Genomic DNA, 143,441 nt, shown 5'->3' with positions numbered 1-143,441 from the left:
CATGACTGGTGTCCTTGAGAAAACAGGACATTTAGATACAACAGTCAGACGTGCGTCCCTTCTTCAGGGAGGAGTAGGCAGGCTTTGGAGACTGCAGCAGCTTCAAAGTCCCATCTGAGGCGCTTCTAGCAGCCTGGAGGGAGCCCAGGGCTGCCCCTTCCCTGGGTTGCCCCTTCATAGGCACCTGGCAAGGCCCACACTTTGGTCTTGGGTATTCTGGTCCCCAGCAATGAGACAATTAATGCACACCATAAAAAGCATGGTACCTGCTTTGGGGCCTTTATTAGTGGCAGCCCATGAACATACGGTGAGTCTTTTGAAATCTTAGTCACAGCCCATCACGATTCCAGAGGCTTCAGCTAAGTCAGTCCCGATTATGGCTCATGGTAGGGGTCTCAGCTCCTGTGGCCGGCCAGTCATTGCTCTGGACCCACTTCCTCCACTGCCTCTGTTTACCCTGCGGCAGCCTCCAGACCCCCTTCCTGTTTCAGACACCGAAGTTTACCATCAGGATGCTGCCACCTCTTGCAGGTTCTCCCTTCACAGGAGGGCCTTCCTTAGCCTTGCTGCCCCACATTACAACCCTTCCTGCCTCATCCTGAGGGTTTTAATGCTGTTTCTCTGGCTGAAGGGCAAGCGTCATCAACTGGGACTGCTGTCTGGTAGAAACTGTACTGACAGTTTCTAAAATATGCCCTACAAATCCTTAATAAATATTCTCTCTATATAGGAGACCGAGAACAGCTGCCTGAATTAATGAGGGAGTTAAGAAATGAATGATGTAGAGCCACTAATCATAGGCTCCAGAGATATGCATGTCCTGGCTACCTGTGTCTACCTATCCAGGGACTAGGTAGCCAGCTGACTGTCTGGCAGAACACAAGCTTATTTTCCAGGGAGGAAATCTGTTTGGACAGGAAGCTTAGGCTGGCTAACAAAGAGGCCGGGAAGTGGTGGGTGCATACCACATGAACCAGGCCTCTAATGAATCTTTTCCCATTGATTTCTAGAGTTGCCTTTGAAGGGAGGGGTCACAGAGGCAGTTCGAATGTTCATGCCTTGGCAATCCTAGGGGTTTTATTACTTCTCCCAAGACACAGCTCTGATGGAGGTTTCCAGATGGCTCTAGGCCTGGACCCATGTAAGATCATTGGAGCTGGAAAAGCAATTTCCTTTCTTGTCAGAGCAGTCTGTGTGTCTGTGTGTCTGTGAGGTTCAGAGAGGTGCAGCGGCTGCTTTCCATCACACAGCAAATTGGAAGCCAGGGGACGTTCTTCAGCCCTAGCCCTGTGAAGAATGGGGACTTCCCGTGCATGGTGGTAATTGGCTGCCACCCAGATGTGTAAGTTGAGGGGGTTGGAAGGGAACGACACAGGAGCTCCTGTTCTGGTAGGTTTAGTTTCTGAAGGCCTTGCTTCTTGGGGTACTAGAGAAGGGGAGAGCAGAGGTTAGTGTAGTGGGGGAGCATGCCCTGACATCTCAGTGTTCTGGGCAGAAGTTTCAGAACTCAGCAGGCCCATGAGGTTTGCCAGGAATCTATCTCCTGGTGCGTCTCTCACTCTCCTCCCTCTGTCCTGGCTGCCTGTTTTTTTTTTTTTTTTTTTCCCACAGTGGGTCAAGTGAGCCAGCAGTGTCTTCTTCTCCCAAGTGTGGTCCCACCTGTCCCCCACCTCCAGGGGCTTTGGACATGAGCAAACAGGCCACGCAGGAATGTGTGTCTGGGGAAACTCGGAAGCTGGCCGCCAGGGCAGGGCAAGGTGTGGGAGGCCCAGTGTTGAAATCAGGATCCTTGGAGCTGCACTCAGTTGAGTAGCACATGCCTTCCAGGGAGAAAGCTCTGTTGCCTGCTGGGAGACCAAGGGCAGGTCACCATCTTTCTCAATAGCAGGGAAGACAGCTAGTGTGGATTCTGTACCTCTCTTCCCCTAAGTACAGCTAGGTAAGCCCTAAGAGGCAGCAAGCCCATTGGGGTGACCTTGCTCATCTCCTAGGAAGGTGGCACTGGGCCAGGCAAGAGACCCAGTCACATCACTGAAGCCGCCTCTATTGTAACAGACACACAATGCTTCTTTGCCTCTCCATTTCTTGAAGCTTATTTATAAAGATCTAATTCTGTTAGATCAGATACTTCATAAAGGCAGGAGCTGTATCTGTTTTGTTCACTGGCACATCCCTGATGGTTTGTGCCTGAACCACAAAAGGTGCTTGACAAATGTTTATCGGATGACAAATGGAGAACCACTAACTTATTAGTTGGTGGTACTATTTCAGCGCTACCTTTTATTATCTATATCCCACAACTGTCCCATAAATGATTGTATATTATATATTATTTTAGGCTTAAAAGACAATCAACTTTTACTTTAGAATTAGTTAAAATCCGAAGTAAAACTCCCAGCCCTCTCCCCTGCAAAAAGTGTTATATACCATATTCACAACCAGTAACTTGGGTATAAAGTATGAAGTAACCTTTTATCCCTGACTGAGTGTCAGAGGTCTGGCATACTGGTGACCTAATACACTTAGGTGACCCAAGAGTGAGGTGTGTCCACTGGACATGATGGAGGTTTACCCTCTATCCCTCTTGACATAGCTCGCTTCCACCCCAGCAGACTTCTGTTCTGGTCTCTAAACTGTGTTTTCTGCCTCTAGCCCCAGCTCCATGGTAAGTCTCCTAGAAGGCAAAGCTGACTGTGTCGCTCATCTTGTCAAAACAGTGCCCTGGCTTCCTACAGTTGCCAGGACCGAGTCTAAGGTCCAGCTTCTGAGACTGGTGTTCATAGCCTCAAATGATGTCCATGGCTTGGATGGTTTTTTTTCCGGTGCTTGCTATAGTGTTTGTGTGTATGAACCCTGGTTTGCCTACATTATTGGTGTTACTGGTCTTCCTACATACCAGTCAACATGCTGGGCAGCAGCTGGGGGCCAACATGGAGTTGGGAAGAATTGGCCATGCAGGAGTGGTAGGACAGGGGAGCCTCAGCCCTGTCCACCAAATTCTGGGATGTTCCAAGGGTGGAGGAGCCATGCGTCCCTGTCAGTAGCTTTGCCTGTCAAAGAAGTTCCATCTCTGGGCCACTGTGATATGGGGGCACTATGATATGAGTGGTTTCCCTCTAGAATGTATGTGTTGACACCTGCTATCTAACGAGATTATGAAGAGGTGGGACCTTTGGGAGGAGAGGAGGTCATGATGGCTGCACCCTCAGGAAGATGATTTCCTCTATGAAGAGGCTTGGGGGAGCTCTGTCACTCCTCTTGCCAGGGAAGGATGCAGGAAGTAGGTGCCAGCAGATACCAAGGGCCATCCCCAGGCCCCTAGCTGCTCTTGCTTAGATCTTGGACTTCCCAGTCTCTGTGCTGTGTGCTGCAAACTTCTGTTGTCCATACATCACCCAGGTTGAAGGGTGCTGTTAGAGCACTCTGCACACTGCCTGCTTTGTGCTTTAGTTAACTCAGCTGGGATGTGTAGAGTGGCAGCCCTGGGATCCAAGCTATTGCTCCTGAATGGTCTGGAGCATAGAGAGCCCACACCCACCTTGGGTTTCAGACAGACCTGAGAGCATGGTGTGTAATTGAATTTGGCCTAATTAACTCATTGAGCTGAGGAACAACTATTACTGACAGAGCCCTGAGTGTCAGGGGTGACTAAATGTCAGGAGCCAGGAGAAAACGCCAGATCCTGTAAGCTCCCACACCCTCAGAACCCTTAACTCCCCAAATGCTAGAAGCCCCAGAGCTAAGAGGCACTGCTCCTGTCACACAAAAGGAGACCAAGGCTCTAAGAGACGCGCTCTTCTGTCTGCCCGGGATGCCCTTTCTCACCCTTCTCTCAGGGCAGCTTTGCTCTTTGGAGCCTTCCTTGGTCAACCTTTCTAAGTTCTCAGCCAGCCGTGAGGTGCTTTCACTGTCCTCTGCAGACGCAACACTAGAGAGCTTGCTGTAGGGTGAAAACGGTGCTCACCTCACATACACTGTTTGCTGTGTCTAGTACAGAGTCAGGCACACAAGCCCGTAACATTGGAAGAGGCCCTGCTTCGAGGCCAAGAGCCAGGGGCTTCAGATATGAGCCCTCAGCTTGAAGCGAGGAAGAAGCTAGAACCAGGTTCAGGGTCCCACATTTGCAAAGAAAGAACCTCGTGGCTTGAGTTTCAGTGCTCCGCCCCCCCCCCCCCCCCACACACACACACACTGCTGTGGTTAAGTGGAAGAACAGGCTAGCAAAGCATCCAAAAGCAACTGGTATACAGAAGCTCAGGTCTGATGGGACTGAGTCAGCAGCCCACTGGCCTAGTCAGGAGGCCGCATTCCCATTCACCTCAACCTCTCCGGCTATCCATAGACTTCCAGGCACCCTCCGTCCTCCTTCAGGGACTCAGGTGTACCTGGATCTGAATTCTAGTCCTGCCATTTGGTAGTGTGGCGGGGAGGGGGTGTCCGGCAAGCCACTCAGCTTCCTGAGTCCCAGATTAAGATTTTTGTAAGGAGCAAAGGAGAGGATGAGTGTGTCATGTTTGCCCAGCATCTACAGCATGGTGACGATTCAATAAAATCTGTCTCCTTAAACTGATTCGTCAGTGCATAAGCAGAGCAGCCCCTATCTGAAACCCAGAATCATCTCAGATTTCTGGGTTTAGGGTGGAGTAAAATAAGTGTATATACATATTCTGGGAAGGGGAGCCAAGTCTACTACTAAATTAATTTCCAAATAACAGAAACTTTATGCAAATAGTCTGAAGGAAAATTTTAACAACAAGGTGCACTTATTGTTAAAAGACGGGCTTATATAGACAAGGCTAACCTCAGGATATCACTGAGGATGGCTCGGAATTTCTTCTTTTCCCACCTCTATTGTTGAGTGCTGGGATGGCAGAAGTGTGCCACCGAGACTCATTTTATCCAGTGCTGGGGTTCAAAGCCAGGGCTTTGGGCATGTCAGTACTCCACCAACCAAGCCCTGCACTGTTGATGGGATCGGGTGTGGAATTTTCCACCTACAAGTATTCAACAGCCAGGCATGGTGGTGTTGACCTGCAATTCCAGGACCTAGAAGGTGGTACCATGAAGAGTTCAAGACTAGCCTGGGCTATATGAGATCTTGCCTCAAAAACTTCAAAAACAAACAACCCCCTCAAAAACACTTGAGATTGTTAGCAGTGGCAGGGGGTGTCACAGTGACAGGCATTGTACGGTATCCGTCGGGCCCTATGAGGGTCAGGGATGCTGGGAAGACCATGTTCCACTCTGTGCTGGTCTCTTCTCAGATCAGATAGGCGTTGAGCCAGTGATCTCACGAACCCTCTGCACTCAGACATTCATGTCCGAGAGTAACAGGAGCAGGAAGCCGAGAGCCAACACTTACGCTCATTATGTCATCTCCAGCAACTCACTGCTGGAGGCCTGACCTACTTATCACCCAGGACTTCCTCTCTCACGAGGGATTCTTTTTAGTGGGTGGAGGACAGCGTCCTGTATCTGCTCTGTCTCAGTCAGTGGCAAACAAAACACCTCTTATTCCTACGACATCCTGTTCTCTCTTCCAACAAAACAAAACAAAACAAAACAAAACAAACAAAACACAAACAAACAAATAAAAAACCCACCCGGGAGGGAGGGATCATAGCTCCATTTCTTGATATACCAGAGGAGGTGCAGAGTGGTCAGGCTAGTTTTCTGAAGTCACACAGCAGCAAGGCTGGGGCTGTGTGCCAAGGTAGAGTGAATGCTTAGTATGCTGGAGGGCCTAGGTTTGAACTTCAGCACGAGTAAACAAAGCCACAACTCAAAAGCAGGCAAGCAGATGGCAAACCTAAGGCAGCAGCCGTTGCCATCTGCAGATGGACAGTACTTGTCTCCTCCTTGTTACTCAAATCATTTAAGCCCAATGCCTGCATTGGTCACTGAGAGCCAACCATGCTGGACTGGTCAGGACATGGCATTAGATAACATATGGTTGATCGCAAGAGAAATATCCACTTCGGTGTAGGAACTGAAGTCTTGGCAGTTCTAGGAGGGCCGTGTGCATGGCATTCTGCTGCTCAATGCACAAGGATGCCCGCTGCAGGGGCTGGTGTTCTGGTTCCCAGCCCGTTTCTGGACCTTCAGCTGAGACGTCATCTTTGGTTACCTGCTTAGGTAGGTATAGGAGTTCTACATAGAGCTAACAGAGCTCTTCTCAACCAAGGGTAGAGCCTGGGACCATAAGCTTAAAATTTAACTGTGGTCCAATCTGGGCTCCAGTGCCCTGGGGCTCAGCATCCTACTTCTATATTCGAAGGGGGAGCCTCTCTGCTCTTTTTTTTTTTTTTTTTTCCTCCATGTGGATACAAAAGTCAGACACAAGGTCCAGCTTCAGAAGTGGAGTATCTGACTCTTTTTCCGGGGATCACCAAGTTGCCTCTGTTCGCACAAGGGTACATAAGTGGTGCCTGGACATACTCACCAAATTTCACAGATGCTCATCTGGCTTGCCCAGGACTAGAACTGTACTATCTCTTGCCTCTTCAGGGAAGGTAGGTTGTCTGCCCTCTCTCCCAAACCTGTCTGCACAGATATGCATCCTGGCCTCTGGGAGGGAGGGAGACATCTGGGGTACATATGAAAGGGAGATCAGGACCAGGAAGAAACTTGAGGGAACAGGACTACTATATGCTAGCTACGTTACTTCTGTGGTTGAGGCATTCAGGAATGGGCAGAGCTAAATGGCAGCGGGCATCCCAGGTTTGTGCCTTAGACAGAGGAACAAGATGAGATGGTGACTCCACGGTGGAACATAGCTGAGCCAGCAAGGCTAGGGCTGTAGAGAGCTGAGCCCCCAGAGGGACAGGAAAAGACAAAGAAGATGAGGAGAGTAGGAGCGGGGGAGTGGGGAGGGACAGGGGTAAAAAGGCAATAGAGAATAAAAGAGGAAGGGGCATGGAAAGGAGGGAGAGAGGGAGGAAAGGGAGAGGTGGAGAATGCTCAGAAAGAAGCAGTGGGCCCCCAGAAAATGGAGCTTCCCTGGCAGCCCCAACATCAGAGCAGCACACCCTCAGAATGTAGTTGTCTAGTTCTGCCTTGACCTCGTCCCTCTCCAGCCATGTGGTCCTGAGCACTGGACTTTACTCCTGTGAGCCTCAGCTTCCTCATTCAGCAAAGGAAAGCATTCCATCATGAGCTGCTAAGGTAGTACGGCAGAGAGCTGTGCTTCCCCACCCCCCACTGTCTCGTCCTCTGGCTCCAACCTCATACAGTCAGCTTCTTGCTAGATGGCCAGCAGGAGCTTTGACATGCCCCCTACGCTATCCTATCTGGGCCATGTGACTCTTCTGACATTGTAATCCTGCTAAGCATGTCCCTGCCTGGTCCCAGCGTGTGAGCTCTTTGAAGGTGCAGACAATCTCGGGGCACACAGGTGCTTATGTTGCAGGGGTGAATCCAGCTTATTTTCAATAGGCAGCGAGTTTCTGCTGACTATAATTACGAGGCAGTTCGAAAGGCAGGCTCCTAGTAATTCCTGTTTCCTGCCAGAGACAATAGTGTCTCTTCATTCCAAACAGGTGAGACTGGGTCCTCTGGAATTCCCTGCAAGGAGTCCAGCCCCTGGGCAGTGTTCCCCAGCTGGCCAGCCTCAACAAGCCTCCATGTTCCAAGGAAGGTAATGAGGCATCTGCTAATGATAAGCCATTGGCCAAAGCTCTCCTGTTCTGACAGCAAAGGCAAACGACATAGCCAAGGTGGGCCTGCTTCTTTCCAGCCACCTGCCTGGCTACCACCCTGTCCCCAGAGAGGGAATTATCATTATGCAGAACTTCCACTGCAAAAACACAAACACCTGGTTGCCTGGGCAGCACCTTGCCAGGGTGACAGGATCCAGATGGTCCCTCGAGAGATAGCAGGGTTGCCACGGAAACAGAACTGCTGCTGCTCTAGCTGAGAGACCTGGATTCTAGATGCACTGGACCCCAAGCTGAGAGAATCGAAGTGATTTTCATAAGGCTATGCCAGGAGGTTTCCAACTTGGACCACAGAGCAAAACTTTATAAACGGTCAGCGTTCTGGTGTCCAGTGTGTTGGGAGCTGCCACCTTCTGTGGCAAACTTTGTCCCTAAAGTATAGGACTGCAGAATGAGGCCAGGATCAGGTGTCAGGGCTAGCCTGACTCTAATGCCTGAGCTGAACCTCTACCCTAGGTTGTCCCCACTTCGGTTTCTCATCCTGAGTTGCAACTATTCGATGAGCATTCCTGGCCCGGAAGTCAGGGACCCATGGAAGGTCACTGGAAAGTGGCCAAAGAAAGGCTAGGGCCCCCAGACCAGCGTCCAGGTTCCAGTACCTGGCATTTGAGCCCCACTCTGTGTACTCGGACTTGGGCAGTTCAACTGGGTGAGAAGACCAAGTGCACTTCCTCCTTGGCAGTGACTGATCCCAGGGAGGGAGGGCGAAGAGGTGGAGCCAGGAACAGGAGAGATAACATTGTGCCTGGAGTCAGCAGGCCAAGGCCACACCCTCTTCCTTGCTGGCTTCTTCCTTTGGCTCTTCCACTAAGAGGGGCCATCTGTGCTGAGCCCCAGCCCCAGTCATTCCACCATCCCCTGCCTTGTTATCAGTGTGTCAGCTTCCTGAGTCCCTGCAGTAGGCTGGGTGATTGCGATGAGCAGCCCCAAGGTTGATAAAACACCCAGCTTAGCACCAGACTTCTCAATAAATGTTCTTCTCCCTCTTTCCAATCCTGAGTTCTGAGAACACTGCTGGGAACACCGGTGGAGACAGAGTTCTTGCCTAGAGCACAGACCGGGCACTACTGGCCCCATCCTGCCTTCCTCTGTCAGCTCTCTACCCTGCAACTTCCTCCCTCCCAAGCTGGGCCTGGCCTTTCTTCATGAGGGGAGGAGATACATACTGAACTCCATGGAAACAACAGACCAGGCTTCTGGACTTGGGAGTCACAGAAGTCCCCATTCCTGTGCCTAGTATTTGGCCTGCCCCCCCTCCCTGCCCAGATGGGTTCAGCTAGCATATTCCTTGCCTGCAATTAATGCAAACAGATCCCTTGCTCTTCAGACCCCAGTTTTTGGCTTCCCCTAGGGATGCTAGGTATCCCAGGAGACTGGGTGTCAGTGTGTTGGGTAAAATTGCCAACACACAGGCATCACCAGGCACCAGGCTCTGTTTTGAGTTCTGTTTTAAGTTTGAATTGTTGGCACTGTTGAGAGTCCCTCTTCTCAGATACACAAAAAGGTTGGTAACTTTGCCAAGATTACACAGCTGGCAAGTAGGGGGCTAGGTGGCATTGAGAGCCAGGCAGGCTGCTTCTGAGCCTGCATGTTTAACTGCTGCTCTTCTCTGGGAACTATCAATGGTTGCTGGAAAGAGTTCTTGATGTCAGTTGGGGCTAGCCCAGGCTCTCTGCCCCTCACCATGAGTACTGAATGACTCCAAAGATGGAGAGGTGTTGAACCTATAGCAGAGACAAATCCCTATCACATATTTAATACTGCCATATGCAAGAAATTCAGGCCATCTGGATAGCTCGAGTCACTAGCATTTTTATTATTCATTTATTTTGTGTAGCCTAGGCTGGTCTTGAACTTGGTATCCCTCAGCTGGCCTCTATTCTTTGTTTTTGACATTTATTGTATTTTTATGTGCGCATGTGAGGCTATGTGCACACATGCTACGGCATGAATGTTGAGGTCAGAGGACATCTGACAGCAATTTGGTTTTTTCATCTACCAGGGACAGAACTCAGGTTGTCAGGCTTAGGGACAAGCGTTCAGCCATCTTGTCACACCACCGTTAGTTCCCTCTTCTCCCCTCCTGCCATTTGTCTCTCTCTCTCTCTCTCTCTCTCTCTCTCTCTCTCTCTCTCTCTCTCTCTCTCTCTCTCTGTCTCTCTCTCTCGTCTCTTTCTCTCTCTCTCTGTGTCTCTCTCTCTGTGTCTCTCTCTGTCTCTCTCTCTGTCTCTCTCTCTCTCTCTCTCTCTCTCTCTCTCTCTCTCTCTCTCTCTCTCTCTCTCTCTCTCTCTCTCTCTCTCTCTCCAGGGCTTCACTATTTAGCCCCAATGGCTTGAAACTCTCTACGTAGACCAAGCTGGTATCAAACTCAGAGATTTGCCTGCTTCTGCCTCCTGTGTACTGGATTACAGTTTGTCTTGTTTCTTTGAGACAGGTTCTCATTATGTAGTTCTGGCTGTACTGGAACTTACTCTGTAGACCAGGCTGCCTCGAACTCATAGAGATCCACTTGCCTCTGCCTTCTGAGTGCTGGGATTAAAGGTGTGTGCTGCTAAAACAGGCAGGCTGTTTTATTTGTTTGCTTAGTTTTTTAAACTTCAGTGTGGATGTGGTTTCTGTGTATGATATGGGTACATATATGTATGTACAGGTTCATATGTGAGTGAATAAGCATGCGTGTTACAGTATACACGTGGAGATCAACCTTGAGTGTCAATCTTTGCCTTTCCCCCAGTTGGAGAACTGGAACCCTACAAGTTTCCAGGGATTCTCCCGTCTTGGCCTCCCATCTTACTACAGCAACACTGGGATTATAGACAGATGTTACTATACTCATCTGTATGTGGTTCTAGGAATTAGATTAGGCCTTAGTTTCTCAGTGCTTTCCTAGCAAGTGCTTGACCCACTGCCATCTCCCTAGTGGTTGAGACAGGGTCTCCTGAAACTCAGGCTGAGACTGGCCTTGAAGGCCTGACCCTCCTGCTTCTCCCACGTGCTGGAATAACAAGAATGCACCGCCACACCCAGCAGATATTCTCGCTTGAATCACAACTCTGACTCACAACAGTTGACCTTTCTAAACTTCAGCCTGTTCCCCTACACCAGGCAACGGATATGTGAGGCTGGGATCATGGCAGGGGATGAGTGACGGCTGCCCCCCTGATCTAGGGTTTGTTGAATTATGACTGAAAGGGGATATAAAGCAGATTTTCTCCTAATCCACATGCCCTTTCCTAACCTGCCCTGGATGTAAATCTAAACAGGCAAGAGAGATAATAACTGCTGATTCTTGTCTGTTTCTCCCAGAAGGTATTTACAAGGCTGCCGACTTGCAACACTTGCTAAGAAAGTTTCCAAACCAACTTGCCCACTTCCTGCCAAGTCCTGGATCTACTTCACCTTCCTGTCCTGGAATCTCCAAGAAATCCCCTTCTTGGTGAGAATGCTAAGCCCATCTTAAGGACCCTCTTACTCGCTCTTTTTCTTTTAATGGCTGCAGATGGCTTTACTACGCCATGCCTTCTTGAGCTACCCTGGGGCATCAGAGGGAACTGTTCCTTTGGCAGGACCTCTGTGCTGAGGGCACCTTTGTGTTAGGAAGCTGAATGCTGGCATAGAAAGGAGTCACCTGAATGGAGACAGTGCTTTTGCTTCTTCATCTCCAGAGGGGCTTGCTAGCTACTCAGCTCCATTGCATCCTACAGAAAAGCAAAGTTGGCCGGGCTAGAACTTTGGCCCCACTTCTCTCCCCTGCTACTTGCAGAACCTCGGTTTGGGATTCAGAGAGCGGGACCTGAAGACTGGTGAAGAGCTGTGGTAGGTGTGGCATTCCTGTCGCCTCTCACCCACAGAACAGGAGCATTCATTTATTCCAAACTACAAGCGCTTGGGCTGGCGCTCTCTCTCTCTCTCTCTCTCTCTCTCTCTCTCTCTCTCTCTCTCTCTCTCCCTCCCTCCCTCCCTCTCTCCCTCCCTCCCCCCCCCCGCCCCTGAAGCTCATGTTTAGAGTGGACTGGCACCGGAGCCCCATCATTCTTTTCCTGTTTGATATTTGTGTGTGTGTGTGTGTGTGTGTGTGTGTGTGTGTGCTGAAAATCACCATCCAGCATCTACTGCCTCTTTCTTCCTCTTGCACCAACCATTAGGTGGTGCAGATGTGTTAGAATGCAGGAGAACTCAAGGCTGGGTGGAATCAATGTCCAGTAAAATGCCATCATCCACAGGACATGACCCACAGGATGTCTTATATGGTTCCAAGTTCCCATGAGAGATCTAGTGTTCAACCAAGACTCAGGAGTGGCTCTCACTATTTTACCAGTTTCTGAGTGTGGCAAAGGTCCACTGTAGAAAGTGATAAAGAGTTTTTAGGTAGTAAATATAGTTATTTTTTATACTCCTCATGTAAGAGTCAAAAGAATAGGGCAAAATTAAGCAAGACAATCATAATCTGACTAGACTGGTATCTGTCCAGGTGGTGAGAGGCGGGTACAGAGGACTTTTGCATGGCACGCTTTCATAGTAGGCACTGCGAAGGCCTTATTTGCTCCCTGCTAGACTGCACACAGTGACCTGGCAAGTGGTTTTGCCCCCAGACAGAGCTACCTGCCTTTTGGAAGTTGACCCACCCTATCCCTCAACCCCAGAGAGCCTTTCACTAATGATAGCCGAGGGACAATGGATAAAGTCCTTCTTCCCCTGTGGCTCCTAGCAGGTGAGGGTGAGGGGCGAGTTCTCCTGCCTACCAGAATTCCAGGCAGACTGCGCACCTGGAGTGCACAGCAGTTACCGTGTTTAACAGCCATACTTCATGAGATCTCTCTTTTTACCTGTGCTCCTATTTCTCCACCATGCTTTCTGGGACCCTTTTCCTGAAGAGGCGAAGTACAGTGAACTTGTCACTGCCAGATCTGCATTTGGGGGAACCCATGTCAAACAGCTCTCTCAGCAGGAAGCCTTTAGCAGCGGGGGGCCTCCCCTACCACATGCATCCTTGATCCCTACTCCTCGACTCACAGACCCCAGTGCTTGGATTCCTAGCTGAAAGAGCTTTGCATCTCTTGGTAGGATTACAGCCGCCAGACACCTCCTACTATGGGGGGATGCCCGCCTCTCTTCCCTAGCCCCTTTGGCCTCTCAGTTTGGATGGGTCTGGAAAGTAGACACCTGGCTGAGCCTCAGGCAGCCTTGGCCTTGCACAAGTCTCTGTTGCAGGGCAGGGAGGCAATGAGCTAATTCTTCAGAGAGGCAGAAAGAACAGCCTCCTGACAAGAAGAGACCTGTCCCCTAGGGCTCTTGTGGCACCGATGCCGGCTGTCTGTAGAGGGAAACAGCTGAGCCATCCAGAAGCTGGTCCTGTTCCTACCACCACCCCTAACAACTTCAATGAGCTCAGAAGAAACTCATAGAACCATGAGAAATAAGGGGAAGGGTCACATACCCACCTCCCTTGGAGTAGATGTATTTTGTAAGTTGATATTTTGGGACAGTGCTTATTTTGTGGGCCTAATGTATGCATAGGCAACTTGTGTACCTGGCAGGTTGTGTGTGTGTGTTTCTTAACAAATACAATCTGCTCAGTCCATATAATGCTACATGTACATGTGTTTTTAGGACTGACCATTTAATACTGGACAACCAACTGGTGTGCTCTTCCTTGGTGAAGCTGGCTGTTGTTCTTCAAAGGCTGACCTGATGATGTCCTAGGCTTCCCACATAGCCCTTGCTTTTAGTGACCACTGTAGCCATGGAGGACCTCAGCCCTTTCCCTGAGTGGGATGCTCTTCCCACATCTGCCTGCTTTCTGATGAGACTCTGACCCTTCTCCAGTGTGAGCTTTATTTAATACCCTGGGGACCATCCTTCTGCCCCCCCGCCCCCGCCAATTCCTTAGCCTGGGAATGCTGGTTTCCTCCCACTGTCCCTCTTTTTTTGAAGAGCAGAACAAGGACACCAGATCCCAGGCCACATCCCCCAGGGAGCTGGAAGTGGGGTAAACCAGGGCCATTGTCCTAGGACAACCTGGCTTCCTGGGTCACTCGTGGTCATTCAGAAGGAGGGATAGCTCCCCGGAGCCCAAATGTGACCCTCCTACAAGTAAATTCTGTCATTATCACTGGAAACTATGGGGTTGGAGTCTGTCTGGTCTGCTCAGTCTCAGTTTCCTCCTCTGTAAATGGCTGTGCCCCAGTGACCTCTCCCATTGTACTGAGCACGTAGGTTTTGGCCACTATACATATCTAATGGTTAGTCAGTTCCTACACGCTGGCAATACAATCCAGAGTCATTTCCAAGGGAACCTGTCCCGGGACAGGCAGAAGGTCCTGCAGGAGGAAGGAAACCAAGTCCTCCCCCACACCCCATCTCTGTGCAGAGAGTCCATGTGGGGATGGTGTTCATAAGGAAGTCTGTCCCTGGCCTTGAGAAGGTGCCCTACGCTGCCAGGCGGCTGGTGTTTCAAGGACAAGGCCTTGCCTTCCTGCTATCTCTGGGGGAGCTGGCAGCTGTTAACAAATCCCCTGCAATTTGCACCCACCAATCCTGCTTGCTCACTGGGCGGCCGCAAGCCGTTTTTCACGCGGAGCTGCACACAGCTTTGTCTTAGAGAGACAGCTCTGGCGGGTGTCCCTGAATGGGGCCATTTGTCCTCCATGCTAAAGGGAAGGCGGCTGAACGCTCTGTTAGGAGTGGGGGGGCAGAGGTAGAGAGGGTGGAGAAAGGCTATGGGGGAAGGTGAAGTAAAGACAGAAGCCATGACACTATGGGAAACCAGGCACGCTGCCCACCACAGTCAAATGGGGGCAATGCTCATCTTCCAAGATGGGAGGTCACTGGCTATGACCTGCCTTCCCTGGTGTAAGGAGTCCCGGGTGGTAGAAGCTCTGATGGTTTTGGACACTTCTGGTCCATCCCAGTCCCATGACAAATGAACTACAGGGCTGCCACACAAGCTGCTGTAGAAGGCCCCGTTTTAGCCTCTCCCCCTCCCTGGATAGAGAGCTCTCCTAAGACCCTCCTTCACAGATCACAGGCAGAGAGAGGCAAGACATATCTCAGTGCCTCTACTATGACTAGCTGACACCTCCTTTGGAAGTCATGGGCATGTCACACACCAGGGAAACAAAGCAGGCATATATTTGGGAACTTAAAAAGTCAGCAAACTATGTGGTTTCCATTCCTGTTTTGGGGCTTGGGCAGCTGCGCTGGAAGGCATGAGGGTGTGCTTAAAACGGAGGTCAGATATAGGCATGCCCACAGTGCCAGGCTTGGGAGTAAGACTGTAGACAGGAGGTCGGGCACAGCACTTGTCCCCAAGGGGGATCTCATTAGACCATATCCATCTTGGGAATGCAGACCTACGGTTCCCATCCAAAGGAAGCAAGACATCTGTGTGATGGTGCTACCCCACAAAGAGCAAATGCAGGCAGCTAACAGGCTTTTCCTAAAGCCACCCAGCAGCTCTGTGTCACAGCCAGCCGTGAGCAGCCTGGCTGCGTTCTCTGATTGACAAACACCCTCTGCCTGTCCCTAGGAAAGCTTATCTCTTTCCACTCCAATCGCTCTTCTACCTCTATGGTCCCCTTCTCCAAAAGTCTGCTGGTGCCTGCCAGAGTAGCCCTGGGTTTCCTTGATGCCTACCACACTAGCTAGGCTCCCACACTTCCATTTTGCTAACACCCAGATGAACTCGCAGCCTTGGCTATGTAAGGGAAAGAGAAGCATGGCAAGAAAAGCAGCAGGCATCCCCACCCCTGTCCCAGCCCCACTGTGTATCCTTTCCTTGGGTCCTTACCTTCTGGACTCTGACATTCTCTAGTCTGTTATTCCAACATGTGTTGGCTGCTCAGAGGGTCAGCTGAGGCTACATAGAACTAGTCAAGCACGAACACCAGCAGAAGTATGCAGAGGACTCTTGGGGACCTTGAACATGGCAACTGCCTGATACTCGTACCCATGTAGCCAGAAGGCTGAACCACTCAGTGCAGAAGAGGTTCACATGTGGTAGTGGAGGGGGTTGGTGGGCATTGCCACAGGTTTGGAGGGAAGTCTGGGGGTGTCAGGTGCTGGGGGCTGGGCAGGTGACCTTCTACGCTAGGAAAGGGTGGGGGTGGGGGGTGCAGCTGGCTCCTCAGGAGCCTCAAGATGAGGATGCCGAGTGCATGTGCGCACGCGTGCTCCTGCTCCGGTGTGCGCAGAGGCTAAAGGCTGCAGCAGAACAAAGAGCTGGGGGCTGGGCATCAGAGGGCCCCACGTGGAGGCGGCTGCCTGGGCGGCTTGCTGTAGTGTCTGGGCTCTGCTCATGCTCTGCATTCCATCTCTGTCTCTCTCTCTCGCTCGTGCCATACAGTGCTGCCCCCAGGCCCGAGCCTGCTCAACAGCTACCACCCTGCTCACAGCCACAACCATGCGCACAGCCTAGCACTCTTGACAAAGCATCTCTCCTTGCAGCATGATCTCATTCCATGGCCTTCTCGAGCCCCAGCCTGGCCTCCTGATAGGAGAGACAGAGGGCAGAGGGGTGGGAGAGGCGCCCACAGATGCAGCCAGTCGCGCGCGCGCGCGCGCACACACACACACACACACACACTGCTCAGCTATTCACAGTTACACAGTCACAGCCATGCACCGCCCCCAGAGCCCACACACAGCTGTGTGCACCCATAGGTCTACATGCGCCGAGACCCCTCCACATACATACTATAAACGGAAAGACTCATCAGATACATACATGGGAACGCACTCCAGACAACCTAGACATGAGCATACAAGCAGATGGCAATGCGAATACACAGACCTACACACATACAATGTACACATGCATGACATACAACCAGAGAAAGAGATGCATACCATGTACACACCCACACATCGAGAAATACCAGGCATGAATACACAGGGAGATGGCCTTGAACACGCGCAACACCACACACACACACACACAAAGAATGCATACATGCATGATACACAGTCACACACCAAACATAACATAAAGACACACATGCAAGCACAGCCACACACATGTACAGCCACATGTACCAAGTGTGGGGAAAAAGTCTGAGATGCAAAGAAACTAGAAAGGCACAGAAAGTCAAGGAGGTTAGGTATGGTCAAGAACTGTAAGGAAGGGACAGACAGCAGAGGCCTTCGGGGACGAAGGACAGAGACACTGTACACGCTAGCTAGACAGACTGGAGCCCAGGCAAATGGGGAAGACAGTGGAGGGGAGGGCCTTGGGGTGCCATAGACAGAGCACAGAGTGCCATGCCCAAGACCTCTAGGGAGGCATGGAGAGCTACAAGCACCTGAAGGGAAGGTTACATTCGATAACAGTTCTCATCCATAGAGCCACGGGAAAGGGGTGCCTTTGAGGCAGAAGGAAGAGGTCAGGAGATGCATTGGGGACAGACACATGGAGAAGGATGCTGCATCTACTGGTGCCTCTGATGCTGGGTACCAGCCTGATCTCTTTCTTAGTCTTTACTGAAGGAGCCTTTTGAGTTCCCAGAAGCCGCTATGAAGCAGGTAGGCAAACCTCTGACCACCGTTCTGATGAAGGCAAGGTGGCTGAGAGACCCAGCCTGTGCCCAGGAAGTACTTCATCCCTTGAAAGCAACCAGTTGTTGAGGCCTCCTAAGACTGGCCTCTACCCTCCCAATCAGGGAATGCCCTTCCTTCTTGGGGCACACCTTGGAAAGATAGTGAGTTACAGCTGTTGGTTCTGACAAGCCTGTATCCCAAAAAGAGACTCCACTTCTGCCAAGCCACAGATTGCTGCATTACCAGCTGCCAAATGAGTACACAGACCCCTTGCCTTAGGCCCAGCGCGGGAAGGGGCATTGTGAACTGTGACCTTGTACTGCTGGTATGCAGACGGAGAGAACAAATCCCTGCTCAGAAGTGATGACATACCACTCAAAAAGTACAGCATCCTGCTGGAGAGACCTGTACCAAGTGAAAAAGTGCTTGGACCCTAGATGAGAACAAAGGCTGTGTTCATCCAGCTGTGATGGAATAGGCAAAGCCCTCAGAGGAGGCTGGAATCCTGGTCCCAACAGACCATTTGTGAGCTGTGTGACAGCTGACAAGCCACACGACCTCTCTGAACAGTGTCCTCGCCCACAAATGCAAATAATATTCTGTCTCACAGGGCTAAGGTTTATAGCACTCCACAGACGACTACATGAGCTATCAGGAGAAGGGTTTAAGCAATCCAGAGGACAGGTTTACAAGGCCTGAGGCCTCTCCCTACACTAAGGAATAGCTCTGGCTTCCAGAGCAGCCCGTTCTCCCTTGACCTTTTCCCTTTTCCCTCTTTCTTGATTTTGCCTGATTTTATTTATTTACTTATTTTCACGAGTGAGATGGAACCCAGGGTCTCATGCATGATAAAGTGTGCTGATGAGTTTTCTGTTAACTTGACACAGCTGGGGTCATCTGGGAAGAGAGAACCTCACTTGGGAAAATGCCTCCATGAGACTGGCATGCAGACAAAGTCTGTGGGACATTTTCTTGACTAATGATTTATGAGGAAGGCCCAGCTTACTGGAGGAGGCGCCACACCCAGGCTGGTGGTCCTGGATTGTACAAATAAACTGAGCAAGCCATGAGGAGCAAGCCAATGAGCAGCATCACTCCACGGCCTTTGCTTCAGGTCCTATCTCCAGGTTCCTGCCCTGAGTTCTAGCCCTGATTTTCCTTCCAGATGGGTAGGGCTATCTGGAAGTAGAAATAAACCCTTTACTCTCCAAATGGCTTTTGATCACAGTGATTTATCAGAACCACAGAAAGCCATGACACCAGGAAAGCACTGTACAACTATGTCATACCCCAGTGGTCTCCCCAGAGATCTGTTGCTGGACCCTGTGTCCACACTGATCCCTGCCAATGCAATTTGTTTCCTGTGATAGCTGAAATGGCTGTCACAGACTTGAGATTCTAGCTATGTTCCCATTACTCTCAGGATAGAGAACACAACTTTTAAGACAGGGACTACATGATTCAGTTGCACTGACTCCACCAGCCTCTCTCTGAGAACCACCATCCTTGTTTTAATCCTGACACAAAGTCCTGTTCCCCTGCCACTCAAGGACCTTTGCACAGAATGCCCCTTTCACCCGTGAAAGTGTTTGTTTCTGGTTTTGTCACATATTCAACTCTTTCTCAACTTGGGAAGCTTTCCTTTACCAGCATAGTCTGCAGTTCCCAATCTCCTCCATAGTCCTTAGCACAGCTTGAACCTACAGACGCTCAAATGTGTGTGCACATCCACATGCGCGCATGTGTGCATCCCCCCACATTATAGTCATTTAGCCACTCATTCTGAATCAATAAAGAAGGTTACATCATTCTGACACAACACTAGGTGCTTTACATGTCTCTAGAACTTACCATGACCCCTGTAATACAAGTCTCAATATCATTCCTGCCTTCCCAAGAGATCAAACTTAGGTCTAGAGATCATATATATACTCAGCAAGGGCATACTAGATAGTCAGTTGTTTGTGTTGTTTAGAATCCGAATGTACCTGCTCTAAGCACATTCACAAGGCTGGCAGCAGATGTAAAATGGATCTTAAAGAAAAAAAATTGAGACAGGGTTCATCTTTTTTTTTTGTTGTTGTTGTTTAAGTTGTCCCCAAATTCCAGTAACCATGTGTTCCCCCAAGATGGAACAACCTTCCCTGGCCTCTATAAAATAAGGGCTGAGAATCTGCGTGCTGTGACCAAGTCTCAATAGACAACGTTTCGCACAAAAGGTTTTTAGAAAAGCTAGATTGACAGGTTTATTTTTGTTTGATTTACAGGGTTTTGAATGAACGAGTGAGTGAGTGAGTGAGTGAATATGAATGTTGTGTAAGGATCATGATCACGATGCATATTTACTCTGCAGTACAGACCTGGCTGTACAGAGCTATAGCTCTGTGAGCAGGAAAACCTCTTCTGCTTCTCTGAGCCTCAGTTTCTTCCCTGGTGCAATTGGACAGATAACATAAGATCTATGCCAAGCACTCACTGTGGCGACTGAATGAGAAGATGCCCAGCCGACCTTCAACACAGTGCCTATGTTGGGGTGTAGGGTATCTGGGAATCTCTGGTAGCTCTGGGGTGCCCCTGTGCTGGGAGACACAGAGAGCTGAGCCCCAGCTGTAGGCCTTAGAGCTGATGGTTCAGCCATTCATCCTAGACCGCCTCTAGACCAGCTGAGGCTCTCTCCACCTAGGGTCCCACCTGTGGAGCCCCAGATAGGTACTACCAGCAGACTGGGGGGTGAACTTGTCTCGATTTGCCAGCACACACCGGCCAAAAGTCTGTAGCCCAGGTCCAGGTCAAACCCTGTTGGGCAGCCACGCGATGACAACCTGACGGCAGGAAAGGAAAACAATCCAGGGTGAGTTGCCAATTCATCAGAGCTCTGAGCCCAGGTAGGGATACTTGCCTACTACACATAAAGCAGGTGAAGCAGTCAGGCTATGGCAGGGGCCCCAAGGCCAGGGGAAGTTAGGACTCTAGGGGGTCTCTGTCAATGGCGTGGGTGACTACCTTCTAGCTAGCCACTGGCTGGAGAGGGAATACCACCTTTGCTAGAGTGGCCCCAGCAAGCTGCTCTGCATCATCCCAGGGCTCCTCAACTATGTGAGTTTCAGGCCCAGGGTGATTCTTTCCCTTCAGTCCTCCCCCACCTCATGCCTGAGCTTCTGCCCCTACCTTTGCAGATGCTCATTGTCTCTGCTGTTCCCAGGCATCAGCTTATCCTGGGTGTTTCCTGGAGATGTCCTACATCCCTCCATCAACAGCCATGCCCTGGGAAGCAGGGACTTGGTATCTACTGCTCTTTCCATAGTTTATAGGCAGAGTTGCCTGGCATATGTCAAGGGCTCCTGGACCAGGCAGACCAGATGATCTAGTTGGCTATCATCACACCTCAGTCTAGAAACTCAGACTCCTATGTTCTAGAGCTCAGCCTGGAGTCTGACACAGCACCAACCTCTTAGAGTAAGCCCAGAATCTTACCCATATGGAGAGATAGGCGCCTTAGGGAGTGCCATGTGGAACCTGGGGTTGCCCCAGGGTCCCAAGAGAGGCCCTGGAGGCTCTTGCCCATCTGATTGTTCCAGGAAGACACATCCCTGGGTGACTCGCTGCTTTTAGGTCCACATTCCCACATCACTAACAGTGGCAGGATGATGCTTCCTTGTTAGGAAGGAAGAAACTTGGAGAATGAAGTCATGCAAGAGAGTAGTTGGGGAGGCCATAACTGAGTGGGCAGGAGTCTTCCCAGATGCAGTAACCCCTACTGCTGGGGAAGGGAGGCTCAGTCCTCAAGTCTCTGGGGCTACCTATTTGGATGCTGTCCATGGGGCCTCGGGTGCAGTGGGTTTAGCCTGGCATCCAGAGCCATCACAATAGCAAGCTATTTTTTTCTTGCCCACTTTGGGGGCTTGCCACAAGGGTTCTACAGCTGAAAGGGAGGAACCTTTCAACCATGCCTGCGAGGCCAGCATTCCTTTTCCTTTCTTCCCCATCCCGTTCTTTCTTTCTTTGAAGGGTATCACTGTGTAGCCCAGTCTGGCTTCCAAAGTGTGATGCTTTTGAGCTCTGAGACTGCAGATGCATCCCCACGCTGGACTCCGTCTCCTCATCTAAACTGAAGGGACAGAGAAGGGCAGACGGAGTGCCACAGAATCAGGGAGGAGGTTACCAGCCCCCTTTTTCCCAGGACCACCAGTACCTGTTAGATCAGAAACTCTGGATCTTCTGTCCCTTCTCCTGGGAACCCCCTGCCAGGTCAGTGTCAAGCCAGGATGCGGGGAGGCAGCTAATTTCACTTTGGGATGTTTGCTTAGCTAGTGATGCAAACAGAATCCTTTCCTGCCCCCAGTATCAATCCCACGGGCTCTCTGGCCCTCTGTTTGCCCCCGAGTGTCTAGCCACCGAGGGTGGAAGCCCCCCACACTGTCTGTGTCAGCCTGGATCCCTAACACAGCCTGTGGAGGTTTTAAGTTTGTAAGCAAGTACTCAGTGGGGAAGGTTCTGGAATTTTTGAACTGCAGCTTAAATGTTGCAGTTCAGAAAGCCCAGAACCTTCCCCATTCCCCTGAATTGCCTTCTGGCACAGGCAGAACATCAGGGAGATCAGCAACGGTATCACCGTGTTTGGACTGGTGTCAGTACGCAAGGTCGATGCTGGGGATTCTTGACACCATTAGTAGTATCCTGAGAATTTGACTTCAGTAAACAAGAGAGTTCCTATGTGTGTGTGGTCCAGGTAGTCTGCCAATGAAGGTCAGAGCACAGCTCTCCACCTCAGGAGGCCCCTGGGCCCTGGGTCAGGGAAGCAAGGCAAAGGTTTTGCCGCCTGGACAATACCGGCAAGTCTTGCTGCTCTGGTTTAGAAAAATTCTTCTAGCTGAGTTGCACAGGAGTGGCCTGGGGTCATGATCAGGCTAGAAGGACTTCAGGCCAGAGAGCTGACGGGTCTGCCTTTGTCAGTCTGGCACAACAGAAGGGACTTTGGGCTCAAGCATTTTTTACTGAGACATGGAAAGGATTTTACTCAAGACCACATAACACAGGTGTGGCAGCAAGCAAGCCGGTGCCTGTGACACTAGAAAGACTCATGTGTCTATCTGGGCAGCTAGTATCTCAGCGAGGCCTGCTCAGTGAGAGTCCTTAGGCATGAAGACAAGCGGTTCCCCTAGACTAGATACACGCTAGAAACCAGCTAGTGGGCAGGCTTCCAGGTACCCAGACCTTGGGAGGGGCACCTGGCAGGGGTGTTTAGTGTTAATACTTCAAAGGGTGAAAATATTGTCCCAGAGACAAGATAGGGAGGAGACGTGCCCAAGGGAGTAGATGGTTCTGCTGTTGTAGCTGATGCTCAGAATCTGGGGTCTGCATGTGTCCCTGTCAGTCAAATCCCACTTTACCCAAGTGAATACCTATTTCCTGGACCTCAGTTACTTCACCTGTGAGATGGGTACAAATCTCATAAAGACGGTGATTTGGAATGAGTCCAGACAGGCCTCCAGGGCTCGGTTCAGGGAGCCTGTGGCCCAGAGCCTCACACTTAAATTGAGTCTGAGCAGCTTAGAAGTTGGTGTGAAAGAAAAAAAAAAGCAAAACAAAACAAAACCCCAACAACAACAACAACAACAACCCTTCCATGCCCATTTGTTGCCTCAAGCTGAGTGGTTTTTAATTTATATCCTCAAAGTAAGCCAGATCTGGAGGAATTTGGAGCTATCTCTCAGAGGTCACCTAGGGAACTATGTCAACCTGCAGGCTTAGCTGTCCCCTAGCTAGGGAGGGACCCAAGCCTGCAGTCGTGTGTGTGTGTGTGTGTGTGTGTGTGTGTGTCTGTGTGTGTTGGAGAGGGCTTAGCCTCCTTGCCCTGAATTCACTTCTCCTTGCGAGTAGCCTGGGGTAAGGATGGTGACCCAGGTGACCCATTCCCTGTCTAACTGGCAGATTCTTCTTTAGATACCATGAAGATGGAGCCCCAGAAAAGAGACTGGGTGTCAAGGTCAACTTCTGTGACTGTCCTCTCTCCTATTTCCTCCTGCAGCAGGCTCTCCTGAGTGCACGGGCCTGTGCAGCTGGGGCCATGTGTGGAGGGGGAGGGTGGTAGAGGGGTTGGGAGGTGGACTGGAGGGCAGGGGCAGGCACATGCTTTATCGTGGGGATGAGGTATGAGGCCCAGGGAACTGACACCGAGTCCACGGTGACCTCTGTCTGGAAAGACACATCTTCTCTGTCCTGGCAGATCTCAAGAGTCTTCTGGGGTGAGTCCCTCCCCCAGGAAGCCCTGCACTGTTGCTCACTCCCAGAACAGACTCCCACAGCTACTGTCCTGACTCGAGCACAGCTCTCAATCTCTGCCTCTTTGCCACCAGAACCTGTCCTGTCCAGCTGAGACCTAGGCTCTGTTCGCCTGGCCCGTAGGTTCTTCCCTGGGAACACGAGCTCCGCAGTTCCGCCTGTGTTTTGGAGCTACTGTGGTGACCCATAGCAGAGACTTGGCAAATGTCTGCTGAATGACAAGGGCAAGGCAGGGCCAGTTCATGGTCTGTCCAGGGTGGCTAGGGCCAGTATCTCCAATAAGGCCAAGCTCGGGGCAGTATGTTGGGGAAGCATATTCATTTGTTTGATGATATGCTGTGCACGGCCCCCACCCTCTCTCACACTGTGGCCTAGGCAACATCTGGTCCTCTCTATGGGGCTTAGGCTGGACCCAGATCCCACAAAGAGGATTAGGCAGTTGGGAGGACAGGGGTGCTTGGGGGCTGAAGGACGAGGAAGACGGCCATGCAGGTGGCTCGAGTGAGACAGATGGGGCCAGCTTTTGACAGAAGAGCCCTGGGAGGGTCTGGGCCACGCTACAGATAAACAGGAACATCCCCTCTAGGTTCAGGCAGGCCTTAGCTAGAGACCAAGCTGCTTTTTAGAAGAGGCGCCACAAGCAGTCAGTTCTGGGTCTTAGTGTCCGCTTCTGTAAAATGGGCAGCTGGAGGAACAGGCGGGTTCTGGGAGGTGGCATGTGTCACGGGCAGCTCAGTCTTTCTCAGAACAAGGATCCCAAAGCGGTCACCCCATCTCTTCTTCTAAGGCAGAGCTATACTGGGCTCTTTGCTTCCTGTCCATTCTGGAGCTCCTCAAGAGCTGCCAGTCTTGCTGGCCATGCCTCCATTCCACACCCAGGACGTGCAGGCTGCCACGGTGTCATCCACACTCCCTCGCAAGCTCAATGTGGACCTTCTGAGGGACTGCCGTGCCAGCTACACACTTATGCAGGCCGCATGCTTGGGGGGACACTTAAAAACCATGGAAGACCTCCAGGTGCTTTCTCTGTAGTCCCAAGTTTAAGATCCTGCCCCGTCTGGATCCTAGAGCCCTACCCAGTTTTCTGGACACCAAGGGCCCTTTGCACATGCTCCTGGCTGCGGTCAGCAGCCCCTGGCAAACTGTGGCATATGTATGTGTGATTTTTGCATGAATTGGCCCCACCTCTTTCAGCTGGTCTAGCACCCGTTTTCTCAGGCATTTCTCCACACTGCGGCCCTTACTAAGAAATCAAACTGAAGAAAGTTTTATTTATCTTGGGGGTTCCCAGGACTTGGCAGAGGGGACAACACATGATAAATGAGGGATCAATCAATGTTTATTTGTGCAGATGGATGAATGTAAAGGGACTCAATACATGTTCTTGAGTGGATGGATAGATGACCGTTAGGGGAGCTCAATAAGTGCTCAGCAAATGAGGAACAAACAAATGGCTATGAAAAAGGAAGGCAGAGTCTTAGAAGTCGAGCCTGTCCCGCTTCGATGGAGCACTGGTCCCCACAGTGTACTTTCAATAAGTGTGTGGAAGCCACTACACCGCCCATGGAGACCATCTCCATATGAGACCCAGGGTGGGGGAGGACCTGCAGGGCCAGCTTGCCAGCATGGGCAGCAGTGGACCCTGACCCCATAGACTTCTGGTCTCACATCGTGTTTCCCAGTCGTGCTGGGTGACAGGGGGGTGAGAAGACTCACCGTCAGGCAGCCCATGAGACTTTGCTCAAGGGCCGCTGGAAGGCTCGAGGGTCTCCACACCAATCCAGCAACTCGGTCTGTAGCAGCATTCGCTGGAAGTTGGCGGGTTCTGTAAGTGCTGTGGAGAAAAAGGAAAAGGCTTGAGGTTTGCAAGAGGAGGCCCACCCAGGCCTGACCCAAAGAGGGACACGCACAGAAAGGGCAGAAGGGAGGCCACATTCTTCAGCTTTCTCAACCACCCCTCTATACAAGGCCTGACCCGCTGCCAGCAGGATGAGGCCCAGGCAACTCACTTCAAAGACTAGAACGCAGAGTTGGTAAAAGCCAGTGGCATTAGACACCCAAGTGCTCTGTAGATGCAAGTGCTGGGGAGGAGCCCCAGAAGGGTTTTGGAAGGTGGTACCCAGTCTCCATACTTGAAAGCAGCTGGCCCCGCAGGTGCCTTCCTAACCCCAACCATCACCCCCCACCCTCTGCTCAGCCCAGGTCCTCCCTATTTGTATGAAGGGGTAGGGGCCGTCAGCACACCAATGCTGCCTATAGTCTGGTGTATGTGGCTTAATGCTCCCTAGCTCCAAACACTCCAGATCCCCAAGATCCAGATTTTCTGGGCTCTTTTGGAGTCTCTTCCTCCTGCCTTACCATATAGGAAGTCAGAATCTTGATGCCTTCAGAGTTATTTCTGGCTAGCAGGCTGCCAGCACAGAGAAGATGCAAAGATCGAACTTCATCCTTAACACCTGACTCACGCTCCCTGGTCCTTGTCACCTGGGCATTGAGACCAGGAGCTAGAAGGCCAGGGCCACAGGGCAGGTTAGAGGCACAGCTGTGATTTACAGCTAGCACTGGCCTACTGCTGGTGTGGTCCCATAGGTCTAGTAGAACACCAGGTGTCCATTGTACATGATGCCTAGCAGCTCCAGGACCCTTGGTGCGGGTAGGGGACAGCAGATCCACACTGGCCTAGATGGACCATGAAACCCTTCTGTGGATGAGTCAATTCACAGCCAAGGCAGGGTGGGCCTTGGAGCTAGCATCCCCAAATAGGGCTATGGGAGCCCCTCTGGGGTGAGGGCTCTGGGATCCTTCTGCCTGTGCCCCTTATTAATCTAGGATGGTTCCTTCACCCTCTCAGCTTTGGTTATCCATCTGTAAGATGAGAATTACAGACTGCCCATGTGGTCATGGGACTTTTGTTCCTTGTTCTTGCCATAGCATGGTTCAAGCAAAGAAAGGTTTACAGGGAGGAGAGATAATGTGAACTCAATAAGAACATCCCTCTCCATGGAGAAAGAGGGAAGGAAAAAAACAGAGGGGAGAGAAAGGGGCAAGTGAGCAGTAACAGCCCGTGTCAAGAGGCTGAGTGAGGATTAAACAAGACTGGGCTTATGTAGCTCAGGCAGAGTGCCTGGCAGGTGGGCACGGTTCCACATGGGGTGGCTCTTGGCTCCATCTCAGTCTCCCCGAGGTTCCCCTGCCTTCCTTGTGGGAGCTCAGCTGTGTGGGGGCTCCCAGGCTTAACTCTCTGAAGTTTGCAGCACCTTATACAGATTGCCAAGACAGGAGGGACCTCTGCTTAGACAGCCATACCCTGTGGGAGGGTGGCTGTTTGTCTTTGCTTGTTTCTGTGTTCACTTCTAAACATTGGGGCTCTGATGGAGCATTGCAGCCCAGCGGCTCCTTCTGGCTTGCACTCCACCTGACAGTCAGGTGCTTCATTTATTTATGTGATGTCACAACCAATCAGCAGTGGCCAGCAACCTCTGCACGCTACTCTCAGGTGGTCCATAGCAATGCCCTTTAGCGATCTGAGCTCCTGGATGGCCTCTGAGCCGATCCCCATAGCCCTTTCCTATTCAGGCCCTATTTGAGCACCAGCCTTCTGTGTCTTGCCAGCCTGTGTCTCCTCCTCTCCATTCACAGCTGGCTCATTATGGGATTCATCTCACAGATAAGGTCAACAGTAGCACCCCTTGGCTGGCTGTTGTCTTGCCTGGCTGTTTGCCTAGAGCTCGGTGGCCTCAGCTGAGGCCCTTCTCTCTGTTTGAGCTGGCCGGCTGTAGCCTCATTATGGCGTAAGTATTATTCAGCGACTGTGTCTTGATGACACACAAAGTGTACACCTGGCCCAAGCCCACCCCAGTCGTGGAGTCCATGCAGCCCTGAGGCCATCACTGAACCTCAGAGCCCTCATCTATGAAAGGTAAGGGTAGAGGTGGCGGCAGCTTGCGGGGCTGTGGCCAAGTATAGAAGTGTGGGATAAGGCATGTTACAGAGTGGGGCCAGGGATGGCTGGAGGCAACTGGTGCTTCTCAAGCAGGGGCCTTGCTTCTCTTATGACTCTAGACGCTAGACTCTAGAGGACAGGAGCAACTTCTAGGCACTCCTTGTCCTGGCACAAGGTAAGTCTGAAATGATGGGTGGGTGTCCAACTATCCTAAAGACAGCTTCTCTACTGAGGCCAGCCACCTGGCCACTTCCCAAGGAACCCCAGTAGCCCAGAGAGGGAAAGGGACCAGGTGAGGGTGAAGAGCCTGGAGTAGGGACTCATTTTGAATCCCTGGCAGAGGCTCTAAGCAGTGAATGGTCCCGGCTTTCAATGTCCTGTTTTCCATCAGAAAGCTTGTCCACTCTACAATTCCTCAGGGGACTGGAACTATAATGTGACTGCTGAGTGTGTGGACAACTGGGCACACCAATGCTCCAACCAGGGCTGGCTCCCAGCTGCCCATCAGTCCCTGTGAGTCATACAATCCATCCACGTGTCTGTCCATCCATCCAGAACAAATCCATCTCTATACCGACCTGCCCACCCACCCATTCATCCATTAATCACTTTATCTGTTCCTTACCCATCCACACATTCATCTGTCCTTTCATCTAGAAGCCAATTTATCCAGCCAGCCACCCATTCATCCATCTATCCATCTATCATCTATACCTACCCACGCATCTAACTCCCCAGCCATATGTCCATCCACCCACTCACCCACCATCCTCTTACAGAACCATCTATTGGTCCACCCTCCTCCATACCCACTTGAAATACTACGGCCCCACCCAGGATGGACTGAACACCAGATAGGGCACTGTGGACTCTGAGATCATCTTGTCTCAGCTCAGGAGGGGATGGGGACAGGTGAGGTTACTGGGTGACCAAGAAGCCCCTGAACCCGGGCACAGGATGTGCAGATGCTCCGAAGGCTGCCTAGGGCCTGGCGAGGTTGCTGGGCACCATGAACTGATTCACAGTTCAGGGTTCTGATGACCAAGAGCCCCGAGAAGCACACCTTGTGAAGGGAAGCTTTTGGATCAGGCTAAAGAAGAAAAGGAGCAGCCAACCAAGAGGGCTGCAGAGAAGGGCTACACAGTGCTGGGGGTGCTCCAAAGCCAGGGACTGCTGGAGGCTGGGGGGTGTGGCTGTGCTGGAAGGGCTTGGTTGTGGGAGTCCACGGTTGTGAAGCCCAGGGTGGGAGCCAAAGCCTGCACCCAGCCAGGGTATGCCCAGCAGACCGATCCATGTCTGCAACATCTGCCTTTCTATTCTGATTAAGTTGTTGATGCCTGAGACTCCACAGTCCTCGGGTGGAGGCTGGGCCCAAGGGCAGAACATTACTTCCAGCCATCTCTTGGGGGGGAGGGTGTCCAGTGAGGGGTTCCCTGCTACCAACAACCCAGGCCAAGGGTGCTGGAGGTAGTCGGCCACTGGAGCTGTGTGGATAAGCTAACACCGCTGAAGTAGTCTTTTCTTTCTATGCCTCAGTTTTCCTTTGCTGTAAAATGATTTAGTTTTCCAGAGCCTTTTCTTTTCTTGTAACTTTTTGGCATAGGATCTCATGGAGCCTAGACTGGCTGCAAACTTGCTATGTAGCTAAAGACTATCTTGAACTCCTGATCTTCCTGCTTCCATCAACCTAGTGCTTGGGGCCACAGAAATGTCTTGCCATACCAGGCCTTTTCAAGTAGCAGGAGCAGAGGTCTGGGAAGGGAGACGGCAGAAGGAGTACAACAGCGTTGGACACCTCAATGAATGCGCACCACAGTTTAAAGCGTGGAAGCAAAGCCCAGAGAAGGCAGGGTACTGGTCCAAAGTCACACAGCCGGGTCAGGGTGAGGCAGTGCTGGCATTCTTGTGTGTGTGTGTGAGTCTAGTGTTAGACTGGCACTTTGGGGCCATCCGGCGGCAGCACAGACCTACTCCCTGCCCCACCCCCACTCCCACCCCCCAGTCAGCCACACTCACCTGCTTGATGCACTGCAGACGGTCATTGGTCTGCTGGATGTGCCTGTCCATAGAATTCATTCTGGCCGTTTCGCTGGGTTCTACCCGAGAGCCATGAACGTGGTCCAGCCTGAGGAGAGAGGAGAGAGGGTGTCACTTGGTGGCACGACACCTGACAACCTTGCACAGCCTTCCAGATACCCTCCCACGTCAACGCTGGCAGTCTTGCCCTAGAGGGGTCCGGGGCACCCAGCTTTATCCTGGGGTTTTCCAGCAAGAAGGGAAAAGTGGGGGGTTGTGTTTGTATTTATTTCTCCCATCCTCATCTTAACCCTCCTTTCATTGTCCTGGTACCTGTCAAATATTTATACTCCCTGACACCCAACTCCTTGCCCATCATTTATCATTTCAATGGACTGTTCGTTGATGTCCTGGGTAGTTTTATTCAACTTGACACAAGCTAAAGTCACTTGAGAGGAAGGAGCTTCAGTTGAAAAAAAAAAATGACTCTGTAAGATCAGGCCAGGGACAGAAAAGCCTGTGGGGCATTTTCTTAACTAGTGATTGATGGGGAAGGGCTCAGTCCATTGTGGGTGGTGCTATCCCTGGGCCGGTGGTCCTGGGTTCTACATGGTAGCAAGCTGAGGAAGCCATGGGGAGCAAGCCAGTAAGCAGCACTCCTCCATGGCCTCTGTATCAGCTCTGGTGTCTCCAGCCCTCCTCCCCCGCTGTTGCGCATTAGACTTCCTGCCTTGGCTTCCCCAGTGGGCTGCAATCAGTGTATGTAACTTAAGTAAAACCTTTCCTTCGCAAGCTGCTTTCGGTCATGGTGTTTCATCACGGTGATAATAACCCAACTAGGACAATTGACCCAACCATCCACACATCCTTACGCCCATCTGCTCAGCCCCGTGCTTCCACCTGCCCCGGAACACTGTAAGATCTCCAGTGTAGGGCTAGTGCTAGGCCCATGAAAACGGAAATGATCTTTCTAGTGCTCACGGATCTCTCGGCACATGTATGCATCGTTGAAGCATTTGCAAGGCTGAGGCAGAAGGATCACCAGTTTTGCGGAGACTGTCTCAAAAGGAAAAAAAAGGTCTGCATTTACATTAGGTCATCTACTAGGTGACAACCGGTTGAGCTTCTTCTGCTAATGGTCACGGGCTGGTCCAGGACCTGGGCACTGACAGACACTGCAATAGTCCCACATTGTAGGTGAGAAAACTGTGACTCAGTAAGAGCCGAATTCCAACCTATGAAACAGGTTCTGAGGAGTGCCTGCAGGTCCTTGCTGGAGGCTGGTAGGGGTACAGAACACCTTGGCACCTACAGGGGTCCATCAAACAGAGACTGTCTCCTCCTGAGCACACTTTCACAGAACCTCAGCCAGCATTCATGTTATAAAAGAAGGTTCTTGGGGCCAGGGACAAACCTCAGGGTAGAAAGGAACAAAAGAAGGCCCAGAGCAGAAGAAGGTCAATAGTACACAATCTGCCAGGTCATCTTGGTTCTTGGCACTATTTGAGGATCTGTGAATGATCACTCCACTCTAAACATGGGCAAAAATTCCAGCCAGGGTCCCTGTGAAGTGTGTGATTTCTGGGGCTGGAATGATGGCTCAATGGTTAGGAGCATTTGCTGTTCTTGCAGAGGACCTGGGATCTCAACGCCCGTGTGATGGCTCTCATCATCTGTAATTCTAGTTTCATGGGGTCTGATACCCTCTTTTGGCTTCTTTAGGTACCAGGCATGCACGTGGTACATATATTTACATATTCAGGCAAACATACATACACATACAGGGGAGAAAGGGTGTGGCTTCTGAAGGAAGCTAGGACAAGGATACTGAGTCAAAGCAACCCAGAAAATCAAGGCCGGGTCATTTCATTGGTTGGTTGGGGAGCCAGAAAGGAAGCACAAAGAAACCCCAGGTCTAGAATAATCTGCACTCCAATTCATAGGCTATGTCCAACCAGGAAAAGACATCATGGCCCAAGCAGCCAGCAGGGGGCACTGCAGACAAACTGCAGCACCCTGAGGGCCAGAAATGGAGGCTGTGGAGACTTCCAAATCGTCTGGGCACCTTTCCCTTCTAGTCACTCCAAAAGCACACAGGTGCCCTTTGCCTTAAAGTGCTCTGTTCAGTACTTGACTTGGAAGCTTTGCTTTCCCCATGGAGAGGAGACAAGAGTATGGGGGCAGGGAGGAGGATCTGGATGGTCCCATCAAGTTCTTGCCTCCAAAGATGCTCTTCCAGGATGGCCATGCCATTTGGGACCAGGAACACAGGGAGGTCTGTAGCCTAAGAGCCCATCCAAAGAAGCTTCTAGCAAGTATGAGGAGCTTGCACTTCCCTGGTCAGCAACCATCGGGTCCCAAGGCTGCTCTTCCTAGGATCCCAGGTCTCATTTCAGGAGACAGACAGTGACAGACATGACCATTCTAGATCAGGCTAGTCTTCCCAGGGTTTCTATAATCAAAGATCCACAGGGCATCAGTGGGGGAAAGTTGCTCCCAACCTGCCAGTTCAGCTGATTTTGTTTTGGTTTTGTCCTAGATGACATGATCTACATCTCCCTAGGCATGGAGTCCAGGCTAGGCTCCCTCCTACCAAATCCAGATGTGACCAGCTTGGCTTCCAGAACCTGTGAGATTCATAGGACATTGGATAGAAAGCTGTCAGGAGACACTACAGATCACAGGGACAATGGTGGGGTCCCCCCAATACACAGAGTCTCACTGTAGCTCAGATTCGTCTCAAACTCACAGGCAATCTTTTTGTTTCAGCCTCTCCATTGCTGGATTACAGACGCCTAGCTATATGTTTTGACTTATAAAATATAGTATCTGGTTGAAGAAAGAGACATATCACACAGGTAAGGTGATATGCAATATAGTTCTTTTATTTTTTTTTCCCCCAGAGAGGGTCCTTCTATGTAGCCCAGGCTGGCCTTGAACTCATGATGGTCCTGTTTCAGCTTCTTGAGTCAATTCACACTTAGCTGAGGTGTCGTTTGAAAACTGCTGGTATTGCCAGGCGGTGGTGGCACACGCCTTTTAATCAGGACACTCGGGGAGGCAGAAGCAGGTGGATCTCTGAGTTTCTAGACCAGCCTGGCCTACAAGAGCTAGTTCCAGGATAGACTCCAAAGCTACAGGAAACCCTGTTTTGAAAAACCAAACCAAAACAGAAAACAAACAAACAAAACAAGGCTGGTCTCAATGCTGGAGAATGGGGTCATTAACACCAGTGATGAATGGGAATGATTAAGTCAGTTGTTCCCAAGGCCACCCCAGAACCAGAGCATCGCACCCTGCAGTCGGGAAGTAGTAAGTGCTTGGCAGCCAGCAGAGGTCGCCCCGTTGCCACGGAAGCACCACTCGGCTATGTTTGCCTCCAGGTGCCTTTATAAGTCCTCACAAACCCTTAGTGGCTGCAGCTCTAGCACTCAGGAAGGATGGGGCTCTGTACAAACCCAAAGCAATGCCTCCGTAGCCTCTTCCACCCTGTTGCCCTCTGCGTGAGTGTGGGTTCAATCAGGGACTTTGACTATCCTGCTATCGGTATCCATACAAAGCCTTCCTAGTTAGTCTGGGGTTCTGCAACCCTCCCCACTGTGTGAACAGGGCAAAGCTGGGTCTCCAGTTTCTCCACTTGTAAAATAGAGGGCTGGGGCTGGTCATCCTCTGGCAGCCTGCCAAACTCCAGCATCTGAGGGTCTGGCTTCCTGGAAACTCCACCTCAGTAAAAAAAAAGAGTACTCAAGTCCAAAATTCAAAGGTTCTTCCCAAGCTGGGGAGCCTGCTGGCTGAAAAACTCCATGAAAGCCCCACCCCCAAGACGGCCCAATGCCCCAGACACTGCCTCTTTGAAGCTATGCCTGGCCAGAGTCCATTGTACGTATCGATGGTTTTACGTGAGGACATGATCGTCAGGCTGAGTTTTCCTGATTTCCAGGGGTGGTTGTGCTGGGAGAAGCTTCTGTTTACACCTGTCATCTCCTAGCAAAGCTCAGGTCAAGTTTGCCCTGTGCACTTAAAGCCTCTCTGAGTGAGAAACTGAAGGGACTAAGAAGCCAACCTCTTCAATGATGCCAGTGGCAGAATGGAGCAGACAGAACAGACAGACGCCTCAAACAAGCAAAAACCTCTGGCTCTCTTACACATAGGGCCCTGCCTTGGGTTTTTCCTTGGATGCAGGGACAGGACATTTCCCCCCCTTTGGTACTGTGGGCACTCAGAGCCCTCTATGTAGCTCCCTAGTGTCCTACAAACACCTCACAATCATTTCATAAACTGTCTTCTTACTTTTTAGTTCTAGCTAGCAAACCTTAGAAGCTCCGGGCAGAGGTGTTTTTTGCACTGCTATTCACCTATGGGCCCCCCCGCTGCAATCTCCAGAGAAGGGATGTGCCACACATGGGCTGCTGGTATGTGCACACATGGCTGCTGGCCCAGATGCACTCGAGCACACACATCTCCTGACAGCTTGCACAGGCAAGTAGCACATCTCTGGGGGGCTGTGTGAGCAACGGTGTGCAGAAAGGATTCAATCACCATGCAACATCTGCAGTTTGAGTGGGGGTGGGGGTGGAGAGTGGGGCCAGCAGCAGGGCTGGGAGGCTCTACCTGCAGCCTGAGTAGAGACTGCGCTGAAACAGAACCAGAGCTGGCCAGCTGGGAACAGCCTCGCTAGGCAGAAAAACAAAACAAAAAACCAAAACAAACCAACAAAAAAGCCAGGCTCTAGGGTACCATCCCAACCTTTCCCTATAACAATTTTAGATTTTGAGAGGGACACATGAAAGCAAACATTCCACCCATGGCCTTCCCTTGGTCTGGCGCCCCACCTCCCACTGCTATTAACCCACATCCCAAGTCCCTTCCTTGGACAGCTGGCTGATTCCTAGTCTGACTCGGCCTGCCCTGGGGTCAGAATGTCTGCCCCTTCCACTCATCAAGGTCTAGCAAACTGTAACCCCTGCCCCCTCCTCCAGTGGCACTACTCACTCTGTTCCTATGTCCTCAGCGTCCTTGTCAGCACACTGTCTCCCCTTCAGCTGGGATGTGTGGCACTCTGTGTCTTGAAGTCCTTACCCCAGAATGTGCTCACTCAGGGACTGAGACCTGAAATCTTAGCTGTAACCAGGGGATCTCGGGACTGGGAGGTACTGGGCATCTAGGGCAGTGTTCTCAAGAAGTGACAGGTGCCCCATGAGTGAAAAGGATGATTTCTGGTAACCATGGACAAAAAGGATGATTTCTGGGTAACAATGGGCAAACCGTTCCCATTTTCATAGTGAAATCTTGAGTCTAGGAAAATGATCAAGAGTGAGTTCACAGGTTGATCTAAGTGAGTTCAAAATCATTTTGAATGTAGTCTTAGTTAAGAGCGTGGTGGGGCGGGGTAGATGGGACTGAGGTAAGGGAAGCTCTGACGGAGACCTCCGCCCCCCACATCTGAAGGGGAAGTCGTGGGAGCTCAGGGAGGTGGAAGCAAAGGAGGAGGGCAAGATTCTGTCTTTGGTGTTTTACTCCAGGAAGAAGGGCGGGCAGCAGGAGACAGAGTGAGGAGGAAGCTCTGGGGCAGCAGGAGGGCCTGTACAGGGCAGAGCTCCAGCGGGTGCTGGGTTGGGAGCCCAGACCTTTCTGGCTGGGGGCTTTGGGAAGGCCCTTTCACCTCCTGAGCCTGTGTCTTCTATGGGAGGACAGGAAATCTCCTCCCTTCTATGCTGGGCTAAGGAGCAGAGCAAGCAAAGACACTTAGGAGAAAGGATTCTGAATGGCCCACACCTGATTCCTCTACCCAAGCAACGAGCACCCTGTGACCGGCTCACAAGGCCCACACCATTCTGGTCAGTGGCTCCAGATACTTTGGACACCATGCTGGAAGTTCCTGGAAGGGTAAAGCTTTTTTTCTCAGTGGCCCCATCTTCCAGCATCCCACTCCATTCACAGGACTATCCTCTGTTGATGTTGGTTAAAGAAAAACTGTGTATCCTGCCTTACAGAGTCCCAAAGGGCAGCTCACCTGCAGCCTGACATTCTGCCCTGGACTGTCTAGAGAAGTCACTGTCACACACATTGGAATGTGGCCCTGAGAAAGGTCGGTCACTGTCCTCACCCACACTAGGCTCCCGACTGCAGCTGCATGGGGCTCTTTATCCTTTGGGCACCTTTGCGGTACCCCCAAGTCAAGCCCTCCTGTCCCCTCTGGCCACAGTTTAGGTTCCTGACACCACCCTCTACACACACACACACACACACACACACACACACACACACACACACACACACGGCAGGAAGGGCTGGTTCAGCCTTGGGCAAGGCCTTTGGGGCTTTTCTTTCTTCCCAAAGCCAGTCTCACCACTAGGTTCTCTGCATCCCCTCACTTAGTGTTAGTGTCAGCTCTGCGGTGACTTATGTTCCAGTTATCACGGTCTGGCCACAGAGAGGAACCGAGGCTCTGAAAGGCCCAGTGACTTGCTTTGGGGCCATAGTGCTGAGCAGTGGCGCCGGAATTCTGTCCCTGCTCTGACCACAAGCGTCTCTGCTGCACAGACCATTCTGCCAGGAGCAGGCAGATCGTCATCAGCCGGACACTTCCTTTCCAGCCCCACTGCCCCAGAGCAGGAAGTGACCATCAGGGCTGTGCAGTGCTGGGATGACTGACACAGCCCAGGCCACTGTGTGTCCCAGGACAGCAGCACTCACACAGAGGCCCTGGACCTGGCTTTGCCTGGAGCTCCTGTGGCTATTCCAGAGTCTCAGATACCAGGAAATGGGGAGGGGTTAGGGAGGCTGGCGGTTACTCAAGAGCTCCGGGGACGGGGAAGGAGGAAAACTGGAGTCTTCCAGAAAGCAGTGAATTCAGGCAGATGTCCCTATAGTTACAGCTCTGGGCACAAAAGTTGTTTTGATTGTCTCCTACCTCGGCTCCCACACACTTCAAAATCTACTGGCTTGATATTCTGGGGAATATGACGGGACAGAAGAAGCAACAGTATTTCCCAGACGGAGCCCCCGAGAGCTCAACAGGTCCATAAGGAACCACAAAGTGCAGGGACAGTTGGGCTGAGAGCAAGGATGAGAGCAGAACCACCCCCAACTCCTGCACCCAGGACAGACATGGCTAATCAATCACAACACTCTTCTTGCTTAGTCTGGACATTGACAGATGACTCTCTACCCATCCACTCTTTGCTAACCTGGGAAATGAAGACATTCAGGTGAGTTAACCTTGTGTGTGTGCGCTGTTGTGTGTCTGTGTGTGGTGTGTGCATGTTGGTGCCAGTGTATGTGTCTCCCTGGCTGCCACACACATCAATGCTGAAGTTATATATGTAGGTTCTAGGGATCTGAGCTTGGACGCTTGTGCTTGTGTCTGGCCTTGACTGACTCACCTCGAAAGGACAGTGGCTATCAAGTAGACCACACACCTACTTCCAGATCCCTGACGTGGTGTCCCTTTTCTAAAATCCAGAGTATAAGCAGGGCTCCCCTGGAGCCCCCATGGATGGCGGGGACCACACAGCCACACTCCAAGCCATCTCTAGCACAGTGGCACAGCTAACTCTATTATTATATCTTGCAGATGGGAAAACAGAGGCTCTGTGTGAGTGTGCATTGTGTCTCAGTCTGACAGAGGCGTATGGCTGTCCAATGGAGCAGCTTCTTAATTTATTTTTGATTGTGTACGAACACCCACACTAGCGTGCGCACGTGCACACAGACGCAAACACATGAGCGCAGTGCCTGTGGAGGCCAGGAGAGGGGGTCAGACGCCCCATCCCTTGGACCCTGGAGTCTTAGTTACAAGTGACTGTGAGCTTTCAGAGGTGGATGCTGGGAAAGCCGTGTGAGCTTTTAACCAGAGCCCTCTCTAGCCCCTTAAGCAGCTTTTGTCTGCTTCTGCTTATCAAATTTTTCAAAATTTCTCAAAAACTATATATATATATATATATATATGGAAAAGTATCAGAAGGAGACAGATTAACGCTGAAAGTGCAGACAGGGAACAAGAAGCAGCAATTCCTACGGCTTGGACCTGAAAGGGACCTGGGGGAGCAGGGAGACCCGCTTCCTAACATTCACCTCCAGACACCCCTGTAGAAATGGACCTGGGAGGGTGGGTGTGGGCAGAGGAGAGCCTCGAAAGCCGTGGAGGGTCCCTACCTAGGCCTGGGAGCCTCTCCTGGTCCCCACTTGGCCCTTGCAGATTACCAGTCGAGACGAGGCCCACAGTTGTCCACAGCTACCACAGTGGGGTGTTGGGAGCTGTGTGCCCATGCCAATGGTGACAGGAACAAAAGCTCTGTGCCCACTGTGAAATAACCATGTTTTCCCTGCAGAGCTGTGACTCAGGGTTCTGAGCCGAAGTCCCCCTTCTCTCCAGCTTGGCTCCTGCCCCCATCATACTGTCTAGCATCTTGTCTGAGCTCAGGGAGTTTCTGGGTATGAGGGTATTAGGGGACCCAAGCCAACTGCTTTCTCAGATCAGAGGCCCTCCAGGGATAAGTGGGTCCTTACTTCCTGCCTGGCGACTAAGACAGAAGCCCCACCCACATGCAACTCTGAGGTTCGCAGAACATTTGGGTGTCCTGACCTTGTCGTCACACAGTCTTAAATAGGCGAGTGACTTAGTGGGCAGGCACTAGGCCACTGGGTTCAAATCTGCCCCTATTATATGCTGGCCCCTGAGCACCGGGCTCTTCCGCCCAGCATGAGGTAGTGATGACAGCAGCCACCCTGACTGCCGGGCTCACTCAGTCAGTGAGTCACTGAACCATGAATCTGCATCCAGCCCCAACTACTTGTTCTGTATAGGCCCTGGCCCTTCTGGACAATATCTGTGGAAGGAGGAAGCAACAGAAGCCTGGCGCCTGTTAAGGAAGACTTACATGCCATGACTATGAATGTTAAAATTTTTCAATGTGAAAAAAACCCAAAAGCCTAGTTTTTAAGCCTGTCTACTAAATTTTGCAGTAGTGCCTTAAAAAGAGGCTCAGCTTGTAAACTGAGGGGATGGAGGGCGGACTGAGGCACTAACCCTCAGCAGCCCTCTTTTTTTTTAAAGATTTGTTTATTACTTCAATTGTGTCTATGTGTGGGGGGTATAAGCGCATGAATGCAAGCACCCATGAGGTCAGAATGTCAGAGTCCCCTGGAGCTGGGATCACAGGCAGTTAGCTGTAAGCTGCCTGACACTGGGTGCTGGGACTCGAACTCAGCTCCCTCAGCAAGAGCAGTCTGTGCTCTTAACCACTGAACCATCTCTCAGTCCCCCCACGCAACATTCCTCTTGAGGAGAGTCTCCACAGGGCTTGGAGGACATGAGCAACTGGGACTAAAAGTGGGGCAAAGCCAAACTTTCCAGCTTGTAATGCCAGGGCAGAGATACAGAGAGTGGGAAAGGCCGGGTCCTGTAAAGTTTAATGGATAAGCAAATAGGGCAGGAGCTCTGAGACTTATGAGGTCTCCAGGCAGGGGCCTGGGTACCCACATGGAGCCTATCCAGACAGGCAGTGGGGACAAGAAGCCAGAGAAGTTCACTGAAGGGTCAGTTAGGTGAGTGGCTGTAACCTGTCCCTGGGCTCACCTGAAGAACTGAGGCCCTGGTCAGATGAGACAAACGCTTGTATATTCTGCTCTCCTGGACAGATGGCCTCTACATGTTCCCACGTGACTTTGAACAACTTGACATTTCCCACAGGTATTGGACCATAAGACACACACACACACACCTCTTCCCCTGAACACATTTGAAAATTCCATAAGCATGCAAGTCCCCAGAACTCACTTTGAGAAGTGCTAACCTACAAGGCATGCCAATGGGATACAAAGGAAAGAGGGAGAGAGAGGAGACACAGAGAAGCTGGCAACAATTGGAGATGGCAGAGACACCAGGGTGTGTGTGCAGGAAGAGACTCTCAGCTTTCATATGAAGACTTGACTCCAAAGCATCTGTAGAAGGAGAAGCCCCAGGGAGAGCTGAACCCTGGGTCCTGGATCTAAGACTTTGAGAAGCTTCACGAGTGTCTGCCTCTCCTGGAAATCCAGACAGCTCCCTCTGCAGGAAGGCTGCCTTAGGCTGAGAGCAGAGGCCCAGCCACTTCCTGGATGGGCAAAGATCATGGGAGCTAGCTAAGGAGAAGACTAAGCTTGCTGCGGCTAATACCACTCCTTCCCCCACCCAGGAGTCTATCGTTGGGTACTCTGGGTTTTTTGTTTTGTGTTGTTTTTGTTTTTGCAGTGGGGGGTGGTTCCAAGCACACCAGCGTCTATGTGCAGCACTATGGACATGCACTTGACCTCTTTGGATCTGGTCCCTTAGTTGCAGAAACCTTAGATGGCTCTACACACAGTGTGCATTCCAACAAGCTCCTTCAGGTGCAGCTTACTGGAGTTCTTACTCTAGCCCGCTGGGGTGGGTCTCACTGCCTGTATCTTATCATAAGCAAGGCCCAGAGACTTTACACAACCTTCCCAAAGGAACACAGCTGATGTGTGTGTGTGTGTGTGTGTGTGTGTGTGTGTGTGTAAGACTGACTTACTTTGTGTGAATGACTTACTTCAAGGGCTCTGGCTTAATCCCACAGTTGCAATGGCTCCTTGTCTGGTAGCAGCCTACAGGAGAGTGGGCCTCTTTGGTGGCTTCCTGCTCAGCTCATGCCCATACTACCAGGTGACTGAGGTGCTTAGCCCCTTAACTCTGGCCTTGGTGGGAGGAGGGGTCTGGGTGGGATGATTTCTAAGGACTCCTCTATATTTAAAATTTTGGGATAGGCTAGAGAATGATGATAAGATAAAATAAAAATGAACATGGAACCCCTGTTTTCTAGAAGCCTAAAATGCAGATGGTTCAGGGGAGATTCCCAGGGACCACTGGCTATGCCCAGCACGAGACTGTAAGGAGGGCAACCCACAGGCTTTCTGGAGGAGGAAGGGATACAGCCAGGCCCCCAACGGTCAAGACATTGTGGGCAGAAAGGTAAGGCCTGCCCTACATATGAAAATACAAAGCTTAGGGCTTGTTTCAGCTAATGCTGGCTGATCAACCAGGCAAATGCTAAGGGGTCTTTGTTGAAGGACAAGGTGCAGAGTGAAAACATTCTGGGTTCTCACTATTCACCATCTTTTAATTAACATGCCCTGTGGCCTTGCATGATCCCCCGCTTCCGCTCAGGCTTCTAAAAATCCCGAAGCCCATTTCTGACCTGTGATTTCCCATTGCCTTACGTCTCTATAAGCAGTGTTTTAGCTTAAGTGGCAGTTGCATATTAATTACAAAGTTAATTATGGGCTGTGTAATCATGCTGTAATTCATTAGTTTACTCTACATTCTGAGAGCCTCGTGCTAATAGCAAGGGCTGACAGGGCTTCAGGAAGATCTATGCAAACCTAGATTGAGGATGTGAAGACCTGGAGACCCCAAGACACTTCCTTGGGCTGTCCTGCTGTAGGTCTGTGCCTGGTTCAATGCATCGTGTGGTTAGAGCTTGGGGCCCTTGCTGGCCGACTGATGGGCACACTTCCTGGCGCACACGCTCTCTGGCAGTCTGAAGGAGGAAAACCCAGCAGGGGCGTGTTTGCTTCCCGTGGAAGTTCAGGGACAGGAAAGCATTTATTTAAAATTACTTATGAACAGGGAGTCACTTGCAGGTGACAAAATAACTCCTCCAATCACCAAAGCAAAGCAGTCGTGGAAGTCAGGTCACAAGGACAGGCTGAGGACGGAACATCAAGTCCCTGCAGAGGTTGGGTTGGGGAAACCCAGACTCTAAGGGGGAAAAGTCTGATTCCTGTTTGGACCAAGGGCTCTTCAAATATCCACCCTCTTCTACTGGACTCCAAAAGCCTCTACCAACCCTCTAGCTAGTCTGGTTCTCTTTTTCTCTCTTTGCTTCCCTGCTTTGTTTAGTCTCTGCTCAGCAGTGCACACGGAGGACAATGGATCCTGCACACGCCTTTAATCCCAGCACTGGGGAAGCAGGCAGACGAGGTCTCTGAGTTCGAGGCCAGCCTGGTCAACAAAGCGAGTTCCAGGATGGCCAAGGTTGTTACACAGAGACACCCTGTCTCACACCACTCCCCCCAAAAAAAAATCTCCTGAAAGAATCTGGTAATGTTACCATAGGGTCAGGTCCATCTGTGACCTGGGTGGGTAGAGGACAGGGTAGACAGGAATGAGGCACCCCTGCTCACAACCTGGCCGCTCTGGAATTGTTTCTGGTTATTCTTTTTGATAACCTGCTTTCCCAAGGCCCAGTGCTGCTGGCCGCTAAAGAATCAGAGTGACCCTCCAATGACTTTTAAAAGTCTATGTGAGTAAAGACAGGCCTGCCCTCCCCCTCCAGCTCTGCAAATCTTCAGGTCAGATTTCAAATCCCTGTTGCAGGAGGGGGACAACCAAGGCTGTGACCTGCCCCGGACATAGCAATCTGGTGGCCAAGACCCTCTGTTTTCCAAATATAAAGCTGCTTGTTTATTTTTTCTGACAGCTGAAGGGGAGAAAGAGGTGGAAGGCCTTTCCCTTCTGGCTCTAGTCGACAAGAGCAGAGAAAGACTCAGAACCCCAGCTGAAGGAGAGGAAGATAAATAAGAAAAAACAAAACATGTCCTTGCACTACAATGGAATGTTTTAGAGAGAGGTGGAAAATGCAAGGTCAGGGGCAGATTTCATTTTCTGGCATCTCAGTGAGCTCAGGGAGGAGGCAGGCTGCTGCTGCCTGGGTGCTTTCTGGGGCAATCAGTTTTGGCTGGAACTCATTTGGGGGGAGCATATGGAGGGGATGCATCTTAACAGTCAAAGCACCCGTGTTGATTTCCTTTCCAGGGAATACTGGTTTCCCTGGTAACAGAAAAGTCCGGCCTCCAAAGTTCTGACAGGGAGACTAAGCTTTGCCTGGGATGCTCCCGACAATTATCTGAGGCCAAGGCTCCACTGTCCTATTTGCCCCAGCAGTGATCTGGGAGAGAGAGAGGTGTAAAAGTGCCAGCTCTGCAAAAATATAGCCACTGCTCCCCATCTCTCCCCCACCCCGGTGCTGGTGCAAGCAGCTACTCATCCCTAGATTCATCGCTTTCCAGGGCTTTATGGCTGAGCAGGTAAAAATGCCAGAAGCAGCTTGGAAGCAAGCCCATGTTGACAGCACCTGTGAACCCCAGGAGGCAGTAAAGGCGCAGGAGTGGGGGCAGCAGTGGGCCATTCAGAGCTAGGCTCTGTGCTTGGCACTCGAGCTCTGACACAGAGGACCTGCATGGGAGCAGGGCGGGTCTCACTTTCTCTCTCTCCATGCTTGCCTATAGTTGTACCTAGAGGTCCCAGATTTAAAGCTCATTGTTTTTTCAGAAAGAGCTATTCCGAGGTCCAGCCTGAGAGGATGCCATCCGCACATCAGGTGCTGGAAGAAGGAGAGGAGCTCCTGATGGTATTTGCAGAGCACTTATCCTGAGGCCACCACTGGGCGCTGGGCTAAGTGCTTGACATGTGGTATCTCATTTAACACGCTCTCCAGCTGCCCGGCAAGGCAGGAACAATTACCCTCTCTGGAGGGAGTGGAGGGATTATATGACCTGCCCAAGGCCACCCAGTAAGTGCATGGCACAGCCATGACTCACACCTGCCCCTCTCCGAGGCCCATTCTCACAGGAAAAGGAAGGAGAAATGGGAAAGAAGAGACAATGTGGCTAGTGGTTTCTTCCCTCATGGTGAAAGGCAGACAGATGTTCCTAGACTTTCCCCTTGGCTTCCCTTCCCAGAGCCTTCCCTGCTCCTTTAAGCATTCTGCACACTGTCAGCCCACAGGAGGACAAGCCGCAGAGCAGAGATACCTGGAGGCTCCAGAGCAAGGCCCCATCCCTGAGTACACCTCCAGCAGACACAGCAATGGTCACCACATCCAAAGGGCCTCTGATTGAATCTTTCGTGGTCACAGTCCAGCGATCAGAGAGTTAGTAACACATAGTGGAAGGGCTGGGGGCTCAGACAGCCAATCAAAGCTGTCACCATGAATTCTGTGCTGTTTCAAGCATTCTGTACATTATATTTTATTTTATCCTTTCAACTATGCTGTAAAGTAATAGCGTAAGTAGCCTCATTTCAGAAATGGGAAAACTGAGGTCAAAAGCTTTAAAAGCCACACAGCCAAGAGCACAGCGCTAGTATATTGTAGAGCCAAGAACACAGAGCTAGTAAGTTGTAGAGAGTTGAATGAAAGTTCGCACACGAGCAATCCTGCCCATCTCAGTCTTGTATCTCTGGTTCTATCCTATTAGGATAGGTGACAGTCAGGAACTCTGGGTTTTCCCTCTACAGTGCCTATTCCCTTCAGAAGTTTTTGTTGTGCTCCAGAGAACATCACATAGAGATAGTACTCATGTGTGTTGTTGTGTGCATGTTTCTATGTGTGCTTGTGAGCCTCCAGCTTATGCTGCATGAAAGGTGTGTGCCACCGAGAAAACAGAACTGCAAATCTCATCCACAAATCTTTCTTATTGAGATGCTTGCAACAAGCAGACGTTGTGAATTCCCAAGAACAGGCAGGCCTCCCCCTAGCCTTGGTTCCCTCTAGCTCCCTGCTCCCCTGTGTCTGTAGGGAGTCATGGGTTGGCTCCATGAGGTCCCTCTGGCTGCCAGCAGAAGGCCAGTTCACACAGGAAGTGGCAGTCCATCAGAAATGCTGGCTTTCAAGTGGGGTAGTCTGGGAGAGCTCCAAGGACCCCTCCTGGCTGCCTGAAGCATGCTGGCTGCTCTGCTCCAGCCCTTGCTGTTCAGATGGTGAACAGGGCCTCAAGTACCAACAGTCAAAAGAGAATAGATACCCTGAACAAGCATCACAGTCAGTAAGCTTTAAGGGGCCAGTAGTGGCTCCATCAACTCTTCTAACACGAACCACATGACCCATGGTTGAGGCTCCAAGAGTCTCTTACAGGACTTGGGTCTCAGATTTGAACACAGAGGTCTGAACTCAGGAGATCCAGAGTTCAGAACCATCCTACCATGTTTCTTGAGTACTGGGTTCTTCAAGTCCTCAAGCCACTTAGGGACCCTTAGCTACTAACACTGGCATATATATTTTACCTGAACTCTTTAGAGGCATGGGAACCTCACAGGTGTGTGGCCCCACCCTAGTTGGTATATGATATACCACCGGGAGATTTTTCTGATCGCACTGAGTGCAGTTCACATTGTCTCCTCCATGCTTGATCTCTGTCCCTGAGACCAGGGAATGGAAAAAGAAACACAGTTCAGGTGAGGTAAACCCATCAGGTACAACTTTCCCAGCATCTTGGGATGCTGAGTGGCCAGCAGGAGGCTGCCTATTGGGCACCAGTGGCCCAGTCTTGACTTACCCTAACCTGCTGTATACCAGGCCAGTCTGATCAGTCTGATGTCCTTCCTAAGTTTTGTCTTTGTGTGTATGTGTACACAAATGTGTAGGTCTGTATGTGTGTGTGACAGAGTTTGTTGAACAGATGTGTAGATGTGTGTACATCATATGTGCAGGTCAGAGGACAACCTAGGTTGTCATTCCTCAAGCACTTCCTGCCTTCTGTTTTAGTGAGGGTCCCCACTGCCCTGGACCTTTGCCAGGCAGGCTAGCCTAGTGGTTAGTGAGCTCCAGAGCTCTGCCTGTCTCAGCTTCACATCTCACCACAGCTGGGATTACAGTTCGTGCCACTGCGTCCAGCTTTTTATTTGGGTTCCTGGGATCTGAATTCGGGTCCCAGGCCTGTCAGGCAAGGGCTTTACTGACGGAGTCACTTTCCAGCCAGAGTCCTGTCTTTTTTGAATCTCAAAAATCTGAAGCTAGGTTCATACTCAGGCTCACTGAGAGGATTAAATCATGAGATTAAAGAGAGGCCCTGACCTTCAGGAGAGGTGTGAACACACCACACTCATACACACACACACACACACACACACACACACACACACACACACACACGAGACAGAGATAGAGAGACAGAGAAAATCTCAGGTTGCAGGAATCCCCAGCCAGGCCCAAACAGCAGCACTCCCCACCCTTCTTCCTGTGAGGTGCATCTCTCTGGCATCACACCAGTGTCCTGGCTCCTCCTCTCCAAAATGCCTTAAGCCCCAAACCTATAATCCCCAGCTGGGAAAATGACAGGCTTGCCCAACAACTGCCCTCCAAAGGCCTGTGGGTGGGGAGCCAGGTTGTAGCCTCGGTGGTGACTAGGAGGAGGGCCCAGGATACACAGTCATAGAGTCATGGGAGGTCAACAGCAGAGGAAGCTGTCATGGGGGATGGGGATTGTGGGCAGAGGGAAGATGACAGACAAGGCCCAGGGAGGGTCACTGAGGCTAGGGGAAGGAGCTCAGCTATGAAAGCTCAAGGCAGTCAAGTGCACTGATTTCTGGCCTGTCCTGGGTGTTTCTAGATGGAACATTTGAGACATTTGAGACCAGCCTCTGGGATGGATGGGTGTGCAACTTGTTTGGAACCCTGAGTGGCCTCTCTACAGTCTTTCCTTCCCATATACCCAACTTGGCAGAAGGGTGGGGAATCTTCAGACCATCCACTCACTCTGATTCTGGCACACACACACACACACACACACACACACGCACACGCACACGCACACGCACAAACACACGGCTGCCTGTATCCTTAGAAGGAATATGCTCATTTGTGGGTGGGGCCACAGGACTGTCCCTCTTGTTACGCCCCTTGCTAGGGCTCAGAGAAAAGAATTAGGGCCTGGATCACCCACAATGGTTCCTCCCCACAATGGCCACCAAAGAACTCTCAAACCTGGTCCTGTCAGAGCTATCTCTTACAGCCAGTCCTGGTAGGAAGCTCTCACCAGCCCTAGAGGTGGTTGGCTCTGGATCGAGACCATGGGGACTCTTAGGCTCCTCACAACGGACCTAAGGGCCTGGCTTAGAAAAGCGATATTCACATCAGGCTATGCTGCCCTGATCTCCCGTCTGTACCCCCACCACACTCACACACACACACACACACACACACACACACACACACACGAGTGGCCCTGGACATGCCTTTCCTTTCCAGGTTTTGGGTCTCTCATTAAAGTTAACATAGTAGAAGCAGGACACAGAGGTGGGGGCTGGGATTTACTTCTATGGAAGGAATGGCTGGCATAGAACTGGGCTGTGAGAGCAGCAGTGTTTGTGGAAGGGGGACTGGCCAGGGTGTTGCATCCGAATGAGGTCAGCACCAAGGTTCTGAGTGGTTCCGTCTGATGTCACTACCCTGTGGGCACAGTCCCTGGAAACAAGGTTTTGGTGGTGCTCCCAGTGTCTAGATCACATGGAACGGGACGTCTGAGGCTTCCTTGATAAGATGAAATGGCACTGGCCGTTTGGAGTGGTTTCTCCATATAAACAGCTGGAGTTCTTCAGAGGAGAAAGGGCTACAGCTGATAGCTCAGCTAGGCTGAGCACAGAACGGCAGGACAAGGCTTATCTGGGTACGACTATTTGTGCATCCAGGCTCCAAGCAGGGAAGGGCCCTTATGCGTACCAGGAGACTAGACTGGAAGTGTCAGGGTCGTGGGATGGACTACCCAAGGACTGGACCTGAGAAGCCACCTCACGGCCACCATTACCTGTCGCCCTGTCCTGTTCATATCCAGAGAGCCAGCCACCCCAGAACAGTTACACTGGAGATTTTCTGAGCTTTCCTAAGCTATCACTGGTGCTCAGGTGTACTCAGGTACTTCCTCTAACCATGTGCCCAGGAGGCTAGTGGCGTCCCTGGGCTGGTCTCTGCTGGGAAGTAGGCCCACTGGATGGCTCTGGGGACGGGCCTGCCACCAGCCTGGCACCCTTCCATGAAAGGGATAGGAAGGATGGGCAAGGTAGGGAAGGATGCTGCTGCTTTCTCAATCCCCCTGCCTCTCCCCACGTGAGATTGTTGACTGGAAGCCAGGGACCTCAAAGAGGGCGGGTGGGCATAAACGACAATTGTTCCCGTGGCCTGCCCACCCCGATGTGCCTTGCTCACCCGCTGCCCGGTCCCCACTTGCTTCGGTCTCACCAGCCCTTCCTGCCCCCTTGCTGGCCTGAGATGGCTGTTTGCCATAGCAACCCTGCTCATTCAATCCGAGGATAATGAGCCAATGTGTTTTTCATTCCCAATTGAGCTAGAGAGCAGGAGCAAGCGTGGCAGGGGTGGGGGGTTTCCACTCCACCCCTCCTTCCCTGGGAAGAGACAGCAGGTGGGCCTGACTAGCCGAGGGTCAGACGCTGGTTTGTGAGAAAGGGGACAAACCTTGAAGCCACCAAGCTTTCAGTCCCACCAAGGCAGGCACTGGGCTGGGCAATGCCAGCTGGAATGGTAAGTCCCGTTCTTGCCAACAGTTCAGATGAGAGGTGGCCTGACGCCACAAAAGGAGGTAAATAGGGTGTAGGAGCCAGGCAGAACAGGCCTCTACTTCTAGCTGTGGGACCTCAGGTTGCTTTGTTCATTTCTCTGGTCTCTCTTTGGTACAATCAAGTCCCCCAGTCTCTTTGGGGTCCCACCTGATTATCTAACCTCCTGTAGTCCCCAGAGGTTCAGAATTCCTGTCTTCTAGAAACTTCGAGCTGAGGCTTCCAAGCCACACATGGTGGCACAAGCCTGTAACCCAAATACTCAGAAGCTAAGACAGTAGAACCACTAAGAGTTTGGGGGCTATCCTGGGCTATATACTGACTGAGTCCAGATTGGGTTACATAAAAAGACTGTATTTAAAAAAAAAAGATAAAACCAACCTATCAACAAAAAAACAAACAAAACTCACTAATCTGTCAAAAATAATTCTGACCTATTGCTACCAGTAACTATCTCTTTAGGCTGCTGCTGGGGGAGGGCCTGCACCCAGTAGGCTCTTTATAAATATGTACTTTTTTTCTCCTCTCCTCCATGTACCTCTGATCCCCTGCTCAGCGACAGCAATGTTTAGGAAGTGCCCCATAATGAATCCGTAGGTCAGCCGCTCTGCACACTTTCCCTCCTTGTTTTGGGGCTGCCCATTCCTCAGGAAGGGAAAACGAGGCAAAAAGCAGTGCTGGCTTGGTCAGCAGGATAGGGCTGGTCTTAAAGGAGTGGAGCCATATCAGGGATCCGTGTGTCCACATTTGCGACCCTTCCAGCCTCCCAGTCTCTGCAAGGCAAGAAGCCAAAAGAAACTTCTGCAGAGGCCTAGGCTGTCTCCCTCATAACTCAATTCACCTGGGAGGCCAGTGTCACCTCTGCCTAGCCAGACTGAGCAGATGAGGGGGAGGGAGAGGAAATTGCCAGGAAGCCAGTGGGGGTAGGGAGGCCAAGGTGGAAAAATCAGAGCATGGGTTTGAAAAATGAAGAAATAAACCTGCCAGGAGGGAGACGGCCTCAATCTGTCCTCCATAAAGCTGTCTTACGGCCACCAGGACGTTGGAGGGTGGAGGGGGACCGGAGATAGCTCCTACTGGGACCTCTGCTGCCCCTACACCCAGCTGGCCTCCAGATCTGGCTTGGTGAGAATCTCAAAGAGGGGGCTGGCTGGGCTTCTAGGGTAGAACGGGTAGCGGAGGTGGGGGGGAGGTAGGGGTCTGAGTTCTTTCTTTGGCTTTTCTAACAGTTGCATACAGTAGGTGCCCAGCATTGGCTTCTGGACCAAGTGAGCGAAGGATGGCACGGACATGTACTGGGGTCAGCTGACAGACAGAGCCTGGACACAGGCCAGTAGGCACCGGGGGACCCACAGGAACCCAGTGCTCACTGCACGGACGACATAGTGTCAAACTGCAAAGTAGAGCCTCTTGGTACCTAGCACCTGGGCCCAAATAAATCCACCCTCTGTGAGAAGCTTCTCTGCAGAATGGGATATCTCCCCATGGAATCTCTGGTAGCTTCCTTCCTAGTCAGTCTGGGCAGGGGTAAACCCTCTGTCAAATAAGCGGTGAGTGCCCTGGTCTGCTCTCAGGTCCTCCATTGGGCTGTGAAGACTCCTGGTTTCTAGAAATAGTAAGTGACCCCCCCCCCAAATACTTGCTCATGACATAAGACCAAAAGGACCCTAGAAAGCACCAGAGAGAGACAGCAGAACAAGGACAACTTCCTCCTCCGACAGGGTTGGGACAATTCTGTTTTCACCTGTCCCTTCTGTGACTTCCAGGCTGGCTACGAGCAACATGTATTACTAAGGAAAAGAAGACTCCATTACAATTGAAAATGAAGGAGTTGCTCCCATGCTGCTGACTTCCTGCATTCATGGGATAAAGTCGAAGAAACTCAAGTTGTATCAGGCAGCGAATGGCACACAGAATCTTCCACTGACACCCGCAGTGCTTTGGACAGGTGCTTCTAGGAAGACAGAGGATCGGGCTAGTCTTGTCTTTGCTGTGTGACACTGGGCATGCTCTGTACTTCTCTGTGCACCGCTGTGCTCTCTGGCCCCCATCTTTTCACTTCACAGGCTGCATGAGACGACTGAGGGTTTTTGACAAGTTGGATCCAAACTATAAGTAAGGCCCTGAGGGCTTCTTCTATAAGTGGGCCGCTGTTGGGATAGAGGGCGGCTGAGGTCCTTCCCAGGCAGGGTGGAAGATTCTGGCCCTGACTCAGAAGGCTGGGGGACAGCTGAAGAGCCACTGTTTACAGTGGAAGAGCCTTGGAGCAGGCTCACTTTTCCACTGTTTTTTGTGGCACTGCTTGGGGGGCAGGGCCTTCCTGAGAGGTTGCGGCCAGCTTGCCAGGGCCACATGGAGCCCAGCCCTGTATTGCCTCCAGCAGGAAAGAGTGTGTTTTCATATCACAGGTCCTGCTAGGCAGTGTGTGCGGGTGGGCTGCACATGGGCTCAGGGACCCCCTCATCCCCGGGTGACATTACTTCCCCGCCAGCTTCAGTCATGGGTGCCGCAACACCTACATGCATTCATGACACTTCCACAGGCTGCAGCCCGGATTGGTAGATTCCCAAGCAAGTGGAGCCGTTCTAGCCCCATGATGACAGCAATGCCAGCTGACCACTGCATACTTGGAACAGGTCAGACATGGCAGCCTCAATGTCTAGGAAGAAGAGAAGGGTCCCATGGTCTCTTGCGGGATGCTCGTGTGCTGGTCCTGGTGAGCCGTTCCAGGTCTCACATCATTCTTCTCCCTTTGGCTACAGATCAGACACACACAGAAAAAGACCTCCTCAGGAGAGCAGGTGCAGCCTGGAGCTATGGCAGGTACAAGACAGAGCTATGCATTACTGCAAGTACTCTTGGGTTTTTTCAGACAAACCCTTCTCAGCCCTAGACCTTCGTTTCCCCTAATGCAGAAGATGTAGGATGGTGAAGACATGGGATGATTGCCTCCTCAGAGCCCTGGCCCTAATATCTCCAGAATTCTACATTTGACTTGCTCAATGGGCTATGCACCATCCTGGCATTCCATTTCCGACGAAAAATTTGAACATGCTAATGCCCACCCTCACTGGACTTGCATTTTAAAAGCCAGGCTTGCAAAAGGGCAACTCTGCTACAGAAGGGATCTCCAACATTAATCTCCTCCTGTGGGAACCCAGGGAGAATTGGCCTCATGTTCTTCTAATTAACCAAACTTTCACCAGCTCCCATTGCCCATTAAACAAAGGTGCGCCCAGAGGGTCTTATCCCATGACATACCTCCTACGGGCCCCTCTGAGTTACACCTGAGTGCTCAGCTATGGGGTTAGCTTTGGCTTTCCTCCCGATAGCGCATGTTTTACCCAGTTCAGATGGCCTTTCTCGGTCCCTGTCATAGGAGTTGTGGGTTCCAGGCAGCCAGCCCTACAGACTCACTTTGTTTCAGCTATAGAAAACCGGGCACATTAACTATCCTAGAAGATGCCGAGAAGGCTCCCAACTGGGTGGTTGTGCCATAGCTGGTAGCATGGGATATGGTGGCCATTCTGCCATTCCTGGCTGAGTCTGGGCCCACTGGATGAGGAAGTATCATTCTCCCTCTCCCTATGATCTGAGAATAAGGAAGAGTCCAGGCCCTCTGCAAACAATACAGCCATGGACCTCTAAGCAGTCCCCTGTCATCTTGGAGGCTGACAGAAATCTCTGCCCTTGCAAAGCTTGGTGGACTCCCTATGCCTACACTCTTTAGGAGAAGATGCATTTGCTCAGGAGGATAATGTTGAGGAAGGTGATGCTATGGCCTAGGAGGATGGCTCCAGCAGGCACTGCCTACCCTCGGCTCAAATGAACTATGCTGAGCTGCCTGCCCTTGGTTTCTGCCCTTGCCACCTAGGCCAGGGTTCATATCTCGTAGCTCTGCTGCCACAGATACCCCAGTTTGTGTTTTGTACCCTCCATTCCACCAGCATTTATGCATGTCTACTGTATGCTGCTCTTACCCACCACAATGTAACATGCTAAAACAACCCAATATAAACAATCGACTCCATGGAACATTGCTGATGGCGAGTGCAGTGGGGAGGGGCGTGCTATGCAGAGGTTGGGTGGTGGTCCCACACCGAGTACTAGCCTGGGGCTCCTCCTGCCCAGGAATGAACCATAGTTATCCACGAGGCCCCACACCCAAGGCTGGCTCTGCAAGTGGGATGCCAGTGGGCAGAGTAGGTTTGCCCACTCGCCTGAGCTAATGGCGCCACCCAGGCCTTGACGTCATCCTAGGTGGAATGACACATGCAGGCCTTAGTACTGGAAAATTCCTTCTCTGTCACTTGCAGGGGTCTAGCCACCTAACTAGAACAGGTTCAGCCTTCCCACATTGACCTATGAACTCTCTGGAGCCACTACAGGGGTTAGAAGACTGAGAACCATTTGGTCACCATCCTCTTGCATGAGGATTCTTGGTGAGCCTCCACGACAGCTGCCCTGGCTGGGCCTAAGGACAGGGCTCAGGATTTGGTTGTTGATGTGCAGGCCAGGCTCTACCTCTGGGGATGGCAGAAGCCACTGAACCCAATGTTCTGTGGCCAAAGCCAATGGGACTTAAAGCTAGCGTGCCTCTGGGATCCTGGAGGGGACACCTGATTGTCATGAAGCTTTTTGAGCAGAACAGTCATTATAGATCACAAAAAAACGTTGGTTTATTAGTACAAAATTGGAGCCACAGGTAGGAACAGGTCTTGCCCACAATTTCCCGGTGGAGGCATGTAGTTTCTAGGCCAGCTCCCTTCTGGAAAGATCACAGGTTTCATATGAGGCCACGTGTTAAAACTCAGAGGCCTGGAGCTGTTTCAATGGCTGGCTGCTGTGGCAAAATGTAAGCGTAAGGATGTGGGAAGGTCCTTCGGTCTGTGGGTTGCTTTATTGGCTAATGAATAAAGCAACTGTCTCGGGCTTGAGCAGGGAATAGTGTAGGCAGGGGAAAACTAAACTGAATCTGGGGAGAAAGAAGGGCAGAGTGAGAGAGAAGCCATGTACCCAGCCAGAGACAGACGTCGGAACTTTACCCTGGTAAGCCATGTGGTGATACACAGAGTAATGGAGATGGGTTAAATTACTATGTAAGAGTTAGCCAGTAAGAAGCTAGAGCTAATGGGCCAAGCAGTGATTTAATTAATACAGTTTCTGTGTGATTATTCGGGTCTGGGCGCCAAGAACCAACAAGCAGCCTCATTACAAACACAAGGACCTGAGTTCATATCCCCGGCACCCATTTAAGAAGAAGGCAGGCATAGCCGTGCATGCTTGTTAACTCTAGCACTGAGCTAGGAAAGAGGCAAATATTTAAGTTCCCTGGCTAACCAGCTAAGAAAATTGACAAACTCTGGGTTCAGTGAGAGATCTTGCCTCAGAGTGTGAGGAGAGAGTGACTGAGGAAGACACTTGAAGTCAACCCCCAAATTCTACACACATACACATGTAGACAGACAGACAGACAGACACACAGACACAGACACACACACACACACACACACACACACACACACACACACAGTTCAGAGGCCTGCCTGAGCTCAACAGCAGCCCACAGAATCTAACTCCAAGACACAGCCCAAGAGTTTGCATTTAATTCAAAGACTGTAGTGGCCCTACATGCTAGCTGGTTCAGAAAGTGCTGTTAATATACCCACATGTCAGTCTAAAATTTCCTGCTCACAAGAGGACTGGTATGTGTGTACATGCACACATGCAAACCCCCAGGCTGGGGGCGGTGGTAGTGTGTGTCTAGGTAGTGTCTTCGTAATGAGGAAACCCCACTGAATGTCTGATGGAAAGGCATCTCTGTTGGGACAGGAGTCCATGGTCTTTGGTTCACAGATGGAATGGGTGCTTCTCAGCTATTGCTATGGGTAGGGATGGGATGAATGGAGAGCCAAAGATAGACCATCCCATTCACACTGACCTGGCTTCTAAGTGTCAAAGCAGGGACTTGAACCTGGCAGGTTTGTCCCTATACCACACACTTTAACCAGCTGTCACATAACATCCTTTATCACTCCCAACTACAGGGGTAAAATTGTCATTGAGTTTTCCAGTGACCAGGTAGCCACTGGAGGTCCAGGGTGATCCATATTAGCCCTTTTTGAAGCTAGGTGGGACAAGCTACACAGTCTAAGGATGCGAGGATCATCCACAAAGAGAAAAATAACCTACGCTGTCTTTAGGTTCTGGCTCACCAGAGTCTTTCAGGGTCACTCCTTGCCACCCCAAAGCTTTTAGACAGAGGAGTATGGTGACTGGGGGAGAGTACAGAATGCTGGCCCTCACTAGAGGGAAAGGCTGGATGGAGGGGCTTCAAGGGGAAGTCTAGAGGGGACAGGGCCTCTCAGAGGGTCATTTTGAGCTAGGCTGTCCTACAGAGTAGAGTGGCCAGATGGAGGGGTAGTGAAGGAGCATTCCATGGAGATTAGCAAACTGGAATAGTCCCCAAGCTCTGGAATGAAGTTTCCAAAGATGCCTTGCAGACATGGCAGAGTCCCTGACATCTGAGAGGAAAGATATGCTCCTTCCAAACAAACTACAGGGATGAGACATGATGGACAGGAGACACAGGTTTGGGAAGATCCAAGGCCCTGCTCTCTATTAAGCAGCACACTCTCTGAGGGCAGCATCACCCGGTGTCAGAGTGAACAGATGTCACTGGGGCCACACAGAGGTCACTGCCCCTTCCTTCTCTTTGCATTGCCATCGGCCAGAACTGAGAAACCCACTGAGTGATCCAACCCTAGGAAGGAGGAGCTGGATAGGAAGATGTATGTATTGAACTACCATTACTGTTTCCTACAGAGCCTACATACAGCCTTAGAACCCTTCTTAACCCAGTCCTTCGAGCGCTGAAGGAGTTTAACAGATGAAGCTTCACTGATATCCTTTGGAAACTGAGGACACATAGACTTCCTGAGATCCTTCAGCACTGGGATGCCAAGTACCATGCTAGGAATGTGGCTTAGAGCAGAAACTGCCTTTAAATTTTGCAAGGTTAGAGGATGACAAATTCAAGGCTCGTCTGCACTATACAGCAAAGTCTGAGACCTGCCTGGCAGAGCAGGAAGAAAATTTACACAAAAAGAACAAAGTAAAGGGCTTGAAGTATAGCTCCGTGGTAGACCACGGAAGGCTGCATACCTAGCATGTACAAGGCCCTGGACTAAATCACCAGTACCTCAAAGGGGAAGACCGAAGGCACTGGCTTAAGGGAACAGAAGCAAGGAAAAACCAAGGGATTGGGGTTCAAGGGCTTTAGAAGCAGGGTCTGTAAATCTCAATGGGCAGGGAGGGAAAAGGAGGGGGTTTCAGCCCAGCACACACCGAACTGTGCAAAGAGGCAAGCCCAGAGAAAGTCCTTTGGAGGGGAGTGAGCCGGTGCCTAAACCTTCCATGGCTCCCCACACTGCCTGAGTAGAGGCAATCAGGAGAGCTGAGCAGAAATGGAGCATGCAGCCCGAGTGCGGCAGGAGGGGACTGATGACATCTAAGAAGAAAATGGGCTCTGCTGCCAGCCTGATCTGGGAAATACCCTGCCTTTCTGGAGAGCCCCGCCCCCAGGCCAGCAGGAGCGGGGGTGAGGAGGGCGGGGGGGGGGGGAAGGGGGGCTGATCCCAAGGAGCGAGTTTCCTTTTTCCCTTTTGGCTCATGAAGTCTTCCATGACACCAGCATCCTCCACCCTCCCAGGAGCCTGAGAAGAGGGCACACCCTTGGAACATCTCTGCAGTTTAGAACGCTTGTTTGAGTTGGGAGGCATGGAGGTCAGACGTGCTCCTTTCCTGGGAGGTCAAGTCTCGACTCTTTAAGCCCACTATTTAGAAGCTGAAAGGGATGAAAAGCAAGACCAATGGCATGGGCCCATGCCTGTATAGTTGTTTGGGGGCTAGGAGGGCAGTCCCCACTTACCTGAGCTCACTGTGGGAGATGGGACAGAATCCACACAAGGTTTCCCCTCTAGGCATAGTGCGTGTCTATCCCAAGCATTTCAGCCTTAATCCTGCTGGCCTCATCCACCTTTGTGGCTTCAGACTCATTATTTGCCCGCTCCCCTACCCCCAGGTCTTAGTTCTTACCCCTAACTGCAAAATGAGGAAGCAGACCCGCCAAACCTACACTGGCTGCTGTGTCCTCAGGAGCCACAGTGATGGCTGAACAGGGAGAGCTGTGTAGACTAAGCAAGTACACACCAGGTTGAGAAGACTCAATATGAAAAACAGATGTAAGACATCTGCCCTGTGAATCCCATAGGTTATCATTCCGATACACGATCAATGCCATGTGAGACAATGTGGCAGGTCCCATGAGGATACGATGAGAGCACAGGAGAGGAAGGGTCTGGACTTCCGAAGATGGAACAAGTGCTCAGGGTCCCTCAGAGACAGAGGAAGCATGGACTGAAGCAGGCATTGGAGAGGCCAGTGTGCAGAATCAGGAAGGGAACACTGCTGTGTGAGAACCACAGGGCAAGGTGCATCATGGGAAGGCATAGTGAGAGGCAAGGGTGCTCTACCCCAGGGCACTGGCAGAGGTTGATCTACGATGTGGCCAGGAAAGGAGGCAGTGGCCAGAGGGTAGCAGCTACCATGGCAGGTTGACTACGGCAGGCACACAGTGGGCACTTTCAGGAAGATACCAGCAAGAGACTCTCCCGAGGGCGACCAGATCACTGAAGTTCCTAGGCCTGCAGATCTCTGAGAGATCACCTTCCGGCTCCCTTTCCCTTGGGAGAGGGCAATTTAATTTTTCATGAGCACACACACACTCCCACCAGGCAGCCGGTGCCTGTACACCTCACTTCTAATTATAGCAAAAATTTCAATTATGTGTCAGGGAAATGTCAGGTTTCCAAAGACCCTGCTAGTGGGTATGGGCCCCTTGTCTTCATCTCTGGGTTAGGAGATCCTCCTCCATTGCAAGTGGCCAGCAGAGCAGGTTCAAGCCCCAAGGAGAGGAGAGTGCAGTCTCGCCCCCAGCCACACAAGCAATGCTACCTCCTAGACTCTGTGAATGGCAAGGTTGCCCTGTGGGCCCATGATGCGCCTTGCGCTATGGCCCTTGGCCAGGAGTACCCCATTCCTGGTTCCGCATACCAGCTTCTTCAAATACCTGCTTCAAGTAAGAAACAGAACCCGATAAGCCAGGTCCAGACTGGCAGTTCCGGAACCCAGGAGGTATCGGCTCTCTAAGACTGGATGAGAAGGACAGAGCAGAGGCACTGATAGGTGCTTGGCAAAGAGCAGAGGTGAGGAGGGGCTGGCCTCGGCCGGCAAGTCTGGGCAGCGCGGAGAGAGTGGCCATGCTAGGGAGGAGAAGGTCATGTGTGCTCTCTGGGCAAAGGGGAGCCAAGGAGAACGTGGAGACAATGCAGTCACAGGGATGGGGTGGGGTGGGGAGGCTGGGGGTGGAGACAGAGATAGTGTCAAGTCACACCAGATTCAACCAGTAGGTGGGGCCTAGGTCTGAGACTCTGCTTCTAAGATGCAGACGCTAGTCCATAAATACACAGCGCATAGCCTGTTCATCCCAGCCCTGCCTCAGGGGCTTAGGCCTTTCCCTCCCTCAGTTCTGGTCCCCAGGCCACAGACAACAGCTACTGTGTGTTGCATTCTGCCAGGGTGCTCTTCCTGCGGCCCTTCTTCAGGAACCACGGTGGAGAGCATCGTGTTCTTACTTAGACATGGGGTAGGGCCCCAGACCATAGCCTGAATGTTCCGAACACCCCCAAACTCCAACTATCATGCTCTCTTGATAGCTCAGACTCCTAGGTTGAAGTTGTATATGCCAAGGGACTCTGGCCCTCCTGCCCCAAATCCACTGAGCCAAACTGTGCTTCTGTCGATTAGAAAGTCACCAAAGAGGCACATAACCCCGCTGTCACTCCATACTGTTGAGGAACTATATAGTCTGTGCCACCACCTTGACTGATGTCAGCTGGTCTAGTCACTCAGTAAAGCACCTCTGGGGCAGCCACAGAGTGCTAGGCGTTGGGTCGCAGCCATGGACACACTTGTCTCGTCTGCATCTACCCTTAACCTACTTTACAGTGGTGAACCCGAGTGCAGAGGGAGGCAGTGACTTCCCAGGGTCACCTGGGTGATGGCCAAGAACGAGCCTTCTCCATGCTGCGGGTGCTGACCACAGCTCCCGGCTGCAACCTCCACTAGCCGTTTCTAGGACACAAGGGTATTGATTACCAGCCCTGCCTTGAAAAGGATTTCTTTTCGTTTTCCACCAAGCCTTTCTGTTCCTCACTTTTTTTTTTTAAAAGAATAAACTTGAAGCCATTCCCATGATTAATTACCAGCTGCCTAATGCTCCGCCACTGGCAAATTCTGGAAAGGGAATGAATTACTCTGAAAAACACCCGAAAAGAGAACCCACCATGAAGGAGAGTCAAAAACGTTACCTGGCAGTTAGCATGGATTCCTCTAGCCGAACTGGACTGCTGGCCCCGTCGGAGAGGGGAGCAATGTGGCTGGCCCTATCAGAGAAAGGCATGGGCAGCCTGCCGGGGAGTGGGACAAAGCCCCTGGCTCCAGAGAGCAGTACTGGGAGGATGAAGTAGCAGAGGTGGAGGTGGCTTTCCCTGCATCTATGTAGATTCCCGGTCTCTGTCCTCTGATATTACACGTTGCTTACTTTCTACAGACCTGAGTTCAAATCCCACTCCACCACTTACAACTCAAAGGCATTATACAAAATGCCTCTAGGAGGTCTCATGGAGGAAAGTGTGTGTCCCAAGAGCACAACCTGGGTAAAAGAAGAGGCCTCTAAGCATCCTAGTAGGCCTGTCCGCCATGATGGTGACACTCATGTTCACTTGGGGATAAGAATATGTACTCTTGCTATAGGAATTTGACCCACCTACAGCCATACAACTGAGAAGTAGAAATCTGGAGTTCCTGCAGCAGACGGGACCATAGCCCAGGTCCCCAGTTGTCCTGCTGCTTGCCGGCCCTGCCCTGGGACTCCTGGAACATCACATTCCACAGCAAACCTTTCAGGTAGCTAGGCAGGGATCTCTGCTCTCCCAAAGTGGCCCGGGGTCATGGTGCCCTGAGACAGAGGGCTCTGGGCCAATGAGCATCTGCACACGGTTTGTAAACCCTCTGGGTCGAGAGCCAAAGAATAAATAAGAGATTATGCAGGTGCCCTTTGGTGTAGAGTCCAGAGTGACCAACCCTGAAATGCCATCCTGGGATGAGACACACTGGTGTCCAGGCCAGCTCTATCCTAAGGTTTGCCCCCCCCCCCGTCATTCTTAGGAGCTCCCTGAGGGGGCCTAAGTTCTCCATCAGGCCAGGTGATCTGTCTATACCCATCCTGGTACTGGCAGGTCCTCAGAGGAAGGGGATAGTAGGGGATGTGGAGAGGGAGTCCCAGCATCTCTGAGGAAACAGGCAGTATGCTGCGAGCATCCTTTGTCATGACACTCCCATTTAACAGACAGTTACAGCAAGGTACAGAGCAACTGTTCAAGGTTCCAGTGGACAAGTGCAGAGTCAGGCCCTAAAGCTAGCAGTGCTCGCCATGGCTGGCCAGTGACTCACAGCAGTGAGCATGTCTCTCTGCCATCCAGGCCACCTCCTGGTGGGTCCTGTGTCCCACTGGGGTTCAGGGTCACCAGTGTGCTTATTAGTGTCACTATGCTGAGGCTGGGAATGCCAGGCCTGCATCCCAGCACTCTCCACTTTGACTCAGCGGCTACTTGAGAAGCATCTAGGCAGAAGCCATGGAACATGAACTGTAGGGAACACCTGTCCGGATACAATGACATCCAGCAAAGGTGGTGGCGCTGGGCCCCACTATGAGGGCTGAGAAGCCCCAGTGTGGCTAAGACTAACATAGCACCCCCAGGCCTGCTGCTCATCTGCTTCTGGAAGCTCTAAGCAGAAAGGTGCACCTACCTCCGTGTAGTCCCTAGTATCCCTGCACTGGTCAGTAGCTCACAGGCCCTCCACTTCACTCAAGGTCCATCCTCCTGCAATGAGAGGGAATGGTTAGTGTGTCCAGCTCCTACAGGGCCTGCAATGCTGACCACACTGCCACAACTGCTACCAAAGGAAAAGCTTAACAGGCAGAACAAACCGGCATAGGGGAGCAAGCACCAAGGGGTGTCTGGGATGATGTAGGCAGGACCAGACACCCCATTTCTGTAGGCTTTAGTTTCCCTGGCCAATGGATCTCTCTCTCTCTCTCTCTCTCTCTCTCTCTCTCTCTCTCTCTCTCTCTCTCTCTCTCTCCCTCCCTCCCTCCCTCCCTCCCTCCCTCTCCCTCTCCCTCTCCTGGAGGACCCAAGAGGAAGTGGTAACACTCTCTCATTCACACAATAAACATGGCATGAACAGAACACCCAAGCTGTGATGGCAATTGCTGCTTCAACAGCTAGAAGTGAAACACTCCAGTCCTATGCACTATCTCACATAAAGAACAAGTGCAGGGGCGGCCCCACAGAGACTCAAAGCGTGGAGTGGCCTCCTTAGGAAGGTGAAGTTAAAGAACCAATCAGAAAGGCAGACCGAGATTCAGGGAACAAGAGTCTGGGGCAGAAGGAAAAGTATAAGCATTCCCTAAACAGTAGGGAAGGAAGTGTGGTATAGAGGACCACACTGACAACGGGAGGCTCAGGCTCGGGAGTGCAGGGGAGAGGAGCGGTGGACAGAAGCAGCCAGAGAAGGGGAGTGACCCTAATTCCAGTTTGGGAAGAGTTCCCATGGCTGCGGAGGGAGAAGAGCTTGGATGGAAAGAAGGTGGTGGGTGACTAGTTGAGGGTTGCACCAGGTCTAAGGGCACAGTATGTAGAGCAGCTCTGCTGGTGGCAAGGAATGGGGCAAAGTTAGTCTCACTGGGTGACTCCACACTGCCCAGGGAGCTCATAGTACCCAGTAGACTCTCTGGTAGGGCGAGAGATGCAGACTCCAATTTCAGGTCTGTCTCTATGAAAGCAATTCTGTGGCTGGAAGCAAGCATTGTGCTTCCTTGGGCCAGCACCCTAGCATCTGAGTCATAAAAATGAGTTCGAGGCCAGCCTGGTCTACAAGAGCTAGTTCCAGGACAGGCTCTAGAAACTACAGGGAAACCCTGTCTCGAAAAACCAAAAAAAAAAAAAAAAAATGCTGGCTACAGGGTGGATGCCTAGCAGAGTAGGGAGGTCTGGCTGATGGTTGGGCGGGTGGTGCCAGCCATGCAGCCTGGCTTATACTCAGTCAGTCCCAGGCTCTCTCACTGCCCAGCATACACTGATGCCAGAGAATCCTGAGCCCTGGGGTTGAGGGTACAGTCTCTAGTAGGAAGAACCTGGTTCAAACCCCCATTTCACCTTCTCTCTAAATATGTATGCCTGGCACACACCTCCCTGACTCAATTGTAGGGAGATAGGCCCCCACTTAGAGACACAGACTGTGTAAGGCAGTGTATATAGGGTGTGGACCCTTATCCACTAGTGGGGACATGAATCACCCCACAGAGGCCAGTGCCGTGTTCCAGACAACACACAGAGCCACCAGGCAAGCCAATGCATTACTTTGAGAATATAAACAGTCCCTGGGTTCTGTAGCTAAAATGTTCCATTTTACAGTGGAGGAAACTGAGGACCAGGGTCTCATACACAGCAGCAACTGGGCTGGTGTGGAAGGTGAATGAGTCTCCTGCTTCCAGCCATCCACAGTCCAGGAGTTTCCCAAAGTCTAGTTGGCCAGCAGAGCCACTGACACAGAGAAAATGATTATTTTGGCAGTGGGGACAGAAGTCAGAGCCGGAAAGGCCTTGCTCACTTGTTGGGTGTCATCCAGACCTTAACGACCAATGCCAGGCCTGCCACTCAGGGTGCGTGGCTTTCACTCCGGCGTCTGGTTCAGCACGGACACATATCCCCATCTCCTGCAGACCCTACTACCTCAGTGCTAAACTGATGCAAAGGGGTAAACAGGCCAGAGAGGGTGACAAGTGGGGGACACCGGAATTTGAGCTGTGGACTGGGTCAGAGGTGTAAGTCTGCATTATAGCTGAAGACAACAGAGCCGAGGGCTAACACTGAGTCCACACCGTGGGGTCATGATAGCTGGAATTAGCCTCAGGAAACGCTCTTTAATTTATCTGCAAAGTCCAGAGAAGTTCTCTAATTGCCTAAGGTCACACAGCTACTGCAGAGTCTGGCCCTGGAAGTTATTCAGTAGCCCTGTTCAGAGCAAGTGGACCCGAGGCCCTCCCACAGAAGGAGGCTCAGGTACCAGGAGCCTGGGTAAGGCTGTGGAAACAGAAAGGACACAGTGCTCGAACCACACAGTCCTGCTAGTGTCCTCTATTATGGCTCCCAGCCTACGTGAGATTGGACACCCAGTAAGGCCAAGGACACAGGCAAGAGGTGACTTGTCCTTGGCTGTTCCCAGACAGTGCAAACCGCAGGGTAAATAGCAGGTCTGAGAAGCACTGTGTTCTTCCTCAAAGGCCTTTGGTATCCTGGAGGGTTGTGGGCAGTAGGAGCTCACCCTGGTTTCCTGTGGATGGGGACCCTCGCAGGGTGGGGGGTGAGATTCCAACCACATGGCAGCTTCCATCAGTTACACAGAGAAGGCCACACAGGGCCACGCCCATCTTGGGAATGATTCCAAAACTCCAGAGGGGAATGCAGTTGTTGGAGGCTCCATCACGGCTCCAAAGTGAGCAGACCCTGGTTGGTCTGGCATAAGGCAGAGATCACTTGGGGGCTGGGACTGTCCCAGGGTCAAGACAGATTGCCCCAACCATTGCCAATTTACTATCCCACCTCCACCAGGGATTCCTAGGAAGAAGTGGGGATGGTGATGATGGAGACCAAGATCTGAACTGGAACTCTGGCTTTGCCTCTTCCGTTAGATCAGACTCTGCTTTGCTAGTGCTGGGTCACCTTAAGCAAGTCACTCAGCCTCTCTGAGACCCTATCTCCTTTCTAATTAAGGGATAACTTTACCTCTAGCTGCTCACCCACAAGGAAGGCTCCAGGTTGGTATGGACCTTGGCCGAGCACTAGCATACCCAGACCAAGGGTAGCTAGATAGCCCTTACAGTTGGGTGAATTAAATGATGAGCCCGCAATCCTGAGGGCTGAGCCAGACACGAAGTGCCCACGAGGTGTGGAGGAAAAGACCATAGAATGTTAACAAAGCAGCTTTGGGGAGTACAGAATTGGTCTAGTCACAAGCGGTGAAGTGGGCACAGAACCTCCATCATGTGGGCATGCCCATGCCCAGCTGACCTGGTACAAAGACCTGAACCCTTCCCCATCTCCCAACCCTTGGTGCCTGACCTAGAAGGAGCAGTTGTTCTATCCCTGCTTTGCAGAGCTGATATGCCAGAGTCTGGAGTAGGGAAAGGGTCCCCTCTTGGGTCCACCCAAACTCTTCATGGGGATAGAGATTTCCTCACCTGAGAGATTTACATGGACACACATCCCCTGAGGTGACCCTGAGCCCAGGCCCAGGCCCGGGCTGGCTCCAGAAACAAGGCAAATATTTACCCCAGATGGTTATCCAAACCTTATCTGAAGCTCTGCCTCCTGCATTCTTGGAATACATGTTCCCTGACCTCACCCTCACTAGCTGAGCTGTGGGTTAGCCCGACTCAGGCTCCAGGGCTAGGGGGAGCCAAGGTCTGCCAGAGCCAGCTCAAAACGTCCCTCTTTGTGCACCCACAAGAGATGTTCCAGGATGGTCTTGGAGAAGTGCACATTGGCAGGAACCACCCACAGGCCTACCACAGACTTCCTACCAGTGGCTAGCCTCGCCCAGAGAGGGGCATGGGACGAGATCTGTGTTGATAGCACTGGCGCCTATTAGTGACACTGGCAAGGAAGTTGTATCAGTGTACTCACATGGACACATCCCAGAGTATGCAGCCCAGTCTGCAACCACAAGGACTGTCCCACCTGCTGGTCCTTCTGCAACAACTCTATCGGCTCGCTCTCAGCCCTTAGCATGGTCCTGGGTCCCAGAATGAGAAGGTCCCATTAAGCAGACCTGAAACTACACATCTGAAGGTAGAAGTCTCTGGCCAAAAGGAGCAGAATTTTGAGGCTCCCATCCCACACTGCACTCCGAGCATCATTGCCCTGTGGACCCTGGTCACCTTCAGTCCCTGAAGAACCACCCGAATATAGCTGCCTTCACAGAGGTGTCCCTCCCTGCCCAAGATCTCTCCAGAGCTTTCAGAACTGCTGGTGTTTCCTTCTCCTTGCATAGTTAGAACTGGGCAGTTATCTATATTTTGGGTCATGAGGCCACAAGGGAGGACTTGACTTTCCTCATTCCTGGCAGGGTAGAGCTGGAACCTGGGAGTTGGGGGATTCAACATCTCTGATGCTGCTGCACCTCACTGGTCTCCAGGTGACAAGCTGGTGGCTCAAGTTGTGAACTCATGGGCAGGGATGCCTGGGAATATCCATTAGGAGGTCTACGGTCTAGGAACTGCTCACAGACTTAACCAGCCCAGGGACACCAGGTTTTCTGACCAGGGAGCCAGGGATGTGGCAGGAGAAGTGGGTTGACCTGCTGGGCAGGTGACAACTACAAGCCAGGGGGGGTTATCTGTCTCCGGGGCCCTCATAGATATCCCTGAGCATCAAGGGATGTTCCAGGCTGCTCTTGGAGAAGAGAACATTGGCAGAAACCATCCACAGGAGAGACTGCCTGTGAAACTCGGTCCACACTCTAAAGTCATCAGGAACCCAAAGATGCCGTGATGAACGAGGGTCACTGAGACTAGGCTCTCATTTTTAAAATAGGAGCTGTCAACAGACATCTAGGAACTGTCATTTCCTCATTCTCTCCCTCAGTAACTTATTTCTGTCCTTTAACAAATGACCCTGGCTACCACAAGCGAGAGGAGCAAAAGAGAAGCAAAGGACAATAAGGCGGGAGGTGGCGCTGGGAAGTGGAACCCTGGTGGCTTCTCTGCCTGGCCATGCATTCCCATTTTGAGCTGAGGTGGGACGGCAGGTAGATGGACAGTCCCATAGGAACAGGTAGTCATGTGGGGAATGTGTGGGTGAGCGGGGAGCTAAGAAACCAGGGGAGCCAGTCTTGGCTCACAAATAAGCAGCCCATCTTTCCAGACCTTAGTTTCTCCATCTAGGGCCATCATGACTAAAGGCCTGGATGAGTTGGCTTCGTAGCCATTAACTGGTACAGGAAATTCAAGAAGTTTGGGCACCGGGGATTGTGTATTCCCTATGACCTCAACCCCCATCCCCAGGCAATCACACTCCCTAGCAGGCATCTCCTGGGACTCTGGCCACATGTGCTTGGAAAGTAGTGGAGCCCAGATTTATAAATTCCAGACTAAGGCAAGCCCTGTTCTTATTAAGGTTCTATCACCACCCAGGCCTAGCTAGAATCCTCTCTCTCCCGTGGCTTCAGTCTGCACGGCCCTGAGCCTGTTTCCCCAGTGGTGTGACAAGGCGGGTGGGGGGACGAGATGTTATAGGGTGATCCAGCCTTCCCTCCATAGATGGCCAGTGAGTCTGTAGGACCACAGCACTCCACAGTATGTCCCCAGGCACTTGACCAATTCATCCTCACTACCAGCACCTTGTCTGTCAGAGCTGCACTCTGTGTACAGCTTTCGCCTTTCACCTTCTCCTCACCTGGGCCAGCTGCCTCCCATTCCCTGAAGTTTCCAGCCGGTCAGCTTCTAGGAAAGAGGGGTGAGACCTATGCAGCTCAATAAACTCTGGGAGGAGAACAGCATCAGCAGGTGGCAGGCAGAGAAGGGCATCCCCGACCTGCTTTGCTTTGCATGGCCTGAGACGAGTTAGTTTTGCCTTCCTGGGTGCCCGGAGCCCAGCCCCGAATGGTGCCAGTATGTTTCAGCCTCGGCATCTCCCGGCACCAATTATGGGTGTGATGTCAGCTCACCCATCCCTGAGCCAGGGCACACCCAGAGCAGGTTGCCTCTCTGCACTGGAGGTGCTGATGCGCCCCAGGAACATGCCAGCCAAGTCTTCTTGCAGACATAAGGTGTCCTTCTCCATAGCAACTGGGAATCCCCCTGTTCTTTCAGAAGGAGGAGCCTGCATCCCAGTTACTTGATTGGACTGTCAGGGTGAGGAGTAGCAGCCTCAACAGCCCACTCATCCCGAAGACTGACAGACCTGGAAGGCCCAAGGTGAGCAGTCTCTTCAGGTTGCTCTAGAGTTTAATCCTAGGCTTTGAGCACCCCAATATTACAGTCTGAATGTGTCCCCAAAGTATATGTGTTAATGGTTTGGAGGTGGAGCCTTTAGAAGGTATGTAGGATTGGGTGAGGGTGTAAGGGTGGGGCCCTCATGGTGGTATTAGTGGCTTCACAGAAGAGTTCAGTCTTGCCACGCAACCCCCTCTGCTGTGTTGGGAAGCCCCCAGCAGATACTACCACTAGACACTTGGACTCCCCATACTCCAGAACTGTGGGCCAAATAAACTTCTATTCTTTCTAAACTATCCAGTCTCAAGTAGTTTGCTACAACAACAGAAACAGAGCAAGGGAAACACTTAGCTGGAGTGTTACTTAAGGAGAGGTAAGTGTGGTCACAGTGTTGTGGGCTCTGCTTGGATTAAAGAGGCAGACAGTGACACTCACATGGTGCCTACGGCCTCTGCGCCTGGTCTGGTCTTAATACACGGTTTATACATATGAGCCCACTATGAGCCTACTTATACACCTCACAGCAATTCTATGAGATGGGCAATGGCATCCTCATTGCACAAATGAGGAAAATAAGACTCAGGTCCTGGAGGCCACATGGTTAGGGTCAGAAAGTGACAGAGCTGACCTCGGTACCAGCTAGCTCTAGGATCTGTGAACTGAGTCAACAGGACTGTCTTCCCAGGGGCTCTTGAGTAGAGAAGAGAAGGTGGCCACTAAAGGCCACCCAAAGCAGAGCACCTCAGCCTGCTGCAGGCTCTACCCTAGGACCCAACTTCACTGATCTGAGACAGTTTATCATCCAAGACTGTCTGAGTTTCCCCTGAGGCCTGGGCTGAGAGCGCTGGCTCACCCACCATCACTCACTCCACTGCACTGGAAATGGAGCTTGGGGATGGAGGACACTATTCCAGGTTCAGGGAATCTGGGGTCTGGAGCTTAGCCCCCAGATTCTCTGTCCTGGGTTGTTTTGAGCGTGTGGACACAGCATTGTCCCCTCCAGAGGAGCAGCCCCCATATGTGGGTGGGAGAGAAGAGGCAGCCAGCAGGGGAAACAGCCCAGCGTGCAATCTGATGACACACAAGCTCAGCAATAGTGACTCATAACCATCCAGCCCATGACTCCACCCACTGCCAGAGCTTCTGGACTATACGAGAGCCCCTCCCACAGGGAACAGAGAGCCACAGAGGGCGGAAGGAACAATGGGATCCACCTAGAACTAGGTGGGAAAGGGAGACACCCAGAGGAAGCCATGAGGGGCATGGTGTCAGCTTGAGACGACCACTCCAGTACACAGGAAAGGGAGGCTGGCCTGGGTCCCAGGTGCTGGCATACACTCTGGTCTTTTTGTCTCCTCGTGACTCAGGGACCCCATGCTGGATGCACATTCAGGCTTCTCACTGCCAATTTCTCTCCCCAAGAACCCATGACTCCTCAGTCTAAGCACTTTGGGGGCACTGTCTTCTTCTTCCTCTGTACCTCTGTCTGACTTTCAGGGATCACTCCACAGCACTCAATGATAAAGGTTCTGTAAGGCTAGAGGACAGAGTGGATCCTGACGTGGAGGGGCTCCTGTGTCAGGAGCTTCCCCACTGTTTATCAACTGGCGCACAAGCGCGAGGTGTTTCCCACCTACCTTTACTCACCACAATGACCTGAACCCACTTTCTTTGGAGTCCTGACCCTCTCCTTGGTCCCCTTGGTACCAGACATCCATGGACATACTGAACTGTACTGGGCTGGTGGCCACCTGGCTTGAGGAGGTGTCTCAGGTGTGTAGATACCTCCAGGGGCGAGAAGAATGGGCTAGAATACCTGCTCAGAGCCGCCACCCACACTACCAGACTTCCACCTACAGATCCACACAGCTGCCTAAGTGAGGCAGAGCTCAGACATGGTCTATTTGCTGGGCTGGGAGGCAGAAAAGGGGCCCATCCTCATCCTCAGGTATGTGGGAGAGACTTGTGAGTGGTCACCCAAGTCTGGCTGTCTTCACCAATCCTAAGTTCATCCTCTGCTAAGGGTTTCATTTTCCTGACCGCTTATGCTGGGCAAAGCATCCACCTCTCCCTGGCTTTTTATAGATGAGGTCCAGAGTGGGCAAGGGACTTGCCCAAGCGGATCACCAAACCAACCAGTGGCAGATTCTGGAGAAAGAATCCGGGTGTCTGGCTTGCAGGCCTGCTCTGAGGTTTCTCCCATGAGTCTGAAGGTTAGTGATTGTCCGAAGGAGCCCAGTCATCCACATGCAGGGTGTGGGCTTGTGCAAGCTGAGAGTTCTACCAATGGGACAGCCTGGGAGGAGTCAGAACAGGTCAGAGGCAGGGCAGTCCTTCCTTTCTCAAGAGGGTAGGATTCTTGGTGGTGGCTCCCACGGGAATAGGAGACACTTCAGTCGGGAAGCTTGGGTGGGCCAAGGTAGTGCTTGGGTAGGGCTTCCTGTGGGGGGTGACCCATGTGTCTGCAGCCCTGGGGAACGGGACAGCCTTCATTGTACCTCATCTCTGGGCTAGACCCATCCTCCCATTTGCCCTGGCTTCCTGTCCCATCAACTCCACCAGGATCAGGAGAGAGGGAGGGCCTCAGAGGTCTCTCTATAAGGGCTGCTGCTTTCTGGAGGCAGGATGGACTAGGAAGCCTGGCAGGCTTGGTCACCATGGCCTCTGACCTCTGGGGCTCTGATCATTTATTTTACAGAATGAGGCCATGATAAAAGTACCAACTGGGAGCTGGGTGGTGGTGGCTCCCAGCACTCATAGGCAGAAACAGATGGATCTCTGTGAGTTTGGGGCCAGCCTGGTCTACAAGAGCAAGTTCCAGGACAAACTCCAAAGCTACAGAGAAACCTGGTCTCAAAAAAAAAATACAGCTGGGTTTCACCCCTGAGCATATAACCTTGGATGCAGCTGAGCAGGACCCTGTGGGAATTAGTCTGACCTAGTGCTGACGTGACAGACCACCCACGTAGTATGCAGGGAAAAGCCCATGGAATCACCCATGCACACTTTGATTCCAGCAGTGTAGGTGACTCTAGCACATTCTCTATGGCTCAGGAATTGGGGATACGCCCACCCAGGCTGAGGGTACAGTAAAAAAGGAAGTTGGTGCCCTGCCTCATGGTGGAAGAGGATGTAGAAGTAGATGCAGCTTTTAGTCCCTCCGTGGCCCCTCCGTCATATATTCCCCAGCCAATGGGAGGCAGTTACATTGGGTTTCCATCAGGCTGCTAGACATTAGGGAGAGAAAGACCTCCCAGGTGGCCCCTAGGCCCACCTCAACATAGGCTTCTCCTGTTTATTGAGAGTGGGAGACACCAGCCGCCTCTGGAACCTCACTCTCCTGCCTACATACGGCAGCCCTAGCAACGCCCCACCAAGGCATAGCCCAGCAGGCCTCCTGGCCCTGGAAATCCTGACAGGAGGGAAGCTGCATCTGCTGAGCTTTGGCAGAACCGACACGAGCCACACCCTGGCTACCAGTTCTAGACAAGAGGTCTGGTTTCGACCACTGGGAATCCTGAGGCAGGAAGCCCGGGAGGGGCTCAGAGATGCTGAAGGCCAATGGCCTGTGGCCCTCACACAAGTGGGGTGAAGGGCAGGGGTCAGCCTTCAGCCTGGCAGGTGGCCAGCACACTAGAACTACCAAATGACCATTGGCAGTGGAAGGCCAACCCTGGGGCTGTCGTGTGCAAGCTAGAGCTGGGACAAAGGCCCAGATGGCACTGCAGACTCCGGCCTCGTCACTCTGCAGCCACCCTGCCCAGCACCCACATGCAGATGTAAGTGGTAAAATGGCAGCCACTGGGTTCACCCCTCTAGCTTTTCTCTGCACAGAGGTTCCCCATTTCTCTTCTTCACATTGAATACTACACCCCTAAATGTTATCACAGCAAAGCTTAGGGATAACTGGTGTGCTGAGATGGCTCCCGGTACCTCCTCATCTCGACACCCTGTACCAAGTGTGCCTTTCCCTCCCAGAGCCCGGGTAGCCGTATCCCAATTCCTAGCCACAGCTGCCTCTTCTAACAGGTCTCACCTTCTTGATCTCTTTGGCCCATCTAGGAGGCCACCACTGATTTGGCAATTAGTACCTTTAGGACTGGGGGATGTGGTTTTACTGGAACACAGGTCCAGCAAGGAAACATGCCAAGAAGTTAAAGAAAGGAGATTGGGAAGAGTCAGCCAAGAAAGAGATAAATACAGGAATGCAGGTAACTCACCAAATATGCCTCCCCCACCCCCTTCCAGGCCTGGGAAGGCAGCATGGTTCCTGGAAAGACTGGTGAAGGCGTAAAATGCAAGGATGGCCCATTCGGAGCGATTTCAGGGCTGTCTTTCCCTGCCTGCAGGGTTCATAGAAGGCCCCAGATGTCCAGAAGTCATCCTGGCCTGCATATCTGCCAGCTGCACGCAGCTGCTCCCTGGAGAAAGGGCCCCTCCTCAGTTAGGAACACCTGCTCAGTCAGTCCTCAGTCCTCAGGGAATGAAAGTCCCCACCCCACCCCCACCCCCACCCAGTAAGCTCTGACCCAACACTGTGCTTCAGCCTCCTGAACAGTGGTAGGTGGTACAGGTCATCTCATGACAAGGTCATAGGGTTCTTACTGTGGAAGGGACTTGATCTCAATCCTCCAACAAGATGGAAACACGTCAGACATGGGGTTTCCCCAAAGGCTCTGGAGAACCTCCTTACCTCCACATGAACCAGGGCCTGCCTCACAGTAGGTGCTTAATATACATTCAGTGGCTTTCTGGGTGGGGGTGGGGGCGAAGCCGAGGGTCAGGACTCTATGGCACAGGTCTGGGGCCACAGTAGTTGGAGGCAGGTTTCATACTCAGCCCCGTTTTTGGCTGGGATGCTGCCTTTTGGGGCTTGGCCTTGCCAGAGGAACAAGCCTCTGTGTTGGGGCTGGAAGGGCTTCTGTGGTCAGATGGAGCAGGAGACCCTTGTGGAGAGGGTAGCGCAGTGGCCCAGGAACTCTGATACCTGGCTCAGGGCCCCCCACTGCACTACAGTGCCTGTCCTGTGTCCTTCGCTGCTGCCACAGCCTCCTTGCTTTAGCTGGCCTGAACTGCTTACTTAGATAAACAGGGCAAGAGCAGTCATGAGACGGTCAAGGTTTCCTTGGTCTCACATGTATGTACACACACACAACTACTCACTGGGTGAGGTGGCCACAAGGGCCAGCAGGGCAGGCTGGACCAGCTCAGGTTTCTGAAGGACACGTGACCAGTGGCCTTTCCTCAGAGAGATGCTCTTGGCAAACATTTGTTTTCTGTCCCTGGCCATGCTGGATGAGAAGCCACGACTGTGGGGGACAAGGATGTCAGGACGAGGGACACATGCCCACCCAGGCCTCTGTCTGCTATTTTCCTTCCTGCCTCTGCTCCAGAAGGGCAGACACACGACAGGCGGGCCCTCTGTGGCTGCTAGCAACTCTCAAATAACAGGATAGACCTCAGACTCAAGGCCCAGAGAGGTAGCCTCAGGGACTTGGAGACAGAATGTAAGCTCCATAGCAGGACTCCATAAGAGACGCTGTTGCACGTTAGAGGTCAAGGGAAGAGAACCTGTTGCTACCTAGTAGCTCCACCTCTGCCTGACACCACAGAGACAGGCCCAAGACTGCAGACTGCATCCTGTATCTGCCTTGCTGGTGGCTGTGTGAGTACCTGCCTAGTTTCCACCTACCCTGGCTCAGGCCTGGCCTGGATACCAGGGCCCAGCAGCCCAGAAGCTGCCTATAAAAGCAACCCTGGGAAGCCAGAGAAAAGTGAGGGGTGTGGCTGAGGGTTCCCAGATAAAAGCCCTATCCATCTGGCCCCAGAAAGTTCTTCAAGGAAGCCACCTCATCTCTTCTCTCAGCGGCTGAGTACCAGGGCGCCTGTCACTCGGCTTTACAGATAGTGGTGGGGTGAGGGTGTAGCCACAGAAACGACACTAACAAGAAGGCTGCCTATCAGAGCCAGAGTCCACGTCTCTCACCCATGCCCAACTCCTCAGCCCTGGGAACAGTTTACCTATGAGTGCCTGACCCCATTTCCAAGTCTAAACCCTGATTTCTGAGGAGATGCTCAGGATTCAAGCCCAGGAATTCTGCTTTTCCTTCAGTGTTGGAGACCCTAGGAAGCAGTCCCGACATGTTTGATAATGGCTAAAGGTCACAAGGGAAAGGAGAAAGGGCGTGAGAGACAGAGAGAGAAGACTCGAAGAAGGGGAAACACTCATTGGGTCACAAAGGATGGAGAATACATAGGGGCAACAGAGCGAGACCTGAGTGGTCAGAGGACTCAGGACAGAGTGAGGAAGACCTGGAAGAGTAAGAAACAAGAGCTGGGCGGGATGGCGGGGCGGGAGGGGGGGGCAGAAGGTAGGGAGGGGATGACTCAAAGAGTGAGCAAGAGAAAGGGAAACTCATGAATGAAGAGGGGAAGAGGAGGTGATGGACGAGGGAAAGGCAGGAGGTCTGCAGGAGTGGGTGCTGGAAGATGGAGAGACGGGAGAAAGCAAGCCTGCCCACTGCACGTTAAATACCTAACAGGAGACGACAAATCAAATGGGAATTACTGCGGTAAAAACATAATTAGAAACTTGATTGAAGTTAAACAGAATTTACATAACACTGCAAATTAACTTTACACAACTATTCACTGGGAAGGGGAAGAAAAAGCATTTCATTAGTAATCTATATTTAAACAATGGGCACTGGAAAGCTTTGGGGTTCAGAACCGGGTGCCTTCAAAAGGCGAGGACTGCCAGAGAGTTTAATGCAGCATGTGTTGTGGGCAGTGGTGGGCAGGGTCCACGGGGCACCTCTGTGCCTTCTGGGGAGCAGGGTACCAGATGTGCTTCTGATGCTAGACCTGACTGGCTGCTGCTGTGTGGCTCTTCGCAACTGCCTTGCTTTCTCTGGGCCTCTATTTCCTTCCCTCCACAAAGAGAACGCCGAAAGGTGGTTTATGCCTGGATATTCTAGAAGAACGTGGGAGATGGTAGAGTTTGTTTTAAGCTCCTAGACTTTGGATTCAGATGGCTCAAGTTCAAAGGGCCCCCTGACAAATTAGCTGTGACATCCTACACACTTTGTCCTCCCGAGCCCTGGCTTACCAATCTGTTCAATGGCGATAAGTCCAGCCCTGCCAGAAATCACTGAGGCAGGAGGGGATTAAGGCAGGGACAGGTGGAGGGAGGCTTAAAGAAAGTGAGTCTAAAGGCCCTGGGATTACTTGGCCATCCGCAGAGCACATTAATTAGATTACCCACAGTCTCCTGCCACTGAGATGACACAGAGCCCCATAGCATCAAAGCAGCCTTGGCTCGCTCCCCTAATCCTAATGCAGAATCATGGGGCCCCTTCTCTCACACTTTCCCAAGTCCTCACCTAGGTTCCATGCAACTCTCAGACTGAGAAATGTCAGAAGCCAGCAAGCGGCCTACCCTCCCTACCAGTGTCGGCACCTGCAGAGGGCTGGCCTTGCTCCAGTGGCCCCGTGTCTAATGTCCAAAGCCCCTGTCCTGCTGAGCCCCCAGGCAGGACAGAGCTTCTCTCTAAGGAGTTCCACATTGCTCTGGCGCATTGCATGTTACAGGTTTTTCCCTCAACCCCAAAGCCTCAGTTGCATTCCCTAAAGCTCTTGGGAAATGGGAACCCACTGTTATTCCCTCTGCCCACCTGCCCCGAGGCAAGTGAGGGAGCTTCAGGGTCGTTAGAAAAAAAAAGAGACGGCTCAAGGACTCTCTGGGTGCAGGTGCAGCTTCCAAAGTCCTGCATGGTAGCAAGGTGGGAACCCCCACCCCCAGTCCTGAACACCAAAAGGGAGTGTCCAGGAGCTGAGAGAGGACCCAGGAGGATACAAATGCTCTTTTTTTTTTGTCTCACCAGCCTTGTCCTGGCCCAGTTGGGACACACTGAGACAGACAGCTTAGGTAAGGAGAGAAAATAATCACAGGATAGAATCACAGTCGCCTGCCTGTGACAGAGTGGTCAGCAGTCCAACCCTCCGGCAGCCCTGGACAGTGGTTCTCTCTTTAAGAACAAAGACCCATTCCTGCCCAGGAATGCAACAGGGGGCTATTCTTGTCTTTCCCTTGAACTGCCTCCTTGAGCCCTGTACTCTGGAAGGGGCACAATCATGGGCCCAAGAGCCCTAGATGGGCAGGAGGCCAAAAGGGCCCAACAGGACTTCTCCAAGAGAAACAGACAGACCTTAGGGTTAGAGGGCTGCTGGGGCCTTGCCAGAAGAACAAAAGACCAGGACACGGGTTCACTAGCAGCCCAATGGGACACCTAGGGTCCTCTCCACTTGTGTGGCAGAAGAAAGCCTCTAGTCTCTAACAGCCCTCTCTGGATACTGCCTCCTTATTAAGGCCTCTGAGCCTTTGTGTATGTTCCCTCTGTTCCCTCTGCATTGCACTGCCCTTCCCAGTTTCCCTGATGACATCTTCTGCCCACTTAGAGCTGGCTCTGCTCTCCTCTCTCTCTCTCTCTCTCTCTCTCTCTCTCTCTCTCTCTCTCTCTCTCTCTCTCTCTCTCTCTCTCTCTCTCTCTCTCTCTCGTTGCGCCCTCCTGACATCCATTCCTGTCCCCTCCCCAGGGCCAGGCCAGATGGCTGTGACTCAGACCCAGACTCCTGGCCTGCACACTCTCAACAAGCTCTCTCTCAGGGTGACCTCACTGGCTGCCTAGCTTGCAACACCGGCCACAAACAATTCCCGACCTTGCATCTCCAGTCACAGTCTCTTTCCAGACTCCGGTCTAGATGCTCCCTGGCTCGTCCTATGTGGCTCAGAGGTGCAGCACCTCCAACGATCCAGAGCAGACTGCCTTCTAGGGTCCCACTCTTTACTCCCAGCAGTCCAAGGACAGAGAAAATGACAATCTCCTCTGCCTCTGTTCCAAACCTGCCAGTCTGTCCTGACCACCCTTGATCCACAGGATCGTCCATCTGAGTCCGCAGCAAGCCTGATGCAGGGTTTCAGGAACATTTAGACTCAACTGCTACTCATCTCTTCCCCAATACCCCCAGTCCCAAGCTACCAGAGCTCTCTTAGGACCTGGCAGGCTGTCAATGATTCCTCGATTGCTGTCTCTACCTCTCTAACTCCCTCTGTTGTCCCCAGTTGAGACCATCCTCCTCCCCACTGCACTAGCCTCCAAGCTCATGAAAAGCCTTCCTTAACTATCCATCAGAGCCCCCCCCCTCCCCATGTTGCATGGGTTCTCTTTTCTGCCCGTATTTCACTTCTTAGAACACAGTCTCAAGCAGGTGAGCTAGCAGGTGCCTGCCGTGACAACCTGAGTTCAATCCACACGCACGATGAGATGAGAAAACACTCCCTGATCTCAAACAAACAAGGAAACAAATAAACGCTAAAACAAAACAACACTATCACCCACCGCACGGTATCCTCATGTCTTAGACACTCACTGTCCCTGACTCCTCGAGAACAGAATCATCACCAAGGGACAGCTGTTTACACTGTCCCCATCTCTAGTGTTTCTGCCCACAGAACTATTGCCCAGTCCTCCTTACCTCCTAGTCCAGCCACTGTACAGAGCCTTGATAACCTTAAGGGAGTAAGAATGGCTCTGAGATCCAGATGCTGTTAATGCATGCTGTGCAGAGCTGCTCTTCCGTAAGCCACCGTGTATGTCTCTGTGTGTGGGTATGTGCACATGAGTCCCGGTGCCCATGGAGGTTGGAGGCCAGAGTAATTGAGCTAGTACTATAGGTAGTTGTGAGCCATCTGATGTGGGTGCTGGAAAGCAAAGTCAGGTTCTCTGGACAAGCAATATATGCTATAGTCACCGAGCCATTTCTATAGCCCACATCTATTTAATTTTTGTACATGTACATTGACACACAACATTGAGTAGCTTCTATATTCATGCTCCACCTTTTTTGTTTGTTTTTGAGACATGGTCTTACCATGAGGCTCTGTCTGGCCTGGAACTTACGATGAAGATCAGGCTAGCTTAAAGTCACTAACATCAGCCTGTTTCTGTATCTCTAGGGGTGGGAGTTAAGGTGGGTGCTACTATACCTGGTGTTCCTCATTGTGTCTTTGAGACAGGGTCTCTTACTAAACATGGAACCCACCAGTTCAGCTAGACTCCCTACCCTCCAGAACCAGTTTAAAGCGGAGGAGAGCCACAAAGTAAAGAGTTATACATAGGTTGGCAGTTCTAATATACTTTAATAAATACATAACCAATAAAACAAAAATACATGTTCTTTCTGGTTCTGAGTTTAGAATATTGTCACAAACTTCTAGAGTTTCCTGGGCCAAGATCCTGTAAACTCATTACAATGAATTAGTTCTGTTTGCAGGGAAAACACAGCAGAGAAGGAAGTGCTTGGTCCAAGCATCGGGGCCAAGGCAGGTGGCAGGGCCAAGGCCACAGAGGGCTGGAAGCTTGCAACAGCATCCTCCCTCTTTTTCCCAGCCCACACAATCTCAGGGGGTGGTACAGGGCTTCCAGAGAATGATGCAACAGAATGAAGGTGGCAATGCAGAAACCTGGGATCCAAGATGGTGTGTCTTTCCCCAGCATTCCCTGGAGCTCTCCTCTCTTTCAACGGGCTCCCCTGTGCTACAGTGGTTGGCATCAACCCCTCTTTGGATCATGCTGGGCGCTCCGAGCATGCTCCTGATCCTCCAGTCAGCACTCCTGATCCTTGATCCTGTAGACTCTGGACAGTCACTAGCCCTCTGATGACCTTAGTGTTCCTATATATCTGTCTTTGAGGCAGGTCCTGATGATGCCAATGGCCTCGCAGTTCTAGTGCCATCCTGGTGCTTTGCAGCTGGAGACCCTGGCTGGGCCCCACGGCCTACCCTCCTGTTGAGAACAGGATGTGGGTGTCAGGAGGTGAGGAGAATGTGGGGTCGAGTTGGGAGTGGCCTTGGGTTGGGACTTCCTGAAGCCAGATCGGTTTACCACAGTCAGTTGGGCTCAGGACCGCACAGCTGTGAGTTATAAATGTTCCTCTCAGAGCAGGGTCTGGAGGCCCTGCTGCCAGTGGAGGCAGCAAGTGTCCAGAGTGCCCACCCAGGGGTCGTCCCCAGATAACGGTCTGTCCTCTGGAGCTAGCTGCACCTGTTGGGCTCTCCTGAGCTATGGGCTCTCTGTACTACTTACTCCGAGATTACTGATAAGAGGGATGACCCCATCTTTGCCTGTCTGCTCCTTACCCTTCAGGTGAGAATCATGTGGTTTTGGTGACCAAAGAGATCCGTGAGGGCAATGCCAGTCCTGGACCCTAACCTGGCACTAAACCTTTGACTTGGCACACAACCAAACAGTCCAGTGACAACCGTACAACTCAGCAACCAGCTTCCCACAGCCTAACTGCCTTCTCGTGCCCACACAGCAGGGCATGCACAGGGGAAGAAGAGAGAGTAGGCGGATCTCAGCCTGCACGCAAAAGCCCTCAGCTCAGAAGCACAGAAGCAACAGGGCCCAGCACCAGACCTTTGTGTGAAGCAGGCCCTTTGCCAGGGATATTCTAGAAGGGAAGAGAAAGACAGTCCTGTCTGGGAACTGCCCAGAACCCTTCAGGCCATTCTCAGGTTTGGAAAATGCATGTAAGAGGCCAGCTTGCACACAACATGGTGTCTAAGGCTAAGAAGTTAGGTGCCTCTAAGAGTGGACAGTGTCACCTCCTGCTGGGACCAAAGAAGGGGGAGCATAGAAGCAGGCACACTGATAAAACTTGGATCTATAGAGAGGCTTACGTTTATGCAATCTTGGAGGCCCTCTTGAAAAATATGTTGAATTGTAAATGTCTATAGAGTTAGGAAAACCATAATAAACTCCTGGGTCCTAAGGCACCTGACTCCTGTTTCTGATGAAGCTTCTTTAAACAATTTATCAGAAATGCTTATAATGAAAGCTCCCAATTACAACTTGCTGCACTTCTCTACCTATAACATTCCAAAGCTCCTAGGGACTCCAAGACTTCATCCAGCATCTCCCCATTCTTTGCTAATCATCGTAGTGGCTAACTTCTTTAAAGGGCCTTTAGCTGCACCTGTCTAAGCACTTCATGCCAACTGATTCATTTAGTCTCACGGCACCCTAGGAAGCACATACTGTACTCATTTTAAAAGACGAGGAAACGTAAGAGAGAGAAGAAGAAAAACAGTTCAAGGTCACAGCCGGGATATGAACCCAGACAGGCTGGCACGGTGCCGTAGCCAGTCGCTGGCCAGTCCTCTCGGCCACTGCTCTGAGAGGCTGGAAAGACTCCAACAGCAGCAGCAGCAGCAACCAAGGGTGGATGTTAAGCATACCCACTTATTTATGCATCCATTCATGAATGAAATCACTTACTCATCCCACCTGGCACCAACACCTCAGCAAGTGAACAGGCTCCCAGCTCACCTCACCACGCTGGGTCTCCTGCATAGACAGACATGGACACTGCCTTCATTTGCCAGGGCAGGTAGACAGGGTTTGGAGTAAGAGAAGCCTTAGAGATGGACTGGGCTGGTACCATAAAGATCTTAGTGGGGTGCGGGAGGGGGCTGCTCAAGGTCATCCAGCATGCTGCCAGACTGAACCATGTCCCAGAGAAGAGGAGGCAGCTGGAGAGTAGTGTCCATGAGGGCCAGCTTGCAGTAGCTGTGAGCACCTGAGAGGTTTGCTGCTAGTCTTTTGGAAGGCAGGGAGAGTTACTGGAAGTCTGGTGTCATGAGGCCAAATGATGGTGGAATAGGCTAGCTGGTAGCTGGTGGAGGAGGCAAAGGAGGAAACAGTGGCAGGTGTCTTCAGCCACTCAGGCTATGTAGGCCTTTGTTCTTTTCTTTATCGCCCATTTGCCCCTAAGACCTCCAGAACCGCCAAAGGGTTGATGAGCTGAGGATATCAGGCAGCTCTGTGGTCCCCTCCCACTGTATACCACGACTGAGCCGAGCACTATTCAAGGAGCACTCTGCTCATGGTTCTCAAATGTCTCAGCCCCCATCTCCTACTGAACAGAGAGAGATCAGCAGACAGGATGGAAACCCTGGCTAGATACCAACGGAGCCTTAGAGCTGTCTGGTCCTAGTGACTTGAGACTGGCCTGGAAGACAGCTAGATAGTAGTGAGCCATCCAGAGCTACACTGGCTTCCTATCTAAAACCTACAATAGCAGGAGGCCAGAACATGGGTCTGTGCCCTGTGTCAAGTGACCCTGGGCAGGAAGCCACTTTACGGGTCCTTCCTCTTAAGCTCTATTTTTCTTGGGGGTTACTGCTTATCGTCAATAGTTAGGGAAACTCTGGAGTGATCCAGGAAAGCCACCTGTCCCCAGGATGAGGCAGGGTATCTATAGGCCAGGACTCATGTCTCTGGACCCCCAACACCAGGGCATGGCTCTGACTTGGACGCCACTGTCACTCAGGCTCTCTCGGCGTGTTCCTTCCCCGTCACCTGACTCCACAAGCCCATCTGTGTTCCACCTTAATAATCTATGTATCATTATTTTAATCATTTTAAACCAATCACCTTTTCACTTAGCCTCATCTAAAGTGCTATCATCTGCCAAATCATGGGTCTTATATACTAATTATACATATTTTCTGATCCGCATGAAAATAAATACATAATATTAAAAATGTGAAATCAGCCCCACACCTGTTTCCTGGCATATCAGTCTGCAAGGCCTGGGAGGGCGCAGGCTTGTCATGGGGCGGGGGGGGGGAGGAGGGGGACTCTGTCCAGGTGAGGAGAGTGCTCCCAAAAGCAGAAGGGCTGCCAGGGAGCTAGAGCACAGATGGGAAGCGAGAGGAGGCAGAGGTCTCAACGGGAGCACAAAGGATTGGCCAGGCCCTTTTCTCCCTTAGGTGGGACAGTCTGGGTCCCAAGTTCTTAAGTCCACTGCCCACAAAATGCACAGCACACCGATGAGTACTGGAATAACAGTCCACTCTCTGCCTCTTGCTGGGAGGTGTGGGTTTCAAATTCCCCATATGTTTAGGGGCATGAGTCAGGAGATCCCCCCAGTTCCATTAGTCAGAATGCAGCCCAAGCACTCATGGTCTCTGACATTCCTGCTGACCTCTTGGTCCCCAGAATGGCCCTCTGACCACAGTCTCCCAACACTTCATGTGTGACAGCTACAAAACTGGACAATCAGCTAATCTGAATCCCAGAAAATTTGAATCCCGTCTTTACATGGAACAAATATAGTTTATGTAAAAGTCGTTAGGAGTACCTCTCTTTTGAATTAGCGAAAATACATGCAAACTGAATGGTGATTAGGCAGCTGATGGGTTTGATAGCACAATCACGCCTGCAGCAGTGCCCTAGTCCTGAAACATGGTGCTCCTGGGAGGCAGCAAGTCCTATTTACACACTGTATTTATTTATTTATTTATTTATTTATTTATTTATTTATTTATTTATTTATACGTTTTTCAAGACAGGGTTTCTCTGTATAACAGTCCTGGCTATCCTCGAACTCACTTTGTAGACCATGCTGGCCTCAAACTCACTGAGATCTGCCTACCTCTGTTTCCTGAGTGCTGGGATTAAAGGTGTGTGCCATAATCCTTACCTCTCCCACCCCCACCCCCATCTTACACACTGCATTTATAAAAACAACGTAAGTAGGGATAGAGAACATGGCCTGGCCCTGCTGGCTTCCAAGGATCCTAACACTGAGCAGGGCCCAGAAGGGGAGAGGCCAACATGCCCAGCATGGAAGAGGGGTAGTAAAGATACCACCAAGGTTCCATGGGTCTATTTCAGGCCTGACGTGTGTCCTGAGAAGCTGGGAATGAAGCTCCTCAGCAGGAAGTGGGCTGCAGTGTGTGAGGGGATGGAAGCGGCCGTCTTGGCCCTTCTGTCTGTTTTTTTCTCTGCTGTGGTTGCTTATTTTTCCTTGGCTGGCCCAGGCCATTTACTGGATATTTCTCAAGCTTCCACCTATAATATGAAGAAAGGGAATGTTTTTTTTTTCTTCCTGGACTACATCCAGGAATAAGGCTCTCAATACATTGGCACTGATAAGTTCCAGGTCAGAGGAGTGCCCAGTGCAGGTGGGAGCCAGGGAAGTAGTCCAGAGGAAAAGATGGGAATTAGGTTTCCAAGGATGCATAGTTTTCTAAGAAGTGTAACAAAGGGACCTACATGTGAAGAGGAGCAGTCGCTACACTCATGAGGACCCCAGGGGCATGGAGGTGGGAGAAGGGAACAGGGTCCTGATGCCAGAATAAGGATTTGGACTCCTGAAGAGGTCTACATGGAGGGAGGCTAAGCCTCCCCCTTGTGAGTTCTTTCCTCAGTTCTCCTCCCCCACCCCAGCGCCACAGAGAGGGCCAGGTGGACTGACCATCAGAGGCAGCTGGTCTGGCTCAGCAGAGCAAGCACTGAGCAGAGGGAGACTAACCTGATTATAGGAGCTGTCAGTCTACAGGAAGAGGGGTGGCTGGCTGCTGTGGCCACTGGGAATGTGCAGGAAGATGCACGCTGGGCCAGCCCGGGGTCCCCAGTGAGGGGTGGTCTCAAGATGCCTGGGAAACACAGGACAGCCATGCACAAGCCCCTACCCCAACTCCAACGCCACCACAGCCTAAGAGGTGCTGGTTGTAACCTTGAAGAACAGCATCCAACTCTGGGCCACAAGCTCTGGTCTCAAAAAAAAAAAAAAAAAAAAAAAAAAAGAGTGAACTAGCAGGAGAGAGGGCAGCAAATTGGCCTCGGCTCCTACCCCTCAGAGTGTGGTGCTGCCATCTGCAGCGTTTGGAGGAACTGAGGCCAGGCGTGCCCTCTGAGGTCCACTGCAGACCCTGTCACTCCCTCTTGTCTTCCCTCCAGTCCAGGTGACAAGCTCCTGAGAGTGCTGATGTGGGCAGCTAAGCCTCAAACCTGCAAGAGGCCTGGGTTCATGCAGACAGAAAAACCCAGGGTGGATTAAGAGAAAGGCTGGCAGTGAGGGCAGCGTCCCTGCCACTGTGACACTCATAGAAGTACAACAATCAGGACTGGCTCTCAGAGTCCACTGTGCCTCCGCCTTGGCAGGCAAGTGTCCCTTCCCTCTCTTTCTGGAGGTCCCTCTACACTGGGAACAGTAGTGGTTCCTGCTCATAGGAACTAGGAGGAGCAGGAAAGGCAGGTATCTGAGAGTCAAAGCCCTGGGGGGCAGCTTACCTGTGCCTTTGAACATTGGGTTCTGACAGATTTCCCAAAGGGAAGCCCTTCCACCTCTCCAGCAGGGGCAACTCTTGACCCTCCCTTACCTCTCTTCCCAAAAGCAGTTCAAGTGGCCTTTTTACCTGCAACCCTACCAGATCTAAGGACGAGGTGCCAACTCCTAGAAAGGCGCTTTGGATTTGTAGAAGATCAAGATTACACCTCAAGGCTTCTCCCCTCTGTAAGTCCTGCCTGGAGCTAAAATCAATAAAAATCTTCACTCTGTGTCACCAGAGCAGGCGAAGGCCCTGCCATGACATTCCTTCCATGGCGGGGGTGGGGGTGGGGGATGGGAGGGGGCGATGACTTGGGGGTCTCCTTTGGCCCATGACCTCAGTCCCAACTGCAGGCAGCAGCTGAGGGCAGGGTGGGGCAGTGTCCCTGGGAAACTTGAGGCAAATGCAGGCTGCCTAAGTGCCTCTCGAAAGAAGCACCGGGCGCCATTCATCAGCTGGTTTTCAGGACTGTGAGAAATCAATGGCATCTGCACTGCAAACTCATCATTAGGACGGGAAAACTCTGCAATGGAATTGATTTGTTTAAATATAATAACACAATTTAACAGAAGACTGTGGGGGTGGGGCAGGACCTCAGCAAACAAAACACAGACACATAGTGGAGGTTCTGGACTCCGGGGGAGACAGCTGCAGATCAACTTCCATGGTGCCTGCTGAGCCCCATGAAGCTAGGGATGGGTGTTGTCCCTGATTGCAGGTGGCCCAGATATGTCCTCAAGCAGCTTGTGGGTGGACCCAGAATCCTGGCTGGCCACACCTATGTTGCTCTTGGAGATGATTTGGCTTGAACACGGGTTCACCCAAAACAGTTTCATTAGCCCCCATCCTTGGGGTCCAGACACCTGTGGGGGGGGGGTCAGGTCAGAAGGGGCTCAGTGGAGATAGGGTGACAAAGTGACAACACAGGCCAGCAAGCACTGGTTGGAATTCTTGGGGTGTCAGGGGGCCCTGGGAAGGAGTGCTAGGGTAGAAGAAAGGTGGGGGTGGGCAGAAATGAACGTTACATCTAAGACTGAGTAAGAACCTTGCTGGAAGGTGGCTGACAACTCAAGGTTTAAATACTTCCCTGATATGACAAAAAAAATGGATAAGCAGTGTGCCTATCATCCTTACAATGTCCTAGGGCCCTTTACACTCTAATTATGCGGCACTTCATTTAATTCCAGCAGCCGGTGATGAAGGCATTCTTGTTAAGCACGTGTCATAGGTCATACTACCAAGGCTTATCTAGGCTGCCCGAAGTCACATAGCTGCGGAGCTGGGAGCACACGCCTGTATTTACCATGCGAGCCTGCTCACTCCCCGTGACACAACTTTGTCCTCACTGGGACTGAACACCCATGGCAGGAGACAGGCAGCCCCTACATCCGGAATCTGGGTCTGAGCCACACTGGGTAGCTGGGGGCAGTAGTTTTAGGTAGTGTCTGAGAAGAGTGTTGTTCTGGTCCCGAGCACACTGAATCCACAACGAGACTAGAGACTGGGCACAAAGCCGGGCATGTACAAAGGTACTACACCCCATACCACTAAAGACAGAAGACGTGGAAAGCTCGGGTGGGCCAAGAGGTACAAACAGCTTTCAGACCTCACTGAGCCCAGAAGATGGCCTTGATACCATCTTGTAATGTGGACTTTTCCCCCACTGGCAATGGGAAACTGGAGAGACAGAGAGCGCTGGAGAGGATAACGTGGAGGCAGGAACATGGTAAGGCCTGACTGTTGGCAGGAGCAAGACAGTGAGAGAAACAGAGACTCAAGGAAGAGAAAGGGGTACCAGGGATGAGGGAGAGAGAGTGTCAATGATACCCAGGTTTCTTCTGTGAGAGACCTGGCCTCAACATGCACTACCTTCTACATCAGTAAGAATGACCCAGGACCCCAAGGAGCACTGGCTCCTCACCCATGGAGAGGGGCAACACAGGCCAGTAGCTGTCTCTGTCCTGCTCTGTCCCTCTGCTGCCTCTGGCCCTACTCCTTCGGGGATTCCTTCTGCCTTCCTTCTTAAGACATTCCAGGGCTAAGGAGAAGAACGATTCAGCAGGTAAAGCATTTACTGTGCAACGGTAAGGATCCGAAGCCCATGCAGAGTGAGACAATAGTGTACATCGGTACCCAGTGTTCCTAGACGGAAGGAGAATCCCTGGAAGCAACAAGCCAGCTAGTCTAGTGTATACACGGGCAAGCATGAGAACCTGCCTCTGGAAGGAAGGCAACCCCTTGAGCCCCTTAAGGGGTTAAAGACTTCTACATGTGACCATGGCCCTTGAGCACCACGAGCACATATCGCACACATGATAACAATAAAAGAGAGGTTCCAGAAATCTTTGGAAGGATGGGAGGAGAGCTGCATAGGCCCTCTGTGCAAACAGGGAAAATGAGGTCTGACAGGCAACAGCCCATGATGCATCAGCCAGCTACTGGTGCAACCTGGTCCAAGACTTGACTGGCATGTTCTCAAAGCCTCCCGAGAACAGTGTGGAGGAGAGCGGTGGGTGAGGAACACAGCCCTAGGTATGGAAACGGTGGTGACCAGCAACCAGCAGGGAGCAGGGGGGAGGCACAGGAAGGGCCAAGTCCAGAACAGAACCAGCAAGTCCCCAAGTTGGGAGACATCCAAGTGCACCCATGGAGGGGAGGCACTCTGTCCTGCCAGAGACATCCCTGTCACCCACACTGCGTCGCTCAGAAGAGAGGCGAATCTCCAAGATTTGGAACTTGTGTTTCTAACACCGGGACAGTCCTAGGCATGGACAGCTGCTGATCACTCTAGCCGGGCTGATTCTGGTTTCCAGACCCACCCCTTTTCAACTGTGGGTGGCCTCTGTGTGCCTCAGTTTCCTCATCTGGAATGCAGTGTATAATAGAACCTTGTGTGAGGGGTTTGGAGACTGAATTCAGCATCTCATGTGCTGTGCTCAGCAGCTGACACCAGTCACTCAACACAGCAGGTGGTCCCTGTCATTACCACCAACTGTGCCACTAGCCTCACTTGTGGGAGGCCCAGCTGAGGCGGTCAGCATGATGATTCAACCATGCGCTCTTCTGTGTACACACGCGCTGATGACTGAGCCCCCATATAGCACAGGGTAAGTTAGAGCATTATCATACCGTTTCAGCTGAGGAAACCGAGGCACACTGGAGTAGCCCATGTGCCAGGCACAAGTCCAGACCTGGAAAACCACTTCTGTTTCCACTGGGCCGAGTCCAAAGCCAGCCAGCTACTGGATGAAGGCCAGTGTCCACACAACTTCTGGTCATACTGACCCAGGACACGAACCAGACAAACACTGGCTAGGCAGGCATGGCAGGCCAAACTGGAAGTACATGGGGAATGGGCAAAAGGCCCTGACCTGGAGGAAATCACATTACCAGTCCTCAGCCTGTTCTAGAACTTTCTTTTCCTGTTCCAGCATATCAATCTCATTTATTATGATCCCAGAGGAGCTGCATGAGAAAACCCCCAAGAGGGGCTCAGCTACTGACTCACTCTTTCCTGTACATTGCCTTAGTACATCCTTGTGATATTCTATAGTTGCGCCCCATGCTCCTGTCCATTTCAGAGATCAGGATGCACGCAGCCTCGCAATATCCATGCCAAAGCCTAACTTGTCTTCACTGCTGGAATGGCAAGGATGGAAAAGTCCTGGGATAAAGGCCACAGAATGTCTGGGTTCAGCAAAGAGGAGGAGGAGAATTGAGCACCAGATCACTGGGGGATGGAGCAAGCCCCCTGTTGGAGCCCAGGAATGAGGTGGTCACTGTAGACAAGGAGTGCCCACAGGGAGGCAAGAAAAGGGAGGTGTTTCTGCAGGGCCACTCCTGACAGCCTAAGGACATGGGGACCTGACAGAGACTGCAAGGCAGAGCCTAGCACTGTGCCACCCCAGGAAAAAGGTCACTGAGGCGGGGAGCAAGCGTGGGCTGGGCAGGGGCTGAAGGAAGCGGGCCGTAGCTATTTTTAGTATCTTGATGTAAGAGGGAGAGGTCCTTCTCCCTACCAGGTAAATGTCAGCAGTAACAGCACTTGTGGCCAATTAGAGCAGACAAAGTCCAGGAGGGAAGAGAGCAAGGTTTTGCCTCCTGTGGGCCTCCAGCATCTTTAGCCAGTGGCTTCCCCTAACAAACAAGCAACATTTGCTTGGTCCCCAGAGGAGTATAAGCAGGGCCCCGGATCCTCAGCTTGATTTTGGATTGGCTGTGTGACCTTGGCCAAATGTCCTTCCCTCCCTGACTCTAGTTTTCCCCCACTGGAATCAGGCTCCTACCCAGTTTATATGTGAGAATGACATGAGTCAGGCGCCATGGAGAGGCTTTGAGTTCAAAGAATGTTGCCACTCCATGCTGTAGGATAACTGTTGTGGCGTTCCAGAAAGAACTGTGGGCTTCCCGAACAGACTCCTGGGCCATCCCTAAGGCTGACGGGGCTGGAGCTGGAAGCTGTGCACACTATTCGTGCAGGAGGTTTATGCAAGCCCAGGACCTGGAGTCCAATGGTCCCGTGGCTGTAGCTAGTGACAGGAAAGAGGTGAGAAGGAGACCACTGTGGGTCAACGCTGCTCGACATACACAGTGTGACATGATCAGGGAGGAGCCCACAGGGTCCCGACATTGCTACAGATTGGACTGGCAGCATTCGGGGAGGTGTCCTGCCACACAGCCTTGGGAGGACTACCCTCTCCCTGCTTCCAGCCTCTCCCAGGAGGCAGTTGGTTATAGGAAAGATGGGGATGCCCAAATCAGAACATTCTCCCAAACACTCTATGAGAACTAAATTCTTATAGTCCACAGGTAGAATTACACAGGGCCAGCCCCTGGCTTCCCTGGATGGTCTAGCCTAGGAACTCTAGGAGCCTTAAACTGGTCTTCATCAGCTAGGGAGATTCCCATTGCGGTTTCCTCAGCCAATTGCCCACCAAGGATCTTGACAGTTCTATCCCTCCCTCAGCAAAAACCCAAGCACAACTTGTGCTGACCAAAGGCAGATGTTCCCACCAAAGCCTGGAGGTTGCTCTGAAGCTTGAAGGTGGGCTCCTGATGCCTAAAACCCAGAGATGATCCACGGAAAACTGAGGCACAGAAGTGGATCATTGGGGAGTTAGAAGAAAAGTACACACTCCATTTTCTGGCATCTGAACTCAAGGGTACCCACCTCGCCCCTCTTTCCTCTACTACCCCCTTGGCCCTGGACACAGTCCTTGTGGCAGCCTCTCTGCCCAGCTTTTCCTGTGGCTGGGATGCTGGCAGGTCCATTTCAGGTTCACTCTTTAGGACTGGCTGCAGACCTCTACTCCAGGAAAAGGAATGTCATAGCCTCCCAGACTGCAGGGTAGCTAAGCACTCGGCATCTCTCTGCAAATGGATGGGCAGGTCCCGGTCACCAGTCTACTTTATGTCTTCATCCATAGCATTTTGACACCAACTACATGGGTCAGGGTAGAGGAGATTTCACTATGGGAGGACCATGGCAGAAGGCAGTGATGGGTTTTCACAGAGCTGGGCCCCGTGGCCCCTTCTAGGTGAGTTTCCACAAACAACTGAGCTTCCCTGGTACTGCTGTCTGCACCCACAGCTCCTCAGCTGACTTGCTCATTATTGCTGGTCTCCACTGTCTGCATCATCACCTTCCATACAGTGTAGTTTCAGAGGGCAGTGTGCATGGCTATAAGGCTGGTGCGCCATGTGGTTACTGGTATATTTCTACCACTGGGCTCCGCGTCTCCTTGTGGCATTGGGAACCTGGCCAGCTGATTCCTGAAGTACACACCTTCTCTGGGATAGTGTGTGACATTTTGATGATTCCAGACAGCAGCCAGCTCAGGGTGTTCTTCTTTGCTGTGAGGTATGTGGGGTCTTTGAAAACAGAGACAAAAGGCATAGGCAGAGCTGTTCGGCACGACAAGTGGGGCCTGGGTATGTGTCTCATAGACAAGAACAAGATGAACTCCAGGCAGGTGCTGGGTGAACAAACCTCAGTGGGAGGAAGAATTGCCCATATGATGTTCACAGAGTTCTTTATGGGCCATCATTCCTACATAACTAGGTAGGTGGTAGAGTTGGAGAGCAACCCAGCCTTGCCCACCTTGGGAAGGATGCCACCTACTTAAGTCATAGCCTCTTGTATCTACCATAATGAAGCTGTGTGTCCCCAGGCTAGTTCAGGGCTTCCTCTGTCCCTCAGCAATGTCCACCCCAAGTTCCTGAGCTGAGTTCAGGCCACTGAAGAATGTGCAACCAACAGATGTGCAGAGGGTGGCAGAAAAGAGTGGCACTTGGCTCCCCCTTTAGACTAACCTCTTCCTGCCTTTGTGTAGGTGAGCTTTTCCCTCCCAGAATAGGTACTGGAAGCTTCAAGACCTGGTGGGGCCCAACTGTCCAGCTACAGGAAGAAGCCAGTCCATCCCTGTTTCCCCCAGCCTGGGAGCCAAGGCTCTGACTCTAGTGTGGAGGCTGAGACTGGATCCCACATCACCAGAGAGCTGCCCTTACTCCCAGTATAGAGTAAAGAAGCCAGGACAAACTGAGTACGGGCCTGGGGGCTTTCGGAAGCTGCTGAAGCACCTGCTTGCATCTGCTGCTGAATACATCTTCCTGGCTGGCTGTGAACTGTGAAGCACCCCACACTGCTTCTCCCTCCCCCAGGCAGACTGCTTGGCTGCCTCCTTGGTCTTCGCCCTCACTGAGTGGACACTTCTGTGCCTATGCAGCGCAGTTCTGTGACTATTGCCTTGAACCCATGCTCACCCAGCTGTTCAACCACCATTTGCATTTAGCAGGAGGGCCCAGCATGGTGTCATTGTTGGTGAGAGCCAGTCTGACAGCACGGGGAACATATGGTTCCAGAGGAAACTGGGCTTGATCCCAGTTCCACCAAGAACTGTGTTGACTCTGGGTAGGTTTCCTAGTCTCTGTGTTTTGAGTTTCTTCATCTGTACAATAGGACAAGTTCAACTTTCACTGGATTGTTAATGCCTTTAAAAGCTTCACCTTCTGGTCATTGAGACTAAGGAACAGCAGCAGAGAAGGGCAGGGACTTATCCAAGGTCACACAGCAGGTCTTTTGGAAAGGCAGCCCCACCCTACCAAACCACAGGGGCAGGACTAAGCAGCAGGCAGTAGAGTATTTCCACCTCCAGACTAGAGTAGCAGGAGGGGGAGGTGGGGCAGGGCAGGCTGCAGAGGCTGCTGGTGGAGGGGTAGCCTGGAGGCCACAAATTCCCGGCAGGGGCTGGGGTGTGCATTCTCAGCTGGACTGAAGATTGACAGGCACGCCACAGGCGGCCCTGGAAGTCCAGTCTGTAGGACCTCAGGCTAGGCCCAGCCAATCCTCTGCGCGCTGGCCTTGGCACCCATGTCTTCAGGCAGCCCACACTGTCCTTAACCCTAGAAGTGCACAGACTACAGGTGACTGCCAGGCTGGAGCCTGGGGGCTGGTGGCACAGGAGTGTGGCTCTTGTCATTTGGTTGCCCACAGAACTGCCTCAGGAACCCGATATCCCCCTTTCCCGATGTCTGTTCATCATCAGGCAAGGCTCTCTCCAGGAACTGCCGCTGTGTATCCGCAGTTCCAGTCAACCATGTCACACACCCTACCTTCTACACGCCACCTGTCCACAGGCCTGGCTGGGGGAGTAGCAACCATATGACACCTCCCTGAGAAGACTCTCTCTCTCTCACCTGTAGATGAGGACATGGGGCTCAAAGAGGCTTTTTCGCCAGAATCAGACAATTTATTTAAAAAAAATGGAGAAACAGATCCAGAAACACCCCAAAGCCTAAACCCTGAGTTCACATTCTTAACCGTTATGGTCAATGTATTCCACCCAATGTTCCTTTTATACATTCCAGCCACAGAAGCGGCGGAATGCCACAACCTGACAGGACACCCTCTCCCTCTACATCTGTTTTTTTCTTCTGTGATGGTCAGAAGCAACTCAAATCTTCTTTTCTCTGTCCAGCAAGTGGCTTGCCCAAGCTCTGTGTGGGCTGAGCCTTATCCTTCCCAGGAATAAGCAGGACTGAAGACTCCTTTACTATGGTGAGCCAGATCTCCAGGACCCGCCAGGCCATCCTGACAGCCTAGAACTTGGAGCCTCTCATGTACCAGGAGTGAAGTTAAATTTTACCAAGAGGAAAAAGCCCCTCTAGGGCCAGAGCTCAGGTATGGCCCTCTCCGGTCATCATCCACCTCACAGCCTGGGTGGACCTCACCACAGCCCAGGGGCTTGGAGTGGTGTTAGGTCTCACAGCCACTATTTTTGTATCCAGCCAATAGGAATAATGCCTCTTACTGGATTTAATGAATTATGCGAGCACGCTGCCCACGGCAGAGAACCACAAGGGGCAACACCTGGTGACAGCACAGGGACAAAGAAAGCCCCTGGCATCCAACCCACAGGAACAAGTAGACAGAAACGGGCAAGCAGGGCGCAGTCCAGACAGGAGGCTCTGCAGTCAGAAGACCCTGGGCTTCACGGCAGCTGCGCTGCTGCTCAATCTTCCATTCTCTCTGGCCCTTGTCATGTGTGCTGCCTGGAACTGGGTAGCAGGGGCAGGTAGGCCAGGCTGGAGCAGCATACCCAAGAGAGTTCCCACACGATCCTCGTGCAGCCTGTCCCCAGCTGCTTGAGACAAGCTAGCCCCTGGCATCACAGAGCCTCCTGCTGTGGGAGGGGGACACGCTGTCAGAGGCCAGGGGGCCTCGAACAAGGTCAGCAGGCTGTGTTCGGCTTGTGAATGGAGGAGCCTGGACACCCACTTGGTTGGTTCCACTTTATTCTACTTTTATGTGGAAATACAAGTACATTCTACTTCTATACCTGGCTTCATGGGCTAGCCTTTGTCATACTGGTCCTTAAGCTGTAAGGGACCTCACTGTGCCTGCTATCACCAACTTGAAGTCCTTAATAGTTTGTGAACAACCGGCTTTGATTTTTATCTTTCACTGGACTCTGCAAATGATACAGCTGGCCCTGATTTTAACGAACTCACACGGGCCCTCGGGTGCAGGCCTAAACGGCTGGGAGTTAACTTTTGCTTCCCTGAGACTCCGCAGGAGCTATGCCCTCTGCTTCTTCTTCCTTTCCCCTCTCTATCAGCATGGTAACTTCTCACCTTCCCCAAGCCAGCCCAATGGCCACTTCCCAGGCTGGGTTCATTCCTAGGCTTTCTACCCTGATATAGATGCTGCCCCCATGTCAGGGAGGCAGGTTAGTAGAAAGGAGGGCTTGGGTGCAGTGCTGTTAAGAAATACCAATTCTGGACTTGTCATTTCCTGCCTGTGCAACTCACCCTTCTCTAAGCCTCAGTTACCCCATCCAGTGTGAAATACCCAATTCCTGGAGGATCCGAGGAAGCTTGATCATAGCAACCAGCAGCCACTGCCACTTCGTAGAAGGCCTCTCCTTTTGTCTTGAGTTGGCTCTTCTGAGGACACTCAGACCCACCCTCAAGAAGGGGCTACAGTATGGGGAGGACCAGGACAGGGTTCAAGGATGCACAGGTATGAACTTGAACCCAAGTCTGGTTAGGTATGTGACGTTGGGCAAGGTCTTCCTAAACAAGGCTCAGTTTCCTCAACTGCACAACGGGGATGGTGACAACCATTCCCTCAAGGACAGTTATGGAGGGAAAAATCTTGACATGGTACAGTTAAATGCCCATAGGAGCAGAGGACATTACTATGACTACTGCTATTATCTCCATGATCTAGATTAGAAGACAAAATCCCTTAGCAGGAGGGTGAGAGCTACCAAGCCTACACAGGACGCTGACAATAGAATAGAACCACATGTCCAACGCCCAGGCTAGGCCCAAGCCTTCTCTGCTCTGGTTTGGAAGCCCAGGAACAAAGGGGAAACTGGGAAACAAGCCACGTCCCCGCCCAAGCTCCTCAAGCTCCTGACATCACCTACTTCAGGTAGCCACACACACTTACCCAGCCCTCAGTAGCAGATTCCCAGTACCAATATATAGCTGGCTCATTAACTCACCTGCTAAGGCTTCTGCCAGTCGATCACAACTCCAGGCTGTGGCAATATTGGGGAAGGGAGACTGCGGTGAAAGAGGTGCTGAGTGGGTTCTATGCGGTCCAAGCACTGTGGCCACAAGTTCTGCAAGAAAGAGCAGAGGGGACAATGAGTTCTAGCTTTGGGCCAGCAAGCAACCCCTGAGTTTTCCAGCTGTCCTCTAGATCTAGCATGCCTGGGTCCCTCAAACCACCTCCTGGATGCTGTAGTTCCCTTTGGAAGAGGCACAGGCTACTGAGATTCATACCTGCGACCCTACACTAAGCCTCAGTGGGTCCAATAGCCTGAATGCAGCCAGTAGCAGCTACACCCGCACACATACCACCACAATACCCCACAAACAGGCCTCCTGTCCTCCAGCTGTGTCTCTTCTTTATCATTCCAAGCCCCAAGCCAGAGTGGTCTCAGAGCCCACATTCGGGTCCTTTGGGAGGCCCTCTCTGACCACACCCACTCTTTTCTCTGCAGATTTGAAAAGTTGGTCTAATGTATGTCATCTGACATTGTTATCAAGGGACACAGGGATCATTCGGTGTTGGCTGGAGAAGAGAGGGAGGGAGGGAGCAACAAGGACAGCACAGTCCGGGTGCAGTGAGGTGCACTAGATAGGCGGAACCTGTGGGTCAGCTTCCATGCGCCTTCAGTTAGGAGGCCTCCAGAGCTCCCTAAAGGTTTCCTGCTGTCTAGTTCCAAACGTGGTGGCAATGGAAGGGGTGTGTGTGTGTGTGTGTGTGTGTGTGTGTGTGTGTGTGTGTGTGAGAGAGAGAGAGAGAGAGAGAGAGAGATTTTTCTCTGCTGTTCTACAAATGAGAAAACTGGGGCCCTTATAGGGGCACACTCTTCCCAGAATTCCTTAGTAAGTGAGGGGGCAAGGCCTGAAATATACCATGTCTCCTCACTTTGCCCACTGCCCGCAGACTCAGGTATGAAGCCTGCTTTGACAGGCGACAGGCTCCTCTCAGCTGTGTCTCCAGACACCTGACTGTAGCGGGGGCGGGGCGGGGCGGGGGGGGGGGGGATGAGCTATGGAAGACAGGAAGTCCCTAGGGCTGGAAAAAGTGCCACAGGAAAGAAGGCTTTCTCAGGACAAACTGCCCAGCCTGCTAGCCCTTCTTCCTCCAGCCTGGAGCCCTGAGGCCAGAGTTCAGGGAGGGCATCACAGGAAACCTCTTGCAGCATCTCCGCAGCTGCCAATAAGCAAAAACACCCCCCCAAGCTTATCCACAGCGAATAAGCCTTTCTAAAACTCCCTTCCGGACCCTAAACATTGCTGGCGCAGCACACACTAGTATGGCCATCTTGGAACAGGGCGTGGAAACAGCAGTCCGGTGGGCTATCCTGCCACCTAGCAAGTCCATTTCTATAGCAATGCACACTGTTCATCAGCGGTTTCTCAGTGTCAGGCACGACAGCCCCAGAGTGAACACCAGCACAGAATGGACAACCTGGCGCATCGCACTCACTCGCTCATTATCGAGAGGAGGCGAACCCCACAGCAATAACACATAAATACTACCAACAGAGCATGGACCCCAAAGCCAAACTTGGGTGAGTGTACCCTTGGAGATCACTCAGATCAAGAAGAGACAAGGGGACTCAGGGCTGTAGCACAGCCACGGCATGTGCCCTCTGTAAGTCTGCTCTTCGCCTGTGATCCTGTGTGAGCCTTCGTACTAGCTTTGAGGAACAGGATTTGGTGCAAGCGGCATTTCCTGGGGTGGAGAGACACGGCTACAGGAGGCTCTGCTTCTGACCTTGACTCTTAGAAAGCCTTAGGACTAACGGAAGAAAGCATTCTACTTCACTGGACAGGGGAGAAGTGAGGGACGGCCAGTATTCCAGCCCACTATCAGGTGGGGAAGAGGCCTCTACCTCAGGTGATTGGAGGGGTCACATGGACCCAAGGGGCTCCCCAGACAAGTGGGAGAGGAGCCCTTGCAGACCATGCCTTTTCAGGTGCAACAGGCAGCTGAGAGCAGGCGTCAAAAGTCAGGGTCCTTTGCATGAAGGGAGTAGTGTCTTAGAGGAACCCCAGCCCTTCTAGGGGGTCTGGGATGGTGTGTTTCTGGGTGGCCCAGTGGTGACAAAAGCATGTTCTCGCTGAGACAATCTATCCAGATACAGGAGCGGGGTAGCAGACTTTTCTCAGTCGTTCTAACACTTGAATAGCAACTGAACCCAAACAAATCGTGAGGCCCTGGCCTGAGTGACAGGTCCAGCCCCTCCCTGGACTGCGCTGCTGCCCCACCTTCCTACTCTCCATACTCCACAGCTGCCTCATCTCTGCAACTGGGATGCCCTATCCCCTCCCACCATACCAGAGGGTGCGTCCTCCAGGAAGCCTTCCCTCCCTCCCTCCCACCCTTTCCTAGGCCCGCGTGTGCATGTTTCTGGATGGGAGGGGAGAAAGCCTATCTCAGGCAGGGTTGAGTCTTTTTCTTCTGAATCTGAAGGCTCTTCGAGCAGAGGCCGGTCATCCCCAGGGAAAAGATCCCCCCCACACACACACACAATGATCCTATGGCGATCAGTCTCCTGGCAACACATTTCAGGGCCAGCATCAAACGAGGCATCTGTCCTTCACCATCATCTTCATCTCCAGTAAGAACTGAAGGTGAAGCTGAACTTGGGGGTGCAAAGAGGGTTCCCCAGTAGGAAGGCTTAATGGGTGACCTGCTGTAGATGACACCATAAATATATACCATTCCCCCATAATTACCTATTAAAATAAGACCACAAGAACCCTAAGGAACAAAGGAAGAGGTATGGGGCCAGACAAGGACACTCACTCTTCTGTACTCCTTCAGTGTGGCCCTTCAGACCCAGCCTGCGCAGCAGCCTCCCCACCTTGCCAACCGTAACTAGGACAGACGGGGTCCCAGTTGACCCTCACTGCTAGGGTCTATGCACATAAACCCTCTGTGTGGGTCTCTTGTCTTTGTCCTCCCAATTCCAGTTCTGTTCTAAAAGTATGTGTGACCACTACCCCTTAGCCCACCACTCATCTGAAAGACAGGCTAATTCAACCATCTCTGATGGGTCCCTGTTCCCTCTTCAGTGGAAGGTCTGATCCCCAACAAGACAAGGTCATTATGGGTCTCGGGTCTTTTTCTGTCCCTACTGTGCCAGTACCAATTCCTGCTAGCAGCAGTCTGTTGCAGTCACCCCACTCCACACAGGCCACAGCACCTATTCCCAGCCTCAGACCCCCTTTGCTAAGAGAAAGGAAGGCCCTACTGAGGAGAGGGGGGCACAGCTGAGCCAAAACTCACAGGCTGGGTGAGGGAAGGTCACCAGGTCCACCCTATGAGAGAAGACAGCCATACAAGAGCAGCTTGTACACGTAGGAGTGGGCGTAGGATGGGTGAGGACGCCATCCCTAAAGGTGTCCAAGCAGAGGGAGCGCCCCGTGTCAGAGGTACATAAGAAACAAGCTGGACTTTGACTTCTCAGACTCTCCTGAGGACCAAATCACTCAGATGACTGCCGCGCCTACAGCGTCTTGTCCTCTCCATGGAGAGAATGTGAGTCCGGAAGACAGCCCAGAAATTTAAACAGTTAACCAGGTCTCCCAGATGACCCTCGACATCTGGAAAGATGGAGAACACTGACAGGTGACCTTCCAGGTCTTTCTTGGGCCTAGAGATTATCAGCTTTCAATAGCCCTCTCCATTTCCCCAAACCCTTCTAGAGATGCCAGCCCCCCAGGGCAGTGACCTGAACATATCATGAATAACAATTTAAAAGCTTTAGGATGGGAGAGAGGTAATATTGGGGGAATTCGTCCCACGGTGGTGGTACTAGCCCAGCTCCTTCCTAGGGCCTCAGCCCCCAGAGCCACAAGCTTAGCATGGGGCAGGATTGGGGGAGCAACAGCTGCTGCCCTGTGAGGCTCCCGAAAAAAGCAATTATCTTGCTCTTAGCAGAAAGGCACTGGTCCTTTAACCACACCCCCCAATACACACACACACACACACACACACACACACACACACACACACACACACCCAGGCCCAGGCCACGATGCTGTGGTAGCCCTCATTACCACCCCCTCCAGACTCCAGATTTCTGACTTGCACCACCTCCATCCTCTGAGCACACTTCCAACACTTAAATCATTTAGCCCGCTAAACCGAAGACGGCAAAATGGGTGCTATTTCTTAAAAACATACAGAGAGCGTATTAAATTATTGATAGCCATTAAACAGGAGGAAAATATTAAACAGCTCTCAGCCCTTATCAATCATTCATGCAGTTTCCACTGGGGTGTTTTCTGGAGCGATCACTCGGGCAGCCCGGGGAGCTGGCTTCTGCCAGCAAGGAAGGCAGTGGCTGGAGAGAGGCCAGCAGGAGGCTGGCCCCAGCCCCAACAGTCACCTTGGATAGGGGTATGTGGGGGCAGGGAGGTGAGCTTCGCACTTGCTAATGTGCAATCCTAGGCTCTTCCTGACATTGCTAACAAAGGGAGACTCCAGCGCGGCCTTCAGGAGGCTCTTAATTAAATCCAGGCTGCTTTTATTGGGCACCTACTATATATCAGACCCGCAGGATGCACAAATAAACAAGCCTCAAGGCCCTCAGGGGGTAAAGGTGGTGGTAGAGAACCCAGTGCAAGAAAGTGTAACTGTGCTACACAATAATGGAGCCAACACTAGAAGTCCGCGGGGAGGTGATGCAGAGAAGAGGGGTCAGCTGCGGCTGGAAGAGGCTGCCAAGAAAGGATTCACTGAAGTAATTCCTGGGGAAATTCTTAGATGGGAACAGAAAATTGTCCTGAGGGGAAGCAGGGAGTGGCATGAAGGGGATAAGTAGCCCAGGGAAAGGCTGAACATCGCCAGGACTGCTTGAGTGGCAGATTCTGGATAGGTGGGATGGGAGTTTGGGCACAGGAACCAGAAGGCATAACAGGTAGGAGGCTAGCAGCCTCAGTATACACAGGCAGGAGCTTGAGGTTCACCCAAGCTGCCAGGCCAGTATCCCCACCACACTGGTACGGCAGATCCATTTCCTGGCTCTGATTCAGGACACCTAAGCCAGTATGACGTAGGCCCTGAGGCTGTAGGTCCAAGGTCCTGCTGCGTTCAGCCACAGACAGGCCTGGCAATGCTACCCTCGGGAGTCAGGATCCCCACTGCTCCCTACCTGTGCCAAGGACCCAGATACCAGGGCTATGGGAGCCAGCAGACACCTGATACTGCCCCACCTCACAGCACAGGGACCAGCCACAGTCAGAGGCCATGTGAGGATCCCAGGCCCAGCTGGGTTGCTTCGGCTGACCCTGCCTAGCTCCTCCAGCCATGCCCAGCACACATTGGTCTTTCTGAATGTTTTTCTGAGCTGTCAGTTGTGGCAGAGGCCCTGCCAAGTGTGGATCACACCCTCACCAGAGCAAGCTGCTGTCTCGGGGAGATGTTTTACAGAGAAGAGATGTTTACCATCACACCAGGGACTGTCAAGGCACCACCAGGAAAATTTCAGTCTGCAAAGTCAAAGGGTCCCTTTCTCAGCTGCTTGGGGAAAGTGGTCTGGGATTCAGGAAAGATCCTTTAGGCTGAAGGGGCCTATGGAGTAGGAATATGGGTATATAAAGCTAATGCAGAGGTAGGACCCTGGATCCAGTCCTTGCTCTGCCATCAACTGTCCCCTCCTAGGCTCTGCCTGTATACACAGTGACAGAGACACATTCAGGACAGAAAAGCTACACAGCTCCCATGAGCCTCCTGCATAGCTGGCCGCAGTCTGCCAGAAACATGGAATTCCAGATGTTGACCCCAACCAACCCTGCTCTGTTGACCCTCAGACTCAGAGTGACATCATGCTTTGGTCCCTCCCTCATTTGTGGTCCTAACAGCGTTGTCTCAGGACCCCTGCATCTTCTTGTTATCACTTAGCTGGGTTGTTACATACCCACTTGTCTCTAGTACAGGTTGCATACAGGTGCAGGGCCCTGGGCGGAGCATGGGAGCAGGCTATCTAGAAAGTTCTGCTGGCCAGCAAAAGCAAGACCCAAATGGGCAAATGACTCCATAATCCAAAACCAACATACCTGGATCCAGCTGACTTCGTCTTACTAGCCCGTGTCGCTGTCAAATCTCCAGTCTTCCAGTTCTTCCCTCTCTGGCATTGTTCACCAAAGTCATACCGCATGTACGCCACCACCCTGCCTGCCATGCCCCAGGGCCTTTGCCTATGCAAGTGCTTTCTCTACCCAAATTCTGCTCTCTCCATCAGCAACCGCTGCACACTTTATACATTACCCTAGACTGGATTCTGGTCACATCTGTTCTGAGCTAAATAGGGGACATCATGAATACAAACAGGGCTCCTTTCATCAGCCCTTGGCACAAAGGGTCGGAGTGAAGCCTCTAGCTTGATTGCACTCAAAACCACCCACCCCAGCTCCCGGCCTACCACCCAGAACCAGTTCTTCCTAATGGATAACCTGCACAGGTCTGATGCCATACCCCAGAGAGAGGGTGAGCAGCTCGTAGCCAGATGTAATGAAACCCTACGTACTCTTGGAGTTTCTAAGCCAAAGGAAGGGGCAGGCATGGGAATTTCCAGGCAAAGGCCAACAGAAATTGGCCACAAATGAATCATTAACTTTCAAGTTGAGAGCTCACAAGTGCTTGAGCCAAGGTCTTTGACTCTGGCCTATGTGGGCCACTTGGCTTCGCCTGGCTCAGGCCTGAGGGCACCCCCGCCCCCGCCCCCGCCCCCGCCCCCACCGGCCACCTGCTTTACTCTGTGGCCTCTGTTCACCAAGAAGCAAGACCATTTGAGCCGGAGAAGCCCTGATGTCTGATGGGAGCGGATTCACCTTTCCCCAAGAGCCACTCCAAACCTCTGTCCCCATACCCACGCCCTCTGTCACACTGCCCTCTCAAGCTTGCCAAATCCTTTCTGTCCTTCGAGGTCTGGATGCATTCCTGTCTGCCTTCTACCTAAGCTCCATGACCCCCAAGTTCTCTCAGCCCTGCACAAGTCTCTGTGAGGTCTGTCTGAACTGGCCTGAGCTCTTGGGACTCATTTCTACTAGGGACTCTGCCTACTCTTCCGCACCCCACCGGACACAAGGCTCTGTTTTGAACCCCACAGCTCTAAATCCAGGACCTGTGGCTTGTTGGGTTGGTGCAGGCCTGCAGCTCTCACTAGGTTCTGGAGGGAAGAGATCCTCAGGCTTCTTTTCAGGGCCTGGTGGACCAAAGGTAGCCGATCAAGGTGACCTCAAGTCTAGAGTAGGGGAGCCGGGTGGTGCCAAATGCCAGTTCCCTTGTAGCCAGCAAAGACCAGAAACAACAGCCTCATTCCTCAGTGTGCCACCCTACAGAGGCCAGGCTGCCACACAGCCGATTGTAGGAGACAGGAAGTCCAGAAGCATAGACAGAACCTCACAAATAGGCATCCTACCCTGGTGCAATGCCATTCACCATGAAGTCGCCTGGCTTTCCAGATTCAGGGCCACTCATACAGTAACAGGCCACTAAGCAGAGTGATGGGTGCCGCCGCCTTGTATATGCGACCACATCCAGTATATGCGACCATGCAGCTCCCTTCTCCTTCCTCCGCCACAAGGAGAGGAATAAAGACTGCGACAGCAGCATGAAAGGTAGACTCCAAGTTCCACAGAGAGTTGGACGGTGCTGAAGTCATTGCCTGAGATCCCAGCTTCTATCAGTCACTAATGCCCTCACAGTCCTCACTGCCCATGCTCAGAGCTTTGACAAGCGCCGTGGGCATTACCTCAGCCATCATCCTGCCTTCCTCTCAGAGCCTTTGTTCATCTGGTCCTCAAAATGGCCCTGTGAAGTTAGGTATGCTGGCTCAGGACTGTAACTTTAGCACTCAGGAGGCTGGGGCAGGAGGATTTCAAATCTGATGTCAGTCTCAGCACGTTATTAAGATTCTGTTTCAAGGAAGAGCACTTGCTTTGCATGATGAGGCCCTGGGTTCCATCTCTAGCACTACAAACAGGACAGAGTGGACGACTCCTCGAGGCAGCAGGTGAAAGTCATTATTACCACGTGACAGATGAGAACCCCAAGCCTGACTGGGAAAAAGCCTGAATTACCCATTATTCTAGCTAGCACCCTCCATCTGAACCTAACTCCAAAATAGCTATCCTTGAAGTCATTGGCAAAAAGGAAAAGACAGGACGGAGAGGTAGAAGGAACTGCCCACAGCCATGTGTTCTTGAGAGAACCTGGGTTGTGCTTTGGGAATGGGTTTCTGTGACACAGTCTTCTTCCTATGGTCTGGCTCGCAGCTGGTGGACATAGTGGGGGAGAAACAGAGACTGTGTAGGGATCTGGGGGTGTGGGTCAGAAAGATAGGCAAAAGGTTCTGAGGAGATAAGGCTATCTCCATACTGCCTGCAGGGTTCCTGGCATGGCCACTCTTTCCTGATGATAAGGGCAGAAAGTCTTATTCATGAACCCATGATCAGGCCAAATGCCTGGAACACACTGAGTATTTTGTGTGTTTACATACATACACATGCATGCATATACAGCCTCCTTATATACCCCGTGTCTGCATACGCATGCATACAAGGTAAGTCAGAGGCTGTATGCACATGTGTGTGTATACAGACACACCCCATTACACTTCTGATGATCACGCATGTCAAATGCAAGCATGAACACTGGTTGATAAGCAGACATCCGATCCACAAGCCCTGCGTGCTGCCCTGCGTGCTGGCAGGTACACCCGCATGGCACACCATGTCCATCTGCACTTAAATAAAGAGCAAGGACGTGAACAGCCTCTGGTGCATGCGCCTGTGGCCCCAGATATGCGTCAGGACACATGTGCACACACTCATGCACAGTAGTTCCGGAGGCCAGGACAGGGAGACGAGCAAAGAGAGCAGGTGGCAGGCAGTCATCTACAGGACCAGCTGAAAGAACCCTGACCGCTGCTGTGTTGCGTGGCTGTGACTGCTCGGAGCAGCACCATAAATCAGGAAGCCACTTGCTGCAGCTGCTTAAATCACCGCTGCTGGACTTGGCGCTCAGGACGAAGGGCCAGCAGCTGGGAGGAGAAAAGAAGGAAGATGTTGGCGTTTTGCATCCCTCACCAGGACTGCCTCCCCACCTGCACCGAGCTAGACCCCCTTGCCCTGCTGGCTACTAGGCCCTTCTTGCTTTAACCTTTCCTCCACCTTGTTCAGCCAAGCCTCAAAGCACATTCACAGATTGAGCACTGGCCTCCAGGCCTAGCACTGACAGCTTCTACCAGTGACTAGTATCCTATGGGCACATGAGGGCAGGGGAGGGGAGACAGACAGTCTATTCCTCAAAAGGAACACTGTGGGTTGTCACCAGACCAAGCATTTAAGCATGAATCTACCGTCAGTTCCACCCAGGAGGAGTTCCCTCCCTTGGCCCACATCACTTCCCGTCTGTAGAGTGGGGATGGGCTCAGGGCCTCCAGAGCTGTTCAGGCTGAGGATCTGCTGCTGGGGAAAAGAGCTCGTGGATGCTGATTAATTATGACTATTAATAATACAGCCATCTGTAGCTCGTGGTACAGCACATATGATTAAAACCGGGCCCTGTGCCCTGGCGGCGGAATAAATAGGTCTCTGAATGGGCCACTGGTGTCACCGACAGCCTGAGAGTGGATGCATGGTGATGGAGCACTGGGGAGGAGCTGTGTGCGCGGCTCAGACAGATGAGGAGAGCAGAGACAGCCAGGCAGGCAGACAGACAGACGATGGGAACCCGTACATCAGACAGTGAACACCAGACAGTCCCTGAGGCCAAGCCTCAGGGAAGGATTCTCTGCGCCTGCCCCTAGGGAAAAAAGCTTGCTAGGCGCTAGCTCTTCTCAGCATTGCCCTGTTGCCTAGAGCCCCGAGCTTCAATTGAAGACGCCTCCTCATACGCTGTGGGCTGCAAGACGGGGTAAGCACGGCGACAGATTCTGGCCACATCATCTTACACCTCTGTCTGGTGTCCTCCTTGCTTCCCCACCCACAGCCCTACACCGAGTTATCTCCCTGCACAGTACAAGCCTTTCTGACGCACCTCCCTCCCCCATAGTCGGACAGTGAGTGCAGCCGCCATCCCTCTGTCCTAGGGGCTCAGGCCCTCTGGCCTTGCTGTGAACGAGAATGCACTCTAGATGCTCATACGGCTTCCCATTGGTCAGACAACGAGCTGCTCCTGCTGAGCACCCTGTCACTATGACTGTAGGCAAATGGACGGCACAGGGGCCTCTAAATCCTACCCCAAAATGTATACACACTATGAACGGCGGGCTTGCACAACGGCTCATGTGCTATTGGTGACCCATCTGATGGATCAAGCAACTCACTTCCCAGGCCACAGAGACTTTAAGAAATAAGCCGGTCTAGATTAAACACCATTTGTGGGCCGGAAAAGGGTACTGGGGACAGAACCACCACCTTCTGAGCTGTCATGTGAGTAGATGGTGAAGTGGTCAGGGGATGACTGCTATGGCTTCAGGCCAGGTTTCTGCGTTCACCTTTTGTGTGATCTCAAGCCAGTCCCTTGCCAAGTCTGGGCCTTGTTTCGTCAGCTGTGAGATGGGATGAATGGGGTTGCTCTCCCACTGCAGGCACGAAGGCAACGGTGGAGTCGGACACTCTGGAAATGACCGAAAGGCAGCTGGGCTCCCCAAACCACAGTTCAAATGCTGGTGAAGCCACTAAAGAACACGGTTCAGGAATCTGAAACCAGGTATGTCCTGGAAAAGCACGGGGGTGGGGGGTGAAGAGCCTCGTGAGCATGCAAAGTGGATGACCTCTCTGTAGTGCTCCCTATGCGAGCCTCTGTAACTTTCCCGACTGTGGTGATCCTTCTAGACTCTGGTTGTCATACCTCCTGGTCACCCACACTGAATCCAGGCACAGGCCAGCCCCAAGGATTGCCCCAGGAACCAGCTGCTACTCGCATCAGGAGCTTCTAGGTTCTATACTGGCTAGCCAAAACCGTGTTTAGCTCTAGAGGGGCAATGGAATCCAGCGATAAGATCCTGGGGTGACTAATGACAGCACAAGTACCTCCAAGGTCCTTGCCCACACCTATGGTAGGCATTACTAATCAATCCCTGTGCTCTTTTGTGGCCTTTGAATTATCATCCTACATGGCGCTGTCATTCCTAGACAGGGCATGACACAAAGTATTTGACATTCATGGTAGTCACACTCCACTGGGATCAATCACAGTCAACGTAAGTGAGGCCTAGTCTTGGTTATGGCGTGGGAGATATCAGATGGCAGATGCAAGCTTGGGACCCCAGTCTGAGATCTTCAGGGGAAACATACAGTGAGGTGAAGGCAGGAGATGGTTTTGTTGCTGGACCCTTCCAGACTCTTGGCGTAAACCCAGTAGGAGCCCAGCAGCTTCCCTCTGACTGACCCTGGGTCTGGGATTTCTCTGTCAGTTTGACAGGGCAGTGACAGGCCACCAGAATCTGTCCTTCCAGTAGCTCTCCGAAGCCACAGTTCTAAAACAGAACTCCACAAGCCCTCAGAGAAAGGGCAACCCAAATAACATTCCAATTCTCCTCCTGCTCACTGTCATTGCTCTGGCCCTCCTAATATATTTCCTCAGAATGTTCTACTTGACGTCAACTCGCAACTTTGGTTTAAATACACTTCTAAAAAATATTTAAATACATTCTAAAATTCACAGCACTACCTTAATATGAAATTAGCTTTAACCACCATGAACACAAGTTAAAGATGAGAGGAGACTCATGAATGAGATGGTACTATGGGCTATTGCCCACCACAAGCTGAAGCCCCCAGCAGCACCACTCAGTTAGAAGAAAACAACACCAAGTGTTTTGGCCATTGGAAGCTGTTCTTGACACAGGCCGAGAGGTGGCGTGATCTGGGAATAGACAGGATTCCTTGGTCACGTCTGTCAGCCTTTTAGGAGCATGAGATCATCTCAACAAGGTTCAAGGGATGTGAGGGATGGCCCACTCACAACCACTCTGTTGACAAACGAGGCGGGTCGGAGACATGGACTCACTGACTTGAGGTCGCGCAGACTCACTGACTTGAGGTCGCGCAGCAGTGAGTGGCTGAGCCTGGCTATTGAAGCCTTCTAAGTAAGCAAAGGTTCCTCACTGCTGCTGCACTGCCATGTCAACGCTACAGAGTCACTGAGGCAGAGTGGAGTCACCCTGACCCACGGCGGTGCTAATAGCTTTTACACCCGAGGTTAACAGCTATGATCTAAGAGGTTGTTTGTCTTAATTTTCAGGAATCAGCTTCTGAGCAGGTACTAACCCATCGGCCTGGGAAGTTCATCTTTTAGAAAATATTTACAGCACTTCAAGACAGTTTGGTGACAGTCTGCTCTTTTCCTCTCTTTCCACCACAGTGCAAACCCAGAGCAGCAAACACGCACATGCTGCCTGGGATACACACAGACAGACAGTTTGAAAGCTACCACGAGGGCCAGTGAGGCTCACAGCCTCCTTGTTAGGTTTGGAAGGAGTCACAAGCTGGAATTATGGCCCTCTTGGGAACCTCAACAGTAGAGGTTCCCTCCCTCCAAATTAAAGATTCTAGTTGCAGTACAGGATTGGGGAAAGGCAGATGGAGCAGGACTAACCAGGCACTTGCTGATGGCTTGCAGAAGTTTATTGACCTCCATAATGCCCATAGCCACAGTAAGGCGTCAATGTCAACGAGGCAAAAGCCTGTACAGGGGTCTTTGCACTAGGAGACTGTCACAGGCCTCCCTGCTCTATCCCATACTAACCAGCTCCCTTGGGCTCCAGCCAGACTCAGCCTACTGGCCCTGGATGACTCACAAAATGACCTTTCCAGTCCCAAAGCCCTGAGGCTCGTCCACCGCATTCTGGAGTCTCAGGTAGAACTGCCAAGGCCCAGGAAGGAGAGGAACATGTCTAGGTTCCTCATGGTGGCCAGCACACAGCACAGGGAAACTGAGTCTGTAGTTGCCCCTTCTGGCTTCGAATCCCAGTGAACACACCAGAGGCAGTTGCTATGTCACAATCAGCATTTCCCAGCTGAGCACACGGAGCAGCAGTGGCACCCAGGGCCCAGGGCCAGGAGAAAGTAAACAGTGTCCCATGCCCAAGGCACACACCTTCTCAGCAATGCCAGGTCTGTTCTTCTAGGTGGGGTTTCTAAACCCTCTGCACCCAGGCTGCAGGCTCCACCCCCTGCACACAGCTCCACCGAGTCCAGGCAACCTACAAGCCAAGCTTCAGAGAGCCATGGTCCCAGAAGCACTGAAACAAAGCCCAAGACAGTTCCACCCACACCGCCCGAGGAGGCTGGCACAGTGCCCTAGGCAGTGGGGCCTGCTAGCATTGGGTTTGATTAGACCCATAAAGCCACTCTCTGGGAAGTCAACAGACCCAGAAAACCAGTGCATCCACCAGGACGCTACCCTTCCACTGTCTGCTTTCCCTCAATCCGTTCCCTTCCTCCTTCACGGTTCCTTCTGGATCAACTGATGCCCACTCCACAGAGCCCAGGGCCCCACACCCATAAGCTGAGCCCAGAAATCAAGCAATAACCTTGACTCTGACCCTGCCTTCAGCCAAGCTCCCTGGTAGCCTGCCATATTATGTGCCCCCCCCCCCTATTTCCTTTGCTGGCAGGAAGGCAACATCTCTTCACTGGCTCCCACGCTCACCCAATTCTCTTCCCTGCACTGGTATAACTTGACCTGTTTGTTATCTCCACCCTGTGTGCTTCTGGTCCCTGCTCACCTCATTTTATAAACTTCTCTCTACTGTTGTCCACTCCATAAGTACCTTGAGATGCACCAAATGAACTCCTGCCCCAGGGCCTTTGCACTTGTCTTTCCCTCTCAAATTCCCTGCCCACACAGCTCTAGAGTGTCCCAAGAGGTCCTTCTGTGGGTACCCTTATCTAAAACACATGACATCCTGTAACAACACCCAATGCCGTTCCTACACTGCAAGCCCCAAAAGCTGATTCCTTATGTATGTATTTATTCTGCCCTCCATGGTCCCATCCGTCTCTGCCCAATAACAACGGATCAGGAGGGTAGGCACCTAGTCAGGCTAATCTCTGAGCTCATGTCCAACGGCTGGCACAAAATGGCAGCCCAGGGTTTGCTGAAAGAAAAAGTGAGTGAACATCCATCCGCAAGCTCCCCCACTCCCTGGATGAGGATGCTGAGAACAGCCAGGACTGCCTGGGAGTCTGTGAGGCAGAAGCAGAGCCTAGGCTTCCCGAGGTCCAGCCATACCAGAGAGGTACCCGGCACCACAGAAAAAAAAAAAAAAAAAACAGTACATAAATGGCTTCCACATCTCCTTTGAGACTCAAATACCACCTTTCTGCCTACCACATCCTGTCTTTGGAGCCAAGCTAGTCTCCGCATGTGCCTGGCTGGCTCCTAGCCATCCTTCGAGAATCCCTGTCTAGGCTATCCCAGTTCTCTTCCTCAACATGCCCAGTAACTCCCAGAGCTGCCTTGAGCTGATGGGGAAAGTCAGGGGCAAAAGAGGCCTGTTGTCCTGGGGTGGGGCAGGATGAGGGGGCCGAGCCAAATTCAGGTCACATTGCTGCCCTCACAGCCCTGCGCAGGCTAAAAATAGCCATGTTTATGCTTGCAGAGCTGGGACTCTGCCTCTCAGTCAGCAAGCTCAGGGGCTTTACTGCCATCCCAGGAGGCCTTGTCCAAGTCAAACTTTGGCCAGGCCTTCTGGGTTGGTTACTGCCTCTGTTTTTAAGGTGGGGTAGAGACACGCTGAGTAGGCACATGGCCCTGCATGTGTGTTTTGAGGGACAGAAGATTTGGCCAGATCCTGGTCCAACCAGTTTATGCCAAAGCCTCCAGGATCACAGTGGCATGGTACTCTGGGAGGCAGATGGAAGACTTATTTGCTGTGTTGCTAGGGCAGGTCTCTGGTCCTCAGTTATCTCATTCATTATGCCAACTGCCAGTGGAGAATGGACACCTGTTCCTTTCGGGGCATGCTCAGTATGGATGGGCAGTACCCATAGTACCACGTACAAGTTGGCAGTGGGGAGCTAAGGAATGAGAAACGAGGCCACCCCTGGGCCCCACAGCCATCTTCATGCCAGATGATGACACACCTGCCAGGACAGCTGTCACCTGACCCTGTGCCTCCCTCCCTGACCTGGTTTACCCTGGACTTTAATATCCAAAGGGCAGGTGGTGGACCCTGTCTAGAGAAAACCCCTCCCTCCATGCACAGGTGGCCTAGTCTCTGACTTGCAGTTCCATGAAGCTGGCTACACCATGTAAAACATGACAGTGACACAGATGGGGCCTGGCTGACCCCCTGCTTGAAGGTACTGAGGGTGTGCTGCTCATTCGACACCTCCCCTTGTGTCTGTCCCTTAGTTCGTGCCTCAAATGTCCCTTCCCTCATGTTTTGGCCAGGAGAGCCCCATAAGAGTGAGCTCAGCTCTCTGCCTGCACTGCATACCCTTCTCCATTAGAGGGACAGTAGCTCCCTTGGCCTGAGTCCTTTCCCTCCTCAACACAAATATAGGAAGATATGTGCAAGTGTGTGCCGGACCACCCGAAAGGAGAAGAGCTAGCTTCTCCTTTCTCTCTACCCCAGCCAAGTGTACCCCTAACAGCCCCCTTCAAGGCCCCCTCAAGAGCCTTCTATAATGCAGCCAGCTCCTTCCCTCCAGCGGCTCCCATCCTCTTGGGATGCTCTGGAGGCAGAGACTCTGTGCTCCTCAGACCTGCAGTTTTCCACCCGGCTTCCAAGGCACCTGCCCATCTATGCAGAGAGTGGCTCATCGTCTGGTCAATAAGTCCCAGGATCAGTGTGATGGGTCTTACACTCTACACCTCCTGGACCACCGCAGTGCTCTGGAGCCCGCCACTGCCACAACTGCTCTGCGGATATGATCTGGGGGCATGGTTCTTTACCCGAGTCCTCTGAGGCACGGTTGCTGTTCAAGGCCGCCATGATGTGAACTTAGGGCCTAGCTAGTTCTGCAGATGCGAAGCTGGTGTCCTCTGTAGCCCCTTTCTGCTAGAAACAGGTCATCCTTCGGGATGTAGCACAGAGGCCTCATCCTCTGGGAAGCCCTCCCTGATTGCCCTTCCCTAACAGGCTAGCTTGCAGGTGGCTCCCTTCCTTGTTCATTAGACACCCATGTTGTGGAATGTTCCTGACCTATCTTGTTCCCAGTGAGTCTCTGAGCTCCGGGGCTGGGACACTCCTTCAGGACCTGATACCTGTTGTCATGGCAGCAGTTGGGGCCAAATGTAGTAGGATCAAATCAGTGGGCTATTCCAGCTAGTCCCATGACTGGCCCCTTAAGAGTAAGAGGAAGTCAGCTGACCCCTACAATGCACCTATAGCCACCTCCCCTTCCCCAGCACAGAAGCAGGTGTTCTGAGGTGAAGGGATACTTCCTTAAGCTAAGGCCGCAAGGGCCTTGAAGAAGAATCTCCCCAGAATTGTGAAATGGGAACAAACGAGGGTTCCAGACTGAGCACAGAGGTTTCCTGCTGGAGTACAGTCAGAAGGCCTCTGTCTTCCATGACCCCCAATGACCCTTCTTCCTGAGATTCCCAAGGCCTCGCATGCTGCCCTCCTGGAAGAACAGACACAGGTTGAGCATCCAGAGACATTTCCTGGGGTTCTCAGAGACTGGGGAGGGAGAAGCACCTCACAGGCAGCCTAGGGGAGGCCCAAGAGCACCTTGCTCAGCGTGGCAAAAGGTCCTTCTTCCAGAAGACCCCCAGGATCACTGGCCTCCTAGCACCAGCACAGTGAACTCCTATGCCCCCATGTCAGGTCTCAGGTACTGCCCATCCAATGGGAAGGTGCTATGGTTGCAGCAAAGGGACCTCCTGCCCAGTCCGCCCTACAGGTTAAGAGTGCTTACACTCTGCTTTCTGGACACTTGGCCTCTGAGGGCCTTCTTCTAATTCCTGGAAAGGATATTCCAGGAAGATCAAAGGCCCCGCCCTGCTCTATATGGCTTCTGGCTCATCTGTCTGGCACTACCACCATCTCCATCTAAACCCCAGGGGTCCCAGCAAGTTTTTTATATGATCACACTCTGGTCCTTGGTCTTAAAATTTCTCCAGCTTCCTTGAGAGTCTGAACCCCCTCATGCTCTCTCTTCATAATTAACCTCCTTGCTGGTGACATTGGCCTTGGAGGTCAGAGCTCTGAAGGGGGTTGAGACCACATTTCTGTGTGTGTTTGTGCATGTGCATGCATGAGTGTGGTGTCCTCGTAGGTACCCCCACCTTACTGCAACCCCAGGCTCAGCTTCTGCAGCATCCTGAAGCCTTCAGGCTTTGACGGCCACTTGAGCTCATATCTCAGTTCTGTGTCTGACCGATGTAGGGCTTGGATGTCCTACAAATATCCACCCATGTCCAGTCACATGAGGTATGTGGCATTTCCATTCCTATCCCCGTTTAACAAAAGGAAGGAAGCAAGGCAACGAAGCAGAAGTACCTGAACAAGGTTGCCCAGGTGGCAAACACAAGAACTGGCTCCAGAATGCACACCCCAACCATCACATTATGCTGCGTCTGAAAGTCTACAGTCGCTTATCCACGCATCCAGGGTCAGCCTGGTCCATTTCCTTACTCCCATAAACCTCAGGGTTTATCTGCAGTTCCGAGCCTAGGTCCACACAGCTTCTCCTATCTAACGTGGCCTACTTCTAGTCCACCACTTCCATTCTAGCTCAAGTCCACACACCTCAAAGCTCAAACCCAGAATTCCATCTGAGAACCTAAGTTCTCAGACCAGTGGTTCTCAACCTTCATAAAGCTTCAATCCTTTAATACAGATGTGGTGACTCCCAACCATAAAATCATTTTGTTGCTACTTCATAACTGTAATTTTGCTACTGTTATGAATTTAATGTAAATATGTGTTTTCTGATGGTCTTGGGAAACCCCTGTGAAAGGGTTATTTGACAACCTCATTCAAAAGGGTCATGACCCATAGGTCAAGAATTGCTACTTTAAGCAGAGTATCACTCATAACTGACATAGTGGTTGAGTGATCTATGAGACCAGTCCAGAGGCTTCTGGTGCTGCCTGTCTGTATCGGTCTGAATAACAGCTCCCCCGGGAAAGTCTCAGGAGGATGTGGTGGCCCCCCTGTAACAAAACTCCTCTTCCTCACACTGAAGTGGGGGCACAGTCAGCATTCAAGCAGCCCATGAGAGGGGCCAAACAGACCACATATGTAGCGTGCACAAAAGCCCAAAGTGACAGAAATTGATAAAAACTTCACAGTGCCACTGACACCCCATATATCAAAGGCCCCAAATCTCATTCTCTGCTTGCCTCCAATTTCTATCAGAGCTTGCCAGCTGCACATTTATTGAGAAGTTTGTGAGCTGACAGGCACTGTATTACCAACATTAATGATGCATCAGTCTCTAGAATTACTGGGGAAACAGTCCAGTTTGATTTCATTATCATCCCCAGTTCTCCACATTTGATTTGATGCAGCTCCCTACCCCAGTCTGAACAAGTCAATAAACAAAGGTGCAGAACCAGGTGACCCCAGGCACGAGAACCCAAACTTATACACAGAATGACACTAGGCCTCCCCGTGTCCCTGTGATGGCTGAAGGTGCTCAGGTACAGCAGGTGGTATTCGCCAGGACAATGGATGGAGGGCCAAGGTCAGTCCTCCCACACTGCTTCAAAGATGGAGGTGACCTTCAGGAAGCATCAACAGACAGTGATGGCATCTTAATGCGCCCCTTGCCTGGGACAGGAAGCTGGTCCCACGGAGAACCCATCACCATCGGTGGGCCCCAAGCTCAACTGGACCCAAGTCTGTGATAGGTTGAGCCAGACGCTGCTGGCTCTCCAGAGACAAATGGGAGGACAGAAGATGTGCAAGGTGTTTATTTCATCCACAGTTATGTTGTCCTTTGGTCACTGTCCCCAGACACACAGGTCTCCTTTCAGCTACTCGGGCTTCTCCCACCTGTTTCTCCCCACCCTCATTACCACAAAGCTGGATCAAGCCTCTGCAACCCACCTCCCAGAATTTCCCATCCTGCACTTGTTTCTTGCTTGGCACTCACTGTGATTACTAAAGATGTAGATTATTGGCTTGTGTACCCGTGCTTTCTCTCTGGCTCTCCACAGACAGGAATGTTAACTCTAGGGTCACCATCTTGTCCTTAGCGCCTAGCAGAGTCTCGGCCTCTTCCTGTCCATTCCTGAATGTAGTGATTTAGGCTAAAAAAAATCAGCAAGGAAGGGAAGGGAATGAAGAAAAATATATAGCTCAATAAAAACAATTTTTTAAAAATTTGGCAAAAACATCAGTTGTTTCAGAACTGAACTGCCTCTTCCAGTGGCCAGAAGCTACGTCACACATTTTCATATCTGGCTCACTGTGGGGACCTGTCCCACCCTCCCCTCCTGACCATTCTCTACGCTCAGCTTCTTTCTGGAACAATCTGGACAGCAGGGCCAGTAGGCAGGTGAGGACTTGAGTTCAGGAGCTAATTTCAAATTCTGGTCCCATCAATTAAGCGAAGCACATACCATATTATGTTATGCCAATTACCTGCCCTATAAGGCAGGTGTTACAGGCCTATGATCAGTCATCTCTGCGGACTTTCAGGTTCCCCAACAGGAATGATGAATCCCTAGCTTATCACAAGCAGTGCATACTTACGGCAGCTTTGGTACTATCATCTATAGATGCTTCAAGCTAACCATGAAAGGTGAGATCTGGGGACCTAGGACCAGGCCCCGGAATGGCTGGGGCCCATGAGAACTGGCTTCTGGGAAAGGAACACTCATTGCACTTCAGAGGCATAGAAGCCCATAGCACCTCGCATGGGGTGTCCTCTTCATGGCCATGGTTGTGTCAGCAAGAGAAATGAAGATTCAGAGACTCAGGGCAGAAGCCTGCACTCAGCACAGGTCAGACAGGCAGACAGAAGCTACCTTGTAGACCAGCTGGGCAGCAGGAAGGCCCAGGTACCCAGGCAGCAAGGATAGGCCAGGCAGATGCTCAAAGTTGTCTCTGCATACGGGCCCTGATCAGGAAGCAAGCTCGGAGGCACAGCACTGGACTTCTTGGAACAGTCTCCAAACTAGGAGTACTATGGTTATTATTGTTATTTAGTGCTTTCTGGAATTAAATCAGGGGAACATTTGGCTTAATAGATAGTGTTCTGACTTGAAAATAGAGTTTTCCCCTGAAATAAATATTACTGACATAATTTATGTATGAGCATTCACCATGGGACTGGCTCAACATTGAGCACTAAGCATACATTATTGTATTTCATCCCACTAACAACTCCATGGTCCCCATGAAATGAGCATGCCGACTGCCCAAGTTCCTGCAGGTGAGAAGTGCACTGTGAAGAGTGGTGCAGGGCCCTGAGCCTTGTGCCCCGAGGGCCCTAGACCTCTCACCAGCATCCAACCTAGCCGCTTTCTGCGTGAGCAAGTGCACATGTGTTAGCAGGTGTTAGTGCACATGTATGCCGGTCCCCGGGCCTCTCACCAGCATTAAGCAAGCATGATCTACTTTTCTGTCTGTCGGTCTATGCATATGGGCAGGTAGGAATGGGTGCATGTGCAAGCGTATGTCTGTGAGCACACTTTTGGTGACCAGAAGTTAAACTTGGGTGTCATTCCCCAGTAGCCCTGATGTTTTAAAGATTATTATGAATTATTATTACTATTATTAAGACAGGACACATGCCATAGCACATGTGTGGAGGTCAGACGATAGCTTTTGGGAGTGGATTCTATCTTTCTAACTTTACGTGGGTTCCAGGACTGAAACCCAGGTTGCCAGGCTCGAACGGCAAGTTCTTTTAACCACTGAGTCAACTGCCCAGTCCACCACTGTAGGAGTATGTGTGTGTGTAACCTGAGGCTCAACAACTAGATTAAACTGGCTGATCATCAAACTCCAGGGGTCCTCCCATTTCCACCCCTGCAGTGCCACCATACCCAGCTTTGCATTTAGGTTCAGGTCATCACATCTGTGCAACAAGCTTCACCAACTGAATGATTTACCAGCACAGGCACTTTCTTAAAGAGGGCACTGAAGCCCAGGAAGGTGCTAAACTTTTACCAAATCACCCACTCAGCTGGCAGGGCCAGGCTACCTGAAGCAGCGACCGTGGGCTTCCATTTTCAAAAGAATCTGGGAAACAGGGAGTCAACATAACTTCACAGCCAAGGACAGGAGTCACCCAAAAGAGAAGAGCCTGAGAGTAGTGGCGGAGAATTGGTTCTGCCTGCCTCCTCTGGAGCACAGGAACTACCTGGGCAACTGGGGACTTCAGAGTCCTGGGACCCCAGTTCAGGTGCTCCCTTGAGGCTGCACAAAGGGCAGAAGCTGCCTAATTCCAACCCTTACAACCCAGGTTAGTACCAGCACAGGCCAGCTGTATACCCCCTGCTCCTCGTACACTTAAGGCACCAGGCTGCAGCCTCACGAAACAGGCCCTATTGCAGCTGGACTCACCCAGCAGGTCTGGGGAAGCCGGTCAGAGGAAGGGTTCCTTGGCATTTTGGTGGCGCTCTTACTCAAGCAGGTCCTTCTGTCCAAAGGGCAGCTTTGACGTGCAGAGCAGGCTGTGGTATCAATATGAGTCCAGCATTGTCCAGCTGAGGACAGACAATGCCCTCGGCAGACTGTTTATTTATAAATCTACCCAGTGCTCACCGTTGCCTTTCTCTCTCCAAAAGCAAACTGAACTGCCTTCTTCCTGTAAGTCAAACAGGCTGCTTGAACTGATAAAAATCATCCAGAAAATGCTCTTTATCTCCTAAATACAGAAAGTCCTCACACTCCCCGTTTAGAAAGAGGAAGAGGCCTTCCCACTGCTGTCTGGGGCAGGCCTATGAAGCAGGACCACTTACTCCCTTAAAGTCCATAGGCACTTGCTGAACTGCCTGAAGACCCCTCCTTCACGCCCTCCCACCCATCCTGCCTTGCTCTAGCCAGAGCCACTCCATTTTTAAAGCTTCCCTTAAATGTCCCTTCCTCCGGGTGGCCCTCCCTGACCACTCTGGCCCACATTCTCCTCATTCCTTTGAAGCTCTTCACTGTCACCTCCGGAGCTCTGAGTATTTATCTTCTCGGTTCTGCCCAGTAGCCAAGGTTCACCATCCCATTTAAACTACAGAACTGAAGGTCAAGTCTTGGGATTCATTTGCCCATCATCCACTGAAGGCACATCACTCTAGCTATGCCCTGATGGTTTTGTGCTAAGGAAGACGATTCTAGAAGCCGATGGCAGTGAGAGGAACGCAGGAATAGGGGGAATCAGTAAGAGTTTTCCCATGGAATCCCAATGGACTGACACTATGTCAGGGCTCAAGACAAAAAAAAGCTCGGCATATGCTGATCCCTCAAGGTGGGGGACAGTTTGGGCAGACTGGCAGAGACATCATAAGGCACGGATTACCTCCAGCAAGGCCATCTATCGCCACGGATGAGGCAGAGCAGAAGGCTGGATGGCTGGCTAGGGCTGACACCAGGGTCCCTGACCTAGGTAGCACCCAGAAGCCTCATACACGTCCACCACAGTGGCAGCCTATGGGACTGGGGGACTTTTGCCTCCTGTTCTACTGTGGGGCTCCCCAGATGGACTGTCTGTGAGATATTCACTCTGCTGGCTGGCAGCCTAGCAGCCGGGCCCTTCTGTGCCGCTCTCAGTAGCTCCACCAATGGTTCCATTGTGCTCATGCTGAAGAGCTCCTCTGGAGCCGGGCACAGACTTCTGGAGAAATAAATCAATGGGGTCTTATAGGCCAGAGCAGCTTCTCTGACCATGCTGCTCCCTTCAGCGGTGCCCAGTGTACTTCCCACGCCTGCTGTACAACACACGCCTACCCCTGCCTACCCCTGCGCCTGGAGAGGACAGAAGGGCCTTCTCTTGCTCCCGGCATATCCCCCATTCCCAAACAGAATACCCATAGGTCTGGAGCACTCATGCCACAGCCCCAGGAGATATACCCTCATCTGCCTGGGTGCTGGAGACAGCCCCAGGAGATACCCTCATCTGCCTGGGTGCTGGAGACAGTCTCTCCATCTCAACATCCCACACTTCATGGCTCTCAGAGTCTCTGCTGCCCCTCCACTTCAGGGGCATTGGAAACAAGGGCTGTTCAAGGAACTGGATGTGAGCCCCTAATTCCAAGCATGTCTCCCCAGTTGTGAGATGACGTAGCTAACTGAGGGATGGCACACTGTACCCAGGGTCCCATATCAATCTAACTGACTGTCCCTGCAGAACACAGCAGTAGGACTTGCCCGGAGCTTTCAAAGTTCCTCAGGCAATCAGGAGGAAAAAGAAGGCAGCACAGGGGCCAAGCAGGCCGTCCATGGCTGCAGAAGCCTTAAAAGCTAGTAAAAGGTTTAATTCTGCATAATGACTTACAAAGTGACAAGTAAAATAGATTTACCGTGACAGCTTGAAAGGAAAACCACAGAAATAAAATTACACTCCAGCTCTTCCCGGATTTTTGCAACCTGTCCCCTCCCTTTAGAAAGCCAGGAGCTTCGGGGCCCACATCAGGAAGGGGACATGAGAGGAAAGAGTGGTGGCCTGCGAGTGTGGAGTGGGACAGAAAGACAAAGGCAGGGACTGGTCCTCAGTCCCAGGTGCAGCAGGGGGTCAGAGTGGGGTGCCCTGCCCTCTGGATAGTGAGCTTCTAGCCTTCCGAGTCAACGTCTATGATGTAAGGCGTCATGCTGACGTAACTGAGTGTCGGCACACAGAGCACAAAACTTCTGTGTCCTTCAGGACCCAGGACTTCCAATTTCTACCTGCCTCCTGTGGGGTCTAACGGAGTGAAGGACCTTCAGGAGGGTCCACCACTTGCGCTGCCATAAGCCAAGGATGCCACGGTAGCCCTACACAGCAGAAGAAGAGACGGCAAGCATGCCGGAGTGCCAGCCCTTGCTCTCTGTCTCCACAAGTTGTTAGAATCTGTTCATCCAAGGGACAAGGGCTATAGAGCAGGATCTCTCAGCTCTAGTGGATGAGAACAGAATGCCTGGAATAGTTCTGCCTCTGTCATGGACCACAGAAGCTCTCCCAAGAGGCAGCCACCTTTCCAACTCTCCAGGGCAAACAGCCAAGTCAACGCTAGGGCTCTCCATGTGGGCACTCTGGTCACTATGCCCAGAATGTTACTCAGGCAGACCAACAGACAGATCAAAACAAAGAGTCAGGCTAGAAAGATGGCTCAGCAGGTACAGACATGCCACTGAGGCTAGCAGAAGAAAAGAACTGAGACTCCTAAATGTTGTCCTCTGACCTCTACACACAACACACAAGTTGTGGTATGTGTGTACTTGCGTGTGTGTATGCGCACGCATGCACACACACACTCAGCAGAAGGCCTCCTGTCAGGAGAAAGATGCAGAAACATGGTGCTAAGCTCCACTTCTAAGTCAGGTAAGTGGATGAGATCTCCACTGCAGAGGCTGCCACTCCAGGAACAAGCCCAGCAGACTTTGGGAACAAAGAGCCACCTTGGGTAAGGGTGGGCCGAGCGCATCTGCAGTGGGATGCAAAGGTGGCTCTGGTGTCAAGCCTGGCTTAACCCTCAAGCAGCTCAAATCCCTCTCCCCACCCCCACTCCCACCACTACCCCTAGGGCCCAGAAGCAGTGAGCAGAGAAAAGAAGGCAGTGATGGGAGGGGCTGCAGGCAGAGCCTGGTCATACGGCCCCCCCGCCCCCACCCCCACCCCAACAGTAAGAACTGGCAGAACTGAGTCCAGCAAGGACTATAGATTACCTCGTGTCCCTACCTGTCACTTCTCATTGCCACCCAGTAACTCCAGGTTTGGTTAAAAAAAAAATGTAGTCCTGTGTCTTTAACCGACAGAGCCAGGAACGTGCCCAGGCAGGCCTAGACACCATGTTTACCCGACAGAAGGTGGCCCTCCCTCTGCCCTCCTCAGAGCTGGCAAGCCAGGGCCATTTGCCATAGATTTGCCTGGTGTGTAGGCTGCCTATGAGGCCTGGGCCCCAGATCTGCCCAGGATCTTGCCCAAGAGGCCCTTCAGCCTGGCCAGGCCACTAAAATGGAGACAGTTCTCTAAGTCAGCAAAACCAGGGCAGACAGCAACACTGAAGTACAGGGGCCTACAGACCTGGCCGGTTTGCACAAAACAGCCTTGCCCTAGAGGTACTCTGAGAGGCAGGGCTGACCCTCTGCTCCAACTGGGAGGGTAAAGGTTAAGGAAGCACAGAGGGGTTGGGCCAGGCTTAGGGGCCCAGCTGTGGTCCCGGCACTGAGGTGATCATTCCTCCTGAATGCGAAGACATGTATTCCAAACCTCAAAACCCAACAGCACTGTGTCAAAGCTGGCGTCACTTATTATCCACTGTGCAGAGAGCATTCTGGAACGCTTGCTAGATGCCAGACGTGGTGCAGGGTGTTGGCGAGTCTGGAGCTGAAAGCGGCAGCCATCCTGATGACAAAGGCTGCAACAGAAGTCATCAAGCCGTGCCCGAGGAATTAGGGCAAGGGCAGGCTGCACACTCGATCTGGTTGGTGCACTAGGACAGTCTGAGGCCTGAGCAGACTTTGCAGGATGCCTAGGAGTTCCCCAGGCAGATAGAGCAGAGGGAACAGAAAGGACATACAGGGGAAAGCATGGCTGGGGACGGATAACAGGCAGCCTCGGAGGCCAGGCTGTGGTGTGGTAAGATACAGAGGAAAGGTAAGCAGAGGGGGCAGGTGCCGATGGCCTAGGGAGCTTTTATTTAGACCCACCCAGGTAGCCCAGTAGAGAAGAGGACAGGCAGGGATTATATGGAGGTTACCAGAGAGGGCTTTGGAAATCTGAAGGTTGAGTTCAGAGCTCCCTGTGTCCTTCCACAAGAAAAGCTCCTAGAAACCCCATCTTCTCATGGTTGCAGTCCTAGGGTGACATCAAGATGACTTCCAGATCACAGCTGGAACAGTGAGAAGGTGATGACCCTAGTAGTCCCTACAGTGACTTTATGTAAATCAGAATCAAGACTTCCCTCCCCCAAAACACTTGACCACCGCTTCCCAGAATGCTATTAAATAAATATATAATCTGCAGTGAGCAACACGCACTACTGCACATAGGCCTCCTACGAGACACACTGCCAGTAAGCAGACAATGGGAAGGCTCGGAGGACCAGAGCTCACAGAGAGAAACAGCAGATAAAATCCTAGACACGGAGGTAAAAAACCAAAAACAAACACTGACAACAAGCCTCTTACCAAAGTGAGGAACAACCAAGGCAGAGTTTATTAACCCTCTCTGCTTTTTTGGCATGAGAAATCTAAATAAAATGAGATGTGTATTTATTATTATGTGGGATCCAAAAGAGAAAAGAAGTAGCGGCTCAAACAAGGCTAATAAAGGAAATGCTCAAGCAGGAAACAGAAAGTGCCAGTGTGACAGCTAGACATTAGTCAAAGGTAAAGAAATCAGGAGGGGGCTAGTCTCAGGGCCTCAGAAAAACAAACATACAAAACTTTTTTTTAAACCCTCAGAAGCAGAATGGTAGTGGGTAAACAGGTCAGGGTGATAGTGGGTAAACCCGAGAATCTGAGTTTTCCATGCAGCAGAGTCATCTGGACGATGGTGGACAGCCTTCTCCGGATGACTCGCAGCTACACCCAGCCTGACTCAGGGCTTCTCTGCTCCAGGCACTGTCTGGGGACACAGCTCAAATCAGGAAGAAGGCAAAACACTGGTGGACCCGAAGGAGCCTCAGTAAACAGAGAAGTAGGAGATTCATCTCTCACTGCCAAACAGTGAAGAGTGGGCTTCTGGGCTTCTGTGGCTGTGCACAAAACTGAGAGCTCAGTGGCTTCAGAGCTCAGGACTGGAGTCTGAGTCCCCAGAACCCATGCAAAAAAGGGAAACAAAAGAAAGGCTAGATCGCTTTCATGCCAGTGCTGGGGAGACAGACAGGTAGATCTCTGGTTCACTGGTCAGCCAGTCTAGGCCAGTAAGAGACCCTGACTTGAAGAATGATGGGTCTGGCAAGATGGCTCAGCAGGTAAAGGCTCTTGATATACAAGCCTAGTGACCTGAGTTCAATTCCAGGATCCAGACTCCATAAAGCTGTCCTTGGACCCTCTGGCCACCACACAAGCACTCAGCAGGCACACATGTATATATACTCACTAATAATAAATAATTGAAAAAGAAAGGTGAGCAGTATCTGAAGGGGTTTTCTGGCCTTCTACGTGTAAATGCACAGGCCCACATTCACCCATAAAGCAAGTCTCTCCTAGAAGTTAGACCCAATATGGAACCTGAGGGTAGTGGGGTCTAGTGTGAAGACTCTGCCTACTGGGCGAACAAAAGGCTCAAACAAGCTTTCAGAGGCATCCTAGACGCAGGCATGGACTCAGTTTCCCACAGTGAAGGGAGATCACAGGGCTTGTTCCAGATCAGGAAGCTGAGAGGTAGCAGGAGGGGACAAATGGTCAGTAGACTCTGGCCAGAGTTGCTTCTAGGCTCCAGTGTTGCCCCAGGGGTAAGAAACATAGCTGGCAACATCAGGGAGAGAAGCCCTATTTGGATGTCTGATGATCCCCTAAGTCAGAAACCAAGGAAGAAGTACTTCTTAATCCCAGCATTTGGGAGGCAGAGGCAGGCAGTTCTCTGAGTTTGCAGTCAGCCTGGTCTAAAGAGCAAGTTCCAGTACAGTCAAAGCTACACAGAGAAAGCTTGTCTGGAAAAACCAAACAAATAATCAAAATTCAGGATTGTTTGCTCCTTCCTTCCTTCCTTCCTTCCTTCATCCATCTCCTTTTCTCCCTCACTCCCTTTCCCCTTCCATCTGTGCTGGAATGGAACTCTGAGCCTCAGGTGTGCTAGGTAAGCATTCTACTACTGAGCTACATACATATCACCTGAGCTTAGATTTCCCCCCCAAATTCCTGGCAACCTCCAGGCTATGACTGGCACAGCCTGTGACTGCCTGCCACTGACTGAATGTGATTAGGCTCCAGAGAACCCAGGCAGCTTGCCTCAGCCTACTCAGCCTCACTCCCCACCTACTTTACAGATTAGCAATCTTAGCTGGAGAGGATGTGAAACCTTCTCCTCCAGGTCCTACTGGTACGAGGCCTGGGGAGAGCTGGTCTACCTCTAGAAGCCGAAAGGAGGCAGAGTGGGTGTGGGTCACCAAAGTCTGCTACCTACTAAGCTGGGTGGTAAGTACGTGTGGCCATGGGACCTGGGTAAGGCTGCTTGACTCTCGGCCTGGCTTCTTTGTTATGTGTGGACAGGGTTGAGCCCAGAAGCACCTGCCTATGCCGCAGAGCTGCGGGGGAGGCAGCAGCCAGGCTGCAGCTGGAGCTTGGCTGACTTGAGGCTCCAAGCAATGAGGCAGAGGAAACAGACAGAGCATGCTGCCCACCTGCTGCTGTGGGCAGGGAATATCCTCTGAGGCTATTTGAGACGTTAGGACTCAGAGGGCAGGGCAGGGTCCCCATAGTTTGGCACCAGAAGGCAAAGCTGGCAGTGTCCAGCACAATCAAGGGCCACCCTGACCCACACTGGCTTAGGCCACCCTCAGGGTAAGGCAAAGTGACCCAGGACCTGTGCTGGTTCAGACCAGAGTCAGCTGGCCTGATTTGCACCAACCCCTCCACCCACCGCATGCTCTACCCTCTGCCACCCTAGCCCTGGGGACTTCCCTCTTTGTGCCTCTGCAGTCACAGCAATCCTGATGCAGTCAAGGGCAGTCAGGCTGTAGAGACTTGAGTCTAGGCGCTCGATGGAGTACCTTGTTAGGGAAATAGGTGAGCAAAGTGAGGCCTGAAGAGGGCAAAGGGACTGTTCATCACGCGGGAAAGTAGATTTGTTAAAATGAGGCAGCGAGCCAAGCATCCCAACGTCTCTATCTTCCTAAAGGGTAAACCGAGGCTTAGAGACAGGAAAGTTCCTGCCATAGACAACTTGGAGTTAGGAAGAAGTCCAGGACAGTCATCCTGGGTTCATCTCATGGAACCAAGACAGAGCTGTCTTCTCTGACCTCAACCTCAAGTTCAGGAAGTTGCAACACTTCCTTGTTTCCATAGTAACCAGCTACTGCTCCAGGAATACACTGAAATGTTTTTGTTACCTCCTCTGTGCCTGTGCTGGCCCTGGGCCAGCCTGTGAAGACATGGACGGAAAGAGGGGGTGTGGGAGGGGAAGTACAATCCCAGCCCTAGCCTAGCATGATGGCAAGCAACTAAGAGAGTGGAGGAGAATCCTCAGAAGAGAGCTCCCCAGCATCTGACACTACGGGGGGAAGGAGAGCTCAGTGGGGGTAGCCCTTGAATTGGCTTCTTAGGGATGAATAGGAGTTCACCAGACTGAATGATGAAGCTAGAAGTAACTGCACATAAGAAAACTGTGGTGTGCTGTGTAAACCTGGTGGCTAAGCTGCTTGGAGGCTGAGGCAGGAGGATGGTAAGTGCTGGGCCCACCTGTACTGTAGAGTAAGTTCACAGTCAGCTTGGGCAACTTAGTAAGATCCTGTCTCCAAATAAGAGAATAGCAGGGGTTGAGATGCAGCTTAATACACAAAACCCCGGGTTTGACCTCCACCTGAACCATCCATATGTGGTGGTCCATGCCTACAGTCCCAACACTTGGAAAGTCGCAGCTGAAGGATCAGGAATTCAAGGTCATAACTCAGCTACATTCACAGTGAGTTCCAGGCCAGAAATCAGTCTCAAAAAGTCAGAGAGGGGGCTTCTGCGGTAGAGTGCTTGCCTAGCATGGGTGAGGCCCTGGGTTTAATCCTTTGTACTAGGAAGGAAAAAGGGAAAGAAGGATGGGAGAACGACCTAGAGAGTAACTGGTACCCAGTACAGAATACAAAGGGAATGGAGGGTTGAACACTGGCTAAAAAGGAAGTCAGAGACCAAATGCAAACTGTAGACCAGTGTCCATGACTCATCCCACTCCCAAGAGTTTAAGGGGCACAGTCACAGAGTAGGCATTGTAATAGGCGAGGAGACAACACTGAAGGGTTCCAGATACTACTCTTCCCGGGAAAGAGTACTAGGGACTGGACACAGGCCAAGACCTACTTCTCAGGTTAGTGAGAGCCACAACCCTAAGTGGCTCCCTAGCCCTCACCAGGAAGCAGGGTTGGGCACCTTAAGAAGCACTCAGAGGCTGCTGTTCTGCCTGTGGTCCCTCATCATACATACATGTGGTCCAGCAGGAATGAGGGCAGCCTCGGGTAGAGGATGGAGGTACAGGGAGGCCAGACTGCTGGGTAGGGTAGGAGCCCTCAGAATCCTGCTAGCTTTGCTTCTCCTCCCTGGGCCTCCATTCCCTAACTGGGAAGTGGGGACAAGGAAGGTGAGATGGACAGGCTGCCTTGCTCCTTTCTAAAGCTACTCTCCAGCCATCTTTGGATCTGTGGGTTCTAGGAGGGGTCGCAGCAACACATCCAAACTGTGGTCTAGGACAAAGTGACACTTTGTGGCCAGACAGGCCAGACATGCGGGCAAGGAGTCTCACAAGACAACAGTTTCTGGGGCCTACTCTACTCAAAGTGACAGCTGGCAAAATAAGACAGCCCTTTATGCACTGAGAAGTATCTTGTTACAGGGTGGTGGCCATATACAGGCCGTGATCAAGAGACCAACAGTCCTCCAGAGACCACAGTGCATAAAAGCCTAGACACTTGGCCCAGGCTCTGCAACTCGAGAGCAGAGGCAAGCATAGGACCTTGCCTCTGTGAGACAAGGCAGAAGTCACAAGCACCACCTTTAAAAGCCATAGAAGGCCCTGTCCCGGCCCTCACTCACTCCAGTGGAGGGCTTTTGTAGGAACAGTCAAAGGACCAACAACATGCTACATGGTAGGGATACCTGAGTTCCCAACCCAGCTCAACTAGTGACCTGTCCCTCTGGGTTTAGACTCAGTGGCTACATAAGGGTTTGGCCTGGTCTGGGCTGTTATTATTGATGTATGTGGTAATAATACTCTATGCTGTCTGATACAGTGACACTATACACCACACCTGACAAGGATAGGGCCTCCCATCTAATTTTCCCAAGGGATGCCACAGCAGGAAACAATGCCAAAAATTCTGACTCCAAACCCAGGGCTTCTTGCAGAGAGCCCTGGACTTTGGAGCCTGGGAATCCTTGGGTAAGATACACCTGGACAGACAGCTGTGGAGGTGGGAGACAAGCTGGGTTCAACCAAGTGCCAGTGGGAGGTGGGCTAGAGAGGAACCTCTTCTCACACCCATACTTCCGACACCTCCCTGGACAGGGCTCCACCTCTAGTGGTGAATGAATATGACAGGAAGGGCCCCAAAGACAAAGCCACCCAGCATAGAATCCTGTGTGATCAACAAATGCCAGCCACTTTCTTCCTGCTGTGTCCCCGCAATCTGCCATTGCTGCCTCCCCAGCCACTTCCACATTCCACAACCTGAGTGCATTACTTTCCTGTCCAGCCTGATGTCTGCAAGCTGCACAGATGCAAAGAAAATAAGGCACAGGGCACTGGCTAGTTTTAATTTAGCTTGGTACAGGCTAGAGCCATTTGGGAAGAGGGACTCTCCATTGAGAAAATGGCTCCTTAAGATTAACTTGCAGGAAAGTCCAGTAGTGTATTTTCTTAGTTAATGATTGATGTGAGAGGGGCTCAGCCCACTGTGGGCAGCGCAATCACTAGGCTGGGGTTCCTGAGTGCTCTAAGAAAGCAAGCCGAGCAAGCAAGTCACAAAGAGCAAGCCAACAGCACACAGCGTTCCTCCATCAGCTCCTGCCTCCAAGTTGCTGAATTGAGCTCTTGCCCTGATTTTCCTGGACAGTGGATGACAACCCCTAAAATGAAATAAACCCTTTCTTCTTCTCCAAGTTGCTTTGGTCATGGTGGATTTTGTTGTTATTTGTTTGTTTGTTGTTTTGTTTTATTTTTCTGGCACAGGGTTTCTCTGTATAGCCTTGGCTGTCCTGGAACTCACTCTATAGGCCAGGCTGGCCTCAAATTCATAAATCTGGCTGCCTCTGACAGCTGGGATTAAAGGTGTGTGCCACCAACTGCCCAGTGTTTTGTCACAGCAATAGAGCCCTGACTAAGAAACTTGGAGCCAAAAGAAAGCCATCTCCTTCGGGGAGTGCACTCTGCTTTCTCCTGCCTTAGACTTAGCCTGCTATGCGGGAGGGGGGTGGGGTGAGCCCTGGATTTTTCACGGTTCTGGGATGATAACTGGACCTCAAGATCCCTTCTAAGCTTCCTGGATCATGGGACTTTCCAGATAGAAGGAAGTACTGGGGAGTAGGGAGCAGCCCACTCCTGGAGGTGCACAAAGGCACACGTGACACTGTGGCCATGTCACACATGGGGTGACAATCTGGATGACAGGCATCAGAGGATGCTGCTGCCAAAGTAGCTTGATGACGTGGGATCCCAAAGTCCCAGGAATACTGGAAATGGAGCTTGTAGGTGGCATAAGTCATGCTGCCTAGGCACCTGTAGGGACTACTCAAGGCAGAAACCCCAAGAAGTCTGAGGGCTGAAAGGATTCCTACCCTCCAAGTAGGCCCACTCCTCCTCCATAAAAGGACCAGCTAGAATGACAAGGACCTGCAGAAAATTGAAGTCAGCTCAGGAGGGTTAAAGGGCACTGAAGTGCCCCCCCACCCGCTTCAGCAAGGGGTCAGCAGTGGCTGAGCTCATAGCTCCAAGCCCATCATCAAAACAAAACTAAAATCTGCCCCCGGACTTTCAGATCTTCCCCCAGGAGCTGAGGTACTATGAGGCGCTGGGGCCACAGAGGCCCATGTCCATGAACAATGAAGAGGGAGGCTGATGGCCAATGAACATCCTCCTCCTCTCCCTGCCAGCTACAGTACATTTCCCAAAGCCAGGAAAGTCGCATAAAGATCGTGAGCCAGGGAAATGATGTGTTACCTACAGTGGCGGGTGGGGGTCACAAACCTTCTCAAGGCCCTACCCAAACTGCCTCCTTGCATGCAAAGCATGACCCCAGAAAAGGCCACCTCACAGTATCAAGGCAGCCAGCTCTTCTTAGGGCTGTGTGTCTTTCTCAGTAGTGTCGGGGCTCCCAAGCCCAAGGAAGAGGTGACCCACATCAGGTCTGACCTGGTCTGCCACCTTCCTAAAAGATGGGGTGGGGAGCTTTCTCCAACTAATCTCCTGAAAGACCTAGGACTGAATCCTTTGCAGCCGAAATAGGACTGCTTTCAGGAACATTAGCCTACCCCACAAGGCCATACCCATTGGACCATCTCCCTGGGACCACCCAACCCCAGGGACAGGTAATATGTTTCAGGAGGCTTCTGCTTTTAGGGACCTTAGTTAAGTCCCTTCTCTTCCTTCAACCTCTGTCTTCTCACCAATAAAATGTCAAGCTACGATGAGAGGCAGGCTTCAAAAGACAATGTCCTCTGCAGGGAGAGGTCATACGCTGAGCTGGAATGTGGCCAGGAGGAGCTTCAAGTCACATCCAGCTAGTCCTCTCATTGCCAGGGACACCAGCCTTGTGGGCAAGGGCAACCCTTCTGACACTGCTTCCGGTTATCCACACTGAAGCAAACTGTGGAGCGTCTCTCCAGAAGATGGGGGATACCAGAATAGGGCCAAGTGTTCTTTATTGTAAAAGTGCCTAGTAAATTAGGCTGAGGGTTTCCCAGGAGTGGCGGGGGCGGGAGGGGTGGCAGATGCTACCCTAACAACCAGCATCAAGATGCTAAGATATCATCCTTGCTCCTAACTGGTGGGTAAGAAAACTGAAGCACAGGGGGTGGGCTGTGACTACTCAAAGGTCCCATTCTCTGTCCCTTTCATAGCTGCCTTCCATGGAGCTGAGCAGGTATTGAGGCCTGGTCCACCCTGAGTCTTATCAGATGGACAGAGGCCAAAAGGAAAGTTTTTGGTATCTCCCGCCTCAGTTTCAGAAGGGAAAGATCTCAGACAGAAAGCCAGATGACTTAGAACATTCTTGGGGGGGGAACAAACAAACCTCCCTGGTGGGTCAAGTTAAAATGCCCTTAGACTATTACCTCTAGGAGTGTTCAGGCACCCATCTCATGCTTCAGAAGACCCTACAGACAACAACGAATCAGAAAGCTTTGGTTGGTCAGTCAATGTGACCTTGAGCAAGCAGTACACTGGAGGTAAGGCTTTGGGAGGACTCTCATGACAGTGACTAAGACTACCATTCCTTAAACACTTGCCACATGCCAGGCGCTGAGCGCTCTTCTGGCTTCTTCACCTATTGGGAGGGCAGTGTGTTAGTGATTGTTAGAGCATGAATAACTCTTTTACAGATGTGGAGGCCAAGGTCAGAGGTGTCACACATAAAAGGTGGAGTTGAGAGCTGACTCCAGGCAGCCAGAGAAAATCCTGAAAATGGGCTGGGGAGGTAAACGTCTCAGTCACTGAAGCTCTTTCTACACAACTATGAAGAAGGCCTAGTTCAGTCTCCAGTAACCATGTCAAAAGTCAAGTGTAGTGGTGTACTCTTACAGTCCCAGGGCTTGGTGGCAGAGACAAGGTCCCTGAGACTCACTGATCAGCAAGTTTAGCTTTATCAGTTAAGGTCCTGGTGAAAAACCCTGTCTCAAAATACAAGATGGTTGTCCTGAGGATTAATGCCTAAGGTTGGCTTCACACACACACACACACACACACACACACACACACAGGCACAGATCATACATACATATAGACACATATACACACAGACTCAGACACACATACATACACACATAAACAGAGACAGACATGCATACAGACAATATAGACACACATACACGCACACAAACACAGATACACATAAATTCAGACACACACAGACACACAAACACACAAAAGGGGTGGCAGCAGGCTGGGGGGCCTTCAGCAAATGATTTCTAGTGTGTAAACAGTAGCAACCTCAACAATGATCCTCTCCACCTGGACCAACCCCTCCCCAGTTTCCTTGCTGTGACGCCCCGCTGAAGGAAAGCTATCTAATTTGACCTGGGACCTGTCCCCCAACCACTCTGGGCTTGGGTTTTCCCCATCTGCCATCCAGATGGCAAACAGAGACCCCAGAAGGACTCCTTGTACTTCCAAACACCAGAAGAAAAAAGTCAAGACTCTGGAGATCTCCCGGGTCTGCCTGCTGCTTGGCTTTGCTGCTTGCTGGCTGTTGGAATGGTGTTCTGAGCCTCTCAATTGTTCCAGTTCAGATCAAGGTCCACCCAGGGAACAGGGTGTGAGCCTAGGCAGGAGCCTTGGGGATAGGGCAAGGTCCAGACCCGGTCCTGAGCCTAGTCCCTTTTTCCTCCAGCAGCTGTCACCTGGACCTGATATAGGTGACTCTCAGGGTGGAGCAAGCAGGTTCCAACTCTGCTTCCTTGTCTACAGAGGAAACGACAGCAGGTAAGCAAGCCATCAGCCATACAAGCTCAAAGTCAGCATGAAATGGATGGGGGGGGGGGTTCGGGAGGAAGGGAGAGGAAGCCTTGGCAGGTGAGACCTTGGACTTTCCTAAGAGGAACTAGGTTTGACTTCTCTCACAGAAGTATTGCACGCTACCTGGGAACACACACACACACACACACACACACACAAATACTCCAGTTTGTGTACTGCAAGAGGCTATCCCTAAAACGAACTCAGAGGCCACCCACCTCTCCTTTGGCTGGGCTCCTGAGCTAGGTTACAAACAGCCTTTCTTTAGGTAAACTAAAGACCAGCTAAAAGGAGCTGGGCCTGGCCAACTGTAGATGCTCAGTAAATGTCTAAGGAACTCATGAACTGGCAGAAGCCAGGTTCTGGTCCGAGTGCAGCTCTGTGTACTGCTAACCTTGAATGGGCTAATCACTGCTTTCTAAGGTTCTGTTTCGTGGGCTAGAAAAAGACAGCCCCCCCTCCCCCAATTCTACAGGCTTAGGATTTTAAAGCCCAGAGAAGTGGGTTCTGAGGTGGAAGGGGGCTTCCAGGCATTTCTCCCAATGGTTCAGAGCTAAGAATTCAGGGTGAGCCTTCTGGGGCCTAAAGGGAGCCTCCAGGCAGGGAAGGGCTCTGCAGGTCACAAGGGAATCCTTTCTTGGTGCCCTTTCCACTCAAGTCAGACACCAAAAGAAGACTTTTGGACAAGGAGTCATTAAAAGCACAAAAGAGTTAAAAACTGACAGTGTTTCCCTATCAGAGGCCTGGCCATGTCCACTGGACAAGAATGTGGGAAAGACTATAGACAGGAAGAATCAAAGGGCAAGGAGGGAGATAGGCAGAGATGAGCATGTGTGTGTGTCTGCATGTGTGTGTGTCTGCATGTGTGATGGAGGGGAGAGGAGAGGAGCGTGGGTAACCACCAATAGGGGAACAAGGCCTCCCAAATCCTGTTTCTGGGAACAGGTGTCTCAGGAAGGTTCACAGCCCCCTGGAAATTCCAAACCTGCCCTGCCATTCCCAGGAACAAGCCACCCTAGATAGTGAAACCATCTGCCATTTTCTGTTATTTTTCAGCCTCAGTTTCCCCACAGGTTCTGACAAGGATTTGAGTTAGGAGACCTCAGGGGGACATACCACTTCTGACAGTTTGGGATACAGACATGCTATATAGAAAAACACCCCCACCCCCACCACCACGACCCAAGAGACCTGGAAAGGCTATCCCTATCCCCAACCGGCTGTCTAGGGTTAGGGCTGGGCAGAGCAGAGTCTCCACACCGTCTGTCCTCAACAGCCTGCGACCGCCAAAAACCTTGAAGTGGTTACAATTACAGCCAGGCTAACAGGATTAGGGGAGCATTGAAATCTAAGAAATCTAATTAGCTCAGGCACCCCGGCCTCCCCCAGCACAATCCTGTAGTAACCCTGGCAGCTGGGTCTAATGGGAGGGGCAGGCTCTGAGCCCTCAGGGCTAGAGTCATTACCTGCACAGGTGTGCCAGGTCAGACTCCTGGGGAGATGCCATCTCAGCCTGCCCAGTTACCCACTGCCCACCACCCCACCAGCCAAAGTCTTGTCAAAGGGTGGCATTCAACTAGGCTCCAGTTGGTGAGGTGCAAGAGTGGTGACCATGGGGGAAAGAACCCAGGGGTTCCACAGGGCGGCCACCCGACACAGTGTAGCGGACTGACTCAGCCAGAGGAGGGGCGGTTTGAGTCATGCTCTGTATGTATAGAAACCATAGCAGCTCAGGGCCAATCTTGCTTCCTCCTCCAGGGCCGGGCAGAGCTGAAGCTTCTGCATACATACGCCTAGGAAGGCAGCATCTGAGGTTCAGTGCAAGCTCTAGATGGATATGGAGGGGGGGGGGTAAAAAAAAGAAGGGGGGAGAGAAAGGGAGGGAGAAAAGAAGGAAGGGACAGCTGCTGGGGGCGTGCATTGCCAGATGCAGGGAGGGCCACCTGTGACCCTTCCTGGAAACAACTGCTCGGCTCCTGGGATGCCACATGCCTGCATAGTTGGGGCTATTGCTCAAGGCACTGTGATGTGGGGGTCTGTACGGCCTGGAGTCGAGTCCTGGCTTAGTCACAGCCTCTTGGCCTCTCTTCTGCGCTTTACTTTTCTTCTCTGTTAAATGGAAGTAATTCCATACAGCAGCTGACACTGTTGTTAATGGGATCAAACAAATCTGAAAAGTGATTCTAGATAGACCACGCCAGGCAAAGGAAAGGGCTATAGCCGTGCCCTCTCTCATGTGCATATGGCAAGCAGCCAGAGGCGGGTGGATAATTATTTATTTGGACTGGTCTTTCTGCCCTTGCTGGACAAAAGAGCCTAAGAGTGTCTTGCATAGCTCTGGGACTCACTGGCCACTGTCCTCACTTTGTAGACTATCCTTAAACATATGAAGAGTCAATCCTGGGTCCCTGTCCTGACCCTACCCTCATTATGCAACCCATCCCAGGTCATACCCAATTCAAGGAAAGTATCGAGAGGCAAGCCAATTACCCTAGAGCCAATGGAAGAGCACCTCTTGGGCAGACCCTTCCCTGAGCTTGTGCCCTATCAATAAGGTTGAAAACAACCAGTGGACGAAAACTCCCCAGCCCCATGCAGTCATATCACTATAGCCTGGATATAAGATTTAGCCCTCACGATCATTAAGGAAAATGAGTCTGTGGTTGGGAGAGGCCCCAGTATCTTAAGCCTGAAATGGGCATCGATCAGCTGGTGCGGCTTTCCAGGAGGCCATCCATGTACCTCACTGCTGCCCAGTGAGTACAGAGGCTTGCTGCCCAGAGGTGATGAGTACCTTGTCCCAGGAGGCATAGAAGCTGAGGCTAACCAGTCAGCTGTCAGGGAGGAGTGGAAGGATAATGGAGCAACTTCTGGAAAATGTTTCCAGCATCCCTTCACCTCAATCCAGCCCTTTCTCCTACATCAGAGTTGCCTAGCCTTTAGGCTGAAGACTCAAATGTCTGGACCTACCTCATCCTCCAAGCAACCATGTCAGATGATAGTTCTGTGCTTGAACTCATTTTACACATCAGGAGACTGAGACTCAGCAGAGTCAACCTCCTGGTCCACAAGGTACAGCCTCCTGATACCTTCTTCTCTCCCTCTGTCTAGTGTCTGTGGTAGGACTTTTGTGTGTAGCCTCCCTTGAGGAAGGGCCTAACGTCAGACTCATGACTGGCACTTCCAGGCCAGGCTCCGTACACCCAGGCAGGCAGCCACAACCCCAGCCTCAAGGTCTCCTCAGGACAAAGATTGCCCCCAGAGAGGGCCTGGGTGGTGGCCACTGTGTCCTGCTGAGAGGATCCAGCAATCACCAGGAGAAACTGCAGCCGCAGGGTCAGGGTCAGGGGTAATTAGGGCAGTGTCCTTTGTTGTCTACACAAAACCCAAGGAATCCCATAAAGATGCAACAGAAGCTGGGGCCTGACAAGGACCCACGGGAGCAGTTATGAATGAAAATGGATGGGACCCTGTCGTTATCCAGCAGGCTCTACAGCCTGGTCTCATGCCACCATGTCCACAGACAATTCCCAAAATGTGCTGCTGCACATTTCTTACAACATTTGACCCTAAGACTTTGGGTAAAACAAAACAAAACAAAACACAATGGACCTGGGGGCTGGAGCTGGGCATCCAAGTTTCCTGCGCAGGTCCTCTTAGACCCAGACTCGGAGGACATATACAGGCTTCAAATGCCTTCCTTCTTATTCACCTTCACCAGCCAGAGGTGGGGGGGGGTGCGCATGAGTGCGTGCGTGTGACTCTTCCATTTGCTGGCCAGGGATGAATATGTGGGGTTGCTGTGATTGGTTAAGTGTTACATGTGTACACACATACACACACACAAATGGGGGGATGGAGCCAAACTCTAGCTTCTAGGTCTTTATTTGCCCCTGGAGCGCCCCCCCCAACACACACACACACACACACACACACAGAGGCTTTTCCTCAGGAGTAAAAAAAGAACATTTTGTCCCCACAAAGAAGCCAGAAGCCGTTTCTGCACAGTCAAGGCTATTTATTCAAAGTTTTTTCATTAGTCCAGTCCCTCTGTGAGCCTGTGAGCTGTACTCAGAAAGTCTTACAACCGCAGCTCAAGTCCTGGAAAGTCTATAGCTCCGCCCCCAGCCTCAGTCACCAAGTTCCCAAGTCCCAACTTCTGATTCATAGGAGAAAACTAGGTCTCCTAACCGTGTGACTTGGGGGCCAGTGATGCTTCTGTCTTTGGGGGAAAAACAAAACAACCAAAATCCTAAAAGCCAGAGGAAAACACCATCTCCCTCTGAAGGCGCTCCTGGCCTCAAAGCCGCAGGCGCTCCGAGGCAGATAGGGCTTTTTCAATGTGCCTTTTGTTTGATGCTGGTGTTTCGACATCCTCTTCTTGAAGAGGGAAAGGTCAGCACAAGGCTCCCGGGGGTGTTCACAAACCCTCTGCCTCTACTCAGCGGACAGAGGTCCCAAGCAAGGGGCCAGGAATTCCCCCTGCTTTGGACCTCCTCAAAAACCAGCCCGGATAAGAAAGGCCATGGGTTTGCTCCCTCATCCAAACTTCCCAAATAGGTCACAGGCCTTCCAGACTCTAGTCACCATGCAAGTACAGGGGGTGCAGGCCGGAATTCACCAGCAGCCAAGTCGCCTGTTTCTCCAGCGCCAGTCACCATCTCTTTATCTGTACCTTCAAAAAAACAATAAGCAAAACCAGGCACCTCTGGGAACAGCCTCTGGCCTCCTGCCCTGCCCTGTGTAACCAGCCTGTCCTCACACCCACGAGGGAGGGAGGAGACTGAACTAGTTAACCCTCTGGTCTACCAGGCCCAGGTCCCAGGTTGCAGCAGAGGCAAACTGTTGCTCAAGAAAACCCTTCAGAAAACCATTGGCACCAGGAGGCAGCTGGAGCCAATGGTTCTCTATGTAACGAACGCCAAGGCAGGGGCTTCCACAGGCGCAGCCCACTGATTGCCCTTTCAAATCCGGGGGTTGGTCCCCACTCTTGATGCCCTGGGCTGTCCACCCACGGGGCTCCAAATGTCCCTGGCAGTGCAGAGAGAAGGGAAAGGCTGGCCGAGCGGTGCACTCACCCCGCCAACCCAGCCGCCAGCCAGCTTCTTGGAGATCTCAGAGAGAACATTTGTTTGGGCTGCCAAGTTAAATCTTCCTCCCTCATGTCAGGGCATTGGAAAAGCAGTCAGGGGAAAGGGGAAGGGGGAGGGGGGGAGCCGTGGGAGGGAGGGCGGGAGAGAGCGAGCAAGCAATCCAGGGAGGCAGGCTCCTAGTCCCAGTTACTCTTAACACTGCCAGCCCAAGGAGCTGCAGCTCCCGAGGCAGACGTCTCTCGGGCTCCCGGCATCGAAACAGAGATCTGGCCACCAGGTCTCCAGATCGGGTGCGGGATGCTAGGCTCCCTGAGCCCGTGTGGTGAAAGAGGCCCTCGCCCTGCTCCGGGCTGGAGGCACAAGGTGGAACTGTAAAGCAGAGGAGGGAAAAGTTTGCTGCAGGTAGAGGGAAGGGCAGTGTGGTCGTGTCTATCGGCTGTCCTCGGGAGAGGGTGGGGGGCCCAGGAGCGCGCTCCCGTTCGCTAGCCCTCCCGCCCGAGTTGTTTACATTCCTGGAGTGTCTTTTAAACCCGGGGCTGTGGCCGGCTCCTGGCCTTCTCCGGCGGCTTCGGGGCAGTCTCCCGTGAAAATCTGCTGGCGCACAATGGCCGGGAGAGGCGGCTGCCCCTCGCCCGCGCCCCCACCACTCCAGGGCGGGGAGCCTGCCCTCTGCACCGCGCCCTCTCCCTGCCTGGCCAGCTTCCTGGACAGATGTCCCCGGCCAGAGGGCGACGCACTCCCGCAGCCTGCACCGCGACATCGAGGCCATGCTCCCCACTTTTTTCTCCCCGGCCCTGACACCAGGAATGTGAAACAAGCTTTCAGAGCTTGCCCCCACCATCCGTACCCCAACTTCAGCTCCAGTCCGGCCCTTCAACCTCCGCCCGGGCCGGCCTACCACTCCCCCGGGGCCACCGCCGCCGGAGACAGAGAGGAAGAAAGAACACGGGGAAATTACTTTCGTATTTGCAACGCGCGCGCGCACATACATAGACACATCTTCCCCTTGGGCTCGCCTCCTGGCTGGGGCAGCCCCAACCAGGCGTTGGTCTGAAAGCCCCTTCAGCTTCTGAAGCCCGAACGGGAAGCCTCGACACACTCACTCCCCTCGGCGTGCCCTGCTCCAGCCACGCGCCGCGTTTTCCTGGGCCATTCTCCCCCACCCCCAGAACAACTTAACCGCGCCCCCATCTCCTATGTACAAAAGTGTGTTCTCCATAGAAAGCACATTTAACACCACCAACCCTGAACACCCTGGAATCCAGCGCCTTCCCAGAGGTTCTCCTACGCACACAGGAGCACAACTTCACATCTTTCCAAATGAGGCGAGGGAGACTCAGCCAAGCCTTCCCGGATCCTTCCCTCCCTCCTCCGAATCAGTATCCCGGCCGGCCCCCGAGTGTTCAGCGCGACTGCTGGAGGCGCGCCGGCAGGAGGCGGGCACCGAGTCCGCGCGCACACAAACCGCACCGGCGCCCCGCACGCCCGACGATTCCACGGTCCCCGCGCTCATCCCGAGCAGCTCCTACCCAGCTCGGCGCTCGCTGGTGGCCAGGGCCTCCGCCCCCGAGGGCCAAAGCAGCGCACCGAGCCCGCGCGGCTGGCCCCATTCGCCCGACCGTCCGGAGCTAAGGCTTTAAGCGGAAAGTCCTAATACAGTAACCCCGCACTTGCACCCCGACGATCCGCGGGGAGCGAGAGGAAGCCTCGGTACTAACGGGCGCCTGGCTCTGTCCCCAAACTTACCGGGCGCTGTGAGCACAGCTGCCACCGCTGGAGGACGCGCCGCCGCCACCGCCGGGTAGGGCCGGCTGGAGCCGGGAGGAACGCAGGGAGAGCGCGGAGATCTGCTCGGCTCTGACTCCGGCTCCGGCTCCCAGCTGGCCGGGGCTGGGGTCACCGCGCTGCGCCGGCGCTGCTCGCTTGCTCGGCCGCCCGATCGCTGCTCGCCCGCCCGGCCGCTCGCTCTCCGGGCGCCCGCAGCCGCCGCTTGCTTTTTTAATGTCCACAGACAGTGAAAAGGAACTCGGCGTTAGGGGGTGAGTAAGTGAATCAACTCGCCCGGAGCCGAGCAAGTTGAAGTGTCAGATTACATTGGCTATTCTATTTCCAAAGGGCCCCGCGCCGCCGGGCTCCCGTAAAAGCCGGCACGGAGTTACTGCAGGAGCGGAGCGCCGCGTCTCCAGCGCTCAGCTCCGCTTTCCTTGGTTCGCTCTCCATCTGCGCGCTCGCTGCGCTCTCCCTTTCCCTTTCCTTTCTGCCTCTCTATCTCTCCTTTCCCCCCCTTTCTTCCTGTTTCCAGGTCTCTGTTCTAAGCTTTTCTCTTCCAGACCCTGGTAGGCTCCGCGTTACCTCCACACCCCTATGCCGCTGGTTCACTCACGTCCCTCCTCTCGCCTCCCTTCGCTGATTTTCATCACCCCCTCAATCCCTTACATTTGGAGTCGGGAGACTGATGTGCCAAGAAAGGGACCGCATTGGTAGACACAAGATTACTGCCCGGAGGCGTACCACCCCTTCTTGCTAGTCCCCTACCGGAGTACACTGGGACCGCAGATGCTGTCAGCTATTCCAACTGGGGCGACCGAGTTGCTAACGAGAGGTGTGCAAAGCTTCCCCGGAGACTTTGGGATTATTCCTAAAACCGGATGGTAGAGAGAGGGTGAGAGTACCTTAACCTTCACCACCACTAGTGACGTAGGGGAGGCTGAAGCGCTCCTCCCTTGACCTCTGAGGAAGAGATACGGTTGCAGAGCGAACTGTACGTCCCTACCCCACTCGAAGTTCAAAGACGCAAGAACGGCCAGGTGCCTTGCAGGGAGCGCCTGGGCGCTACGAACTGAGCGCTCTCGAGCTGCAAAAGTGTAAAGAACCCAGCCCAGCTTCTAGCCCAGGGCTGTGGGGGCGGATGGCACTCACGAAGCACAGTTAGGTGCGCCCACTCGCGGGGGTTTCCCTTGCAGACCCGCCCCCGAAAGTATCCAAGTGCGCACTACCTTTGGCTTAAGTCTGTTGCCACTCACACAGAAACTCCTACACAAACGGCACGCACGTTTGCGCCTACCCTCAGCAAAGCACGCACACTGCACCTCAACACACTTGCATACACACTTTCCATCCTAAATAGGCCCGTGCACTCTGACTCCTGCTGTACACATTAACATCGCTGAACACTACCTCCGGTACGCTTTAAAAAAAAAAAAAAAACAAAAACAAAAAAACAAAAAAACCAAAAACCACGAGGCATTCCCCCGTGCACTTCATCTCACGCTCACGTACACATACAAACACATGTTCCTCTTACTCTTCCACATCCTTTCCTCAAACCCCCCTCCTGATTCGAGGTACTCCAGTCTTGAGGATAACAAGCGTCTGGGTTGGACACGCGCGCGCGCACGCACTCCCCTCCAGGACAGGCGGGGGAGGCTTGGGCCGTAGCCCGCTAGGCAATCCAGGTGTGGCGAGTGCTCCGTGCTCCGCGTTTTGCAGGCAGCCGCGGTGTCGGAGGCGAGGCGAGGAAGGGAGCTGGAATAACAAAGGCAAGTTGGGAAGAGCGCAAGGGGGCGCAGCCCCGGCCAGGCGGCGGGGGGAGCCCTGCACTGCCGGGTCGTCGGAGGCTGCTTGGCCACCAGCCGGGAGAACCAGAGGTGGGGAGGAAAGGTGGGGGGAGAGGGGCGGGGCCGCCGCGTGACGTCAGAGAACAATGACACCGCTGGGGGCGGGCTCGGGGAGGCAGCCCGGGCGGGGGTCTTCCTTAGGGCCTTGGGCGGGCGGAAAAAGTCTTGGCCTCGCTGGGGCCGCAGTTTGATTGACGAGGTCCGCATGGGAGCGCAGACGTGCCACGCAGACTCGCGGGTTCCTGAGCCTCTTGGGCGGTGATCATAGCGCACCGCGGGCCAACAGGAGGAGCAGGCAGAGAGCCCCCCCCCCACTGCAGACCCCCGTTTTAGAATATCCTTCAGAGGGCTGGCTGCTCTGACCTCGGCTTGAACTCCTTCAGGGCCAGAGAGATCACTCCTTCCACCACCAAGACAAGGAGGCAAAATGTGTTTGCTAGCTTTGAATTCATTCTCAAAGCACTGACAGTCTGGCAGCTGTGAACTCAGCCTGAAATTCCTGAGGGCAGACTGCGGCTCAGGTCCACAGGGACGTGGGACAGGGGGTTGTCTGGGTGCGGAAAACTACTTTTCCTGAGATAAATTCTGCCTCCTGCTGCCATTGGGTGTGCGGGAGGGAGGAGCGACGGGGGGGGGGGGTGGGGGTTGAGAGCGGGCAGTGCTCCTTGGCCTCAGTCCTTGGACCTGTCACACAGGATGACCTGTTAGCAACTTGCCCACTACCCACCCACAGGTGGCAGCTGAATATCCCTGAGGAAAGTAGGTGGCATGAAATAATTTCCAGACCTCTAGGGCCACTGGAATGGCCTGGTCCCAGCACATTCCCAAGAAGATTAACAACGTGCGTGTTACACACACACACCCCAGCCTGTGGGTGGCCCAGGTTGGGAAGGGTAGACTGAGAAACCCTGGAAAGCTTGACCTGAAAGGTGAGAATTCAGTTTGCTCAGTGGAGCCAGAGCCATCCCACCCTCAGACATACACAGTATTGGCCACCTCCATCCCCAGTATAATAGTCCCTGTCAAATTTGGGATGCAAGAATCTAGCCCCAACCAACACCTGGGCCAGTTCCTGTTGCCTTGATGACCACAAGTCATGGCATCCAGCCCTCTCAAGCTCTCCCCAACTCCTTCTGTGAGTAATCAGAGCTGGCCACCTCCAGAAGTGGAGAAAATGGTGGCCTTAGGTGAACATTCATGTTCAAAAGCTCTTGTCCAAAAAGCTCCACCCACTTTCTTTCTTAAAAATTACATTGTATTTACTTAGTTGAGGAGAGGGATGCACGTGAAGAAGAGAGTACAACTTTTGGGAGTCATCTCTCTCCTTCCATCAGTGTAGGTCCTGGGGATTGATCCTCAGATTCAGCGGCAGAAGCCTTTACCCAATGAGGAGCCATCCTGCTGGCTCCCCCACCCCTTATTTGTAGCCAACATGTTCATCTGGAAACCTGAAAGTGGCTCCCGAGGGCAGAGGAACCTAGCAAGACCGAGTCAGGTGGTTTTCAGTCTTCCCAGTCCACCAAGCATGACACCTTGGGGGCAGTAAGTCTGAGAAATCACACCCAGGCTTCTTGTGAGGGCCCCAGGCCTCAAGCTTTGGCCCCAGGCCCTTACCTCTGTTCATCTGCCCAGGAGGTTACTAGGCCTGTTGGTTCCCTCTGGAGTCTTCGAAGGTATGACTTATTCACTACCTACTGTGTGCTGAGTGAGGGCATGATAGGTATTAACTTATTGCCTGCAGTTAGTTACATTACCATCCCTCCAAAGAAAAGTGGACTATAAATACCATTCCCAAGCTGCTCTGACAAGTTGTTCTCCTTTTCTAGGCCTTCTATAAACTAAAGACTAGGTCTCATAACAGTGAGGTCAAGCCTTGCTGTTGTCTATGCCCCGAGTTCCCAATTTCAGCTTCAGCTGCAGTAGGCCTGGGTTGGGAAAGGTTCCTGTATTCCCTCTGGCTCAGAAGGCCAAGTTGATACCCACCAGAGCCTAGGCTGTCCCTGGGTCCCAGGAAGCAGGAAGGCCAAGGGCCAGGAGGAAATCATTGATGAGAGAGGTGTGAGCACCGTGAGTGTGCAGCGAATCTGTGCAGGTGGGGAATAGCTGCCTCTGGACCAGGCTGCTATCCGTGGGTTGAGGTAGGAACAAGCATTCAACTCACTGCTCCATGGGCCGGGTGCTTTGGAGTTCCCTCTCCTCCTGTGTCTCTAGGCTGATGGAACAGAACAGACTGGCTGCTGGGGTTCCAGCTCGGGCTGCACCCCTGAGCTCATCTCATGACCAAGTATGGTACAGCTGAAGTGACTTTCGAAGTGCTTCGGGGGAAGTATAAGCTCCTGCTAGAAGCTGATCTCTGTCTGAGCCCTTCCTGGACAGGGAGTAATGACAGCATAATTAGTCGTCTTCACCTGTGGTTGGATCAGTAGCCTGTGGATCCTGCCCAGTTCTGTACCTATACCTCTTAGGAGTACATAGTTGGTCCAAACAGAAAACCTGTACCCTCAAGCACAGAGTCTCTGTGTTCCAGCTAGATTCTCCTACCTTTTCTGAACACTGGAAAACTGATGTATCAGAGGAAGATTCCCAGTATTTGACCGCCTAGGACTTATTTGTATTGGTTTCTACATGGTGGCAGAGCACTTTGAGACAAGGTCTTGCTATGTAGCCCAGGCTGACCTTTGAACTCAGTTGTGTTTTGGCTGAATGCTGGGATTACAGGTGTGAGCTACCACACCCAGCTAGGACGTATCATCTTGCTTTGCCATCCTCTGATCCTCACAATGGCACTTTGTGATGTGGATGACTAAGATGGTACGGAGGGAGGCAGTGGCTCTCCCTGGGCCACAGGACTGGGAAGTACAGGGGAGACATGAAAGGTGGGCCGCTTCCTGTAGCACCCTCTCCCTACAGCAGAGCTCCACCAAAGAACAGGCTGGAACTGGTTGGTGTGTGAAGGACAGCTGGGGAGATAAAAATGCAGCATGCCAAGGGTGGAGTAGGATGGCTTCCTGCCTCCATCCTGCAGGACCTTCACCCTGCAGAGGAGCTCAGGCCTGACATCTCCCATATGCATGCATTTCACAGCCTCTTGTCCTAACCTGTCTTCATGTCCTTCGTGTTCTGTGACTTCCAGGAGTACCACCTTCGCATGCACACCACTCCTTGCCTGCTCTTGTGCACACTCCTTTTGTCTCCTAGGACACACCCATCCCAGCCTTCCAGTCCATATCTGCAGCCACCTGCTCAGGAGCCTACTCTGGTGATACCACAAGCCAGGTTGTCTACATCATCTCCATCTCTGAATGTTGCCATACTGCCTCCATATCAGTGTGACCATAGCGACTGCCTATCCAGACCCTGCTATGGGCCAGGTCCTCAGTAGCTCATGCACTTGTATTCTGGTCCTCGCCTGAACTTAGAATTAGTACTAATGGCTCCATTTTACTGATAAGAAAACTGAGGTGCAGGAAATCTCAGTTGCCAGTGTAACACCTCATGGTGGAAAACTTACCAAGTCCCCCTACCTCTAGAGGTAGAATGGTTTTATACTATCTCCCAGTGAACTGACAAGCAGTCAAGTACAACAGAGATAGGGGGACACACATCAATAGACCAGGCTCCCATGAAGGACTCGCCTAGATGCCTTTCTTCTGGTTTAAGAAAGAAAAATAACTGATGTTGAATGGGTGCCTAGAAGGTAAGCTCTCGTGGAGGTTGTAGAAAAAAAGACCAGAGTGAGCCATGAGTCTGCACAGGATCCCAGAGCAAGAGTGGGATAGTATCAAGCCCACCAAAGTAACAGCCATTCTGTTGCAACCTGCCTTGGAGCTCGTGAAACCGTGCTCTTTCTGAAGGACATACACCTTGACGATGCTGAGCCATTCAGTGAGTGGTTGTGGTCCTTCTCCCCTCAGTCAGAATGAGAGAGGAGAAAGAAGAGAAACCGAGGCATTGTTTTAACTGCAGCTGGTACCAACCAGAATCCTGATACATAGGATGGTGGTGCGGGAGGATTGTCTGTATTCTGTCAATCATGTTTTAAATAAATGCTGATTGGCCAGGCAGGAAGTATAGGCCCGTCAACCAGACAGGAAGTAGAGGCGGGGAAATGAGAACAGGAGAATTCTGGGAAGAAGGAAGCCCATTCCTCACCAGTCCTGCCGCAATCATGGAAGAAGCAAGATGTGACCCGCCCTGCTGAAAAAGGTACCATGTGGCTAACATAGATAAGAACAATGGGTTGATATAAGCTGCAAGAGCTAATAAGAAGCCTGAGCTAATGGGCCAATCAGTTTATTATTAATATAGACTCTCTGTGTGATTTTCTTTGGGCGTTACCAGCTGCGGGAACTGGGCAGGACAGAAACCCCAACAAGCCTGACCCTCATACTACAGGATGGATCAGGAGTCAGCCATCCACAGGCCTGGCTTTACCCCTTCTGCAAGTATCAGATATCATTTGGGAGGGCTGGAGGACACTGACACCATTTACCTGCGGCCTTAGGTGAGCTAGACCCCTTCCCTACCAAGAAGGGACTGTAGGTACATGTCTGGGGGTCTTGAAAACATCTCTCTTCTAAAACTTCTTTAAACACTGGTTTGTATCTAGGGTGAGCACATTGGGCATTCCTATCCACTCCCAGGAAGGTATGCCATCTGCAGGGGAAAGGGCCGGGAACCTAGAGGCACATCAAACAACTCTCTTCTGAGACAGTTACTATTTGCTCTTTAGAAAGGGCTCCCCCAAAACTTCCTGTCTCCTTTTGCTCTCACCCCTTTTGAGAGATCCCTCTTGCACCTGAACGCTGACCTTCCCAGACCATGGGCCATTCTGACCCAGGTTGCTACAGTGATCAGCCCTGCAATGCCAACATTCTGGTCATTGGCCAGGGTCTACTAAGGCTGACTTCTCAAGCTCCCTCCTTCCTTGGGGAATAACACTTGTGAATTTATAAAGAGCATTTTCTGTCCCACATAAGTGCCACAACACTCTCAGGAGGCAGGCAGATTGCACAACCAACTTTGTAGGAGAAGAAAATCGCTTGGTGGTTTGGCCAGTATCATACAGGAGTATACATAGGTGTGGCAGGGGGTGGGTTCTTGTCAGGATTTGGGTCCCGATAACTTGATTCCATGTCACTAACCCAGGTAGTGATGTTTCAAAAGATGCCACTCCTCTACCCAGAAACGCCAGGAGACAGTATCTCAGACACTCTGATTTATTCAACAAATGCCATTGGCTCTAAGCAGTGTGTCAAGCACAGAGCTAAGTGCTAGGGATCCAACAAAGCAGAGGCAAATGTGACCCATGCTGCCGCCCATGTGACATTCTGATGGAGGAAATAAGCCAAACAGGCCCTATGCAGAGACTTCTGTTCGCAGAGGTCCAGCCGTGTACCCCAGGAGGAGCCCTGGACCCAGGGTCTAGAGACATAGGCTCTCTTGCCCTAGTGTTGTTTCTTCTGGCTCCGTGGACTGAGAAAGGCTCTCTTGATGTCTGCAAGCACGTAGCTTCTCCCATGGTTTCTACGTCCTTGCCCCACTCCCACCTTCTAGGTCAAGTGGTTAATGATTTCCTGGCGTAACTATCCTGGTACAGTGTTTTCTTAAACCCAACTTTTCATGGGCACTTGAAGCCAGAGAGGAACTTCTCAAGTCATCTGACTTGAGCCCCTTCACTAAGCAAGAACACCTTAGCCTCATTCTTCCCAGGAAGTAACAGTCTCTCCCCGCCCCCATACCTTTCCGGAGGAGATAGAATGCTTGCTCCTTTACAGAGCAGACCTCTGCCCAGTGGTGTGTGTGTGCTAGTAAATGTTTAACATCTGGCTCTCCAGACTGGGGAAAACCTGATTCGTAGTATCTGTTGATTTCCTTAGAGTAAATAGTCCTACCATGGTGGCCTGGTGCTGCATGCTTAGCAGTTCACACAGTGGGTGAAAGTTTAACTGCTGCCTTTCCTAAGCCAGTGCAAGCAGGTTACAGCACAGAGTTACCCCAAAGAGAAGCCCGGTCCAACTTGACCTGCTGGAAAGTTCTTTGAGCAAAATACCTCACTATTCTCAGGCAGCCCTTCACGTCTTGATCCTATCCCCCTTAACAGAGATGGTACAGCCACTTTCCTTTCTGCCCTTCTCCCTACCTCCTTTCTTCCCTTCCTTTCACAAATATTTATTGGGCCCTGGCGACGCCATGGTGCTAGGTACTGTGGCTCCACAGACCTTGTCTTAGATTCCCTGGCTCCACCTACCCTGCCTGTCCACCTCCCAAACCCAACTCAGACTAACTGACACCCACTCTCCCAAGCTTATGTTGCCGCCTCCCTTTCTCTTCCTGCCTTGGGTAGGCCTGTCTCCCTCTGAAATCCTCCCAGAGCCTTTATCATCCCTCTTGGCACTTATCACTTTCTACCTCGGATTACAGCTATTTGTGTACAGGGCTTATCTTCCTGCCAGACAGAGAGGCAGCTCGGGCTGTTGAAAGTGTGGACTTTGGAGCCATGTGACCTGGCCTTCCTTCCCAGCTCTGCCACTAGGGATATGTGTTCTCTGGAGCTCACACCACCTTTGGGAGCTTCAGTTTCCTTATCTGCAAGGCAGGCCTGGTGATAACCACTTCCAAGATGGTTTTGGTAATTCAGTAGGATTAAAATGGAGCCCCCCTTTTCCCATTCCTGTCTGGACTTCTATCCTCTTCCGGATAGACCTTGTGCCAATGCCTCTTCTTAGTCTAGTTATTAGACTCTAATACTAGTAACAACAGTCACACATATAACAATATGAGATATGGGGTCTTAATCCAAGAGTTTGCATATGTGGATGCCCTTCATCCTCCAAAGCTTGGAATGCTGGGACTAATCTATTTCTATCAATAGTGTACCAAGTGCAGTAGTACACACCCATAATCCCGGCGTTGGAGAGGCTGAGGCAGGAAGAACATCAAGAATATGATGCTAGCCTGAGGAACCCACTAACCAAACAAACAAAAAAGATAATTTAAGGCACAGTCAGGTTACATAAGCCCAAGGTCACGTGAGTCCTGGGTGAAAGAGCTGAGATATGAGCCCGAGACA

At 52.0% G+C, this 143,441-nt stretch overlaps 1 long non-coding RNA gene across 1 annotated transcript; it reads right to left on the bottom strand.

Moving 5' to 3' along the window:
* Positions 1-25,323: 25,323 nt before the first annotated feature.
* Positions 25,324-134,808, bottom strand: LOC119827326. Its single transcript, XR_005287649.1, has 5 exons — positions 134,499-134,808; positions 92,211-92,330; positions 59,771-59,844; positions 29,491-29,599; positions 25,324-25,365 (listed from the first exon to the last, which is right to left on the bottom strand). It is a non-coding gene; the product is annotated as an uncharacterized LOC119827326 (long non-coding RNA).
* Between the last annotated feature and the right edge of the window lie 8,633 nt (positions 134,809-143,441).

Source organism: Arvicola amphibius, chromosome 12 (assembly GCF_903992535.2).
Source record: "Arvicola amphibius chromosome 12, mArvAmp1.2, whole genome shotgun sequence".
Taxonomy (NCBI): domain Eukaryota; kingdom Metazoa; phylum Chordata; class Mammalia; order Rodentia; family Cricetidae; genus Arvicola; species Arvicola amphibius.
The sequence above is the reverse complement of the archived record's forward strand: the minus strand, read 5'-3'. Positions and strand labels throughout refer to the sequence as shown.